The sequence below is a fragment of the Grammomys surdaster genome, unplaced genomic scaffold, assembly GCF_004785775.1.
Source record: "Grammomys surdaster isolate TR1022 unplaced genomic scaffold, NIH_TR_1.0 130, whole genome shotgun sequence".
NCBI lineage: Eukaryota > Metazoa > Chordata > Mammalia > Rodentia > Muridae > Grammomys > Grammomys surdaster.
This window is the reverse complement of record NW_021604588.1, coordinates 8,043,695-8,181,954: the sequence shown is the minus strand read 5'-3', so window position 1 is coordinate 8,181,954 and position 138,260 is coordinate 8,043,695. Positions and strand designations below refer to the sequence as shown.

At 39.3% G+C, this 138,260-nt stretch overlaps 2 protein-coding genes across 13 annotated transcripts in view; both read left to right on the top strand.

Moving 5' to 3' along the window:
- The window catches only part of Fmo4 (flavin containing monooxygenase 4), a 17,918-nt gene extending 8,632 nt beyond the window's left edge, over positions 1 to 9,286 (top strand). The window contains exons 7-11 of one of the 2 annotated variants that reach the window (XR_003710225.1): positions 1,125 to 1,321; positions 3,900 to 4,252; positions 7,587 to 7,656; positions 8,304 to 8,787; positions 8,938 to 9,286. Coding sequence is in view for 1 of the 2 variants with exons in the window: in XM_028759127.1 (XP_028614960.1) it covers positions 1,125 to 1,321; positions 3,900 to 4,252; positions 7,587 to 7,656; positions 8,304 to 8,733 (1,050 nt within the window). In the remaining variant the exon portion in view is untranslated. Of the gene's footprint in view, positions 1 to 1,124; positions 1,322 to 3,899; positions 4,253 to 7,586; positions 7,657 to 8,303 lie in introns of both variants that reach the window. The other variant, XM_028759127.1, reaches the window with a different exon arrangement.
- A 50,518-nt stretch (positions 9,287 to 59,804) lies between these two features.
- Prrc2c (proline rich coiled-coil 2C) lies at positions 59,805 to 134,118 on the top strand. 11 transcript variants are annotated; one of them, XM_028757649.1, is made up of 35 exons: positions 59,832 to 60,034; positions 78,359 to 78,524; positions 79,942 to 80,119; positions 81,667 to 81,776; positions 82,632 to 82,757; positions 84,295 to 84,515; positions 86,866 to 86,948; positions 87,568 to 87,789; positions 88,603 to 88,747; positions 89,692 to 89,745; positions 93,018 to 93,588; positions 94,335 to 94,507; positions 94,904 to 95,150; positions 95,963 to 96,170; positions 97,404 to 99,644; positions 105,368 to 105,573; positions 107,277 to 107,431; positions 108,076 to 108,910; positions 110,073 to 110,158; positions 113,731 to 113,919; positions 114,040 to 114,291; positions 115,487 to 115,579; positions 118,391 to 118,492; positions 121,860 to 122,061; positions 123,465 to 123,668; positions 124,669 to 124,781; positions 125,123 to 125,259; positions 125,987 to 126,218; positions 126,571 to 126,693; positions 127,959 to 128,177; positions 128,760 to 128,863; positions 129,170 to 129,296; positions 130,110 to 130,346; positions 131,755 to 131,807; positions 132,277 to 132,458. In XM_028757649.1, exons 2-35 carry the CDS (start codon positions 78,413 to 78,415, stop codon positions 132,347 to 132,349), a joined length of 8,433 nt encoding a protein of 2,810 aa, XP_028613482.1. In that variant the 5' UTR covers positions 59,832 to 60,034; positions 78,359 to 78,412; the 3' UTR covers positions 132,350 to 132,458. The 11 variants fall into 11 exon arrangements, with proteins under 11 accessions (XP_028613469.1, XP_028613482.1, XP_028613456.1 ...); XM_028757636.1 differs by lacking the exon at positions 131,755 to 131,807 and having other exon boundaries at positions 59,805 to 60,034; positions 94,338 to 94,507; positions 126,571 to 126,678; positions 132,277 to 134,118; XM_028757623.1 differs by lacking the exon at positions 131,755 to 131,807 and having other exon boundaries at positions 79,948 to 80,119; positions 132,277 to 134,118.
- Positions 134,119 to 138,260: the final 4,142 nt, after the last annotated feature.

Genomic DNA, 138,260 nt, shown 5'->3' with positions numbered 1-138,260 from the left:
TACCCTCTCTCCCTCTCCTTCTCATTCATACCCTCTCTCCCTCTCCTCTCTTTCTCCTCCCTGTCGCCTCCCCATCTTCATCTCTCCAGCCTGCACACCTATTCTATTTTCATCTCCCTGAAAGCATTTCTTACTTTTCTCTACTGGATTATGATCTCGCTACGTAGGCTCAGCAGGCTTCAGACTCCCAAAATCTGGGATAACAGGCATATGCAACCAACTCCTAGCCATCTATCTCTCTTTTAAGTAAAACCTCTGTGATTCTGTTAAAATGCTGTGTTAGAACCCAATAGTAAAGCTGTTTTGTCAAATGCCTCCAACTCTTCTACTAGAAATCAGATCTGTTCTTTGTTTTAACATAAAAGCAATCTTTAAGTTATATAAGTATGTAAGCATACTTGATGATTCTGGAAATTCCAAACAACTCACAAATTAGAGATCTATTTCACATGCATAATTCGTAGGAAAGTTATTAGCTCTCAAAAGAATAGATTTATATTTAACTTGGTTACAATTGTCTTTCTAAACCTTATAATTCTCTATTATCCATATGTTTAAAAATTGCCAGGCCAGAGCCTGAAGAGCTAGCTCAGCCACACAAATAAATGCTTGCTACAAAAGAATGAGGTTAAGAGTTCCATCCTCAGAGCCTACATAAAAAGCCAGCATGTATGTACTGCTGGGAAAGCAGATCTCTGGGGCTCACCGGACAGTCAGCCTAACCTAATATATGAGCCTCGGGTACAGGTGAGATATTCTGCATCAAAAAACAAGGTCGATGGCTCCTGAGAAATGACATCAGAGGTTGATCTCTGGCCTTTGGATGAATGTATACACACATTCACATATGTCTGCACCCATTTGTATCACAAACACACATAAAATCTCCAGGCCAACATATTATAGCTACAAATATTACAACTATATTTTCACAATTCTAAAAATAATATAATGAAGATACTTAACATATATAAAATCAAATGATGTGTTTTTAGAATCATAGCAACAAGAACATATGGTCACATATAAGTCTGTTAGAAAACAAGAATATAATTTGAAACACACAAAAGAAAAGTACTACAAAGCAATAGACACATGTTTACCCTTCTCATTTTACTTTGTAGGTGTTTCTCAGCACTAGAACTGGAGCCTGGGTTCGAACTCGCCTCTCAGATGGTGGCTACCCTTTGAATATGATGCTAACAAGATGGCATAATTTTCTTGCACAAGTTCTGCCTTCGTGTTTTGTAAGCTGGAATCTAGAGAGGCAAATGAATAAAGTACTCAACCATGAGAATTATGGATTAAGCATTGCAAAAGGGTACTCAAGTTTTTATTTCATGGGAAAGCTTCAGTTCATTTTCACTGTCTTTACTACTATGCATAAATTTTAATTATCGGTGGAGTTCCATATGTGCATGTAACATCTACTGTTTAAAGCCAACCTCCTTTTTTCCTTCCTCTCTCTGATAGTCATCCTTCTCCATCCTTAATAGTCACTGTTCTGATCTTAGCTTCCATATACTAAAATGAATGTGCCAAACTTACATTTTTTAGCTTAAGGTGGTTCATGTAAGATAGTCTTCGAGTCTCTCCATTTTTCTATAGATGAAAGATTCCATTCTTCTTTAAGCTGAAAATACTTTGATGTGTGTGTGTGTGTGTGTGTGTGTCACACTTTTTTTTTAAAGATTTACTTATTAATTATATATGAATACACTGTAGCTGTCTTCAGACACACCAGAAGAGGGCATCAGATCTCATTACAGATGGTTGTGAGCCACCATGTGGTTGCTGGGATTTGAACTCAGGACCTCTGGAAGTGCAGTCAGTGCTCTTAACCACTGAGCCATCTCTCCAGCCCGTGTGTCACACTTTTATTCATGCATTTATTGATAAGCATTGAAATTGACTCTATACCTAAGGTATTATGAATAATAAAATGGGAATGCAGGTATCTCTTTGGAATGCTGATTTTATTACTTTGGGATTTATTCCCCCAAAGTGAGTAGACAGATCATATGGTAGATCTAATCTTAGGAGATGTTTGTTTGTTTGTTTGTTTAGTTAGGTTTTGTTGTTTTTGCTGCTGCTGTTGTTGTTGTTGTTTTGGAACCTCTATGCTATGTTCCATATTGGCTAAACCAGTTGACATTCCCACCAAGAGTGCACATATTCCTCTTTCCTTCATCCACATTTTTAGCAAAACAATAGCCATTCTAATTAGAGTGAGAAAACATCTTGTTGTCATTTTTATTTGGATTTCTTATGGGAAATTTTAAATCAATGTCTCTCATTCTATATTCTTCAGAACTCTACATGTTCAGTAACTACATCATGGTCTTAGATTCTCCTGTTATAAACTTATGTCCTTAAGACTTTGTCCATCAATTTCCACGGCAGTTCTTAAATCAGGCATATTCTCTGCCTAGTATCCACAGGAGTAAATGCACAATGTTAGAATAAAATGAAAGAAAAAACTTTTAATTACAGTTTGAAAGGAAATTTAAATTGGCTTTGAGGCATCTTGAAGCTGCTACTATCCAGAAATACAATGCTCATAGCATCCATGTGTTGGTTCTCACTACATGTAATAAGAAATGCCTAATCTGACTATGATTAGAGGTTGGAATTTCTAATAAGAGTCCCTGACTCAATGTGTCTTAATATACTGCATTAATATACTTAATATAATATATATATATGTATATATATATACATATATATATAGAGAGAGAGAGAGGGAGGGAGGGAGGGAGGGGAGGAGGGGAGGAAGGGAGAGAGTTATATGTTAGAAAGAAAAATAAAAACTTTAAACTTCATGTCATGACATTAAATATGATTTTAATATATGCCTAACTCAAATATTCTTTAGCAGCATCTATTTTGAAGTATAAAAAAAAATATGGCAGAAATGATATGACCTGTCAATTTTATAGAGACCATATGTCTGATGTGATTGTGTAATGATGAAAATAGCCAGTCATGTAAATAGATGAATAGAAAATAGTTTTTAATTTTAGACAAATAGTTACTTATTGACTTCATCTTCTGAGGACCTGGGTGATATAGAACTCCAAATTGATCATCAAACGGTTGGCTGTATATTCTATGCTTATACTTTAAGCATTGCTATATCAGGGGTATAGCTCAGTGGTAAACCATTTGCCTGGTACAAGTGAGGTCCTTGGTTCAATCTTCACACTGGAGAAGAAACAAAAAGGAAGAAACAAAAGCACTGTTCTAGGAATGAATTCTGATGGATAGAGTTAAAAATCAAATGCGGGTGAGATTACTCATAAGGGCTCCTGCTATCAAGCCTGAGAACCTGTCTAGTCCTCAGAACATGTAGTAGAAGGAAAGAACCACTGGTCCTGCAAATTTTCCTCCTTTTTTTTGTTTTTTGTTTTGTTGTTGTTGTTGTTGTTGTTGTTTGTTTGTTTTTCGAGACAGGGTTTCTCTGTGTAGCCCTGGCTGTCCTGGAACTCACTCTGTAGACCAGGCTGGCCTCGAACTCAGAAATCCGCCTGCCTCTGCCTCCCAAGTGCTGGGATTAAAGGCGTGCGCCACCACTGCCCGGCCAGCCTCCTCCTCTTTCTCTTCTTCCTCCTCCTCCTCCTATCTTGTTCTCTATATGTATCTCTAGCTATCTCAATATAATTTTAAGAGAATTGTAAATCAAGTCAGGAAAGAGTCATTTTCTACTTGCCTTTTACAGGAAGCAAGGAGACGGCATGTCATAAATACAGTGCTTGTTTATCAGGTTCGAAACTTTTAAAGACTGGTCAGCTCACTTCCTTGGCTTAGCAGATAATCTAACTCAATTGACTGAAGAAAAAGCATTTGCTGAGTCTCCTGTAAATAACTATAGTGAATGTTCTTTCTTTTCTCTCTCCAAGGAAAAAACCAAAATTTATTGTGAATGATGAACTACCAGCCTGCATCCTCTGTGGGCAAGTCACCATGAAAGCCAGTGTGAAGGATTTTACAGAATCCTCTATCATCTTTGAAGATGGGACAATAGAAGTCAACATTGATGTAGTGATCTTCACTACAGGATATGAATTTTCTTTTCCCTTTTTTGAAGAACCTCTCAAAAGCCTTTGCACAAAGAAGATCATCCTATATAAGAGAGTCTTTCCCCCAAATTTGGAGAGAACGACATTAGCCATCATTGGCCTGATCAGTCTTACTGGGTCTATATTAGTGGGCACAGAGTTCCAAGCACGGTGGGCCACAAGAGTATTCAAAGGTATGCTTGCTTTGTTTAAACACAAATCCATCAATTGAATCTTAAAATTAGTGCCTGCTGTTGATCTAAAGTCAAACAGATGTGAGCTAAAGTAATATAAAATACTAGAAGCATACTTAATGAGCAATTAATCATATATGTGTGTGGCATCATAAGAGATGTGCACATGTCATTCCATGTGACTGAGGGCAAGCCATGCTGAATTTGTAGATGGGATAAGAATTGTGTGAAAGATGCCCACATAGAGACAAGAGTCCTTTAACATAAAAGAAGAATGTTAAACTAACAACAAACCATGCTTTAAGTCCTAAACCGAATCACTTTGAAATGTGGCTTGACTCCTTTCCTAGACATTTGGTGAGATGCTTCAGCCAGAACCACATCCTCATAATTTTCCCTTATGGGATCTATTTCACACATGCTTATAAAATACTTAATCCTGTGCACTATTTGACGTCAGTTACCATTTCAAGAAGCTAAAGGGCCTGAAGTCACAGTTTGTGGGGCTCAACCCCATCATTGAAACGCATAAGCTTTGAAAAGACCTCTTAAGATCTCAGGTCTTTCATCTATATAATGTTTTTGTCGGGTTTTTTTGTTTGTTTGTTTGTTTTGGGGGGTTTGGGAGTTTTGTTTGTTTGGGGGTTTTGGAGGGGGTGCTGGTGAGACAGGGTTTCTCTGTGTAACAGCCCTGGCTGTCCTGGAACTCACTTTGTAGATAAGGCTGGCTTCAAACACTCAGAGCTCTGCCTTTCTCTGCCCCATAAGCGCTGGAATCAACAGGCATTTGTCACCATGACTGGCTTTTTTCAAGATTAATTTATCCATGTAGTGTGTGGTGTGTGTGTGTGTGTGTGTGTGCGCGCTCTAAATTAATACAACCAGAAGAGGGCATCAGATCCCATTATAGATAGCTGTGAGACACCATGTGGTTGCTGAGAATTGAACTCGGGACCTCTGGAAGAGCATCCAAGTGCTCTAACCCACTGAGCCATCTCTCCAACCCATCAAGGATTTTTTGTAATGGGTACTTTTTACAAAGCAGTAGGCAGAGTACTTGACCCACCATGAAGCCTACTAAGTGATATGTGCTGCTTTTACTGTTGGCATCCCACCACACCAGTTAGGTTAGCAAGTGTTTTAAAGAACTGCAGCCATGTCATTTTTTATATAGCTTTCACATTTGAGGCAAATAGGTTATCCTTAATAAATAAAAGCAACCACCAGTAATCTCACATTGTAATTGTAATAGATATCAACCACACTTAAAAACCGATGCTTGGAGCTCACAGGCTAAGAGAACTTTTCGTTCTTGCAGAGAACACAGGTTCAGTTCCCAATACCTATATGACAGCTTACTATCAGTTTCAAGGGATCCAGCACATATATGTAGGCAAAACACTCAGACTCAAAAAATAATACGTATTTATTAAAAGCAGCCTGTTTTCTCCTAGGTTAACAAATACTCCATTTATATGTATGCATTTGGTTATTCATGTGAGATTTTTTAATATGCATTTTACAGCACTGGGGTTTGAGCACAGGGTCTTGTACACACCAGGCCAACACTCTATCCCCGGGTTATCCTTTCAGCTTTCTTCTTTCCTTGTTTCTTTTTTCTCTCTTTTTTCTTTTTTTATTCTTTTTTTTAATTAACTAAAATTTCCAAGCTGATCTTGAGCTTGTCACCTTCCTGCTTCAGTCTTCAGTCTCCTGAGCAAATCCCAGGCCTGCACCACAAGCCTGACTGTAGACCTGCTATTTGAATGAAAGGAGGAGACATATTTAGAAGGTCCTTACAGTGTGAGAAAAAGAACCATGACCTTTCATTAAATTATCAAAAAAATGTATTTCTTTAAAGCCAATTAAAGTGCTTTTACAACATTATCCAATTACATTAAAACCACAGAAGACTCTTAAATACCTAGGGTTGTTTATGCATAATGAGCTGTAAAATACTTATTAAAATGATACAGTTGGCAAGTCACAGCTTGATTGGCTCACAACACATAAGTAATTGTGTGGTCCACTGGAGAGCTTCCAAGACACATTTCAGCAACCAGCCTTGCTAGTTTTTGACAAGATAACAAAACCATAGCAGAGAACATAGCACAGACCTAACTCTGAGGGTAATGTATCTAGAGCTGCCATTTGGTTCCAGGCAGAGCAAGACTGACCAGAAGAAGATGGGGAACAGAGAGGATTATCAAGATCACAACTAGCCTGAAGCAAGTAAGAAAAGCTGAGGGAAGGGATGGACAGGTTCACATACAGTAGGCAAGGGTAAAGTTCCAGAAAACCAAAGGGACAGAATGAGATTTTTAGAGGCTGGGAGCTGAGCCCCTAGAGAGAAGGATCAGAGCCCATGCTGATAAGCTAAAATCTGGTTCAGAAATAAAATGAACAGGAGCAGAGGGCAAGGTCTGAAGCTGTCCTAAGAAGGTTTGTTGCTGCTCTACAGGCTGTGGGACCTGGGAGAATGGAGTCAATCAGTAAGGCAGACTGACGTCTTAGGCAATAGCCAACTTTATTCAGAACTTCAGTTTATACTCTGAGAATGAGTAAAGTTCTCATGACTTCAAGCTGTATACAATCACAAGCCAAAAACATATTTTCCTATAGAGGCATAGAAAGGATAGCTTAAACATTTAACTGAACACCAACTGCAAACAATAATGGGTAACCTGATGTAAACTCACTCCCATCTGATACACCTGGGAGGAGCACAAAAACACATTCCAAGAACAATTCCATGTTTTTGAAAAACCTGAGGTCATAAGACTTGTTTTCTTTTGCAAGCACTTGGTCTTCTCTCTCAACTCCTTTCCTGGACTGAGTTCCGACAGAGGTGGTCCTCACAATATACACAGACAGAACTCCAAGGCTGAGACTGACCCACAGGAGACCTCCCAATAACAAAACAGAAGATGTGTCTAAAAATGGTTGCTCAGAGTATTTCCATTTAAACAAGTGCCTTTAAAACACACACACACATACACACAAGTGTCATATAGGGGTGTTACACAATATAGATTGTGTTGAGAGGGAAAAGGGAAACATGACAGTAGATGTGGAGGAACTACAGCAATTGCTGGAGCCGATGTGACGTCTGGTATGGGTGGCATGGGGCTGAGGATTGAACCACCCAGCACCCATCTGAGAATCCGGTGATGAAGTTCCCTGGTTAACCTGATTTTATGTTCAGGAAGTTTCCTGTGTACTGCAGTAACTAAGTTCCATGGTTGATGCAAAGGGAGGCCAGAAATGAGAGGATGCAGAACTTAAGAAAAAGAAACACTAACATCTTTACCATTGCTTCTGATCTTTCTCACAGGACTCTGTAGCATACCTCCATCTCAGAAACTGATGGCTGAAGCCACTAAAAAGTTGCAGCTCATTAAAAGGTATGAAGTACAGCCCACTATAGGGGAGCATTAGTAAATTCTACTCACCTACCTGTGGCTCACAGCTTCTGACCCTGTCTTGCTGCCTTGTCTTCACGTGGTCCCAGGAATTCCATTCTGAATGTAATTACTTCCCACCTCACAGGCTGGGCTTTGTCTATACTTGCCTCCTTAAACTTGATGAACCCCCAAAATTAGATCTCACTCCTAGATGACCTCATCTTGGCCTGTGGCTTTAAATTACTCAAGTAGTCCTCCTGCCTCAACCAGTCCTCCTGCCTCAACCTCCCAAGTAGCTGGGATCATTCATTTCCTTGTCCACATATGAAATGCTTTCTGATCTAGTCTTTCATCAGCATCTTATTTGGACAGACCAGGCTTTAGCCTTGTGTCATGCTCAAACACCAAAAGCCATTTCCTAAACGCTTCTCTTTCTACCTCCTATCACAAAGAATTTGCCCTCGCAGCTAGACTTGCTAAATAAACCCCCTTTGCTATTTCTTTCCAATTTAGAAAAGCATTCCCAAAATAAAGTTTGATCCTAATATAGCAGTTACAAAAAGGTAGGGAAGGGAGTCGATCTTCTAACTTGGGAAATGCAGAACAGGGAGTGGCTAATAAATATTATTCATCTTTTTTGCCTATAGGGGTGTGATTAAAGATACCAGTCAAGACAAACTGAATTTCATTTCCTACATGGATGAGCTCACTCAGTGCATAGGTGCGAAGCCCAACATTCCACTTCTGTTCATTAAGGATCCAAGATTAGCTTGGGAAGTTTTCTTTGGACCATGTACCCCTTACCAATACCGCCTAATGGGCCCTGGAAGATGGGACGGAGCCAGAAATGCCATCCTGACCCAGTGGGACAGGACTGTGAAACCATTAAAAACTCGAATCGTTCCTAAGTCCCCCGAGCCTGCCTCTCGTTACTTAAAAGCTTGGGCAGCACCTGTGCTGATTGTCTCTCTTTTACTTTTCTACAAATCTTCACTTTTTGTTGAATTGGTGCAAGGGAAGCTACAAGGAAGATTTTCCCCTTACCGAATACTATGGAACATCCCCCAGAATTCATGAGTTAGTCTCCAGTTTGGCAATGGAGGAAGTCATCTGAGACACCCTCTTAAACAGGTTGGTGTTGCTCTCAAATACTGGGTCAGTCTCCATAGGGCAGGTTGTCAGAAAGCAAGGCTGCCTCTTATTTCATCACTCTATTTGTGCATTTATTTGTGCCCTTTGACCTTTCTACCATGCAATGACATAATACAAATCTCTCAGCAGAAGCTGACCCCTCCAGCCTTCAGAGCCATGTACAAAATAAACTTCATTTACTCAATTCGTATATTCTGTTGTGATGATGGGAAATGGTCTGAGATGCCTTCATTACTGATTGCTGAAGATTAATATGACTCCTTGTGAGGACTGCATCAGGGCAGAAGAGTTCCACCTCAAGTATCTTGGGCATGCCCACTCTCTTCCCATAGTGTCTTCCAAGTTCATGTCCAATCATCTCTTACCAAAATTCCAGGATTTTCTACTTTGGTCTCAGTCCCTACGTTCTCATATTGCTTTCTAATGCAGACTCTACCTCCTACCTAAAATCGTTCTAAATAAACATATATAAACATATGATTACTATTTCTAAGCAGGTCCTGGAAAAAATAAGATGAAATTCAAATTGGCTTTTTGTGAATTATTTTATTATTGTTATTATTATTATTGGTGGTGGTGATGGTGGTGGTAGTGGTGGTGGTGGTGGTGGTGGTGGTGGTGGTGGTGTGTGTGTGTGTGTGTGAGAGAGAGAGAGAGAGAGAGAGAGAGAGAGAGAGAGAGAGAGAGAGAGGAGGCACATGCCATGGCACATGTGTTGAGGTCAGAGGACAGCTTTTCACAGTGTATTATCTTCTACTTTTATGGTAAGTATCTTTACCTGCTGAGCCATCTCACCAGTCTATGAAGCTTTAATATAGAGATGATGTTAAAAGATGTGGAGGAGGGATTAAAGTGAAAAGCCTGCCTCCCAAGACTGGTAACAATGGATTTACTATCTTGGAACCTAAAAGAAGCAAAGGAAGAAAGCAATTATTAAAAAGGAAAATGCCTACACAGAAAGAGCCACCTAACACTAATCATCACTTTCAGCCAAGTGATAAAGAAGATAAAACATGATGACCCCCGAAAGTCAAACCCTTAGGGAATAAAGACTTTCTTTGCTAATTAATCCCCCGACAATGTTATCCAGTAGCTGAATCCAACCAAAGCACGGAGGGTAGGTCCACCCACTAATATTGTCTAATGTTCTCCTATGGTTATGTTACTGTGTATGGGCTTTTCTGAACCTCCAAGACACAGCAGACCACCTCAGTGCAGAGACCACAGCTCACATACTACTCTATTATTATTCTTTTCTTACTGTGATGGCCTAGTTATTTCTTTTCCTGGGATAAACGACCCTATTGGAAAACCATGTAGAGAAGGGTTTGTTTTAACTCACAATTCCATATTACAATTTATAGCAGAAAAGGTGGCAGAACTTAAAACATCTAGTCATAGCACGTCCACAGCCAAGTGCACAGAAAAATTAATGCAACCGAATTTAGTGTTCAGCCGGCTTTCTCTACTCTTGTACAGATCATGGCGCAGCCCATGGAATGGTGCCACCCACATTCAGGGTGGATCTTACCACCTCATAAACATACTTAATAAAAATCCCTCACAGGCATGCCCATAGGCCAACCCATTTAGGAAATTCCCCACTGAGAACCTATTCCAAGATGATTTTTAAGTTGTGTAAGGCTGAAAATTATAAATACTTATCATGTGTAGAATCATAGGACTTTTTGTTTGAGGGAGTTTGGAGTTTTGTGGGGTTTGGTGTTTCGAGAGTATTTTTGTTTTGGTTTTGGTCTAAGATAGGGTCTCAGTATACAGTTTTGGCTGGCCTGGAACTCTTGATATAGATTGGCCTTGAACTCTTAGAGATCTGACTACTGTAATAGAAAAAGTGTGTCACCAAACCCAGCTGTCACTTGATGTTTTATATCTCATAATAAAGGATGGATCCTTCTCAATTGTCATTATTTTATTCCAAAAAACACTTAATAGAAAGCATAGCTAAGTAAATAGTTGGTTATTGGATGAATAAGTAGTGACCTCATTGACTAACATTTTTCATCTGACTTCATCTGTCCTCGTTCTCCTGACAACATAATGCCTCACCTCCAATTAACTTAGCCTTGTAAATAAACAAGGGCATTCTACCAAGAGTTACCATTTAAGTAAAAGACAATCTGTGGGGTAATTAGAGGAACTGTCACTGCTGGGTCACTGTGACACAAGTATGCTGCCTGGGATGACTAACCGGAACTAATGAGGAGACCTGGATTTTGATCCCAGCTCCCTTGTAAGCTCTGAGGCCAAATTGCTTAGCCTCCGTGATCTCATCTGGAAAATGGTGGCACTAACAACAGGCACCTTATTATGAGCACTGCCTGAGGCTTGCAGAAAATGTCATTCAGAGTAAACTGACTGCTGATTGTTTCAATTATCCCGTTCTCTGAATTAAAAAAATTAGAAAGCTATCACTATTTCCTGTTGCTGTTTTCCTGTGGTATAACCAGGAGGTGTGGCCTTTGCTTCCCATGAGTTCTCCATAGCAACACTTTCCAGCTAGTATTGCTGTCCTGTCCCTGTGTTCCCCATCACCATTCCCTACATGAGCCCTCCACCATGCAACAGCAAGAGAACATTAACAAGGGAGGAACTGTTCTCAGACATTAGAAGCATCCCTTTGCTTACAGCTGGTTAATATGTCTAGGTTCTTACTGACAACTCCCCAGTACAAGGGGCACTTAATTTCAAACCTTCAAAACTAATTAAACCTGATCAACCACAGACAAAAGTCTTTGTGTATACTATTGGTGTCTCTCACTGAGTCCCTTAGGAAGTAAGCAGAACTAAGATATCTTTATCAGCTTACCATGACTTAGATATATAATAATATACTGTATTTTTCCTCTATATGAACTTTTAAATAAGAAATCAAAGTGTCAAGAAGTAATTCTTCCTTGTTCACATAGCAAATAAGAGAGAACCCAGGGATCTGAACCCCTAAAGCCCAGGCTATCTCACTGGCTGTCTTGAGAGACAATGCCTTTGCCTCCAGCCACCTCAGCTTACCTGTCACTGAAGCCCCAACATGAGCACTGTGGCACTCCCTCCTCCAGGGAGCCTTACTTATTCCTTCTCCTCCTTGCTACTTCAACACTTTAAAAACTTATCTCTAAATACTGTGGGTACCACATGCCATGATGCCAGCGTTCAGGAAATGGCCATCATAATTGAATGCATTTTAAATGATAATCAGAATCTCGTAATAAATAAGAGGCTTGATCAAGACTTCAACATTAGAAATGAAACTAAAAATTATAAAAATAAGTGTGCTTTGTCTTTTATTTAACAACATTGTGATTGTAATGGGTAGTGCCTTGTGACAATGACACATGACAGCAACTTAGAACAATCATCAATCTCACACTACTTTGAAGACTAGAATATAAGATGAGTGATTTTTTTAAAAAGCTTTTATTACATTTATTTATTATGTGTGTGCATACATATGCCATGAGGCTAGTGTGGAGGTCAAAGGACAACTTGTGGGAGCTGACTCTCCTCATCCACCATGCTGCTTTTAGGGATCAAACTCAGGTCATTGGGCTCAGAGGCAAGCTCTTTACCTGCTGAGACATTTCTCTATCCCACGATTAGTGATTTTTTTTGTTTCTGCTTTGTTTGTTTATATTCTTTCTTTTTTTTATTTAATCATTTTTTACAATCCAGATTTTATCTCCCTCACAGTTTACCCTCTGACTGTTCCACATCCCATCCCTCCTCGTCTGTCTCACCTCCACACCCCACATCCCAGCAGAACTCTCCACTCCCTGGGGCCTCTAGTCTCTTGAGGGCTAGGTGCATCTTCTCTGACTGAGTCCAGACCTGGCAGTCCTCTGCTGTATATGGGTTGGGGGCCTCATATCAGCTGGTGTATGCAGCCTGGTTGGTGGTCCAGTATCTGAGAGATCTTGGAGGTCCAGATCAGTTGAGACTGCGAGTAATTTTAATAGTCAAAATTTGATTTTTTTTTTTTTTGCCAAGTGACTCAAACTTTAACTACCTCATATTTTTGTCAATGTCCTTTGTAACGTCTGTCATGTTGGAATGCTTGCAAACTGACTCTTTGCCACTTTTTTTCAATATGGAGTTTCATCCAAACTCTGTAGCAGGAAACTCATTGTAGTCTCCCTTTCCTATCTGACCCTAGCCCCCCCAAATCACAAAGTTCTTCTGCCCCCAATTCATCCCATTATCCCAGCCTCTAACATCAGCAGACATTCACTAGAAACACAACAGCTAAGCAGAACAGGGAAGCAGGGAAGCTAACTGAAGACCCTAACCACTCTCTCCTCCCTTCCAAATCCAATCCCTGTCTTATCTCCAGCTCTGCAGCAGAACAACCAAGGCAGCTGGATTCCACAGTTCTTCCCTTTCTAACCTCCCTCCCCTCTCAACTCACTGCTTTGTGCCAGAACCCCAACCACAGCAAAGATCCCCTGAAACCCAAGGGCCAATCCTCCCAGGGCAACAAGTAGGTTCAAGGTGGACCCACACTTCTGCCACTGCTCCTGAAATCCAATCCTCCCAGCCCCGTTCCCAGCTCTGGAACAGGAGAACGTCTGCTATCTCCCTTTTGTCTTTGACCTCATCCCCAGCAGATCACAAAGACCTTCTTCCCCAAGCTTCCTTCTCCCAATAGATGCTAGCCCAGACTACTGTACCTAGCAAACCTTTCAATCACCATAGAGGGAGAAAAAGATAAAATCAAATTTAAACAATATTTATCTACAGATCTAGACTTCTTCTGGGTCTAGAAAGAAAACTGCAGCCTAAGGAGGTTAACCACATACATCAAAGCACAGGAAATAAATAATCTCATAGCATCAAAATTAAAAGAAGGGAAGTGCACATGCATATGTACAGGCACATGCACACACACCAGTATCACCACCACCAATGACAACAACAACAACAAAAAAACAAAAATCAATAATCATTGGTCATTGATATCTCTCAATAGTAACTGCCTCAGTTCCTCAGTAAAAAGAAACAGACTAACAATGAATGCAAAAACAAAATCCATCCTTCTGATGAATCCAAGAAACGTGCCTCAACCTCAAGGATAAATATTACCTCGAGAAAAGGGTTAGAAAAGGATATTCCAAGCACATGAACTTAATAGGTAAGCTAGTGTGACCATTTTAATATCTAACAAAATAGACTTCAAGCCAAAACTAATCAAAATGGGTAGCAAAAAGGATACTACATACAAGTCAAAGAAAAAAATCCATCAAGATGACATTTCAATTCTATGTCCTAAATACAAAGGCACCCAAGTTTTTAAAAGAAATACTCCTGCAGCTTAAATCATTTATTGACCTTCATTATTTACAGTGTGAGATTTCAATCCTCCACTCTCACCAATGGACATGTCATACCAAAAACCTAAACAGGAATACTGGACCTAACAAATGTTATAAATCCAATGGACTTAACAAATATTTACAGAGCATTTCATCCAAATGCAAAGAATATACCTTCTTCTCTGAACCTCATAGAACTTTTTCCAAAACTGACCACATACTTGGACACAAAACAAATCTCAATAGATACAAGAAAGCTGAAAGAACTTCCTGTATGCTATCAGACCATCACCACGAATTGAAGTTGGATATCAACAACGATAGAAACAACAGAAAGCTTAAAAACGCATGGAAACTAACTAAACAACTCTCTAATGGATGAAAAACAGGCCAAGACAGAAATAAAGAATTAAAATCTTTCTAGATTTCAATGAAAATGAATAGACAACATACTCAAACTTATGGGACATAATGAAAGTGAGGCTAAGAGAAAAGTTCACAGATAGCACTAAGTGCCTTCCAAAGAAAGTAGTGAGATCTCATGCTGGCAAACTAACGGCACATAGGAAAGCTCTAGAACAAAAAGAAATAAGCACACATGAGGAGTAAATGACAGAAAATAAGCAAAATAAGAGGTGAAAGAAATAAAATAGAAACTGAGAACAATACAAAGAATCAATGGAATGAAGAGTTGGTTCTTTGAGCAAAATCATTAGACAAACCATTGTCCAACCTATCTAAAAGGCAGAGAGAAATATTCAAATTAACAAAATCAGAAACAAAAAGGGGAACGTAACAACAGATACCAAGGAAATCCAGAGAATCACAAGGATGTACTTTAAAAAAAAATCTGTATTCCACCAAACTGAAAAATCTAAAAGATGTGGATAATTTTCTTGATAGGTACCACTTACCAAAGTTAACTCAAGAAAAGACAAAGAATTTAAATAGATCTATAACTGTTGCAGTATAATTGATCATAGTGTGAACCCCAAAATTGTGTTATTTACTGAAACTAATTTAAGATTCCATCTTACATCTGTCAGAATGGCTAAGATCAATGACACAAGTTATTTATCATGATGATGAGGATATGGAGCAAGGGGAACACTCCTATATTGCCAGAGAGAATGCAAATGTGTACAGCCACCATGGAAATCAATACGGTGGTTCCTCAGACAGCTGAGTATTGACCTCAAGGCCCAGATTTACAATTCTTGAGTATATACCCAAAGAATACGCCATTCTACCACAAAGACACTTGCTCAACCATGTTCATTGCAGCTTTATTTGTAAAGGCAAGAAAAGAACAGAAGAAGGGATAAAGAAAGTGTGGCATATTTACACAATAAAGTAACTCAGCTATTTAAAACATGGCACCTTGAAATTTTTAGGCAAATGGATGGGACTAGAAAAAGTCATCCTGAATGAGGGAACCCAGAACCAGAAAGACAAATATGGTATGTAATCACTTGTAAGTGGACATTAGCCTTTAAGTAAATGATAACCAATATATAACTCGTGTACCCAGAGAGGTTAAGTAAAGAAGAAGGGTCTAGAAGAAATACATCTATCTCCCTGGGAGGAGGAGTGGGGACAGTGGATTGGGAACTGGTAGAGATAGGAGCAGGAAGGATCAGGATGAAGGGGAGATGGGTTGGAGGGAGAGAGTGTAGGGACAAATGGCTATAAGTGGGGAGCATTTGGGAGGGGGGCTGTAGTGTGAAAACCTAATGCAGTGGAAGCTTCCTGGAATGTATGAAAGTGATCCTAATGAGGACTCAGTAATGGAGACAGGGTCTCACTCAGCTGGCCAACTCTTGTAGCCAGACAAGCCTTCCAATAGAGGGAATGGGGTACAATCAGTTGAGTTGTTGCCCAAAGAGGTCCCATGGAAATCACCAAACAACCCAGAGTGTTGCTAAGACACAGGGTTTTTCTAGAAAAACTGACAGTGGGACCCCATTGCCGTGAACAACACCCATAAAATTCACAGAACAAGGAGAAGTTAAGCTGGTGCCTAGATGGAGCCTTACCCCTACACTCTAGTCTCCTTCGTGTAGGAAGATACTCTATAGGCTACAAAAAGAGAAACATGGATACCAACCTAGCCACAAAACATTTGACATTCAATTTGTCGTGCCTGCAAAATATGCTAGGACAATGTTGGCACAGAACTTGTAGGAGTAGCCAACGAAAGCCTTATTTAACTTAAGGTTCCATGAGAGGGAACCCTCACATAGGTTTTCTGGATCTACATTATAGCTATTGGCTTAACATTTTAATGGAACTCCTTACTGTGAGACCAAGTAGGTCCCTGACTTCTACGCCTGCCCTTGGGACTCCTCTCCTCTTCTCCACTGGGTCTAAGTTCAATGTAATAGTTTTTGCTTCATTTTATTATGTTTTATTTTGTTATGTTTCTTAGAAGGTTGCCCATTTCTAATAAGAGACAGAACTGGAGTTGGCTCTAGAGGGGAGGGGCAGTGTGGGAGAACTGGGAGGAGGAGAGGGGGAGAAACAATAATCAGGATATACTGTGTGGGAAAAGATTCTAGTTTCAATAAAAACGGGGAAGTGTCTATGGTTTGATTTTTGCTAGATTCAAATTCACCAATGACTTCACAGTTCTCCAATGTCAGTGTTGTCAGGTTTATGAACTCCTTTCTGTTTTGCTAGCTGTTCTGTGACACTTTGTCACTGATTGACATCGTCTTCATTGCCATGCAATCATCAGACACAGGTGACTGGTGAGATACTGAGGACCCCAATCTGTGGCTGTGTTAGTAACTAACACAAAATAAATGGTATAGAATTTGTCTATGACCTATACACACTCTCCCATATGCTGTAAGCCACCTCTGCATCATTTCTAATGCTTAATAAATGTAAATGTTTTTGGGAAAAACTCTGTCATGAGAGTTGTCCTAAATCACAGACTGAGTCTAGTATTGCTTTATTGGTTTTTTTCCTCACTGCACTCTGACTCTGCATCAAAACCCTTCTTGTACTAACTTATAATCATCAGTTATTTAACTTTTATCACAACCAACAGGCTATAAAGTGCCACTAAGACAAACATCATATGTTTTCCTTTCTGATACATTAACAGAATCCAGTTCGGTGAACAAAGACAAGACTGAATAAATAGATGTTGAATTAATAAAGCAAATGTGCAACTGAAGATGGATGACAGACAGGCTGGTAAGTAGGTGGGTGAGTGGGTGGTTGTCAGGTAGATGGATAAAGAGGTAGATGGGCAAACGGAAGTATAACGTCTCTCTTCCAAATTTCACTATTTTCTTTTTTTTTTAAAGCAAGGTCTCACTGTGTAGTACTGGCAAGCCCAGAACTTACTATACTGACAGGGATATCCTTGAACTGAGAACTCACAGAGAGCATCTGCCTTTGCCTCCCAATTGCTGGTATTAAAAGCTTGCACCACCACACCTAGCTGCACTAAATTCTGACCTCTCCCTTAAATGCTTAACAAAATTGGCCAAATCAGTATTTTGTAGAAGTAACACATTTGCATTTTTCTGATGCAAGGGAACCACACTGGAGGGGCAGATTTCCTTAGTGACAATCATCGATGAGCGAGACGACCCAGAGCTTGCTGCTGTTTCAGCTGAGTGACAGCTTGCTACTTGTGCCTTGAGAGTCAGCCTCTGAAATGAAAACAGTTCTCCAGGGTTTACTTTCGAGCTTGGACCTGCATGCCAATTTTGTTTTCTTCTGCATATATTTCACATCACCAGTGGCACATACATAAATGCCTTCTGTCCAAATTACTGAATAACTTGAATCAGTCTCAATTGGTTGGTTGTCATGAAGCAAGGCTGTTTCTTGTTTCATTACTTTTTCGTGCATGTATTTGCCCTTCCACCTTTCTACCATGTAATGACAGCATTTACATAACTTAACTCTTCATAAAACATATTTTCATTTGTAACTAGAAATAGTTTCTCATAATCAAAATTAGCTTCATTATTATCTTCACATATATCTTTGCTGAGAGTGGATTTTAAAATATGAAATTGATCCAAATATGTATGATGTCTTCTTATTATTTGTTAAGAGCCTAAGACATCCCCCTAGTCATAGCATTTTATATAATTGACTTTAACTTACACAAGTCTGACAGGGGGAATTAAATAAGCTAAGGTTGTAACAGAATTTTTGCTTAGGTTCTGTTCTAAGCTAGACTTAAGACCCAGGAATCCAATACTGAAACACAAGAGAACCTTAAATAAAAGTAACCAGTATGAGGGAGCATCATGGAGATGGCTCAGTTAGTAAAGTACTTCCCTTGCAAGCACGAGGACCTGAGTCTGAGCCCCAAGACCCATATTTTAAAACCCAGGAGTGCTAAGTGTTTGTAACGTGGGCACTAGGGTGGTGGAGACTGGTGGAGCCACGGTTTTCCTCGTAGGCTATCTAGCCCACTTGAAGCTCCAAGCCATTATGAGACTCTGTCTTAAAGTACATGAGAGCTCAGAAACAACATTCAAGGTCATCCTCAGACCTCCACAAACATATACAACACACGCATGTGCACACACATGCCCCTGTACTCACACATGAAATGATAGGAAAAAAATGGTATGAGAGGTCAATCAGACATACACACCCATCGCCTAAGTGTAAAGCATTAGGCTTGGAATTGTGCTGTCTGCTGGTGCAGAACTCTTCTGGCAAATTTTTCAATTTCAGACACTTACCACAATGACAAGTGAAGTATGGCCTGCAGGCCATGTGCTGTCAACTTAAGCTTCGGATGCAGCTTAGGATCCAACTTCTGGAATCCTTTAATCCTAATAACTGAGAAATACTCTCTTAGAGAAACTCAGCTCAGTTCCAGCTGACCTTTGATGACCAAGCATTTCTGAACAGGCCTTGGAGACGGAAATCAATCAGGCACGGATGCAGGATGTATAGTGCCCTGGGAGAGGTTATTATCCAGTCTGAGGGTGAACCTGGTCTTGGATGCTTATAAAAGATTAGAGAAGCAACTGTGAGTGCTCCCGTTTCCTCATCGAGAATGGAGACTCCCAAGGTAATCCACAAACCCACCACTTTATTAAAACCACTTTGTCTCCTGTCTGTGATCACAGAATTCATACAGTTCAGCATAAAAGAATAGCTTAAATAAAATCATGTGCTATCAAGTAGACTAGGAGCCGAGCCAGACTTTGGAAGATCACACTCAAGGAAATTAACATTAATCCAGTGGGAAAAAAAATCTCTTGCTCAGTATCAAAATACATTCAAAGCAGAACCAAAATGGTTCTTGCAAAGCTCTCTGGTGCCGTTTCTGAAAATGTATCTGCTCTAAAGGAAACCCTTCAAGTGAAGAGAAATTTTGTTTTTTAAAATATACTAAGCTTCAGATATTTCATTTTTACTTTAATAAAAAATGCATATAAGAATTTGAGAGGAAATAAATTCAGCTTGAAAGTATTTATTTTTTATTTTCCTGGGACTACACTTTTGCATAGTGGAACTACACATATGCATGCTAATATCCCAGTCTTCCAAACTGAGTTCACTGGATGTGTTCAAAGCAATTCCAGAATCTCTGTAGTAATAGAAATCACATTAACTCCACAGAAGAGACACAAAAATACACATATCTGCAAAAGAGACACAAAAATACACACACATTTACACGAGAGTTCGCCTGGAGTCATTTTACTTGTACCAGGCAAAGATGTCTCCTTCAGCAATCTCAAAACGTTTTGCCTGGCATTTGACAAGTAGCACAAAAGAAAGCTCAAATGGCCCCCTGGCAACAGCAAAAAGTACTCAGAGACAAAAGCAGAGGGGAGGAGCAACCAAGAGGAAAGACAGAGAGAAACAAAGACTCCAATTAAAACAATGGAGACCTCCTGGTCACACAGAAGAATTAAGCAACTCTCAATAAAACTTGAAAAAATCAGCAGCAAAAGCAATGCCTGAGGCCAGGTGTGCTAGTGTACATCTACGGTTCTAGTGCTGGGGAGATGGGGCAGAAAGACTAGAATTTCTGGGCTAACCTAGGCTATATAGCGACTATCAGAACAGTCTAGGTTATATGAAATGCTGTGTCAAAATAAAAGCAAACAAATGGAAACAATCCATCTTTAACATCAAAAGAAATATGAGCTATGTATTCTGAGGGGTAATGTATCATTGCACCCAAGAAAGGAGAACAGAATGTTCTAAAAGAACAATAGAAAGGAAGCTCGCAGAAAATAAAAATGGGAATGAAAGAAAAGTTCAGGAATCCTACAGAAAGTGAGACTAAAGATAAAATGATGAATCATAAGAAAACAAAGAACTGGGTACCATCTGGGAAGCATGACATGGTTTTTAATTGTCTGTTTCATTTTGTCCTTGGTTTTGGCTGTGATGCGGCTCAAACCTAGAGCCTCACACACACTGGCTGACCTTTCATTAGATAACCTTGGAAATTGGACAGCTGAATAAGAGTTTCTAGAACGAGAAATGGACAGTCAGAATAAAATATAAAAGAAATAACACATCTTCTTCCCCACCTCCCCAAAAAACTAAAAGCCTAGATTGCAAAGTCTCACTGAAAACCTTCACAACGGGTGAGAAAAGTCTCCCTGGAGTTCTGTTTCAGACATGTGAAGCTTCTAAGTCCCATGGCAAGTAACAGTGAGCTGTCCAGATACAAGAGTCCAGCTCAGAAAAGTCAGGATTGGAGGTATGAATTGGAAGATATTTGCATATGAAAAGTATCTGAAGCTAAATGCAGCAAAGGATGAAGAGTTATGCAGATACAATGGCTGATACCTGTGATCTCACACTTGGAAGACTGAGACAGGAGGATTGCTTTCACTACACAGTAAGTACTGGGCCAGCCTTGGGTTTTGCTTCCAGATACTTCTTCCCACAGTTCCAGCACAAAGACTTCGTTCAGTGCTCAGGGCTAGATTTAAGAGAAAAAAAAATTATATATATAATATTAGATGAAGTCATGCAATCTCAGAAAGGAAATAACCATGTGTTTTCTTACATATGTACATCCTATCCTATAACACACACACACACTTGCATACAGGACAATATGTAGAACAGAGAACAAAAAAGGGTAAATATTAGATGACATGGAAAGACTGAATGTAGGTGATGAATACTTGAATCATAAAATAGGATACAAAACTAATTATTATTTCTGCTTTTAATTCTGCCAAGATTTTAATATTAGCAACATGAGCTATTCTGAAGGACATTTGGAAATGCCCCACTCAGACAGCACACGTGAACGTTAGCAAACAGCTCCCCCTGCTGGCCTGGGTTTTTTTTAAGCGTTGTATAAGTAAAAATTTTTTTTAATCAAATCATAATTTTTACTTATTCACACAGGGATTATAAACACAAAAGGGCAGAACATAGGGAATGGGATGAAACCAGAGCATCAGTGTTCAGGGGGAGTACAGATATCTTTCAGAACAGGGTATCGGCTGGGTGAGGGTTCAGGGGACAGGTCACTATGACTCTGCCTATGACTCACTTGTCCTTATCTAAGTTGGTATTGTCTGCCTAGGCTACCTATTTACAAGGTTTATGACTACTCAGGCTGGTAAATTTCCACAAAAGCTGCCTGTTGACATTAGCTTATAGCCATCTGTTTCAATGTTTTTCCACTGAGACCCAAGGCTTGGTGTTAGTATACATGTATGATAGGCCTATTGCTAATTTTAGGCCTCTGGCTGATTTTAGGCCTTCAGTGTGTAAGCAGGGCTGCCCCTGACATCTCCTCCCTTCTCTAAGTATAGAAGGGCTGTGGCGATTCTAAACTTGCGAAGGCAGGGATAGAAGCCAGATGTCTAGTAATTGAAGGGGACTTTGTAATGGCTCTGGTCCCCCTGTTGTTGTCCAGTGAGGCATGAGGGCCATACCCATCCCGATGTCTTTTTCCTGGAGAGGGGATACTTTTGACACCAACCCCTATGCAGTCAGCCTTGTCCCTCAGGGAACCCAGAGAGATATTTTTATCTTTTATTTACATTCCCTTGCAGTGCTTAGCCTTGCAGCCTAAGCAAGAATTCAGATTGCCAGTCTGAGGGGGTTCTGGGTGGCCCCTCTCTGCTTGGTCTAGGGGCAGAAGTCCCCTCTTTTAGGTTGGGTGGAGATGGGTTTTGGAAACATTCTGTATAAAGTAACAACCTCATCTTGAGTCTCGTGGTCCTCCATAGCTAACTTATGATAATATATCTGAATAGGTTTTGCTACCAAATTATTTATCTGTTGTTTCACAAAGTTAGTCAGTCTATTTAAGGCCCAGGGACCAAAAGAAATAAGCAAAAATAACCCAATTAATGGTCCCAAGATTGGAGGAAGTTGGGTTGACAACCATGGAGAGGTTGAAAGCCAATTCTTGTACCAGCTCTTATCTTTCTCTTTCTTTCTCTCTGTCTTTTCTCAGGGCCTTCTCTGACCTTTTTCATGCTCTCTTTAACCATCCCTGTCTTGTCTATGTAAAGGCAACATTCTTCTTTAAGGGCCGTACACAGTCAAGAGCTGTACACAGACTTTTCTATTGTAAAAGAGTAGATCAAGTCCAATAAAGTCCTTTGAAATTTTTGGAGATCTTTTCAGACAGGGAAACAAGGGATTTCTTCTGATTAGTGATGTCAATCTCTAGCTGTCTGATATTCTTGTCAATGGTCTGTCGAAGGTCTGAGTAGTATAAAGCCAGAGGCCAGCATCTGAATTAGAACTTCTAACAGCAGACATCACGGGTGATTCATTTTTACCTGGAAAGGAAAAAGAAGGGAGTTCTCAGGGAGATTTCTCTTCCCTGGAAGTCAATTGTTATTCATCTTATTTATGGGTGGACCTGGCTTTGTGGGGGTATCTATTTATTTCATTAGTCTTTTTGGTAGCCATTTAGCCGTGCCTTCTGTGGTATCAAACAGGCATATCAATCCTCAACCCCATAAGAGAACTGGGTCCAGCACATTCCCTTTAAGGGTAAGAGGGTCCTTCCACAAAGCTGTGGCATAGTTTTTATTGGTCTCAGTGATGCCAGAGGCAGTCAGCAGTAGATTTACCATGAGCTTTCAGGTTTAGAGTTAAAAGTGAACAAGGCATGATGGAGAGTATTTCGGGGGACTCCTTCTGCGGAAGTGGTACTGTTCCCCCTCTTTTGTTTTTAAAGCTAATTTTTCAGAGTTCTTGTAAAATCAGGGCAGATGCGCCAGCAGCCATTCCTTCCACACTCAGAGAGTCATGAAGACACTATTTAAAGAAATATAAATCTATATTGACAATCTCTTTTACCAAAGGACTGTTATAGAACAGCCAACAACTAATCAGACTATGTAATATATCAATTAATAATAGCTTCTTCTACTTTTTGTGAGATTACTCCTCTTTTGTCAACTAATTGTTGAGGGAAATTAGGATTTATATCTCTCTTGAGAATATTAAACAGAGACCTAAATTCTTTTGTGGAGAACTTAAAATAAGATTTTAGCCAATTAGCATCTCCTAGAAACTTTTGAAAATAATTTGAAATAAGTAAACTACCTTTTTTTTCCAGACCCATTATCTGTTTTTTTTATTGGATATTTTACCTATTTACCTTTCTTTGTCACTGAGGTGGGTTTCCTGTAAGCAGCAAAAAGCTGGGTCCTGTTTGCGTATCCAGTCCGTTAGCCTATGCCTTTTTATTGGGGAATTGAGTCCATTGATGTTAAGAGATATTAAGGAGAGGGTGTTCTTGCTTCCTGTCATTTTTGCTAATAGTGGAGACATCGTTTGTGTGGTTATCTTCTTTTGGGTTTGATGGAAAAGGATTATTTTCTTGCTCTTTCTGGGGTATGATTGCCCTCCTTGTATTGGAGCTTTCCTGCTATTACCCTTTGTAAAGCTGGATTTGTGGGAAGATACTGTGTAAATTCAGTTTTGTCATGGAATATCTTAGTTTCTCCGTCTATGGTAATTGAGAGTTTTGCTGGGTAAAGTAGCTTGGGCTGGCATTTATGTTCTCTTAGGGTTTGTATGATATTTGTCCAGGATCTTCTGGCTTTTATAGTATCTGGTGAGAAGTCAGGTGTAATTCTGATAGGTTTGCCTTTATATGTTATTTGGCCTTTTTCCCTTACTGCTTTTAAAATTCTGTCTTTGTTTTGTACATTTTGAGTCTTGATTATTATGTGACGGGAGGTATTTCTTTTTTGATCTAGTCTGTTTGGCGTTCTGTAGGCTTCTTGTGTGATTATGGGCATCTCATTCCTTAGGTTAGGGAAGTTTTCCTCAATAATTTTGTTGAAGATATTTACTGGCCCTTTATGTTGGGAATCTTCACTCTCATCTATACCTATTATCCTTAGGTTTGGTCTTCTCATTGCGTCCTGGATTTCCTGGATATTTTGAGATAGCAACTTTTTGCATTTTGCATTTTCTTTGATAGTTGTGTCAATATTTTCTAAGGTATCTTCTGCACCTGAGATTCTTTCTTCTATCTCTTGTATTCTGTTGGTGATGCTTGTGTCTATGACTCCTGATTTCTTTTTTAGGTTTTCTATCTCCAGGATAGTCTCCCTTTGTGCTTTCTTTATTGTTTCCACTTCCATTTTTATGTCCTGGATGGTTTTGTTCAATTCCTTCATCTGTTTGTTTGTGTTTTCTTGTAATTCTTTAAAGGATTTTTGTGTTTCTTTAAGGACTTCATCCTGTTTTCCTGTGTTCTCCTCAAGTTTTTTGATAGTGTTATTTACTTCCTTCTTGTAGTCCTCTAGCATCATCATTAGAAATGATTTTAGATCTGGTTCTTGTTTTCCTGGTGATATGGGGAGTTCAGGACTTTCTAATGTGGGAGAACTAGGTTCTGATAATGGCAAGTACCTTGGGTTGCTGGTGCTAGTGTTCTTGCGCTTGCCTTTCGCCATCTGGATCACCTTTGAGCTATCAGTGCTGTCTCTGACTGGGGCCTGTCTTTCCTATTATCTAGGTTGTGTCAGAACTGTTTGGGATGGGTTTTGCTGCTTGAGTTAGAGATGAGGCCCAAGATGTGCTCGGTGCTCAGGTGGAAACCGGAAGGGGCCGGGGCTCCGGGTCAGGAGCGGATTCCTGGATCCCAATGAGTCCCAGTGGGTCCCAGTGGGTCCCAGTTGCTCCCTGATTGGGGGCGAGCACTGCCACCTCCTAGCCTAAGAAACTGCTTGAGCTAGCTTGAGCCACGGAGAGCCCGGCTCCCTCTAGGTTCTGTGAGATTGGGTGCAGAGCTGACTCCCGGGATCTGCTCTGGCACAGACCGGAAGGAACCCACGCTCCGGGGCCTGGAGTGAACTCCTGGGTCCCAGTGGGTCCTAGCCACTCCCTGTTCGGGGGCAAGCACTGCCACCTCCTAGCCCAAGACCCTGCTTGGCACAGAGGTCCTGCGAGCCCCGCTTCCTCTGGAGTCTGCGAGATTGGGTGCAGAGCTGCCTCCCGGGATCCGCGAGTGCTCGGGCCCAGAACGGATGGAGCCCGCTCCAGGCCAGGAGCGAATTCCTGGGTCCCAGTGGGTCCCTGTTGCTCCCTGTTTGGGGTGAGTGCTGCTTTTTCCTTACCTGGGATGCTGCGTGAGTTCAAGCTCCTGGGAGTCCCTGTTTTTCTTGGTTTTCTGCGGTTGGGTACGGAGTTGCTGCCTGCGACCTGCTCTAGGCTCGGTCCCAAACCGGAAGCCCTATTTACCTTTCAATGTTATCTCGTCTCCATTCTCCCCCAAAACCCCTTACCCCATACCCCCTCATCCTATTTTTATGAGGGTGTGCTCCGAACATCCTCCCAGTCCCATCTCCCTGTTCTCAAATTCCCCAACACTAGGGAATCCAAACTTTCTGGGGCCATGGCCCTCCACTTCCACTGATGTCTGACAAGGCCACCCTCAATTACCTATACAGGTGGAGACATGAGACCCTCCCTTTGTGATCTCAGGCCTAGAGATTTAGGCCTTGGGGCCTCTGGCTGAATCTTTGGGTACTACTTCTAAAAAGGACCAAAGCACCCACACTTTGGTCTTCCTTCTTCTTCTTGAGTTTCATGTGGGATATGCGTTGTGTCTTAGGTATTGTGAGCTCTTGGGCTAATATCCACTTATCAGTGAGTACATACCATGTGTGTTCTTTTGAGATTGAGTCACCTCACTCAGGATGATATTTTCCAGCTCCATCCATTTGCCTAAGAATTTCATTAACTCATTGTTTTTAATAGCTGAGCAGTAACTCCATTGTATAAATGTACCACATTTTCTGCATCCATTCTTCTGTTGAAGGACATCTGGGTTCTTTCCAACTTCTGGCTATTATAAATAAGGCTGCTATGAACATAGTGGAGCATGTGTCCCTGATGTATGTTGAAACATCTTTTGGGTATATGCGCTGGCCTGGTTTTTAATGATGCTCTTGAAAAGTCCTGAGACATGCTTAATGGGCAAGCCAGAAGAACCTCAGATGACTCCTCAAGGCAAAACAATTGTTCTATTCACAGATAATGCTTGTCCCCAGTAAATGTCTACTACTGGAGACTGTGTTACTAACTGTTCAATATTTAAAGGGAAAACCCACTCTGCTTTCTGAAGACCATTTGTCATGTGTAAGAGCTATATCAAGTCATGCTATATCGGCACATTGATTGTTCCAAGATGAAATCACCTGAGAAATTAACTTCAGAAAGACTAATTTGGTATGTTCTACTTTGTGAGGCAAGACATGGATTCTTTGGGGGGAGATGCCCTCTAAATACTAAGGATAGTCTGCACCTACCTAGTTTGTTGGAGAAAATTATACTCTGCTAAAGATCTTTAAGACATCATTGCTACCAACTCTAATAGAAAAGGATTGAATGAGTGAATGCTGAAGGTAATCATCTTGCTTACTGTCATCCCTGGTAATGTATCCAACTTCAGATAGCCCAAGATAGCCCGCAGGTGGCTGGATATTCAAATGTGGAGCCCTTGAAACTGAATACAAAAAGAAAGTAGGTGATGGTATACATCACTGAATGGCTACAATAAATTTGTAACAGCAACATGCCTTATAATGTGGTTCTGTGTGTTGACTTATGGCATAAGTCATTCAAAGTAATTCTAAGAACCAAAATAGCCCCATGTGAGTAGACATGCACGTGATGGAAAGACTGCTGCAGAGCGCTTAGACATCTTCGCTGAGGAGCTTGAGAGATGGCTCAAAGGTTATGAGAGCTTGTTGCTCTTTAAGAGAACTGGCGTTCCGTTCCTAACCCCCACCTGATGGCTCACACCTGCCTGGAACCCCAACTCCAGGAGACCCAACACTCTTCTGGCCTTTGCTGGCTCTTGCATGCATGTTGTACACACAAACTCGTACAGCCACATAGATAAACACAAAAAGAAACAAGAAAGACATCATCCTTGAAAGTTATTCATCTTGAGTGAATGTTTGGGTTGAGTTTGCTCCCTCCAGATATGTGGTCTGGAGGATCTGTACACTGTGACAGTCATTTCTGCAGACACACACAGAAGCATCTGGAGAACTGTGAGAGTCCAAATTCTCTCCTATATGCTTTCCTGAAATACCTTAAGCCTGGAAGAGTCTCTGAGCTCAGGATTTCAACTTACTCAGCTACTAAGAATTAATGGAAGAAAAGGAAGAGGAGGAAGGATCTGAAAGGGGGGAGAAAAGACAAGAACTTCTGTGAAGTGTTTTCATTTTTGCATTAGCAGTAATGTGGGGAACCCTTCTGAGTACTCCAGTTTCCACCTGTGAAAAGCCTAAGTAAATAAAATAACCTCCTTATTTATTTTATATAAACAAGCCCAGAACCCATGAAGATGAATGTATGCAGTAAGCTCTAGTCTCCTAGTGCTAATATTCAAGTGAAAAGATGGAAATTGAATACATCACCACAACATAAATAATGACTAGTGTGAGATAGGCTTTGAAGGGACCATACAGCAGGGAACGATCCGATGGGCTAAAATTGAGGGCAAGGATGTGCTAAGGAATATGTTTGAGGAAGTGAGCCTTGAAATAGAGACAAAGGAGAGATAGCTGCTCCTCAGATACCGACTGGAGGAGTAAGGGTATTCCAAGCCAAGGACAGTAGGCAAGAAGTCCCTGAGCAAAAGATAGTTTGTCACATGGCTCAGGGAACAGGATAATGAAGGGTGGAAGACCCAAGGTTGAAATCAAACAAGAGGCCTCCTTGCTTCTAACTTGATCTAAATGTAAAAGGAACATGATTTAATTCGTGTTTCTAAAATTTTAAATACTATGTAGATTTTTTTAAAAAAATCATACTAAGGTATGCTTGATTTATGATAGAACTCACTCACTTAAGTATATAGTTCGACATATTTTATAAATCGACTTAGTTGTCATTCAACCGTGCAGTCACCTCAAAATGTGTCTGGAGTCCTGGGCACCTTTCTTTTCCTACACCTCTCCCAAAGCAACTACTGATTTGATTTCTAACTCCATGGACAGGGCTCAGAAGTGGCTTGCTTGATCCCAGTGTGGGAGTGTTGAAGTGTTGGAATGTTTGAGAAGTTGGACTAATAGCTAGGAATAGATCGTGAGGTTTTTGCCTCTGTGAATTTATCAGTGCTGTGTCTCAGCAGTGAGTCGGGTGCATGTGCCCCTGGGAACATACAAAACCTTGCACACAAATATACGAAGATGATGATGATACACAAATATCAGATTACAACATTATAATTGGACCTTTGCTTCCCATCCATAAAATGTTAGTCTGAATGATATAATACACTCAATAAGTGTATAACTCTCTAAGTATTGGATAGTAGGAAGAATTAGCACAATAACACCCTGAGAGGGAAAATGTTTTGAAATATTTATCCTACAACAAATTGAGAAAAAAGAACAGGTAGATAGATACGAGAAGAGCATCTATAGCCAGGAAGGGGGCGACTTAAGGGCACTCTCCCATTCCTAACCCACACTCGAAACAGCACTGTCTACTCTAAGAAACATTCGAACAATGCTGATAAAGTAGACTGTGTCAGTAGACAGTGACCCGGAATGGGAGGTAACAGGATATCACTTGCTCTAAAGAACATCAGGAGGAGCCTGAAAAACAGAAAGCCTTTGTTCAGAGCTCCTAGTGCAATGGTCCCTTCAAAACCTCTGAAAACATACATGTGAGTAACATTATACAGACTGAGCAGGTTATATTTAGGAACATATATGTATATACATGTTCGTATATGCATGGGCCAACAATTAGTGAAAAAGGAGGCCATGAATAAGAAAGAAAGGAAGGAGGTAAGGGAGGAAGGAAAGAAAGAAAGAAGGAAAGAAGGGCAAGAAAAGAGGAGGAATGGAGGGAGGGAGGGAGGGAGGGTGGAAGGATGGAAGGAAGGAAGGAAGGAAGGAAGGAAGGAAGGAAGGAAGGAAGGAGAGAACAAAGGGAGGAAAGGAAGGATACATGGGAGGTAGGTTGGAGGAGGAAAAGTGATAGAAGAAATTATGTAATTATATTATAATCAACAAAAAGAACGAAGAAAATCTGATCATCAGAAATTTACTAGGAGTTCAATCCAAAGAACAAGCTACACAGGAAGTGATCATCCCGGTTCTCCCAAAAGCTCTCAGGGCTACCGTCATCTTAGTTGTTGAGCTTCTCAAGACAAAATGAAATACATCCTTGGTCCTTTCTGCATTCACCTTCCTCATCTAGTTCAAGCTCTCCAGACTTGTTGATCTCCATACCGCTCCCACTTGAGTTAAGGCGTCTTTGCTTCTACTCTTGCCTCTTGAAACCCGTGCTCCCTTCAGCCACCAAAAACGTGCATTTCCCTGCTTAAAACATTGCATTAGCTTCCCCTCCCACGTATAATAAATCTGACTCTATCTATGGAACACTGGCCCCAGGACTGCTCAATCCACCTCTTCTAATACTAAAATCTTGGGTTGCGTGTCCCTTATAAAGAGGTTACAGAGTTGGGGAAACAGGTCAGTTGATAAAGCACTTGCCTTGCAAGCATGCTGAGTTCTATCCCTAGATTTCCCTAACCTTCCCGTCACAATGTAGCCCTGGCTGTTTGAAAACGTGTGATATAGACCAGGCTGGCCTCACAGATATCCACCTGTCTCTGTTGCCTGAGTGCTGGGATTAATGCCATGCATCGCCATGCCCAGCCCAGAACCCATGGTTTTGTTTTGGTGTGTGTGTGTGTGTGTGTGTGTGTGTGTGTGTGTGTGGTTGTGGTTGTTGTTGCTTTTTAATCGCCTGATGCAGTGCACCTATGATCCCAGTGCTAGAGACATAAGACAGGAGAGAACCTAGAGCTCTGACCAGGTAGCCTGATTGACCTAGCCAATTGACTGATCTGAGTTTATGGGGATGGGACAATTTCAGAGGCCTGAGATAAAGGATGGAGTTACTGGTCTAAACAGCAAGTGGTTAGAGAATTAGAATGTTCAACTTCACTCAGCAATTTCCAGGGGTGAGGGCAGGGCCCAAAGGTCAAGCTGCAGGCAGAGACTTCTGATGGCTTCTGATTGCTGGACACTTGAAGGTACTAGGAAGGTAGTATACCTTGAAAGAGATTGGAAGCCCTGAGCTTCTCCCTGATGCCTATCCATCTCCCCATTTCACTCCTTACGTTTTTTGTAATACACTTTATTACAAGCATTACAAAAACAATAGGCATAAAGTATTTCCCTGAGCTCTGTGAACCAGCCTTAGCAAATTGAACAAACAGAGGGAGGAGAGAACTCCCATTTACAGCCACTCACTCAGATGAACCCAGCACAATGCAGGGCTTTCAACTGACGCCTGAAGTGGAGAGGAGCTCACAGAATTGTTTTGCTTGGTGAGGGCCACCTCAGCCTTCTCAGTCTCTGCTCCAAGATGGAAGAGGCACATTCTCAGGGTAGCCTAGCCTGAGAAGCAGAGCTTGATGACTGAAAGGCATTGTGGGAATTAGAATATACCCAGCTTTCTCCATGTGGGCAGAGCCCGTGCCAAGTCTACAGGAGCACCCCTGTCTGCTTGTGCACTTCCTTCTGGGTTCATACTCTTCTGGTCCCTAAGTTATCACATTTTGTTAATTTGCAGTCTATCAGTGAAATCAGATAATCTACTTGATAGAAACTCAAAACAGTCAGGGTGATTTATCACTAATGGAGCCTGGCACTTGTCCAATCTTGTTAGAATTATCTTTTTGTAAATCGTATGAAGGTTTGTCTCTGCCCTACTTCACCTGCCTAAGGCATCTTCTGTTTTGGTTTAATAAAGAGCTGAACAGCCGATAGCTAGGCAGAGGAAGATAGCTGAGACAACTGAACAGAGATAGGAACTCTGGGAAAGAATCAGGTGCCGGGGACTCGCCAGCCAAACACAGAGGAAAAAACAGGTACTAGGACTGACTGAGAGAAAACAAACTGATCATGTGGCAGATGTGAACCACTATAAATGGGTTAATTAAATTCCACAAGCTTGGGAACAAGCATAAGCTAAGGCCTAAGTTTTCATTAATAAAAAGGTCTCCATGTCACTATTCTGGACTGGTGGATCAAAACAGTCCTGCAATAATTTCCCCTAGTTTTTCCACTGCTGACCAACACTGAAATAGCAAAAGTATGGTACTATGTAATTTTTTTTAAATCTGAGTGCTAGAATTTATATTTTTTTTCTATTCAGTGAGGCCAGAAATTCAGTATATTGTATAGGCAGCAACCAAGATGCCATCTTTGCTTTTGCAAGAAATGACTTTAAGGGCTGATGAGATGGCTCAGCGGTTAAGAGCACTGACTGCTCTTCTGGAGCTCCTGAGTTCAAATCCCAGCAACCACATAGTGGCTCACAACCATCTATAATGAGATCTGATGGCCTCTTATGGGGTGTCTGAAGACAGCTACAGTGTACTTACATATAATAAGTAAAAACTAAAATAAAATAAAATAAAATAAACCTTTTAAAAAAGAGATAACTTTTAAAAAAGAAAAAGCAACATGTGATGGTTTGTATATGCTTGGGGTAGGGAGTGGCACTATAGGAGGTGTGGCCTTGTTGGAGTGGGTGTGTCACTGTGGGTGTGGGCTTTAAGACCCTAGTCCCAGCTGCCTGGAAGTCAGTCTTCTCCTAGCTGCCTTCAGATGAAGGTGTAGAACTCTCAGCTCCTCCTGCACCATGCCTGCCAGGATGCTGCCATGTTCCTGCCTTGATGATGATGAACTGAACCTCTGAACCTGTAAGCCAGCCCCAATTAACTGCTGTCCTTATAAGAGTTGTCTTGGTCATGGTGTCTGTTCACAGCAGTAAGACCCTAACACAGCACTAAGATTGTGTCAAGTCTGAGCTACATTTAAAGTGCTAGTGGCATGTTAGAGGAAGGGAATCAGAGAAATCTCCACAAAGCCAGGAGGGATCAGTCACAGTTTTATAGATGGCAAAGGAAGGGAAGAAATTCTAAGCTGGAGACAGCCAGAGAAAAAACAAGTCAAAATGACTGGGGTAGAGAAATATAAAAAGTGAAAAATAGGTTGGCCTAAAAGCCAAATTCTGATTCTTCACCTATGTTGTTAAGCCCTTTTGGGGCTAAGGTAATTTCATTTCCTTACACCTTCAGTAGCTCTGGTACAATACTCAGCACACAGAAGCAGATGATTAAATATTTGTTACTCGAGAAGTCAAATGTGTGACGTTATACTCACTCGTGCTTAGCTGAGTCAGGCGACCTAAATAACTTCGAGGAACCCTGACAGATGGAGGAGGCTGCAAGTCAGAAGGACATTTGCATATGACTTCTGCATGCTGTTTGATGAGCTCATTAGATGACTCAGACACTGTTTTCTCAACGTTCCTATACAGAGTCAGATGGTGACAAAAGCAAAACTGATTTCCTTTAAAGAAAAAAGAGGCAGTTAAGAAAATAGAGTCAGTTCACTTAAGAAAACTCTGGACACATCTCAAAGCTATGATAAAGAGTTCTTAAGTCCCTGTGACTTCACCCACTAGTGATGTCACAGTACAGCAGTACCATTTCTCCCGTGTCTGAAACTGTGACTGCAGTGATGTGGGTTTTCTACTGGCACATGTACCAATGTCCCTTCGTTAAGCTGGTCTTCTGTGGTTGGACTTGTAGACAGATGTCTTATATTCACTTCACTTCTGTAAATATACTTTAAATGCATCCCTAATGTGTCCCAGACTCAACGGTCCAAATTCAGTCTTTCAAATCCCATTAAAGACATTAAAGAAGAAGGCTGGAAAAGATACACCATATTTATGTAAAATAGCTTACAAGTAGAAATCTCTACTTCTAAAACTAACACAGATTCACCACATTCACAATATATTTTCCATCAAAATTCCAACTGAATTTTGAGGAGTTTTAAGAAACTGCTCCTAATGTATACAAAAAAATAGTAAAGATTTTAAGTAGCTTATTGTTGGGGGACAGATATGTAGACATGAAAGTGGAAAAAAGCCAGTTCAAAGAAGTAACTGAAAGCTAGCGGGACACAAACAGATCACCGGAACAAAGGGAGTCCCAATAAGGCCTTAAGCACATAGTGTTCACATATCACAGGGGTGCTCTGGCCTATTCGAAAGGGCGGGTACTTAGTAAGGGATGTTAGAACTGGAACACAGGAAACCAGGAGTCCTACTACACCCTGTAAGATGCAAAGTTAATTATAATCTGAGAGGGAAACCTCTGCAGCTAAGGGACAAGTTGACAGAGTACCATTGTGTACTTGGCAGAGATAAGGAGTCAGGGAGGACAGCCTGAAAAGCACACTGTCAGCACAGAAATTTATAGGTTTAAAACATAAAAACAGAAATTGTCTTTTAAAGGAGGATATCATAAAGCCAGCTGACAAGAAACAGCTGAGAAGAACATATACCGCCTGCCAGTCACTTTGGAGAGGGAGAAGGGAGGACCAGGAAGTCAAGGTTACCCTTGGCTACAAAGTAAGTTCTAGGCCAGACTGAGTTACGTGAGAGCCTGGCTCAGAAGGAGAAAAAAAAATCTGCCATATCTAAAATTCTACAGTCATATAGAAAATTACAGAGAATTTCTGTAAATAAATAAATAAATAAATCAGAAAAGGCAATGAAAATATTACACTGGGAAAATCACCGAAGAATCTGATATATTATCTATGAAAAATAATTTTTAGACGCTCTAATAACCAAAAGCATACAAGTTAAAATAGCAATCAGAAAATTTGGCCGTGGTAGCACATACCTGTAATCCCAGCACATGGGGGATGAAGCAGAAAGACCAGGAATTCAAAAACATCCTTGGCTAGGTCATAAGCTCCAGACTAGCTTGGAAAAAAATAGCAATGAGATACCACCTCACAAACATTTAAAGCTTTCACACTGCTAAGGATTGCTAAGAATTTAGAAAAACGGGTACTGTCAATACTGTACTTCTAAACCAGATGTGGTGGCTCACACCTTTTATATCAGCACCCTGGAGGGCAAAGGGAGGGAGATGTCTATGAGTTTGAGACCAGCCGAGTCTACAGAGTCAGTTCCAGGACACCCAGGCCTACACAGAGAAACCCTGTCTCAAAAACAAAAGAGGCAACTGTGGCTTGTCCCAGTGTGAGTGATGTTACATTGGCTATGTTTTAGATTTAGTTCACCAATGTGTTTCTAAGCCTGAGAGTACCTGCTGACACATGTACTTTTTAAAAGACTTTGCTGGAAAAAGAACTAAATGACTTCAATTCTGTGGGGTTTAGAAAAAGCAAGTAGGAGGAGAGATGCAGTAAGAAGGTGAGTAGACTCTTCAGGTGATAAACTCTAAGTCTACACACTTCAGATTTCAGACTCGCAAATGTTATGCATGTTGTGTCAACTGACAATATCAATGCTATGAGTTTTCCAGGCTCATGATATGTTTTTTTTTTCAGACAGTGTCCTATTGTGTAGCCCAGACTGGCCTAGAACAACATTCCCTTCTCAGGCCCCCAAGTGGTTTCGCAAGCATGTGCTCCATCCCCAGCAAGTGTGTAATGACACACTTGCTAACACACCAAGCATAGCTTTTAACATTCCTGTTAGTGAAATGATAACTCAGTTTAAAATGACCCTGGTTCCTTGCAGGGTGGTGGCGACGGTGTAGGTGGATCTCTGTGAGTTCGGGGCTAGCCTGGTCTACAGAGCAAGTTTCAGGAGGAAAAAGTCTCAAGGAAACCAAACAAACAAATAAAAGATCCTTATTCCTAAAAGGTTTTTCAAGAGAAAATGCCCTGCAAAATATTCAAGAGAAACCACAAAAGTCTGTTTCTTAGAATCTCAACTTTCATTAATGTAAGACTTGTTGGAAACTACCTCTTACATAAATAAATATAATTGCTGTTTACCTCAAGAAATATATTATTTGATTAATAGTCTCATGTAGTTATAAAACAAACAATGTAAAAGCATGATATATTCAACTAATAAACTAAGAGAACAGAAAAGCATAAAAACATTACCCTAAAAATTGTTATGAATCAGAAATGCAAATATCAATTTTGATTTGCTTTGGAGGCTCATCAATAATTACAATAAATGAAAAGAGAAAATTGTGTCAACTATTTGATTAAGAGTATACTTTAAAGGAATACTAAGAGTGAACACTGTTTAAATTAAATTAACTGTGTAACTAATGGTAGAGTTTAACCATTCTTTAAAAGGTTTTTCTTTTCCACATTTTAAACTTTTCATTGAGTGATTTAAATTATCTTAGCTGTAAGTACCTTTTCTCCCAGCTTTCTATAATGAAAAAACAAAAACCAATAAAACCCAGCCTGAGTAAAGAAGTCTTTGAGGAGCAACAGGTTAAGAGTCCAACCTTGGTGTTTTGGTTGTGAGCCTTTAAGAGCTGATGCATCTCTCCAGCCCAATGTCTTTTCTTTTTAATGAGTTTCTAAGATGATTGCTTCAGGCTAACAAGAGAGGTCTTTATCGTATACCCCTTGGAGTTTCCTTCCAGGAACAGAAAGAGACACACTCATTGGACAACAGTCGGTGGGATGCTGTGCTGGTTTTTCCTCTTATTCGTGAACTTCTATAGGGAAATATATTCACACATGCATTCGGAGACACTCACAAAACACTGACATGCACACACATACACCCACACTTACATACACACACATACACACATATTCACATACATGCACTCATGTACACACTCACATACACACATGTTCATACATACACACACTGACACACACACTCACATGCTCACACATACACACATGCTCACACATACACACTCACATACACAGTCAGATGCTGCCTTCAATTTAGACATAAGCACCATCCTAACACTCACAGCATGCTATTTTTATACACAAACAGCCCACAGAACACACATAATGACACCCTCCTTCTCTCTCCTCCTACTCCCTTATAAGGGATGAAACATTAAAGAGAATTCCCAAGTAGATAAACCAGTTTAAGAAATTGTGGGTGAAGTTTGAGGTTGTTTAGGAATGCAAGATATCTAAAATATTATACCCTCAAACTGGAAAACTGATTCTTGTGTGAAAGTCGTGGCACTTGGCACTGATGCCATATTCTTTACAGATGCTGTTAGTGTCTTTCCGTCTGAGCATTCACATTGTCTCAGTCTGTAAGAAAGAGGGAAACTTTATTTTGAAAAGTAATTGGATATAGGTTATATTCATAGATAAGAGTATAATTGAAACAACATATTGTCTCAGCATCTAAATGAGTCTTGTAAAGAAAGTAACTAATCACAGTAAATACAGTCATCTCTCAGAGTCCATGGACCCTTGGGGATATCAAATTCTGTGAATCCTCAAGTCTGTTATGTAAAATGATGTAGTGGTCACATATAACCTGTGCAATTCTCCCACTACTCAACCCAATATAAATGCTGTGTAAACCGGTGTTACGCTGTACAGTTTAAGGAATAATGGGAAGAGATGACATTTGTCCATGTTCAAAGCAAACACAATGTTTCTCCCAATATGTTGACAACCAAATGGTTGAAGCCATGGCTGCAGAACTCGCGGACACAAAGGGCTAGCCCTGTGTATGTAGTGAGGTCTGCTTGGCACTTAATACACTGCCATTTCAAAATAAATTTATACACGTTCACTTGTTTAGTATCTGCTTTCCACACCAGAATGAAAGATCAGAAACCTTGGGAATATTCATGTGGTTTATTTTTTTTCTGTTTTATGCACTGTATCTAGAACATAATAAGGGTTAACAAATGCCAACTGGGCAAGGTTGTGCACACCTGTCACCTCAGCACTCCAGAGGCTGGAGCAAGAGTATCTGCAGAGTAACATTGTTCCAACTTAGCTCCTGATGCAGAGAAAGACGTTTTTCAAGAACCACCAACTAGCCACACAATTTTCTCTTTCTAGTTCCTCTAGAAGAGCATTACTGTTCACCACAGAGCTGCCTTCCCCAGCTCTCAGCCCCATTACCTTCTGGAGAAGAAGCTGTAGTTCGCTAATGAATTGCCCCAAAGGTAGTGGCTGCAGTTTGTTTATGTCATCAAAGTTGTTCCTTGGAGGCCTCACGGTACTTCCTGGAAACACATCTAAGACTTTTGCAAGAGGTGAATTTAGGTTAGCTCATAACTCCTGGAAATTTTACAAGTCATTTGATATTGAATCCTGGAGTCTATCTCGACTCTGACATAGACTGACTTTGCAACAAGAGCATCAACAGATGCACAAAAGTGCCGAGCTGAGCCTGTGCTTCTCAAAGCAAAGCCAGGCAGCAGCACCCTAAGATGCTCTGGAAGAGAATTAGATTATTTTGACACCGGCATTTCATCGTCTCACTGCCTGCACAGCGATTCACAGAAGCAGGAATGTTTCTGACACATGGTGATTACGAGGACAATGGTGCTTATTTAGCTAACCTGCCCATAAACACCAAACTTTCCTCCTGCCATTAGGGATTCCCCTGCCTACACACTTAGACTTCTGGGTGTTTCTATGATAAGATCAATGTTGTTCTCACCTGACCTCACTCAGAGGGAGATGGCAGAAGTACTTTCCAGACTTAACTTGTTATTAAAATCCAGTGAACATCTGTTTTTAATTTCAACTTCCAACCAACTATCAAAAGTAATCCTAGCTAGGCTGGAGAGATTGCCTCGTGGTTAAGAACACACGTGGCTTTTCCAGAGGACCTGAGTTCAATTCCCAGCACCTTCATCAGCTAGCTCAACACTGCTTGTAACTCCAGCTCCTAAGGGACCCAACACCTCTGGCCTTGGCAGGGACCAGCACTCACGTGCACAAACAGTGACATAAATATACACACACATCCCTCTCAATGTAGTTAATAGAAGAATGGGTGCACCCTTGCTGGAGATGACTAAACAGGAAAGAAAAGTTGTTTTTCTTTTTTTTTCTCATGAGAGTTGTGATTGTTTGATGGTGTGTCCCCAATCACTGCTTTTCAGTCAAGTCTGTGTGCTCCACTAGCAACATGGCTTTTTTTTTACAATATCAGCAAAACCTTTGTCCCAGAAATTGAAATTAATCTACCATTGCATATATTCAGATTAACCACTGAGTCTTCCTGAGCCCTTTTTATGTCTGAGCCACCTCAGAAAAATGCTGCTCTCTCTCAGCTAATCCTGGGTAAAAATGCTGTCCCAGACCTCCCCAGGTGTGTACCTTAGTTGACTCCTGATCCAATCAAGATTTAAACATCACACTGCTTTATAATAACACTTTTTAATAGCCAAGACTTCAAAGTAATGCCAAGTGAACAATTACATTTTTAAAAACAGTAAAAGATGCCTTAACATTCCAGCGGGACAAGAATAAGATCACACTAGGTGTGGAGACGATGTTTTGCAATGGGATCTGTGCTCCAAGAGAAACAGTTACCATCCCTTGACATTCTGCCACGTTTGGTGAAGCTGGAGAACAAAGTCAGCTACACAGTAAATATCTCAGCAATTACCAAGGAAGTAGGAGGACTTTGGAAGCAGTGACCACTTATGGTATAAGTACCTCAGGAAGTGTTAGATAGCAGCTGAAGGTTATGTGTCCTGCAGGATCCACTGCAGATTATAGCATATGCCCAGAAACCTGCGTAATTCCTAGTTAGGTCATAGTAACACTTGTCAATAAAAGCTTTACACTCTCAGTAAGTTTGCAAAATGCATGGCACTCCAATCCTATATATGAAGTCTTAAACCTGGAAGTGGTACCAGGCACCTTACATTCCAGTACCCAGGAGGAAGAGACTGAGGCAGTAGGATCTCTACAAATTTGGTACCAGTCAGGGACTACATAGTCAGATCCTGTCTCAAAACCAAAATTGTTTTAAGCATTATTAGTTTGCCTTCAAGCAAGTTTTTTTCCACACCATTCTATTTACTTAAAGGCAGTTTGATACTGTGGAGCCATCTAGGAGAAGCTAAAACCTAGCAGGTGATCTTCCTGCCATGGTTTCACCATGGACTGTAAAGCCATGATGGATTCGCTCTTCTAGACACGATGAAGAGATTACATTTGAGGAAAGATTCCTTCTATCAATATGCTTTTCCTGTTATTAAACATATATAACAATCACTGGGTATTAGCTTACCCTTTTGAGCAGATTTCTTCTGAACAATGAAGATGTACTGTCTTGTAGTGATGCTATGTAGACAAATAGATGATTTCTTAACTCTTAATGAAAATGCTATAAGAATTCCTAAAATTATACTAGTGATTATTAAGCCTTTTTAAATAGGATTGCTATTAAGTCCTGATATTAAAACTGCAATGAAAACTCTGTCAGTCTTCAAGTGTCACGAGTTAATTGCTTCTGAGAAAGAGGCATTTATAACTTAGAACACATTCCAAGAAGTTGTAAAGCGATTAATCAAAGATCATAAAAAGGGAACTAACAATTTATTGTAGGTACAAGGACAGAAGATATAATATTGACTGGGTTTATCTACACAAAACTTCAATGATGACTTAGTTATGGTCTTAAACTCTCCATGAACCTATAGAACTAGTGATAGATAATGAACATCTAGTCTTAATGGATACATATGTAAACATTCTTTGTTGTAAATGTCTTATTCAATTTATGATTTGAATTTATGTTTAAACTTTTAGTGAACATGTGATCTCCCCTAGAAAAAATATAAGAAACTAGGAACAATGATATGGCAAGGGCATTGTCACATCAGACCAGAAGAGAGCAAGATGGGAAGGAAAGGAGGAAATTCAAAGGGAACTTAGAAATTAAGAGAACAATACACAGAATGCAAAGAGATGCATAAATGATGATTTAAAACAGTAGTTCTCAACCTATAGGTCTTGACCCCTTTGGAGCTATATATTGGTTATCCTGTGTATAGTATATTTATATTACAATTCATAACAGTAGCAAAATTACAGTTAAAAGGTAGCAAATAATTGCATGGTTGGGGTCATCACAACTTGAGGAACTGTACTACAGGGTCGCAGCGTGAGAAAGATTGAGAATCACTAATTTAAAACCTCAGTGTTACATACCTATAGCTCCAGCTACCCAGGGAGCTGAAGCAAAAACGATTGTGAATTGAAGGCTAGCCAGTGCTACCTAGAAAAACTTGCCTAAGGGAAAAAAAAAGTTCAACTGTTTGAGTATTCATGCCATCAGAAAAAGATGTTGCCACAAAATATTTTGGTACTTTTTGGTTTTGTTATGCTGCTGGGGAACAAAGATACTCTTGAGGAGTTCAGCCAGATGCCTATGATAAAATATTAATGCCTGAAAAAAAAGTTCTTGGAAATTTTTAATACTACTAAATATAACATAGAAATATCTTGATTTAGAAAAGTGTGACTCATACATTCACTTTATATTTTGATCACTCAAAATATAAATTTCGAGTACTGACTATATTTTCAGAAAAATAGCTATTGTAAGCAACATTAAGAAGTCTTAATCTTGGATAACTCAGTATGGAACAAGTTACAGTTTAATTAAATATTCTGAATAATAACTCTAACTGTTGTATTTCACGGTATTTGTTCTACGTGCATCTGCTTAATTGCACTAGTGCACTTTAGTCTTTTGTTCAAAAGAGGTAGCAATTACTGTATTTGGTTAATATAACTATGAAACTGTTGTCTCGGGAAAGAAAGTCTGTATCTTTTATATGAAGAAATTATATACCTATATACCGTTACCAGGTGAAGTTGGAAGTAATTTTTCAGTCTCTCTCATAAAAATTATGCAGTTGGTGATTTAAAGAGTGGTGTTATTGTTTTGGGGTTGGGCACTGTAGCCTGGAACTCACTCTGTTGACAAATTTGAGTTAGAATTCAGAGATCTTCCTGCCTCTTCCTCTTGAGTGCTGGGGTTAAACATATGCATTATTTGGGAGTTTGTTTAACCTCCTTGAATATTCATGCTGTCAGAAAAAACATGTAGCCTCCAAAGTAAAATATATTCTTTGTATTTAAAAAAAAACATAGAAAAGATCATACATCATCTCAACTATCTTGAATCACACATGTAGTTGACTGGTTGGTTAGTTTAGCCTCCATTTTTGGCATTGTGATTTGAGAAAGGTCTTGCTTATGCAACCCAGGCTAGCTTCAAATGTTTGAGTTTCCTGCCTTATCCTCCTAAGTGCTTAGATTACAGTCCTGTGATACCATACCAAGACAGCAAAAGCGTTTAATTATTCTACACAATCTAAACAGAAAGTTCATTATAGTTCTGGTTTCCAAGAAGCTAGACTTAAAGAGGAGTACGCCTGGATGATTGCTGGGGTCATAGAGTCTAGTTTTCTCATTTTCCAGTAAGGAAACGGGAGATAAAACATGTGTGTTGGCGAAAGGACTGGAGTTTACTGGTAGGGAGCTTGACAAAGATGTAAAAGTTGGGTTCTATGCCCAGCACCACAAGAATAAAAATAAAGAAATCTTAGAAATGTGACTTGCTTCTGGTCACCAGACCTTTTCTGAGTTTTCTTCCATCAGCAGCAATTGACAAAGTGGCAAGCATACATTATTTAACAAATGCATAATGGATTTATACTGTAAATAAAGAATGGAAAGGGTATTATCATTTATATGTTAGATGCACTTCTAGAATAAGACTCCATGCAGTGCCTGCTAAATATCATTTGTTAAAGCTGTAAGTAACTTCAGTGTGGTAGAGCTTGACAGTGAGTCTTGGAGAGGCAGTTAAGGAGCCTGTAGGAGCCTTGTGTGTGGATTAGGGCCCCATGAGAAGACCCATGCTCTCTCTCTCCCACATCCATTTCAGACACCTGGAAGAAAGCTATCATCAGGAACTGAATCGACCTTTTGTTTTAAAGTTTGCCTCATGTATATGAAAGGTTTACATGTATGTACACCACATACATGCCTGTTGGATCCCTCTGTAACTAGAGTTATTGGTGGTAGTGAGCCAGAGTGTGCGTACTGGAAACCAAACCCAGGTCCTCTCCAAGAATTAACAAGTGCTCTTAACCACTGAGCTATGTCTCCAGCCCTCAGTGTTGTTCTTATACTTCCTACCCTCTGAAGCTGTGAGAAGTACTTGTCTGTTAATTAAACTTTTGTCTTCGTTACAGTTTTGATGCTGTGAAGAGATTCCATGATCATGGCAACTCTTTTTTTTTAATGGACATTTTATTTACATTTCAGATGTTATCCCCTTTCCCCATTCCTCCCCAACCCAGAAACCCACTATCCCATCCCCCCTCCTGCTTATATAAGGATATGCCCCACCCACCTACTTCCATCTCCCCACCCTCGAACTCCCCCACACTGGGGCATCTAGCCTTCACAGGACCAAGGGCTTCCTCTCACACCTATGCCCAACAAGGCCATCCTCCCCTACATATACAGCTGGGGCCATAGGTCTCTCCCTGTGCTCCCAGGCTGGTGGTTTTGACCCTAGGTATTGTTGCTCTCCCCATGGAGCCGCAAACCCCTTCAGCTCCTTCAGACTTCTTTCTGACTTCTTGATCATGGCAACTCTTATAAAAAAATATTGTATTGGGGCTGGCTTATCAGAGATTTGGTCCATTATTATAGCAGCAAACAGGCAGACATGGTGCTGAAGAAGGAGCTGAGAGTTTTACATGTTGATGCTTAGGCAGGAGAAGAACATTGTGTGCCACACTGGGTGTAGCTTCAGCATATATGATGTCAAATCCCACCTCCACAGTGACACACTTCCGCTAACAAGGCCTCATCTCCTAATAGTGCCACTCCCTATGAGCCAAGCATTCAAACACACGAATCTATGTGAGCCCTTCCTATTCAAACCACCACAACTATCCAGACGGTGATATTTTGTTATGGCAGGCCAAGCTGACTAAGCCAGAAGGTTTATGAAAAGAAAAATTTCTAAAAGAAGGTGACGAAAAAGTAAGTTGTAAAGTCACAGAGAAAAATACTTAAACTATATTATGAAATGTTTTCTTTAATTCATGAAATGAAGGAATATACTAAACTCACAGGCATTTGTAGGCCCACTTGGAACAATTATCAACATTCTAACATCTTATTTTATGTGTTCCTTTACTTAATTTTTTACTTTTATTTATTTAGTGAAATTGAGTTTTTAGATTATTTTATCTTTAATTATGTATTTGTGTGTGTTGGGAGAGGCATATTCACATGAATGAGTGTGTTGAGGCAGGTATATGCACGTGAATGAGTGTGTTTGGGGCAGGTATGTGCATGTGAATGCAGGAATCTGCGGAAACAGAAGAGAACATCAGATTCCCTGAGCTGGAGTCACAGGTAGATAGATGTAAGCTGTCCAATGGGTCATCATTAGGAACCAAAAGAATCCTCTGCAAAAGCAGCAAGTGTTCTTGACAGCTAAGCCATCATTTGGGCCAAATGGGATAGTTTTATAGCAAAATCAAGACACTACCATTTTACCTACAAACTTTTCTGTAATTATCTCTGAGAGATGAAGATTGTTTTCTAAACAACATGCCCACATAAACTTTGTGATACTTGGCCTAGAGAGATGGCTCAGCAGTTAAGAGCACTGACTGTTCTTCCAGAGGTCCTGAGTTCAATTCCCAGCAACCATATGGTGGCTCACAACCATCTGTAGTGAGATCTGATGCCCTCTTGTGGAGTGTCTGAAGACAGTGGCAGTCTTCATATACATAAAATATACATAATCCTTTAAAAAAAAAAACTTTGTCATACTTCATAAAATTAAAGGCAAATCTTTACATATGCCAATGTCTAGACCTAGAGAAACATAAAATTATATATACATTAATGAATCAAGTTTTCAAATTATAATCTTTCAATAAAGCTAAGAATTCTAAAAAATAAAAGACAAAAAGAAGAGAATTTCAAAACTAAAATTTTCAACCTCCTTTTTTCTTCTGTTGTTCTGCAAATATAAATCTGGGTACTCAGAGTCCGGAGAATAAAAATAGGTTGTGAATCAAAACCATTAATCATGCCCTGTTATTTTTAGTTATTTGTCTCTTCCTGAAATTTTAACTCAGCATCGGCTCAATATATTTCATCTTATTTTTTTCTGGGGAAAAGTGTTTTTGCATCAATCATGGAAATTTTTAACCAAAAAGAAAAAAAATTAATCTAAACCTGAAGCTGAATGAGTTGTCAGATCCGCATCCATTCCCTTGCTGGAGTGATAAGCTCATCATTAAGACTCATCTATACTTAATAGGTGCACGATAATGTTTGTTAATTAGGGAGGAGAGGGGGGTGGTTCAGTGGGGAAAGCACGTGCTGTGCAGGTATGAGGACGAGAGGTCAAGATCCCTAATGCCTACAAAAATGCTGGATGAGTATCATGGCCACTTTCAATCCTAGCACTCATAAAGTAGAGAAAAGGAGTTCCCCAAACAAGATGGCTTGCTATATTTGTTGAATTAGTGTAAGCTAAGTTGAAGTAAAAAAAAAAAAAAATCCTGCCTCAAACTGGCCCTGACCCTCACTGAATGCAGCACCCTGGAGAGCTAGCCCCATCTGCCGCTGGCAGCACTTAGAGGAGTGGATTGTGGTCCTGGGTCTTGCCCAGGCAACACAGTGGAGCTAGCCCTGACTGAAGGTAGGATTGGGGGCTAGCAGGCCCCAAGGGTATGAGTGTGGGAAGGTTGACACCACCACTCATCTGCCATGGGGTAACATAGGTGGAGAGCTAGTGCAACCCCCAACTCCTCACCACTTCTGACAGTCAAGAAAGCTGCCCACACAGTGTCATGAGTGCAGGAGAGCAAACCCTGCCCCTCACCAGCTGCAGCACTCAGGAGAGAACGCCCTGCATCTCGCATAGGCTTCACAGTAGTGCTGACCCTGGTCGAGGGGCACAGGTAAGCCAACCCTAAAGATGAGAGCAAGGAAGAGCTGGCCCCATCACTCATCCAACATGAGGCGGCATGAATGCAGGGGTGAAGCCCTCCCCTCACTATCCTTCACTACCTGCAGCAGAAGGGAGAGTGGTCACTAGAGTCATAAGAGCAGGTAAGTTGGCCCTGGCCCTCACCAACTGCAGCACATGGTAGAGTGAGCCTTGTACCTCACCTGGGCAGCACGGTATCGTTGGCCTTAGTGGAGGAGGCACCAGTGAGCTGACCCAAGGGTGAGAGCTCAAGAGAGCTGGCCCCCACCACTCATCTGCCATGAGGTGCGGTAGGTATAAAGATGATGCCTTCCCCTCTTCCCTCACCACTTGCAGTAGTCAGGAGAGCTGGTCCTGAGGAGATGAGTGCTCCCTCATTGGCTACAGCACTCAGGACAGTGGGCCCTGAACCTCACGTAGGAATACAGTGGAGCTGGCCCTGATGGTGAAGGCACTGGTGAGTTACCCCCAAGGATGTGAGAGCAGGAGAGCTGGCCCAGCCCCTCACAGCTGCAGCACTTGGGAGAGTGGGCCCTGAACCTTGACTGAGCAGCACAGTGGAGCCAGCTCTGGAGGCTTGGATGTGGGTAAGCACGAGGGCATGAGAGCAAGAGAGCTTACCTAGCCTTTTGCTGACAGAAGCATTGGGTGTCCTTACTGGAGCAGTGCTGTACAGCCCACCCTAGTGGTGCGGTTACGGAAGAGCCAGTGGGCTGACCAGTTCTGCTACCACCCAGACCCAGATCCAGGGTTCTCAGATGGCTCACCCCAAAATCTGTATCATCTGCGAACAGTTGGGATGCATGAAAGGGGCAGTCCTGCTGTTCTAAAGATGCAGGATCTCCATGACACAGGAAAACAATAGGATAACTGGGAAAAGTCTCAGTGAGGATCCAATATTGATGGTGTCACAGAAGCCAGAGATCTTGAACCAGATTCATTGCAATGAACATTTGCAAGTGAAAATGTGTGGACAGAGGGATATACTGTGGGACACACTGGGACACGCTACACCTTCCATGTTGAGATATTTTCTAGCTTTTTTTTATGTTGTTTGCTCTCTCTCAATCTCAATCTCTCTCTCTCTCTCTCTCTCTCTCTCTCTCTCTCTCTCTCTCTGTGTGTGTGTGTGTGTGTGTGTGTGTGTGTGTGTGATTTGGGGGGAGCTGCAAGGGCAGAGGGCAGATATAAAAGGGCAGGGAGATGAGTGGGACTGAGGTGCATGATGTGAAACTTATAATCAGTAGAAAGTTTAAAAAAAATCCTGCCTCAGTACATAAGGTAGAGAACAAATGAGAAAGATATCCAGCATTAGCCATGTGCACACAATTGTATGCACATGTGCACATGCACATCCACACATGCACACATATACACATTTGTAACACATACACATATTCATACAAAAAATAAATATACTTGTTGATTTAATGTTGAAACTAAATTTTTCAACAGAAAAAATAAGTTTTCGGTTATGCAAAATGCAATTAATATTTGTTATTCCACATTCTGGAACTGAAGAAGGAAACAACTCTTATATACTTTTTTGATCTGTATTTGTTCATTTCCTGCTGTTACAAATGTGTATGTTTGTGTTCAGAATTTGATAGTCCACTTATCATCACTGTGACAAAATATCTGAAAAAGAAGTCATAAGGAAAGAAAGGCTCATTTTAGCTCACAGATTGAGTGAGTTCAGTTAGCAAACCACTCTTGGTTTTATGATAAGGCAGCGTGTTATGACCGGAGTACACTTCAGAGAAGATTCTTGCCTCATGGTAACTAGAAAGAAAAAGGAAGAAATGAAGAAAAGAAGAGGAGAAGGAGAAGGAGAAGGAGAAGAAAGACCCACGTCCAAAGTCTAAAGGTCTCTTTTTAAGAGCATGTCCCCAATAACTTAACCCTTTTCCACTAGGTCCTGCCTCTTAAAGGTTCTGTTACCTACTAATACCAACCACCATCTACTGGTAGATTTAACCATTGCCTGAGCCTCTAGGAGACAGACGCAGTTTATGGAAGGATTCATACTGCATTGATGTTTTCATGAATGGAGTTATCTTGTATCCCCCACCACAGCTGTTCTTTCCAGGAAGCTGGAGAACTGTTTACAAGGAAGATGGAGTCTAAGAATTGTCTTTATAGAGAGGTACTTATCAATATGGTTTTATGTCAATGAGGTCTTGATTTTCTAGCCAGACAGCGTATTTGGCACATCTCTCTAAACCTATTTCATCCTTTCTTGGCCAGAACCTCACTAGACCTAAGCAGGCTTTATGCCATCATGTATGCTTCCAATGACAAACCAGCATACATACAAACACATTTTATCAGCCCATGTATTTTTCTATTGGTACAATTTTACTGCCATCAACAGTAGCATGAATAAAAATACCACTTGACCCTCCCTTTAAGTAGCATTTTGCAGGAGGATGGCATGAGCAAACACATTCATGTCTGTCATCATCGGAAGTTTTTTTTTTTCTTTTTGATACGTTTCTCTCTATGGAGTCCTGACAAACGCAGCTCAACTATGCAATGTAAGGTGGACCAAAACGTGTGTCATTAGCAAAGAATCTTTCATCATGTGTCCTTTCATGTGTTTGCTTTAGCAGAACATCCTCTCTCCTATGTTTGTGTCAGTAAAACATTCCTTTACGAATCTGCCTTAATCTTTCACCTGTGTCCACTTCAGGAAAACACTCCTTCATGTGTTTGCCCAGCAAAACACCATCCAACATAAGTGACTCTCCAAAGAACCCTTAAAGCTTCCACCTCACTAACCCTATATAAATGCTTGATGAATGAGTTTATAAACGTGTCAAAACCGGAAACTAACAACTCAATAAACTCTGACCATACCCAAGACCTGGCCCAGATGGAGATCCACTCACCTCCATCTATGTAGCCTCACTCCAATGTCCCCCGAACAACATTTCTCTGCTCAGTAATGGTGGTTTTTTTCTTGTAAAGTGTTTTGCTTTATGTAGTCTTTGGCTTATAAAGGAAGGAGACTGCAATCACAAACCCTAGCCATACAGAAATGCCTACTAATAATTCAACATAATCCTATAAGTATTAAGTAAGAGGCAGGAAGGCTACAGCACACTGAGTCTTTGTGGAGGGAATGGACACCAAGAACAACACGGATAACAAGAAGGGTAACTGGAAACGTTAGTTTCATCAGTCAGGAATCACTCCCTAGTGATAACCAGAGACCTTCCCCATCATCATCTGCCAACTAACCTCCTCCACTTTAACCAATCAAGTAGTTTCTTTCTTTCACTTGTTCCAACAAACTTTATGAAGGATTTCCTGTTGTGCCTCCTCTGAGGCTCGATGAACCCCTGTGGTCAGGTGTTGCTTGGCTCATGAATCACAGAACACTCAATTAAGCTTGTTAAAAACTTAACGTGCCTGTTTGTTTTTTTTTAAACAAGTGTAAGTAAGGAAAAGTACATCTACTCTATGATTCATCTACCCCACTTCTCTGTCAAAATCAAAATCAAATGAAATGAAACCAAAGAGATACCCATGCTCCCGTGGATACTGAAGCAGGTTCACAACTGCTAAGACATGGAGCCAATCTTGCTGCCCATCAAAGGGCAAGTGGATAAAGAATATGATGCACACGTGATCATGAACATGTAATGTTATCCATAAAGAAGTACGAAACCCTGTCACTTGCCACAAAATGATTGGAACTGATGTTAGGATGTTAAGTCAAATAGACCAGACACAAAGAGGCAAATATTGCATGTTCTTCTCTCGTGCGTGCAAGCTAAAAAATTATTGCCCCAGATGTAGGATACTAATTACTAAAAGTTGGTAACACGGATATGCCTGATATGGTGTTGCTTTCATACGATCCCAGGATACTTAGGTAAAGAAGGATCTGAGTTCTGGGTCGCTCTGAGTTACAGATCAAGTCTCCTTCCTTAAAAGAAGAAGAAGAAATAATGGAAGGAGTTAAGATAATGATTATGCTAGGTAGAAGGACCAGGTCTGAGTGTTGCAAAACACAGCCAGATTGATTAGAGTTCAAAATAACTTGCTTTGTATTTTATAAGAGCTACGAGAGAACTCAAAAAGCGCCAAACAAGAACTGACGTGGGGAGGGAAACACTAGTTACCAGATCTGAGCAGGGAATGCTCAATGGTGTTGAAATTCTACAGAGTCCAGTTAAAGTGAAAATTAACACACATTAGTAAAATATTATGTAAGCCAAGTATGCTGATACACACCTGCGATTCCACAGACCCAGAAGGCTGAGGCAGGAGAATTCTAAGTTTAAGGCTAGCTTGGGCAATTTTACCAAAGGAAAACAGGGATTCCAGAACAAGAGGAGAGTGAATGGGAAACTTGCTGAGGGGAAAAAAAACTTGCAGATAAGGGGTTTCTAGCTTATCATCTAGATAGGTTTACTATGTAGTTGATGTCAGGCCAAGTGATAAGACTCGGGTACTAAGGGGTGGGGGACTAGTCTGGGTTAACAGAATTTTAACTTGAATTTATTTTGCAAAGACAGAGAGGAAAGACTATTCAAACAAAGGACTCAAGGAAAACTGAGTAAAGGTTTTGTAAAAGGAGCCACTTGACAATGGGTGAGGATTCGAAAGGAAGACTGTTAAGTCTGTCTCTAACCTTGGAACAAATGGCTGAGGTGCAAATTTAATCTAACAAAGCAGACCTGACCACCAAGTTCTCCCAGCATCCTCCTGTCTCTACCTATTACAGAATAAGGCTGGAATATCCTTCTTTCTACCCCTAAACTCTCCAGCCCAGGGGCTGTGCTGCCCTTCCCCCAGAGGCTCTTCCCTATATAGTCCATGCATTTTGCTTACCCACCCTCTCTTACCTTTTGACTTCTTGTCTGCTGCACCCCACTCTCCCTTTTCCATCTCCCTTACCCTCCCCCAGCTCCCACATGGCTTAGGATCACGTCCACTCTGGCCTCTCCCAGACGTCCCTGCTTCTGACTATGTCTCCTTTTATCTATAATAAACCTTCTCCCCCGCCATTACCCAGGAGCAGTCATGTCCTTTCCTCTTACTTCTTTTATAAAATTCATAGCCAAATCCCCAAAGCAGCGAGTTTACTTCCCACCTAGCTGGTTTGGGGAAAGTAAACATTTACTATCTACAAATCAAGAGTGATAACATCAACTATAGTTTTATTAGGATTAAGAGAAACAGCAGGAAAACCTGATAAGAAGGGGGTATTCAATAAACTGATAAGAAATATTAAAGTACACAAAGAAATCCTGTCTCAAACAACCTAATTAAATAAACAAACACAACTATAAAATATTAAATTCAAGATTCTTCCTGAAGAAAAGTTAGGAACATGGAAATCTGGATTAGGAGAGATGGAATAAAGCCATAGAGATGGAGGCAAAGAGTCTGTGGCCCAAGAGGAAAGATACTTCTTAAGTTGTTCTGTTTTTGCATAATTCAGTCTATTGCTAAATAGAAAGCCTTGCGGGGGAAATCGTAAAGCTGGGTGGGGGAACTAAGCTCTGAGAAACCTTGTTTTCTTCATTCAAAGGTAACTGAAGCAGTCAAGGGAATTAAAGAAAGGAAGAAACTCATTTAGATCCTAATTTTAACACTCTCTCCAAATGAGAAAGGAGGTACAATGTCCATTTTCACTCTTGTAGTGTATATGTGCAATGCACACAAATAGGTCTGTGACTATGCATGTTCTACTGGCTTTAAGAATTTACAAAAATAATACTGTACTACTGACAGAAACATTTGTCATCCTGAGTGTGGTGCCCGTTACACAAGTGACAAGATCTATCATGTATACTTTAAATTTAGATAGTACACCATTAAATGCATCTCAATAAACCCACAAAACTTCATAAAATTACAAGGAAAAGGCTCTTTCAAATAAAGGTAAAGATGGAAAGGCAAGCCCACAGCCACTGTAGTTGCTTTAGGTGACAGGCCATGGTGACTTGGATTACAGTCACTGAGAATGGAAGAGAAAAGCAAAGACCTGACTGCTAACTGCATGTGGAGGATACACCATATGGAGGGGAAAACGGAGTCTGGGGGTTTCCCCAGATTTCTGATATGAACAAATTATGTAGATGGTGCTACTGCAGGTTGAGTTGCTAGGAAACAGAACTATGCACATGGAGCTTTGGAGAACACCAGCCTAAGGAGAGAAGAAGCAGACGACTTAGGCTGAGAAGCTGACCTAACACCCAACACCAGCCCATGTGGGACTCTGGAACAAAGGCAGGCTGTCAGAACATGTGATAAGGTGAAATGGCCAGACCTCTACACTGCCACACCAACAGTGTGTTCTGCTGGGAGGTAAACCCAGGAAAGTCAGCTCCCTTTAAATAATGCCATCATTTAAACAGGGCTCATAGCCCAGGGCCGTTCTCAGCCTACACTCCAAATAGCTAACAAAATAAAACATTTCTTCTCAACAGAAGACCTCTCTGCAACACATCCTTCTGCTCCCACGGCTGGTAGTGCCCTCATCCACACCCAGAACACTCCTTTTGTGGATCAATAATAATTGTACATGCTATAAATCACAAGCATCAGCCAAGTAGTGTACGGGTTTGTTAGGAACAACTGAACTATGACAGTGTATTGGTTACTTCTCTCTGCTGTGACAGAAACAACTAAAGGGAGGCTGGATTGGTTTTGGTTTACAGTGTCAGGGCTTGTGGTCCACTGTACACAAACATTTTTCACAGCCTATTTAAGTAAGGTTTCAATCTCTCCTCTAGCCCACTACCCAGCAAAGGTAGTGGAGAGAAACGGTATTAGGACACAGGGGAAGTAGACCCGTTTAAGAAATAGTTCTTTGAGGACAAGTCCCATGTTCGATGTCAGGATATCAGCAGCTCAGTCCCATAGCAAACATCAAATATGAACCAGCAGCTGAAGTTCAGTCCTGAAGAAGCTGCAAGACTCTCCAACCAGCCCAAGGCTGAGCAATCAGCAAGAAGCCACAGGAACCTCACAAGAAGTTCTGTGGCAAGTTTCTCTCTGGCGTCACCACTTGTGGAGCTCGGCAATCACAATGTAAGGTAAACCAATATATGTGTGTCATTAGCAAAGAATAACAAGGTGGCACAAAGCAAACCAATGCTCAAGATGCCACTGTCTGTGGGATCACATTAATACTCCTTCATCATATGTCCTTGTACACATCAGCTATAGCAAAACGTCTTTTTATCTGTGTCTGCTTCAGAAAAATGTCAACCGGCTTTCCAAAGGAACCAGAAGTTCCCACTCAGTCCACCCTGGCACGGAAGGGTTGATGAAGATGCTTTATATGATAATGGGATATAGAGTAGAGATTGCTCACATGGTGGCCAGACCAGGAACCAGAGAGTATACAGACAGGGTTCAGGAACAATCTACTGTTCAGGACCTGCCATCAGTAACCTACTCAAAGTTTCCATACTGTCCTCCAAACATAGTGTGCCCTGCTAGAGACCAAGAGTTCAATTTTAGGAAGGGGACATTTCAATCTACAAAGAAACTTTGTTTTATTTTATTTTATTGAAATAGGATTTTCTTTTCACACAATATATTCCGATTAGGGTTAGCCCTCCTGTCCTGGCTAGTTTCACATTCACTTGACACAAGCTAGAGGAAACCTCTATAGAGAAAATGCCTCCATAAGATCCAACAGTAAGGCATTTTCTTAATGGGGAGGGCCCAGCCCATTGTGGGTGGAGCCATCCCTGAGCTGGTAGTTTTGGGTTTTATAAGAAAGCAGGCTGAGCAAGCCATGGAGAGCAAGCCATTAAGACCCTCCGTGACCTTTGCATCAGCTTCTGCCTCCAGGTTTCTGCCCTGTTTGAGTCCTATCCTGACTTCCTTCGGCTATGAACATGAGTATGAAAGTATAAGCCAAATAAACCCAGTCTTCTCCGAGTTGCTTTGGTCATGGCAGTTCATCAAAGCAATCATAAGCCTAACTAAGACACCTCAACCAACTCCTCCCAGATCCTCCCTACTTTCCCATGCACCCAAATCCGTATCCTTCCTTACTTTCAGAAAATAAGCAAGAATCTGATAATAATAGTAGTAATAAGAAAACAAAAACAAACCAGGCCGGGCAGTGGTGGTGCACACCTTTAATCCCAGCACTTGGGAGACAGAGGCAGGTGGATTTCTGAGTTTGAGGCCAGCCTGGTCTATAGAGTGAGTTCCAGGACAGCCAGGGCTATACAGAGAAACCCTGTCTCGAAAAAACAAAACAAAAAACAGAATAGGACAAACAAATGGGAAAAAAGGGCATATATACAGACACAAAGAGACACATGTCTAAGCACACAGAAATCTCATAAAACACAAAACTGGAAACTATAGCATATAAGCAAAAGACTTGTAAGGTTAAAAAAATGCCCATACAAAGCATTATGAGATAAAAATCTCCAAAAATACCATTGAGTTCGTTTTGTGTTAGTCATCTACCACGGGGCATGGGGCCTGCTCCTAAGTGTGGCAAGTATACACAATGAGACTCCATTGGAGATAACTAATTTTTCCTTTTTGAGCAGTTACCAATTAGTGTTAGATTATGGTGAGGCGTCTTCTCAGATTGGGTAGATATCATAGTTAAACATAAAATAATGTGTAGCATTATTTTGTTAGTTGCTATATTGAGATTTCCAAATTAAAAGATTCATATAGGGACCTGTGTGACAGCTCAATAGAAAGAAGCACTTGCCATGTCAGCCTGGCAACCTGAGTGTGGTTTCCAGAACCCACTGTGGAAAGAAAGAACCGACCCCTCTTCTGACTTTTCCATATGTGCAATGACACATGATATTCTGAGAGTGCCTGCATGCATGCAGTGTACACATGAAACAAGTAAACAATTTTTGTACGTTTCATAAAAGCAATACTGACTACTGGAACAACTAGTTACAATTGAGTGTAATTTACCCAGGGTATTAGATACTTGCAAAGCTTTTAAATGTTCTTTGTCCCTAATCCTATTTTCTCTTCTTTCTTCTGAGACTGTGTGCCATATGAAGTTAACAGTGGCACTGTGCTGAGCATTGAACTAATTCCCATTTAAAGCAATTATCTCAATGAGACTCTAATCAACTAGAAGAAGTACTTCTGAAATAACCATCTAATTAACCCCAGCAGAAATAAGAAGGAGAGTACAAAGAAACTGATAAACAAGGACTAAGCTAGGCATGGGCTCCACACACTGTAGCACAGGAAATTCCCTCTTCCATCAGACTTTGTTCAAGATGCCTGGTTACCATGGAGCCAAAAATAAGATTTGAAACTGGGTAGCTTCGCTTGTGTACTGCATGTACAATAGGTTGGACAGGAAATAAATATAAAGGGTCCTTATACTTTGAAAAATGCTAGAAGCAACAGCCAGGCGTGGAACTTCAGCAATAATTGAGTATTGTAAGTACATTTGTCAGCATTATCACAAATCTCTATTTTCCGGCCCAAAAATATTTTAAAAAGCATTTTTTCTGTATCTCCAATTACCACCACTTACATTCCCTTTTAGCTGTTTTCTTTTCTGCATTTGCTGCCCCTGAATCACATCTTAGCGAGCTTCCCCCGTTATGCTCTGACTCACTTCCTGGCTCAGGTGAACTCATTCAAGAATGCTTAAGGTAAGACTATGACCCAAGTCTTCTCCATCTCCCTTCCCTTCCTCCTCCAGACCTGAGTGAGTAAACACCCCAGATAACGTTCTCTGCTCTCTAACCGCACTGCACTCTCTTGACTTGGCTCACCACTCTAAGAACTTAGCTTCTCTTAGCTTAGAGATTACGAATACTTTGAGTGGAGAGTAAATCACAATGACTCCAGAATTTATTAGCACATGACATGACAAAATTTAGCCAAAAGGTACCTTTTATTCAATTATAAAAAGTTTTTGATAATTAATAATAGATTGGCAAATAAAAATATCTTACTTTACATATAATGAAAATGTGTTATGTTAAATAGATATTGTAATATTTCACATAAGACATATGAGTTGACAAAAGGCAGTTTCTTTTTGCACTGTATCTTACTGCGTGTGTGAGCATGTGTGTGAGCGTGAGCATGTATGTTTCTGTGAGCGTGTGTATGCACAAATGTGCCACATGTGCACTGGGTACTCTCAGTCCACAAGATCCCTAGGAGCTCACACCAAGGTGTATAAGCTGTCTGATAACTTAGGTTCACTGGAGGTGAAGCAGGAACCCATGAGCCATTTCATCTAGCCCCGTAGGTGGTTCCTTGAAACAATGACAATACTGTTCTTGTCTTCATTCACAGACTTGCGGCATCTGTAGTCATTAATAAGGTTACATTTTCATATGGTACTTGATTATTATGGCTTTCATTATATCCAATCCATCATGTCTTAGTAAGGCTGTGGCCTAACTAAGTGTGAGACATGCTGGTTTTGTTTGTTTGTTGAAGCTGAGTCTTTTTATAGAGCCCAAGCTAGCCTTCAACTTTCAGGCCTCCTTCCTGTCTCATCTTCCAAGTTTCCATGTGCTGGGCTTCCAGCTCACTGTATTATTTATTTGCTTGTTTGTTTGAGTTGCTGTTTCTATATGTTGAGTTGTTGACTTGCTATATGACCCTAGCTGGGACTTGCCATGCTAAGGCTGGCTTTGAACTCACTGAGATCCACCTGGCCCTGCCTCCAGAGTGCTTGGACTAAAGGGGTGTACCATCACTCTCAGCCTCACTGATTGTTTTATTTGTAACCTAATGTCTTATACATTTTTTGTGCCTCCAGCATTCTGGAATCAAACAAAGATAAAGTAAACATTTTAATTAATTAATTAGAATTTTTTGAGACGGGGTCTTTCTTTGTAGTACTGGCTGTCCTGGAACTTGATATGTAGGCCAAGCTGGCCTCAAACTCAACAGAGTCACCTGCCTCTGCCTCTCAAGTGCCATTAAAGGTTTATGCCACCATACCCAGCTAAGTAAATATTTTATTTTAAAAACTCATTAGCAAATAACACTGAACAATCACACAAAAAAATAGATCATATTGTTTGGGGAGTCAATTTGTTTCCAGTTTAAAACTAATTTGCCTGATTCCATACCACTGACTGCAAATCTAGTGATAGCCTAAAATTATTGTTTAAAAAGCCACAAGTTTTCTTTTTAATTTTCCATGAAAGCATTTTTGAGGTGTTTGGAGCTGTACAAGCAACTTAAGACAAAGTAATGTTTTTTATTTATGTGTATATATGTATACATATGTTGTATGTGTACATGTATATATGTGTGTGTGTGGTATGTGTATATGTATGTTCACATGTATGGACATGTGCACAATTGTGTGGTATGGATGTGAAATTGTGATGTTGACATCAGAGTCCTCAATTGCTCTCCAACTGAACCCAGAGCACACAGATATGGCTAACCTAACCAGTCAGCTTGGCTTTGGATCCTTGTGGATATCTTCTGAGTGTTGGTAATTACAGGTGGCTGCCATGCCTACTTGACTGTTATATGGTGTCTTATTTAGGGTTTTTACTGCTGTGAAGAGACACCATCTCCAAGGCAAGTCTTATAAAGGCAAACATTTAATTGGGACTGGCTTACAGGTTCAGAGGTTTAATCCATTATCATCATAGCAGGAAGGATTGTAACATGCAGGCAGACATAGTGCTGGAGAAGGAGCTGAGAGTTCTACATCTTGATTTGAAAGCAATTAGGAGATACTCTCTTCCACAGGCAACCATGAGGGGACTGTCTTCTGCACTAGGTAGAGCTGGAACATAGAATGTCAAAGCCCGCCTACACAGTGACCCTTTCTCTCCAACAAGTCACACCTTCTAATAGTGCCACTTCCCATGGGCCAAGTATATTCAAACCACCACATATGGGTTGTGAGGATCCAAATTCCAGTTCTAACCCTTGCACACCAAGTGCTTTACCCACTAAGTCATTAGGTCAGTGCAAAAAGTGTTCAAAAAGGAACATCTGCTCAAACAATTTTATTACATTGTATTTCTTTATTGTGTGGAGGTTCCTGCCACTGCACCCATGGAAAGGAGAGGATAACTTGTGGGAACTGGTTCTCCACCGTGAGCCCTAGGGATTGAACTCAGGCCCTCAAGCTTAATGGCAAGTGTCTTTACTCACTGAGCCATCTCACTAGCACCAAAAATAGTATTTGGTTTTGGACATGAAACTAACATGTGAAGATTTTAGTTGGATTCTCCCTCCTCCCACCACCAAAATAAATGGGAATGAAGAAAGTAAGATTGCCCTCTGAGAGTTAAATTTTAAGGTTGCATACAATGAGAACCAGTAGAAATGAGTAAACTTACCTTTAAAGCACAAACTGACCTGACTCCACTGTGATTTGATTTTTATTGAAAGAACATTGCTAAGAGGTAGCTATGGAAACAGAGGAAGGAACACACAGGGGTATTTCAGGGCAGGTGGCCATCCAAGTGCTGTCAAGGAGAAAAGAAGCCTAAATCAAAGCACAGCAGGATGTCCCTGCTATATTGACAATCAATGTAGCAACCATTAGGAACTCGATATATATTTCAACTTTTGAAACAAAATCATCCTCTTGTGGAACAAGAAATGTCCTCACATATAACTACCTGTTCTGAACCTATGCTCACCAAGCATCTTCTGACACCTTTGGTTTCTTATAGAAAATGCTGTATCCAGCCAGGAGCAATGCCCATGCCTTGAATCCCAGCATTTAGGAGGAAGAAATACGCAGACCTCTGGCTAACCCTGGGTAGTGGCCCATGCCTTTAATCCCAACATTGGAGAAGGAGTACCAAAATGGACGGATCAAGACCAACCTGGTCTACATAGTGAGTTCCAGGACAGCCTTGAGCTGGAAGCCTATATAAGGACATTGAAGAAGGGAGCTTTCACTGTTTCCTTCTTGCCCTTGCCTTCTTTGTGATACTGGTATATACTGAAGGCCAACTGAGAAATCTAACCTTGTAGACTGAAAAACCTGTTGAATTCGTGGACCTTCTATTCATTGGCAGCCATTGTTGGATTAGCTGGACTAGAGTCCATAAGTCATTTTTAACAAAATCTCTTTCTATATATACAAATATAGAGATTCATTCTATAAATTCTGTTACTCTAGAAAACCCCAATGCACAACTCTTAGAAACTCATGAATTAGAATATTAGAATTAATATTCTGTTTGTACATGTTAGTCTCATAACAGAGCAGATGTTGGAGGTGTCCTACATTGCTCAAGAAAGATACTTCAATTCCAGGATACAGAAGACTGGATTCTAATGAATTGTGGGAAAATAACCAAGGTATTTTCTTGGTGAAAAGACAGACCTCTATCTGTCCTGTTATATCAATCAGCAAATATGCCCCATTTTAAATGATCTCTGAAGGGGCTAAGGGGATTAGCACTTGCCTAACATGTGAAAAGCTCTAGATTCAAGCCCCAGCAATTCAAAGCAAACAAAATCTAAAACAAATGATCACAAATGTCAGTTGGGGAAGAAGTTGCTCCTGGTTACTGCGTCATTATTTTATCCTAGGGTTGTTCTAACATTGTGGTGTCATCCCATGAACACATACCAATTACTATCGGAGGCGTTTACTCAGACCAGGATAAGTGACAAGAATCTTTGGATTCATTAAACACTATAGATACTTCATAAAGTAGACAAATATCACATACTCGTGAATTATTTTCCTTCATTTGGGCAAAGATCAAACCTAGAGACTTGCACACATGTGGCAAGGTATTACATGGCACTGAGGTACTTGCTCAGCCCTCAGAAGCAATATTATCATTTTCCTTCCTCACTTCGGGTACTTTCTTGACTCTACTGTACACTTACCTATAAACCTCTGTATAAGTGAATCTTAACTGTTAGTTTTTTCTGTTAGGTAATTGGTCCAAGAGGTAAACATTGCCAGAGAAGTCAGAAATAAACAATGCCTTATTTTACACTAAAATTACAAATGCCAAAGGTGGTCTCAGCAAAGCACACCAGTCCCTTTTGTTCTAGCACTTGGATTACTTTTTTTCCTCAGCCGTAACTTCAATCTCCTGCCACACCATGCCCTTTCACTTTGCCCCTACTTAACCAAGAACATTCTGTCAAAGCGCAGGTTGAAAGTGTATACGCTCCTCCATCAGTTGTGTTAATGCACGGAGACAAACCGAGTCGTAATTCTGGACGTCTCAAGACTTTTGGAATCTTCCCAGGTGAAAAGCTTTGTCTCCCAGAGATTGCTCTAACTGATGGAATTCCCTCCCTCCAGTAGGAGGTAGCGTTACCCTCCGCCGCAGTGGAGAGGACGCGGAGGCTGTCACGTGATCCTGCAGCCTCAACCCCCGCCCCCCGGAGGGCGGTCTTGCGGAGATTTGCTTTACGTACGCAACGTCATGACGTAGCACGTAGGGGCTGGCTAGCCGCCATCTTGCTTCTTTTTCTCGCTCGCTCTCACCCTCTCAAGAGGTAGCGAAAGTGCTTTGGCGGTTTGTACGGCCGTGGCTCGGGCTTTCCGGACCTAGCGGCCCTACGGACGATCTCTCGAGGCTCCTTCCCTTCCCCTGCCCCTGATCTGTACCGGGCGAGCTCCTGGAAGCGCGCAGACTTGTTTCTCACCCTGGCGGGTAAGGAGAGCGAGGGCGTCCGGGCCGTAAGGAGGCCCGATGAAGGAGGGCGGGCGCGGGGCGCAGGAGGGCCTAGGGGCCCGCGGCGCCTCTACCTGGACTCCCGGCATCGTGGCGTCTGCGGAGATCTGGCGCGGGCCCGCCGCCCATGTGCGCGGCGTGTGCTGCGGCGGGGCGGCCCTGAGGTGGCCGAGGGAGCCTCCACCCGCGGGGCCTGCGCGCGCCGTTTTTCCACGGCGTGGAGGATGGTGCCCGTGGCAGCTCCAAGGACTCTTACTGCCTGTGGATGCTCCTGTGGTGATGCTGGCGTTTGCTGCGAGCGGTGTGTAGCCCGGGCCGGTCGTAGAGGCTCTGCCAGGACCCAGGACCAACCCCACTTCCGCTAGGGACAAGCTGAACAACTTTTTGGAGGATTTGAGTAGTCTTTCCTCCCGCTAGGCCGCTCCAGCCCCGCATTTGTGGGAATATGTCTCGGCTGCTGCCTGATTTTCAGAGAGTGTTTAGTATCACTGGTTGCTAGAATAGAGACCCTGTTTAAGACTGAAGAAAATATCATGGGAGTCAGTGAGGACTCTTGCTTGGTTTTGCATATAAGGACCGCTCTGATCCCTTTAAAGAGATGTATATGTGTTTGAAGTTTGTTCAAGATCTTTGGGTTGGGGAGGTCCAACTTGCCTAGTAATTCCTTACTCCTAAAACTACCCGGATTTCCGCATTGGCTCGTCTTCAGCCTCCGTTCATAAATTCATATCCCAGCAGGATACTTAGAATTTGTACAGTAGGCGGCTCTCCTGTTAGGGTTTCTCTTTGGGAATGCACCAGAAGAATCAGAAGATGCTTGAATTGTTGAATGCTTAGTAGTCAATTCCTGTAAATAGATGTTATAGATAGGGTAGTCTGAAGCGTCCACTACGTCTGACCTCCAGGATTTTTTAAAAGTAGACTTAAGCTTCCATGTTGGTCATTAAGATGCTGCTTTGGCTGGAGCCATTTTTAGGTGTGTGTCACAGATGCACTGCAGCATCTTTTCAGGCTTGCCCCAAATGCGTTGGTTCTCCTAAAATTAGAAATAGATTGAGTTTGCATATAGTAAAGTCGTTATTATTTGATTTTCCTGGGATGAATTTGTCAAAATAAGCTGTTTGAGTTTTTTTTCTTTTTGGTGGTGGTGGTGGTGGGGTTCTGTAGGTGTGTGTAATGAACACAGAATACAGGCTGTTCTGTCATGACTTAACCTCTAACTGTATGATCACAAGACCTTTATATACATTATCCTTTTTGATTCCTTCCAGTCTTTGAGGAAGATGTTCTTATACTTGGTTTATAGATGAGGACAAGATATTTGAGAGACCGAAGTAATTTGATCAAGGTCACAAATTTGTAATGGTACTGTAGTCAAAGCCATGCTTTCTAAACCCAAAGGGGATGCTCTGAACTAGCAAAGTGCTCATTTGGTTTTATACTTTTATAATTATTGCTAAAATAAGGCATATCATTAACTGGTAGTTTTTCTCTAGCTTCCTTTGGGTGTTTGAACATTGTTACATGTGAAGGTTAAAATGTTGCCGGATGTAAGTGGATTATAGCTGTTTGGTGACCTAGGAAGTCTAGGGAAAGACAGAGATGGGTTTGAGGCCAGCCTAGGCTGCATAGTAAGACCTTGTGAATGTTTAGTTGTTTTGTTTTGTTTGAGAAATTATTGTGAGACCATCCCTTCATTGATAAGCTAAAGATTATAATATCAGTACCTCTCAGGCTTGCTGTAGAATTTAAGATTGTGTAATGGTCTTGTTACTATGGTTAGTGCGTAGTAAAAGGACAGCTAAAAATGGAGGGAGAGCAGTAGAGTACTGGAAAAAGAAACTAATTTTCAAGCAGTAAAATCTGTGCTCTCAGAATAGCCAAGTTTTTGGATACTTAAGTAGTCATCTTTTTCCTCTTCCACTTATTACATTTACATACTGAGCTTTATTTCATAAAAATTTCCCCTTTGTGCTCTATATAGTAAGTAACCCTGGGATCAGTTCTAGCTCAGAATGAAGTGCAGAATTTCTTCAACGTCTTTGAATGTAATATTGTTTCAGTCTGTGCACTGCCTCCCAACCACCACTTCTAGTTATGAGTTAGCTAGGTGATATCTTTTTATGCAGTTTATGTCATACTGATATCTGTAAGTTCATCATTGATAAAATTCGAAAGAAGTCAGTTACATACATGTTTAGGAAACTGAATTCTCTTGTTTTGGAGGGTGTTTGTTTTGAGACAAGGGCTCTCTTACAGAGACCTGGCTGTTCTGGATCTCTGTAGATCAGATTCTGGCCTCAAACTGTTTTTGTCTTTTCGAGACAGGGTTTCTCTGTGTGGCCCTGGCTGTCCTGGAACGCATTCTGTAGACCAGGCTAGCCTCGAACTCTTGAACTCAGAAATACGCCTGCCTCTGCCTCCCAAGTGCTGGGATTAAAGGCGTGTACCACCACCCTCAAACTTAAGAGATCCTCCTGCTTCTGACTCCTGGGTGCTGAGATTAAAAGTGAGTGCTACCATGCCCAGCTGAAAACATCCTACAGTGAAAGCAGCCCCACAGTTCTGACCAAAACACTTTGACTTAAGTAAAGCAAGACTTGTCTGTTGCTTTAGAGTGGAGTGACAACAGTGAATAGTCTGTTAATTGTTGCTAAGAAATCTGAGTTAATGCTAGTTTCCTGAATCCTAGCATTTTTAGTTAAGTGGTACCATTGATGTATCAATCTGAGCATCTTTGTGGATCAAAGTATTCTTTAGAGGGCCATTTGTGTTGTGTTTTCCTTCTAAAGCTAACTATAAACTTGCCTTTGTGCCTCTTAGTGTTTTATTCTAGAGTTTAACAGGAAGACAGTCATGTTTAGGAGCCTGTGTCTGCCTGTTTGCTAGAAGAACCAACTTTTGTTTCATTGGCAGACATTTTTGGCATATATTACCTAGGATACTAAAACTACTGCCAGTGTCTTGGATTCACCCTTAGAAGCACTGCTGGGTGCTGAATATTAAAGGAAGGTACAACTAGCATATATAGAGAGCATTACTGGTATTTTAAAAACCTGTTATCTAGGAAGCCAGTTCATGGTAGCCATCCTAACACTCGGGAGGCAGAGGCAAGCTGAACTGTAAGAACAGTTCAAGGACAGCCAGGGCTATACAAAGAAGCCCTGTCTAGAAAAACTGCTATCTAGGAATTTTTGTTTTCCCAGTTAGTCTTCCTTTACTGGACCTTTTTCATGGTCCTTTCACTTAGCTTGTATAGTGGGTGTCATAGTTTATTTACATTATTGAGTGGTTAGAAATGCCAAATAATACTTCCACAAATAAGGTTAAGTGAACCAATACTCATTGTGAGGCTGATTTGCATCACATTTTTCTGGTTTTGTTTGAGACTGGATCTAACTGGCTTAGAAGTCATTGTGTAGACTAGGCTGCCCTTGAACTCACATATTGGCCTACTACCTCTGCCTCCCCATTGCTGGAACTAAGGGCTTGTGGCCCCATACCTGGCTTAATTTTCAGAGGAGTGTTGCTTTGTTTCTTATTACCAAGATACTTAGTCTTAAAGATGAATAATTAATTTACCAAGAGCTGGGTATGGTGCCTTTAATACATGCCTTTAATCACAGCAGTTCCGAGGCTTGCCAGGGCTATATTAGTAAGGTATGTGCTAGTGGGAGTTACCATAAAATTGGAGAGAGCTTTTTGTATGGCATCCATGAGGGCTGTTTAGGTTTAGTCCCCCAGTACTGCCCTTCACACCACAAAAGTTCCTTTGTAATCTTAGAAGTAATACCTGAGGATGAAAATAAAGGCATGTGATTAAACTAGAGAAAATTTGGTGTAGGAAAAAATTCACTCACAGAAAAATGTATCATATCTGGTTAATCATTATAAAGAAAGACATGATGGCTAGAAGATAAAAAATAATGATGGGGCAGAAAAAGTGACTCAGTGGGTTAGAGTGCTTGCTGTGAAATCAAGAGAACCTAGGTTCAAATCCCCAGCACTCATGAACATGCATTGCTACACCAGGCCTTTAACCCAGAGTAGTAAGCTTCCAGTTCAGTGAGAGATGAGAGAGTATCTCAAAAACAAGGTGGAGAGTCTTAGAAGACTCCTGACATACTCTGGTCTCTGAGTATAGGTACATCCACACAAATATCATTAATTGTAATTTTCTTACTGTGTGTTTGTGTTTCCTTAAGTTTCACTCCATAGCTCAGCCTTGACCTCAAACTCCTATCTCAGCCTCCCTGGTGCTAACATTACAGGCATTAGCTATCATCTTTGGCTGAGGTTTTTGATTGTTGTGTTTGAGGCAGAGGCTCATTAGTAGCTAAACTGGTCTTTAATTCACATCCTCCTGCCTCAGTTTTTCAGGTACTGGAGTTTACAGGCGTATTCCAGAGTTAGGGTTGGTTGGTCGGTCGGTAGGTCCAAGTTCTGAGGAGAGTCTTGCACATGGCTGATAACTGTTCTACCTCTAAGCTATATCCCAAGCCCTATAACTTTTTAATATTTGTCAAGGGCTCTACCCAGCCCTAGGCTAAAATTGTTTGGGGGGGCACTATCTTTTTAAATCTGTACTACAGTAAAATTAAGCTGGGGATTCTTTTCTTCCATTACAACACTAGAAAGCTTTTCTTTTTAAGTTGTTATAACCTGGCTAGTAAGTTTTGGCTTTGTCTTTAACTCATGTGTTAATACTTTATTTCCCTCTTGCTGCACCCCGACCCCACCTGTGTCTCATTGTGTATTCAAATTGCTTCAGATTTGTCAGCCTTCAGAGTACTGGAATTACAGGTGAATTTACTTTTAATTAAGTGAAGTTGAAATTAAAATGTACATGATTATTTGATGATAGGGCTTTTTTTTAAAAAATCATCTAATAAACTCCTAAATTGTAATCTGGGGCCACTTCAAATTAGCATTCCACCAGTCTGCCTTTCCATCCTTGGAACATAACTGCTATAAAAAATGAGTGCTGGATAAGATCATGCAACAGTTGCAGATAATGAAGGCTGAAAGCGATTTAAAAGCCTAGAGTGGAATGGATTCATGAAGCAGGAAAAGACAGCGAGCCTTACAGAAAAGGATGTAGGCTGGTCCTAAACGGTGCTTAACAACCGTACTAGGAAGTCAGCAAGAAAATCACAAGAGTGGTTAAGCCAAGCTGCTACAGACAAGGGGCAGAAGGGCGGGCGTAATATAAACTTAGGATTATTAAGGTTCAGTGTAGGAAACGTGTCTTAAATCTGGTAAACAGCCTCTGATTTAGGTGACATTTCCTTGGTGACCCCAAAAGACTTGGTTTAGTTCTTTTCAGTTTGTATCAGCTGTGACGTTCAGATCTGGTCTCTTGACTTTACAAAGAAACCATTAAATGTGTTTTCTGTATCTTTTGAGCTTAATATTCTGCGATACCACATGTTACCAGTCTTGCCTTTATTTGCCTGTTTATTTTTGGGATTTTGAAGCAGGGTCTCTGTAGCGAGATCTGTCCTGGAGCTCACTTATGTTGACCAGGCTGGCCTCAGTCTTACAGAGATTTGCATGCCTCTTGTGTTCTGGGATCAAAAGTATGCAGATCTCTGCACTACCATGTTTAGCTTTAGTCAAACTAAAACACAATCATGGGAAAGAAAAAACTTGGGGATTGGATTAAAAAAATCACTCTAGACAGCAGACAGGCAGGTGGTGCTCTGTGAGTTTAAGGCCAGCCTGGTCTACACAGAGAGTTACAGTTCAGCCATGGCATGCATATTGTGAGATCCTGTCTCAAGTCACTAAATTTTGAGTCTGAAGAAAAGATAATAGTAATGCATCTTCTTCCTCTTTCCAGCTGGTAACTTAAAAGTACAGGACTGCTGCTTGTGGTTTTATGGTCAGTGCACTGCACAAAGGTACTAGGATGAAGAAGATAACAAGAACTTAAGTGTAGCCCATATTCCAGAGTTATGTGCTCTTTTAAAGCCATCGGGTTAAAATTCCAGCCCCTACTGTAACTCTAGTTATTCCCAGAAAGATACATTTTTCTATTTATTCAAAGGCTTTGTAGAGGTCTTCAGAACATCAGGAACACTCTGGAGAGATGGATCAGTGGCTAAGAAAGAACACATGTGCTCTTACAGAGAAACTAAGTTTGGTTCCAGCATCTGCAAGTTGGCTCACAACTAAAACCTCAGTTCCATTTTTAATGCATTTTAAAGATGTGTATTAAGGCCATATTAAGGCCAGGCATGGTGGTGCACTCCTTTACTCTCAGCACTCTGGAGGCAGAAGCAGGCAATCTCTGAGTTTGAGGATAGCCAGGACACAGAGAAACCTTGTCTCCAAAAACCAACCCCCCAAACCAAAAAAAGATGGGTATTATAACTTACTATAAATATTTTTAGTATAAATAAAAAATGGTGTATTAAATACCATATCATTAAAGAGGTAAGAGTAAGAGCATTTTAAGAGTCAGTATTTAGCCAGGCAGTCGTGGCATGTCTTTAATCCTGGCATTCAGGAGGCAGAGGTAGGCAAATCTCTATGGGTTTGAAGCCTTGTCTTTTAGTGAGTTCCCAGGACAGCTAGGGCAACTCTAAGAAACCTTGTCTGAAAAACAAAGCAGAAAGAGTCCTTATTTAATACAATTTTATCTTCAAACATTTTGTTTGAATTAAAGTTTTGATTTTTCAAAATATGATTGTTTTATGGTAGCCTGTAATTCAAGAATCTGCTTTGAGAATTAAATTAAAATTTTTTTAGATCAAATCGAAGTAGAATAATATGGGAGGACTAGAATTACTGTTGAAAGTTAGGAAAGTGGATCATACAAATTTTAGTTTAAAAGTAGGAAAAGAAAGCAGAGTGGTTCCTCATGCCTGAGAGAGTTAAGTGAGTCAGGGAGACTGCTGCTGGCTTCAGGTCAGCCTGGGTAAGTCACTGTCTCTTAAAAAAAAAAATAGAAGAGCATTTCTGGTCAGAGGTGTGAAGTTTGCTTCTATTGCTATATTAGTTTTTTGTTAAGTGAAGCTGTGCTTTTGTTGTATGGTTTTGTGAGTCTAATGCTGGATTTGTGTATATCTACTACAATTAAGGTTAGATTGTAGAAACATCTTCCAGCAGGCAGGAAGAGTATTCTGATACTTTGAAGATGAAAAAGGTATCATGTAATATGTATGGCAAATTTGAACATGGAAAGAATGAAAGTTAGAAAGTATAAGGGGGGGTACACTCTTTAATGTTTGAAGACCAACATTTCAATGATATTGGAAGAGTTACCAATTTAGGGAAAGGATGCTATGCTTAAAATTCCAGCCCCTACTGTAACCCTTTGGTTATGTGGAAGATGGAGGAGAAGGAGCGGCAGCAGCATCTAGGAAAGAATTCTTTTCCCCCATAGCTTTCAACATTTTGGCCCTCCCTTACTTACTGAGATCATCTACCATTGATCTCATCAGGCCACTGTCTGACCAGTCAGAAAAGTCCGGGGATCCTGCTGTCTGTCTGCTTATCACTGGGACTTGAGGTACAAACAGCTTCTCCACCTCACCCCCACCTGTGGTACATCCTATTCCTCATACTCTCATTCATGTTTGCAAAGTCCATTTTTCCACTAAACTGTCTCCTCAGCTCTTAGGATAGGACTTTTTAACCTTTCCACATGCAACTCTTTTTTTTTTTTTTTTTGTCTATAGTCCTGGTATACAAAATATGTATACAAAATATGCAAATTAAATATTTAATGATGATTATGAATTTATTTTAATTCAATTCTTTTGGTATTTTACTTTTTAAAGACAAAGGCTTTACAGATGATAACTTGTTTGTTTTTGCATGAATAATTAAGTTTAAGTATTTGATTTGCTGAATGTAAAGATCTTAAGCACTTTTCAGAGATTGACTGGTACAGTGCCGAGAATGACATTTTGCATATCAGAAGTATGTTAAGGACTGTCCTAGAAATTTGTTAAGAATTGTATTGTAAACTGGAATGAGCTTGACAAAGTCATCAACTTGAGAAGCTGTTTTAAAATCAAGCAGTATAGCATAATACAGTCCAAAAGTAAAGTAATTGGATACAAGCTGAGGAATACTGTTTTCCATAATTAAACCATTATATTTTTATACAACCAAAACATATGTATAGTAAATCACTAGAATTCATAGCACACAGGCTTTACCAATATTAACCAAGGTGTTACAGGCACATTGTCACATGTCATAAGGGTATACACAGTGAAGTTGTCCAAACAACATGGTTGAGTGCTGCCAGAAATACTTTGGATTCATTGTAGGATTACAAGTTGAGAAGCCTTTTATTGTTACCACATTTTATGTCATGACCCACATAAGAAGCTGACTCTGACCCTTTCAGCAGTGGTTTTTCTTTTTTTGGTACAAAAGATTTGCTAACTAGATTGTTTTTCTAATTATAAGGGGTTTTCTCTGTCCTGAAAACATAATTCCCTTATTTCCATTTCATTTTCATTTTATTTGTTTGAGATGTAGTCTCATAATCTAGGTTGGACTTGAACTCTTGATACTCCTGCTTCCGTTGTCTAAGTGTTGGGATTATAGGCATGTACCACCATACCCAGCAGTGTTGTTTCCAATTATGGCCTGACAGTTGTTTGTATTACACCTTGTTTTTTAAAGAAACTATGATTTTTGATATTTTAGAGACTGTCAACATATTGTACATTCTTAGCTTTCCTATTATAGATACAAATGTAATTTAAAACCATTTGATGTTTTCTAAACAGAGAAATGAACACTTGAGATGAAAGACAGGATAGTTCTTTTGATCTGATCACTGCACACTGTATGTGTATATTACATATGTAGCACATTAAGTGAGTTGTGATATCATGCTTCAAGTATATAATTGTGTTAATTAAAATGTGTAAAATCATTGGATATCATTTTAGACATTCAGCTTACTGATTGGACAATGGGCGTAAGACCTTAGAAGTTGGGGAGTATATATAATAGCTTGTCTTTTTACTTGGAAGCCACTTGTGATTGAGAGGTTGTGATTGGTAGGTTGCCATAGTCAATCTTTAAGATGTATATGCTAAGGTATTTCCATGTCCCAAATTGCAAATATCATAATAACATTAAAACTTTATCCCCCTTCCATCATTTCTTTTCAGAGCTCTTTTTTTCTAAGAAGCTAGTACATTCTTTTTATGTGAGTTATATCCCACTCCTAGATATCCCCCACACTACCTTCTCAGACACACAATGAAGAGAGTCATAGGAAAATGAAAGGGTGCCCAGTATAGAGGTGTAGGGAGAAATAATTTTGCTTGTTTTCTAGATGCACCCTCGTAGAAACTAACACAATAGTAAATTCTCTGCTTTGGCAAAGTCATTTCACAGCTCTTGGGTTATCTGGTTAATTCTGAAAATACAGAATGGCCTGAGTTTTATAATAATTTACTTCCACTAATGGACAGTTGATCAGTTTAAAAGTTTATGAGCGGCCTAGGTTGTAAGCTGGTCAGGGCGGAGCCTGCAGTAGAACTAGCCAAACTTTAAATTTAGTATGATAAGTTCGGTAGAGTAGTTAAAATTCCAGCTCTGTGCATTAGATTTTTATTGCAACAATATATTTATAAAGAAATTCATGTTTGTGGGGAGGTAGTTTTGGAGGCTCTGCCTGGGAAATCCAGTTTGGTTACCCTTCTCTTGTCCTTAAGCTGTCCATCCGCGCCTTAGCCACCTGAGTAGCTAGGATTATATTATATTATATTATATTATGTTATATTATATTATATTATATTATGATCTTAGTTGTTATGTCTGCTTTCCAGCTCTATCCAAATTTTTAAACAAGAATCAGAAAAGAATAAGATATAGCAGATTATCTAGGCCATACTGGTCATCCCCTAGTACCCAGTAGATTCAGCTAACTCTCTCCTGCTCGAAGCAAACTCCATAAATGCCCAAGTCCTCTTACATAATAAAATGAGTGGTACGTGCCTGTAGTCCCAACACATGGGAAGTAGAAACAGGAAGGTCACCTACATAATGTGAAGTTGAGAACACCTCAGACCCAGCTGCAAATAAATTAGCATGATGTCCACATATAACCAGTGCACAGCTCTCATATGCTGGTAAGTCATCACTAGATTGTTTACCACATCTAAACAGTGTAAATACTATATAAGTAGTTATACTGTATTGATACTGTTTGTAGCTTTTTTAAAAAGTGTTTATAGTTTGGGTTTTTAAAAAATATTTCCTATCAAAAATTGGTTTGTAGATTCTGTACTTAATTCATATCTTAAAAGTGATTTTCCACTTTTTATTTGTACTTGAGAGTTATTGTTAGGCCTGGTACTTGAGTAATGTTTCAAAAATAGACAAAAGATGGAAGAATTAAATAACTTTTTAGAAAGTTTATATTTCATGAATATTGAATTCCTTGAAACTAGGATGGCTTGGGCTGGTGAATGTTTGGTCCTAATTAAATTTGACAATTAATTAAAATTGTAGGAGTAAAATACTGTGTTCTAAACTTAATACACAAATCATTCCCTGCCCCCAATCTAGGTGGCTTAAACAACAGAAATTTATTTCTCAAAGCTATGGAGACTGGAAGTCTTAAGTTGCTAGCATGGTTTCTCTTGGTGAGGACATGCTTCCCTTCTTACGCATGAGCGCTTTTCATTGTTCTCCCATGGCAGACAGTGAGCTCTGTTGATGTAGTCACGTTATCATCTAGACCTAATTACCTCGCAACTATGTTTCTAAATACCATCACCTCTGGGTTAGGGCTTCATAATTTCAGGTTACACAAATTCCTCTTATAATCTGTGGTGCTTATTGTGTTATTATATTTAAAAATAACATTTCTATGCATGTGGGTATAGTTAATGGAAGCATCACTTACTGCTCATAAGGATTTATCTTTGGTGGTCTATATTATAATACATTGTGAGGAATACATTATAAAGAAAACATCAGCTATTTAGAATCTCCTTAACTTTAAATAACATGTTACTTAATTTAAAATGTTTATCTCCTTAATGAAAATTGTTAAAATTATCTTAGACACTCTTTTGAGGCGCATCTGAATTAATATCGATGCCACTGTTTTCTAGCTTTGTGGAGTTTTTTGATCATTTTCTTCATTTATAAATTTTAATGATTTAGACTTTAAGTACTTCTGAGACCCAGTTGAGTAGTTTTATATTTTGCATGCCAAAACCTTAGTTTTTTGAAAGGTGGGTCCCAAAATACATTGCTAGATTAGAGTATAATTTTTATAATGTTTATAAGTGTGAGAAATAAATACCAAGGATGTTTTTTTAAGACTAGAGATAAGAGAAAATACTCTTAAAGAAATTGAAGGAGAAGAACTTATTTTGTGGAGAACGTATCACCTTTTAAAAATCCTTACAATTTTTAAAGAGAGGAATAAACTTAGCCAAAGGCCAGTTTCAGCATGTCAGGTACTGGGGGAGGAGGGGTTGTGGAGTTGGTCACTCATGACTTAACAGACTTTTCTCTGAGGGAGTAAAACTTAATTCTCTGGGGCCAGTGAAGAGGGGGAAAACATACATGCACTTGGTGGATGAAGCAGGACTCCAACAACTTTATTTTTTTTTTCTTACTCCCGAACAAAAATTCTCTACATAAGATCACCTTATAGCTACAAGTTACATATTCTCCAAAAGCAATCACCACAAAAACATATTCTTCAAAAACATGAAAGTCATTACACTGAGGGAAATTACATGATTACCAAGTAAATATTCTTTTGAAACGCACACCTAACTGAATATTTTCCATCTGTCTTTCCACAAATTCATCTTAACTCCAAAACAATAATTCTTTTGTCATTGAATAACAATTTTAAACATACCAGGCCTATTGTAGCTAATTTTTCCCTATGCTATCTGACAATAGTTTCTGTTTACTAAGAAACCAATCATTTTTCTTTACGTATTTTTTGAAACCTTATATAGCTAAACTGGCTAATCATCTATTCTCTATTCTGCCTTCTTATGGTGCACACTAAAACCTATGACCACGTCTTTAGATCACAAGATTAAGGAACTCAGACCCAACCTAGAACACATGAATGTTTTCTTTGATCATTAACCTGTCTCAGACCTATTTTCCTTTCTACAAGTACCACTATGTGCTTGCAATGCTTGTTCACTGTGCTCCTTTACTAGCCTGTACAGCCCTCACTTCTCTACAAAGAGGGGGCACATTCTACTCTTAGTTCTATCTTTGTTACTTCTTCCTGGCAAATCAACTTAAACCATCCATTGAATCTTCCTTATCAACCCTACTAAATTTCTAAAACTATTTAAATCAACTCAAGAATTCTGTAAAATCAATTCATTTAAACAGCATTATTCTAAAAGTTAATCGTGATTGATCTGCAAAAATTTGCCCAATAGAATGGGCTATCTCTCATGAAGCAATTACAGGCAGTGGGGGTCTTCCCATGTATAATTTCACACCATGCTAGATATAGAACAAATACAGCAATGATAAACATGAGAAGGCGCAGCAGAAGCAAAAAGCAATTTGGGGACAAGCCCCCATAGAGGGGTACTTTGCCTCTCTGAGGTACATCCATCATTACAAAACAGTGGAGTGTTCCCAGAAAACTCACTTGCTCACCACAGCCCCTCCAAATGGCTGGCATCTGCCAACACTTATTTTTCTAGAAAGTTAAAAAATGATGGAGAATGTCCATATTTCTTTCTCCAGGTGTCCTGCCTGTAATTATTTTATCTTATTTTCTTTGTCTTCTGTGTAAACATTTACCTCTGCACACACTGACAAAATTTTTTTGTGTGTGTTTGCTTTTTAATGTCTAGGTCTAAACACTGTACTCTGAAAATCATACTCTTTATGTCAATAATTTTCTGAGAGTAGTTCCTGAATTTGATTTAGTAAATGGGCAAAACACCCATAAGTAAGCTTGGTTCTCTGTACATACTCAATATTGTTACTGACTCAATAATGTTTGGTGACAGTTGCTGAAGCCACCAGTCTCCTTTACTTTCCTCTCTCTTATTCCTTTCTGCTTTCATCCGTTACTGCTGTTATAACATGCCTGAGACCAAACTTTCTCCCAGTTGTAGTGGCTGATACAAGTGGCTGCTTTCAAAATGCAACTTGAACACTCTCTTCACGTGAAGTAATGGTAGAAAGACAAAAGATGTTCACTGGTTAGCTCCTCTGTCTTTGAATTTGCTTTTTATACCTTTGCAATCTCAAATTTCTAAGGTCTGTCTTATCTTTGCTTAGCACATGAGGACAGTCTATTTCCTGGTCACGGTTTCTCTGTGGTATAAAGTAATCACTGAGTAAATATTTGTACGACTGTAGGGATAAAACATTTGAACTTGAAGCTCTGTCTAGAAACTTACATGATATTTTAGTATATCAGCAATTAAAAACTGTCTCAAAGATTGTGGTTTGAAGGAAATTTGGGGTCATTAGTTTTACTGTTAATATTTAAAGTTGTGAACTCTAGATGAGATGACCAAAGGGGGAAGAAAATGGGGATAAGAGAAAAATTAGCTACATAAACTATGTAGCTTATACTGAAGCTATTAAGCTTTTATATTCTTGTGATACTTAGCTTTTATCAGTCACTAATATGTGTGTTTATTTTTATTCAGTAAAACAACTTATAGGCAGTTGTGTCATACACCTCTAATTCCCGCACTCAGGAGGCAAAGGTAGGAAGAGTTCTTAGGACTGCAAGGCTACATTGTGAGATCTCAAAAGCTAACAACAACAACAACAAAAACCAGTTTTTTTGTTTTGTTTTTTTAAGAAATGGTTCTTATCTAGTAGATCTTCCAATCACTAACCACTCTTGGTATCGGCTACCACACACAGTTTAGGTAGGTAACAATCCCTGGCTTCTTGCATTCTAGGTAAACTTTGCCGTCTAAGTTATGCCCACTGCCCTACCCAGATTGCAGTTTCGTTATTGCTGTTGTTTGTCTTAGTTAGGATTTCATTGCTGTGAAGAGACACACCATGACCAAGACAGCCCTTAGAAAGAAAAACATTTAATTGGGGCTGGCTTACAGTTTCAGAGGTTTAGTCCATTGTCATCATTGTGGGAAGCAAGGCACAGTGCAGGTAGACATGGTGCTGGAGAAGGAGCTGAGTGTTCTACATCTTGATTCTTTCTGCATGGGTGGAGATTCTTTCTGCATGGGTGGAGCTTGATCATGGGACCTCAAAGCCCACCCCCACAGTGACACACCTACTCCAACAAGGCCACACCTCCTAATAGTTCCTTTCCCTGGCCAGGCATATTCAAACCACCACATTATTATTTTGGTTTTTTTTTTAGATTTGTTTTATGTGTGTGTTTGAGTGTTTCATTTGTATGCATGTCTGTGTACCATGTGTGCAGTGCCCATGGAGGCCAGAATAAGGAACACATTCTCTAGAACTAGAGTTATGAGTGCTAGAAGTCACACCTGGATCTTCTGCAATAGCAGCTTATGTGATTTTAACAGCTGAGCCAAAGCATCTTTTCAACCCCAACAGGTCATTTTTATTTAATGCTGCCACATATAAATCTATGAGGCGTTAGAATGTCTTTTTAAGGAGATTTACATTGTTGTATAGGAATAATGAGAGGATGGTAAACATCTAGAAACCTTCATGACCAGAAATGTACTTCTGTTGCTTATTTAAATCGGGCAGATTGGATATTATTCAAATATAGGGATTTTTTTTACATAAACTAGTAAAGATTATTTAATGTTTATAGTATTAAAATCTAGGACTTTATAATTGGTAAGCTGAGGGGATTTTAGACATAGCTAATCACTTTCAAGTATTAAGAAAGCGCTTAAGTGGGTTTTTTCTGTATCAGCATTCTAGCTGAGCTGTCATGAAAAATGTCATTGTTAGCATTGTGTAGTAGCATCCTTTCATCTTAAAAGGCTTATATTCATATTTTTACAAACTGATTCCCAAATTTCATTTACATCTTTTGGAAACCAGCTACTTGCTTTAAAAACATTGGTTCCCCACATATACCCCATTTATTGCCATATAAAAGTTTAGGGTGTTTATGTTTATTTTTGGCCAAAATCTGTTAGAAAATAATATACAGTTGTACAAAATTTAGAAAATGCATATGCACCATATCTAATTTCAGTGGAAAATGCCATTTTTATTGGGTTTTTCTCAGTCATAGAACCTCTAATTTTAGAGAGAATGATTATTTTTTAATGCTAAAAGCAGGATTGGGCAGCAGTTATTTAAAAGCTGTTTTTACAGATTAAGTTCTTCACATATTTAGGGACCTTAGTATGACTGATCATATATTGTTAATATTATACAATTATAGAGGCCTTTTTTACAAATTATTTTTATTTTATGTGCATTGGTGTTTTGCCAGTGTGTATGTGTATAAGAGTGTTGGATCCCCTGAAGATGGAGTTAGAAACAGTTGTGAGGTGCTGTGTGGATGCTAGGAATTGAACCCAGGTCCTCTAGAAGAGCAATCTGTGCTATTAACCACCGAGCCATCTCTCCAGTCCAGACGCTTATTTTATTTTATTTTATTTTATTTTATTTTATTTTATTTTTGAGTATTTCATATGTGAGTACTATATTTATATGATTTCCTCTCCCTCCAACTTACTTCCCTTCATTCCCTTACAAATTCATAGCTTCTTTAATTATTATTGTTACACATATATAATTATAAGTAGAACCTGGTGAATCCCTTTAGTGCTGCTCCTATGTATGTGTGTTTAGCACTGACTCCTTGGGATTGGATAACTTATCAGGATCTTTGTCCCTGGAGAGGACTGATTTCTCCCTCTCTTAGCAGCTTCTAATAGCCTGGAGCTCTTCATTTGTGGGTATTCCTTCACGTTGGCATGCCAACTGGTGTTTTTATTGTTTCCCTCTTGTATAAGTGAACATGTTTGATTTCCTGGATGCAGCTTTCCTGTCCTATGTAACAGACATTGTTGCAGGAGAAACCTTGGTCTTCTGGCTATTACAATCTTTTTATCCCCTTGAAGAGGTGTTTTGAAGTTAGAAATGCTACAGATAGAGAATATAGTGCTTTCAGTCCCCATAATTGTGCTGATACATTTTTGAAATCAGAAGTCAAAGGCTGAAAACAAGTTCTTAAGGTTGCTGTTTGAAGGGTTTGGGAGATTGCTAGTTATGTTGTACTGGTTTGTTAAGATATTAATGTCAAATGCAGCCATATAGTCACACGGCAAATAAACTAGTTTTCTTGTAGTGTCTTTTGGCATGTAGAATAAACACAAGAGCAATACTTGTCTACCTAGCAAGCTGATTTCTGTCTACTTTAACTTCATCTACTCCCTTTCTCCTTTAGGCTCGAATTGACTGTTGACCTTACACTTCTAGGATATAAAATTCAGTGGTTTGTAACTGTGGCAGTGCTATAGAGACACATAGGGGATGTTTTTAAGGAATATTTTTACTTGGCCTGCCCCTAGCAATTCTGCGTACCTGGTAGTGTGAGGGAAGGTGGGGACAGGAGGAGAGGGGGGTTGTTAATGTATGTACAAAGAAACCATTCCGGGGAGGACATTGTATCTTACTCCATACCTGGCGCTACATTAGCAGCCAGCCAGCACACCCTTTGCCCTCCCTCCTCCCCACCTCTACCTGTTAGTGTCATAGGCATACATGACTGTGTATTGATAATGTGTCTTTTTAGTTTGTGTTTTAGTTTTGAGAAAAGATCTGTTATGTAGTATAGGCTGATCTGGATCAGCTTGATTCTACATTAGCTTTCCAGTGCTGAGGTACAAGTGTGGTCCACTACTCCCGGTCATTCACTTTAAATCTTTGTTTTGATGTATTTCATGGCTCTATGATATTTGTGTTGATCATTACTTTGCTTCTTAGAAAAATTTTAGGTAGCCATATATCTTAGTTAGGGTTTCTATTGCTGTGATAAGACACCATGATAACTCTTAAAAAGGAAAACATTTAATTGTCTCACTTATATAATTTCAGACGTACATTCTCATCATTGTAGGAAGCATGCAGACATGGTTGCTAGAGATGCTCAAGAGTTCTACATCTTGATCCAATCCAAAGGTAGCAGAAGGAGACTGTGTGCCATGCTGGCCTGACTTGAGCATAGGAGACCTCAAAGCCCTCCACAGTGACACACTTTCTCCAGTGAGGCCATACCTTCTAATAGTGCCACTTTCTATGGGCCAAGCATTCAAACACATGAGTCTATGGGGGCCATACCTATTCTAATCACCATACCATGATTTTGTGATTCATTATAATAATTCAAAAATGAAACTAAATGTTGAGCTCTACCAGCAGCTGAAACAGATGCAGATACTTAAATCCAGCTGTTGATCTGAGGTTGGGGATGCCTATGGAAAAGTTAGGGGAAGGATTGAAGGAGCTGACGTGGATGGAAACCTCATAGGAGGAAGACCAACAGTGTGAACTAACCTGGAATCCTAAGGAGCTATCAACCAAAGGGCATATCCAGGCTGGTCTGATGTAGCAGAGCACTGACTGCCTTGTCTGGCCCCAGTGGCAAAGGATGCTCCTAATCCTATAGAGACTTGATGCCCCAGAGAAGGGGGATGGGATGGGGTGGGGTGGGGGGTACATTTGGGCTGTAAATAAGTAAAATAATTCATTTAAAAGGCTTAAATCTTGATGATCCCTTCTTTGAGTTGAGTTCTGTTGGTGACCGACTTCATTTCTGAACAAGTCAGTAGTATTCTTTCAAATGCATGTTGTTTCAATAAAGTTTTTGACCTGATTGAAAATAGAAAGGTACTCCCCAAGCCTTTTTAGTGGCAAAACACTAGAAAGCAAGTAGGTACAATTCAACTTTAATTTTAACTAAACCAATTATTTATGGTGAGATTGCCCTTTCTTACCTACTTTTCTTTTTTGTGGCTGCAAATTACATGCTTTTAGAAATTGTATTTGTATAAGGCCAGACATGGTGATACATGCCTCGTTATGCTAGGCAGAGGCAAGAGGATCTCTGATTTCATTGTTAGCCTGGTCTACATAGTGAGTACTAGGACTGTATAGGGAAGCCCTTCTTAAATATTCCTTTATTCAGGCTGGGGAGCTCAACCATTAAAGGCTATGCTTACAACCAAAAATATTCCTATATTCTATGTAAAGTTGAAAATTCGCTCAAAAGAGAAATGTAATTAGTCAGTGCAATCTTAAGTAATGTTTAGTTTTGAATGATCAGTTACTGTTGGAAGTAGCTAATACTAAAATTTTCTTTTCTTTTTTTTTTTCCTTGTATGTATCACAAAGACTACTTTTAAGGGGTGTGGCAGGAGGTTTTGGACTAGATGAGTGTCCACCGAAATGTCGGAGAAGTCAGGCCAGAGCACAAAAACAAAGGATGGGAAGAAGTATGCAACACTCAGTTTGTTTAATACTTACAAAGGAAAGTCCTTGGAAACACAGAAAACTACAGGTGAGTAGATCCAGTAGCCCAAGTTATGTGGCTTGTGGATTTGTTAATATAGATGGCACTGTATCTATTGTTTATGATTAGAAGCTAGGGAGAGCCTGTTTATATTATCCTTTTGTATGTATTCACATATTTTGCCTTTGAAATTTTGTTCTTATTTTTTAATTATATGTAGATGGGGTGTGTGTGTCTGTGTCTGTGTGTCTGTCTGTCTGTCTTTGTGTGGATATGGGGAAGTGAATGCAGGTGCCTGCAGAAGTCAGAGCTATGGTATATCTCCTTGGAGCTGAAGTTACAGATAGTTGTGGCTTGGAACTTAACAGCTAGTGTTCATAACCTCACAGCCCCTCACAGAACCTTATATATACGCACTTTCTCCCTGTGTCTATAGAAAAGAAACCATATTAAGAGACAGAGCCGTGTGCCATGTGTGCGTGCGTTCTAGTATACTGTTTAGCTACAGGGAAAAAGAAAGTCCTGTCTTTTTAACTGAGTCCCTTGTGCCAGTACATACAGTGAGAAGTAGAGCATTTATAGTATTGTGAACATATTCAGGAACATTCTTTTGTTTATAGGTTTTGTTTGTCTGCTTTAGGTTAGGAGGTGTTGAGACAAAACCTTGTTGCTGTATATTTTAGTTAGGGTTTTACTGCTGTGAACAGACACTATGACTATGGCATCTCTCATAAGGACAATATTTAATTGGGGCTGGCTTACAGGTACAGAGGTTCAGTCCAGTATCATCAAGGCAGGAGCATGGCAGCTTCCAGGCAAGCTTGGTGCAGGAAAGAGCTGAGGGTTCTATATCTTGTTCTGAAGGCAAACAGAAGACTGACTTCCAGGCAGCTAGGATGAGGGTATTAGCGCTCACACCCACAATTACACACTTGCTCCAACAAGGCCACACCTCCCAATAGTGCCACTCCCTGGACTAAGCATATTCAAACCATCATACTGTGTAACCCTAACTGGCTTAGAACTTAACTGTGGATCAGGCCAGCCTCCAATGTAGAGCTATTTTCCCACTTCCACCTTCTAAGTTGTGTAGTTTTTACTTAGAATAGATTGCCTGAAAGCATTTCAGAACTAGTATTCTCCCTTCCCCATACTCCCATGCCCATAGTATATAGTGTTCCATATTTAGAAGGTAGGGAGTTTCAGTTGGTGGGGTTTTTTTTTTTGTTTGTTTTGTGACAAATTTTGCTGAGGTCCCAAGATGGCTTAATATATATATTGAGTGGATTGTTTACCTTTTACCTTGAATTGATGTTGCAGGTTTATAAACTGAGTTTATAGAGCTCTACTTTAAGATTAGGGACTAGTCAGAAATTCTGTTGACTCCTCTTCATCTATATTATTTGAGAATAAAATGGATAATACAGTAGATGTTCTAAGGAAATTGATGTTACTGATCTTTTAGTTGCAGCTCGACATGGGTTACAAAGTCTTGGAAAAGTTGGTATTTCACGGCGGATGCCCCCACCTGCTAACCTCCCAAGTCTCAAAGCAGAAAACAAAGGCAATGATCCTAATGTGAATATTGTGCCTAAAGATGGTACAGGATGGGCATCAAAACAAGAGCAACACGAAGAAGAAAAGTGAGTCAAAGTCTGTTAAAATAAAATAATTCTCTCATTGTAGGAAACTGTCACCACTGTGCATTGAGAGTTCAGCTGATATTATAAAAACACTATGACACAATTCAGAGAGCTCTTTCATCAGATGAAAACACAAGTCAGCTTACTCTTTCATGGTCATCAGATGCCTTCTATCTATAAGAATAAAATTTTGTAACTCTCTTAACACTATTACTTAGCAAAAATGTGAAGAATGAACCTAGCATCCTAGGAACAAATTGACACGCCAACCAACATCTACTGCAAACTTTATCTGAGGGTGGGACCGAGCATTCTGCTTTAATAAGTCCTTAATTAATTTGAAGAGTTAAAAAGATAGATATTATAAATCTTTTATGTATTTATATTTAAAGTATGCATATACACATTTAAAGTAAATATATAATAACTGTGTATATACACCTTTATAGTCTTTAGGCTCTTCTGAGTTCAGTGGCATTATCCATAGAACAGATGATAGAGTAAGTAGCTAATAAACAAGTTTATTCTGCATAGCCTGTACCATGCTGCCTCCTCTCCCACCCTGTCCAAATCAGGCATTCTCTTTCTAATGGGAGTAAGGAATCAGGTCAGAAAGAAATAATATAAAAAGAGAAAGAAACAAAAATAAGGAATTGGTTTTGTTGCCTAAATTCCAAGATGCCTACGAATCTTGACTCCAGCATTTAAACTGCTTGGCTTGGGCATTATTTATAAAGTAAGTGAAAACCAAGAATTGGCACTGTCTGCCTAATTCAGTAAATATTTTGTCTTCTATTTGTCAGAGTTTGTACTGGATTATTAGTTGAGCTAAATACTAAATAGCTATTGGTCAGTTGGTAGGATTTATATTGTTTGCACAGATCTTATCAAGTTTCCATGTTTCTGCTTAATTTATACAGTATATTTGACCTCCTTTGTAGAAACTTTAGTTTGTTGGAAAAATATTTTATAGTAGAAAGTAAACTAGGGTTGGGTGTACCAAAAGTAATACTGCCATTCTTTAGTTTGTTGAATAACTTTTTCATTTTTAAGTATTACCATATTGCAAGGGTTACATATAACTGCAGACTGTTTTTAATTGTGTGTTATTCATGAGAATGGATTAGACAGATTGTTATTACATGTTTGAACTGTACTACAATGATAAATCTATCAACTAACATTGGAGTTTGCCTAGCCTTTGTCCCTAACTATCCCAGTATAAACCAAATATCTGCATACACTTACATTTCTGTTAATATGTATTTCTTTGAAATATTGGTAGCTATTTTCAGTATCAAGTTGGGTTTTTTTGTTTTTTAAACAAAATGGAAAATAGGCAGCTGTCATCTGTTATTCAAAGGTAGAGATGAATAGGAGAAAACAGACACAAAGATAATGATACAGAGGCAAAACCACTTATGAGAGATACAGCTGTAATCTATAAGTATTAATAAATTTGTAGCCAAACAACACACTTAATTTACATGCATTTAAACATTTTTAATGTGTAATATCTGAAATAATGGATTAATATTTTTTTAAAGAGCACCAGAAGTGTCACCAGCACAGCCCAAACCTGGGGTTGCAGCTCCCCCAGAAGTAGCACCTGCTCCCAAATCATGGGCCAGTAACAAGCAAGGTGGGCAAGGAGATGGTAAGTGGACATAAGCTGGGGGATCTGTGAGGCTTAGTGGTTACTGAACAGCCATGCAGGAGGTCAAGGTAGAAAGCATTGCATTGCCAACGGTTATACTCAAATCCTTGATCTCTGTTAGGCTAGTTAGGCAAAATCCATTGTCAAAAGTCATGTGTGAGCTAAGGAGAGTCTGTAAGTTATCCTCTGCCTCTTAGAGAACTTCTGTGATTTAAGACATGGCTTGTACCCTTAACACTCAACAGACATGGCTTGTACCCTTAACACTTCGATGAACATGAATACATTGTATATTGATACTGAATTATTTTCCCTAATTGTTCTAAATGTCTTTTACATACCCTGTCAGAATTTCTAGGTAGTAAAAATTAGAAAATGTTCATAAAGTACAGTAGCTATAATACTTCCCAAAAAAACTAGACACATATTTAAATGTATAATGAGTTGCCCTTAACTGTTTAGCGATAAATCAAAGTAGTGTATCAAATGAAAACATCTTAGCCTTGTTCGGGACTTGGTATTTAGTCAAAGTAAATTTCAGTAACCCCATTTAAACTAGTTGTTAAAATATTTTAGCAGAGAAGTTGGTCTTCAGTAGTAGGAGTCATAATAAGAGAGAAACAAAGACTCCTGCAGCGTATCTGAAAGGTTCCTCTTAAGGTTTTTGTCTCCTCATGGCTGTTCATTAACTTTTCAAAGGCTTAGATACAGTTTATGAGTTTTATTGATATAAAAAAACATTAGATTGTGGAATAATTAATTCATCAGAAAGAAGCAAGAACTCTGTCCTGGGAGGGTTGCTTGAATTATCTTCACTATAAAAGTTACCTTAATGTGTTTTTGAAAAATGTTTAGGAATCCAAGTGAATAGTCAGTTTCAGCAGGAATTTCCCAGTCTGCAGGCAGCTGGAGATCAGGAAAAAAAAGAAAAAGAAGCAAATGATGAAAACTATGGGCCCGGACCCAGCTTACGCCCACCAAGTGAGAATGCTTTCTACATGTTTTGTCTTATAATGTCACCCCAGGTGTGCTCTTGTGTGCTTGCCTGCTTTCCAGAGACTAGTGTTGTATTCACTTAAAACACAGGGTTTTTGTGCCAACAGTAGTACCACTGTAACTGTAAAGCTTGTTGGAAATGTATAATTACATCTGACTTAGTCAAAATTTGTAAGATACCCAGGTATTTTCTTTGTAATATTTGGTACTTTTGCCCTTACCTTTGCCCCCTGTTCATTCCCTATTTCCTTCCCTCCTCTTCACATGCATGTATCTGCCTCAGCCTTCCAAAGTCTGGGATTATATTTATAGGCATATCCTCTGGAATTGTAGGCATATGCTATTGTGCCTTGCTCTGTGTGTGTGTGTGTATACATACATATATATTATGTATGTGTGTGTGTATGTGTGTGTGTATTGTGTTTAGCATGTTTTTTCCATTGTGTAAGATTTTTTTTTTTTAAACTTTTGTTTGTATTCCATGGTTCCTTGCTTTCTGGACTCAAAATGAGGAAATATTTTTAGATAATGAGGGATACTTTGTTTGCATTATAAGCAGAAACTAAAAATAGAAATGGAATTTTTGAGACACATGTAAATGTTTTAGCTTCATATTTTCTTCACTAAGCATTTCAACAGACACTATATCTATGAGATTCCTCTGACAAAATTTTATAGGTTTATATTTTAATGTTATATTTTACATTTTAGCCTACTTCCTGTCAAACTTAAATATATCATTAAGTTTTGTTTAACCTTCATAACATAATTAATTACTCATTAGTACTTGGGTCAGCTCCACTATTTCTGCAGTTGGTTAAATTTTGACCCAAAAGTTACCTATTGCCTCCTAATAAATGTAGCAGCTTGGGTCAACAAACTGAACCCAACACATGACCTCCCACTGTTTCTGAAGCATAGGAATCCAAAAGAGGCCTGGTTAAACATGCTAAGGGGTTCTCTTGCAGCCCCCTTTGCTGGTACTGCCTCATGACATGCCTTCCCCAAAATAAGTGATAGAGGCTAATAAGGACAGATTGGATTGTTTTCTTGATAGTCTAAGATTTCCTTAAAACCAGCATGGATTTACTTGATTAAAGATTTAAACAAGATTATGTCACTGAATCTATCTGCTCCTCTGGTCCTGTGTACCTTGTAATAATAGTTGACTAAATGAATGTAAACCTCTCCAACAGCTTTTCTAACTTGTAGAATTTCATCCATCTTCCTTCCCTCTGGATGCCTATCTGGCCAATGAGAGTAGTGATTTTTGAACCACTACAGAAATACTGAGAAAGCTTTACACACGTTCTGATAACCCTCCTTTGGCTGCCTGACATATAATAACCTTTCTGCTTTACAATCCATGACTCTAGTCTGCATTACGAGACCTAGCAGATCCTCACATTGGGTTTTTCCCACTCCTTTACTGTGCTTGATGGCATGTTCTTAAAATGTGCTAAGCTTGGTGTTGCTGTTATGTAACTAATATTTTCTTAATCCTTTTTGTCCTCCATTTCAGATGTTGCTTGCTGGAGAGATGGTGGTAAGTCTGCTGGATCACCTTCCTCTGATCAGGATGAAAAGCAACTTGGCCAGGATGAAAGCACGGGTATAACATCAGAACAAAATGATATTCTCAAAGTGGTGGAAAAGAGGATAGCTTGTGGTCCTCCACAGGCCAAACTGAATGGACAGCAACCTGCGCTTGCTTCTCAGTATAGAGCTATGATGCCTCCATATGTGAGTATTGCTAAACATGGCAAGCAGTCCAAAGAATTTTCTACTCTGGGACTCAAGAAAATTGGAATGGGGAAGATGTAGGTCTTCAGTCTCACTAACATCTAACTAAAAATTAATTTTGAGTACAGTAAGGTAAACAAGTCACATGCCTCAGTAGCACAAGTAGCTTTATCATTAACAGAGACCATATATTTTCACAGGATATTACGTCCCTGCTCTTAGGAGCCAAAAGCAGGTTGAGCACTCTGAGTTTGAAGCCAGCCTTGTCTACATAGTTAGTTCCCGGCCAGCTGACTACATAGTGAGACCTTGTCTCAAAAAACAAACAAAAGCACAAATGTTAATTACAGTATCACAACTTTCAATTATTGTGGAAATATAATTTTAGTATAGCACTTCTTTGTATTAATGACTATTTTAGATTATAGACTTTAAACTTTTTTATGTTAAGTTCATTGGTTTGCTAAGTTGCCCAACTAATAGTTCATACCAGAAAAAAAAAAACCTAAATGTTAACAACTGTTTAAATTCTAATTAAGTTTTAGAATCTATATTTTGCTTTTTCATGAGACAATGTATGTGTGTAGTTCAAGTAGGTTTCAAGATTAATCCTGTCTCGAGCTATTGAGTGCTGAGGTTATGAACTTGCTCTATTATGCCTACCTAAGTTAAGTTTTACAGAAAAATAGTAGTAATTGTCCATTCTTCATGATTTTAGGTTACTAAATTAATCCTGGATACAGTATTTCATTTGTGGATATTTTTGGTTGTCTTTTAAAAGGAGAAAAACTGGGAAAAGTATGTAGCTCCATTAATGTGGCTAAAATTTTAAAAAGGTAATTCTTAAATGGTAGGATCGAGGTAATAATAGGTTCCTTATGCAGGATCAGTTCATGCTTCTTAGGGATCTTGTTACCTGTATATAGATACCTCTATTGCACACTCTATTTTTTTCTTCCTTTCAATTATTTGTTTCAAGTTGCTTGTGCTTTGTTCTTTCTCTCGGCCATGTTTTAACCATTCTAGAAAAGCAGAGGAAAATCAAAAAAAGAAAAGAAACTTTATAAACTGACCTGGTCAGTTTGTGCCTAATTTTCAAATTGTGCTTCTAGATTTTTCAGTTTTCAGGTGTGGATATTGGAAGGAGCATCAAAGCAAAGGGAAGCATCGAAGCAAAGGGCTTTAATACCAGCTGCTTCTATGGTTCTGTTGAACAGGTGTTTTACTACGTATCAAAGCCAAACACCCTTTAACACAAGTAGATATTGAGTATTTGGGTAGTTTCTGCAATTAACGTTATGACAAACTCAGAATTTTCAGCCATTCACCACGTAGAATTAGCGTGTCGGAATGATTTAAGGGAGGAGCTAATGTAAACTAAAGACTGTATCTAATTTCACTCCTTTCAGTATAGGTGCTGGAGCCAACCCACCCCCAGATTTCCTCAATACTTGATAGTTGACCTTGAACTAGTGTTTAATTTGACCTTGCTTCCTCCCTGTGTGGAAGGAACAGCCTCTTTAGACAATACAGTTACACAAAGAGTCCTTTCTAAGCGTGATTTCCTTATCTAAAAAGATTTTTGTTTTTGTTATAAGGACATTTTTTAGCAGAAGCAAATTATTTTCAGGCTTATGTGTCTGTAAATGAATAAATATTTGTTGAAACTGTCTCCATCCAGATCATAGTTGAATCCCTTAGTTACTAGTGTTTTCATAATCTGCCCCCCACCCACTTTTAGGCTTACCTTTTCAAAGGTGAGAGATCTCACAGAAATTACCTTGACTGGCTTTTTTTAGTACTTAATTCATGTCATTTGTATAGAAACTTGACTAAGCATATATTCTATGTCATTCTTAACATTTTTCTGTGATCTGAAGTGAGTTCCTCTTTATCATTATTCTTTCTAGTTGTCTTACGAATTTGTGGTTTTTACATTTTGTGTCATTACATAAATTAAAATTATTAATGTGACATGGAGGGTCTTCAGTGTCCGGGTTAATATATTTGTGTCATGATTTCTGAAGGTGGGATATTAGGGTACATGTCTTTAAGACAGGCAGATCCCCTGAGTTTACAACAAACAAATTGTAGGCCAACCAAGGCTACATAATGAGATTCCTGCCTTAAAAACAAAAAAGATTTCCTGAAAAGACTTCCTGGAATCACTGTTCTGTAAATGGTTTGTTAGTGAGGATGAGTTAGTGGTGATCTATACTAGCAGATAAATATTCATATTATTTGCTTCAATCATTCATCCTTCATTATATTTTAAGAGCTACTCAAACTGAACTTGTATATCATAAGTTACTAATATCTTGGTTTGTTTTTTTTGTTTTGTTTTATCCAGATGTTTCAGCAGTACCCGAGAATGGCATATCCTCCTCTACATGGTCCCATGCGATTCCCACCTTCTTTATCAGAAACAAACAAGTAAGACTTAAACAAAGCCTACACGGGATGTGTGCTTATTAAGATTTTTTTGAATATTGAGGGTTCATTTTTCTGCTCTCAAAAGGATAATTGTTTACCCCTTGTAAGGTAGAACTAAAACAGTAGCTAGACAGTTTGGCACACACCTTTAATCTCAGCATAAGTTCCAGACCAACCTGGTCTACAGAGGAAGTTCCAGGACAGCCAGGGCTATACAAAGAGATCCTATCTCAAAAAACAAAACAACCTAAAATAGTTCAGTATTTTAAAAATGTAATTGCTATGTTTTTTTGAAAACAGGAAGTCATCCTAAAACCAGTGATAATTATTTTTCTTTTTCTTGCCATGTTAATCACTCAATTCTCTCTCATCTTAATGTAAGAATTTTAGCGTCCTCTTAAGGTAATGGTTCTAATTACATACTTTGAAATGAAAAAAATTTAAGCTGCTAATTATATATTAATGGTTTCTTTATAGTCATGTCATTGCCAGGATATATTTTGCTATAGAAAACACTAATATTGAATTGGAATGAACTAAATTCCAATGTTTTAATACTCTGAACTCAATATAATTAAAACCTGTGCATTTTCTTTTTCTCTGCCCTCCGATTAATTAGAGGCCTTCGAGGAAGAGGTCCTCCTCCTTCTTGGGCTTCTGAGCCTGAACGCCCATCCATCCTTAGTGCATCAGAATTGAAGGAGCTCGACAAGTTTGATAACCTAGATGCTGAAGCTGACGAAGGTTGGGCAGGTGCTCAGATGGAAGTAGATTATACAGAACAGCTGAACTTCAGTGATGATGACGAACAAGGAAGTACTAGTCCTAAAGAGAACAGCAGGTAATCTGTGACAGGTTTGTCATTAGTAGCATGATTTTGTTGATAGACAATGAGCCTTTGGTACAAAGATGCTTTGTTCATAGACATTTTTTATATAGAATGTCTTTGTTTTTCTTAGATTACTTAATTGTTTCAGGTTCTTGTTTTATTTCTACATTTACTTATTTTTATTTGTTATTCCTTAAAAGCTTATTAGCGAGCAGCATTAGAGATTTGGGAAATGAAGCTTTTTACTTCTTTGTTACTTTTAGAAGGGTTTCCAATGAAGGAATATGTAGGCTGGTGTATAAGAAAACATTGGGCTTTTACATGCTCAATTTGTAATTTTCTCAGATAGGGCATTATAATATGCTATAGTTTCATGATTGACCATCTGTGAGATACCTGTTATGTTGAGATTTTTTTTTATATACTAATACATCTTTTCTGAACCAGAGTAAATTAGAATATAGTCAATAATATTTAAAATAGCACTTATTTATATTTAGGTGATATTTTGAGAAGACAAGAAAAAAATGGTGTATTAGATTCATTTACATTACAAATGAGTATCCAGTTTGAGCAGCTGCCGTACTGCTATTTTAGTTATACTTTGATAATGTGAACTAACTAGTCCCCAAGACACTACAGAAATCGAGTAAATTACAGAATGAATTAACATCACTAAGTCACAAACCTGTCATTGATTGCTTTATACATTTTCTTCCCTTGAAGTTACATGGAAAACATTTTTTTTACAGAGGAAAAGTCATTTGCTTGTTACATAATTTCTGTTTCTTTGCTCCTTTGCTCTTCTCCATTTTGGTTCTTCAGTGAGGATCAAACTTCAAAAACACCTGAAAGCACAGAAAACCGAAAAGAAGTGGATGAAGCTTCCAGCATTAAATCATCTTCTCAGATACCTGCTCAGCCTCCAGTCACAAAGAGTCCTTATGGGAAGGGACCACCATTTAATCAGGTTTGTTGGGCCTGTGCAGATTCTTATCGTTACCAATACTTTGGATGAGTTGATCTTAGAGTCAAAATTGGAGTGACTTGAGAAGGAGGTTGTGTGGTTTGCAGGTACGCCATGGGATGCTGCTTGTAGTTTTGAGTTAGTTTCTTTGAAACAAGGTCTGTAGCTGCACTCAAGTATAAGATCCTCCTGCTTCCCCTCTTCTGGGTGCTGAACTGTCAGACATGTGATACAGTACTTAACTGGGATTGGATCTTTCTCTGCTGTTTTTATTGCCTGTTAAATGAAATTACTAATTTAGTTGTTAAAATTATTAAGCCAAAACTGAAGATCAAGTCAGATGTCAGATCAAAGTAGAGGGACATTTTCTCAAAATAAAACAAAGTGTTTTACCATCTACTGAATGTCTTATACATCTTGGTACTTGTGTGAGGGAGAATACACTGTAGAGAAATCTTAATGTGAAAAAAAATGGAAGCTTGCAATACCTGGTTATTCTGGGAAAGATAGTAAAAAGAGAGAACTATATGGGGGAACATATATTTTGATCTCATGAGTTGAGATTGTATAAGCAGTAGCAACGTTACAGACTGAAAGAGGCTGTAATTATGTAGGCAACATTTGGGTTTGTACAAAACAGATGGAAGAACATACCTGTTAGTAAGGTAAAAGGAGCAAGCTGGCAGACTTGGACAGGGAAAGGAACTTTTCACCATTTGTAGTAGGTTTGCTTGTTACCATACTGATATGGCAGTGTGGCTCTGTACAAAGAAATTTCCCAGTCACTGATGAACTTTTACTAAAATTAAGACAGGCCTTATGGGTTAACTTTGAACAGTTTTCTGTTTTCATTGAGAAAATTAGTACACTTGTGGCCATAAATGTGTAGGATAATTTTTTTAATTTTTTTTTTTTTTTTTTTTTTGTTAATCTCTTGGTCTTTATAGGAACGTGGCCCATCTTCACACTTGCCACCACCTCCCAAGTTGCTTGCACAACAGGTAGATTTTTAAATAAATTTTGGGTGTGTACTATGCTGTATTTGGCTTTGTTTAGTTTTCTTCTGTTGGAATGATGCTTTATGTTTATAACTTTCATTAACCAATTGTACACTATTCATTCTGGCTTGTGTATGTTTTCCTTCTAGTTCATCATTCTTATCTAACAACCACAGTGTGCATCTCACTAAGAAAAGAAGCACAGAGCTGATAGCTGCCACGTTCATACTTGTAGTCTTCCAGCAGTCCTGCTGCTCACTGCTTACAGAGCACCCTACCCTGCTCTTGGTTCTCTTCCATCATCTCCTCTATTTCTTTGTTCTCTCTCCACAGCAAGATTCTTTTAAAAAGTTAAATTTAGCTGGATGAGTCATTAGTTTACCACCACTCCCATGAGTGGTGTGTGAACGCACATACACATCTATTGCCTCTTCTAATAAACTAGATTTCCAAATATTAATCTAACAAAGAATTTGTACTAAATTAAGAAAAAACAATAATAAGGCACATAGCTCAGTAAAAATGATTTTTCGCTTCACAAAGGAAAATATGTGAATGTGGTCTAGGGAGAGAGCCCAGTGAGTATAGTACTTGCTATGCAAGCATAAGGATATGAATATCCGTATACCGGAGAATCCATAGGTGCTTATGGTGTGCAGAATAATGAACAACAATGACACTTTAAGTCCATGCACCCTTAAAGTAACACCTGAGGTTATTTTCTAACCTCTTTACACTGTGTGTCGATATGTAATGAACACATTTGTGTATAGAAAAATCAAATTGTATACATACATTCACAAAGAAAAAATATGAGTGGTCAATAGTAAGCACATGAGAAGGTATTCAGTATAGTTTAATAACTATGCTATTATTTGATAACCATGGTAATGCAAATTTAAATCCCAGTGATACTCTTTCTTTATAGTCGTCATTGCCACATAGTAATAACATATAGGATAATGTGCACACTTGAGCAATGTAGGAAGGCAACTTGGCAGTTTCTTGTTAAGGAAACGTAATTGAGAGTGTCATTGCCACTTGTTTATTTATTCAAGAAGATTGAAAGTATGCAGATGTGTGCATTTATACTCCCAAGATACACATCTGTCGTTGTTTTCTGTACTTATAATGGAATACTAAATGGCAGTGAAATATGGTGTAACCCACTACAAAATAACCTCCAAAGTATTGCAGTGAGCCAGAGAGAATAGCACAAAAGACTCGTCTGCATCAGAGAAATTCTGGACAGGAAAAACAGTGTTCGAGTTAAGGTATGTGAAGGTCATGGGTGAGAGCAGAAGTGATGTAGTGCAAATGATCTTCACGTGTAGATCATCCTCTTGTGAAGTCGCATCCATCCTTCCAGCTCGTTTCTGAGCTATAGCTGAAGCCATAAAAAAAATGTATGATTTTTAAGCCATGGTATACATTTACTTTGTCATTGATGTTTGATTTCGCTATGCTATCATTTTTCCTCTTTTGGAACTCTAACTGGACCATGTATGAATCCCAATCTTTCTTTATCCTGGTAACTTTTTCATCTCTCTTATGTTAAATCTTTTGTTTCATTTTGTTATGATTTAGCACTTTGTGTGCTTTTTCTTATTCTTATCTTTGCATAGTTTCTAGAAGTGTTGCTAAACTTTTAGTCATCATTTGAAAATGTTAGTGAAAATAATATCGCTCACATGACCCTCTAAATCTTCATTGTGGGGGTTGGGGATTTAGCTCAGTGGTAGAGCGCTTGCCTAGCAAGCGCAAGGCCCTGGGTTCGGTCCTCAGCTCTGAAAAAAAAAAAAAAATCTTCATTGTGTTCTAAATACAGTGTAAATCTCTCTTCCTAGACTTAAAATTTCTTTTAAGGCAGTTTATCTAGCAGCCATCTTGTTCCTTGTTTCTTACTCTGCTTTTTCCTTATTCATCTCCTTGGTACCCATAGGCTGTTGTTCTACATATTTGGGCCTTGATTTTTCTCCTTGAGGGGTTCCCATTCTAAGGCATTCTGTCTGCAAGCTACTACTAAAGCATGCACTTAAATTTCTGTTACCTCAAATTGATATTGAAGACCTCCGCAGAGGGGAGACCCTCTCTCAAGTCTCAGAAAGTCGCGACCACCCAGTAATCTGCTCGAGACACCATGTACCGGAGCAATTGCGAGGTTGTTTATTAGGGCGTGACAACTAGCTGCCGGTCAATTCGTATGCCCACGCAGGAGCTGAATTGACCCCGACTGCCAGTTTGAAAGGGGTTTTTAAGGGGAAAAACCACAAACCAAGGAATGGGGAGGGGAATGAGGGGTTGTTAGGGTGGTGTAACATAAAAATAGTGGAACATTCCAAAGGAACCCAACCTACGGGAGTCAGGGTCAGGTGAAAACTCTCTGTACGATTATCTTTCTCAAGAATGTGGTCCTGCCCTGTCACTGTGGCCTTGCCCTGTCGCTGCAGTTCCCAGCTTGGTTCCCAGCTTGGTTCCACCTAGTTCACTTGCATTTTTTCCTAACTCTTTGCAGATAGGCCAGTTCCAGTAATGGTGACTGGTCTTTCCACATTCCTAACTTGCTTCATGCCTCGGTTTCTCCATGCCTTTATAAAGAAAGCCTAAAGAATACTTTATATGTCTAAAAAGAATTCTGTATACCCAGTATCTATAATTTTTCACTCTACAATATTTTAGTATAAACTGAGTGAGCAGTGATGCCCAACACAATGAATGGCTCGGTATTTGATGCCCCAATTAATTTTTCCCTTCCTAATTTAGTACATTGTCTAGACTTAATAATTTAAGAGTCTTATGCACATAGCAGAGGTCAAAGTTCAAGATTGAGAAGTCATTTCTCTACTTCTACAATGTGGGACCTGGCATTAAACTCAGGTTGTCTGAGTTGGCAGCAGCTACTTGTACCTTTTGTCGCCGTCTTACTGGCCCTATCTGTTTTTTTATTATCTTGTTTATACTTTGACAGAATTCCTTCTTTTTCCTTCCTTCTTTTCGACCCTTCTTCCCTTCTCTCCATATTTTAAGCCACACAATATCGGTCACAGAAACTTATCAGGCTGATGATGGCTCCGGTGTTAAGGGTGCTTGCTGCCAAGCTTGACAGCCTGAGTTCACTCTGGAGATTCCATACAGTGGAATAAGAAGAGACCTGACTCACACAAGTTGTACTCTGACCTCCACATATACACACATGCACGCACAAGTAGATGTAAAACAAATTATTCCAAATACCAAGTTCTTATCTTCATCTGCTTGTTATCTTACTCCTTCAGCATCCCCCACCTCCAGATCGACAAATACCTGGAAGACAAGGCCCCTTTCCTTCAAAGCCTCCAGTACCTGATAATGATGAAATATGGAAGCAAAGACGAAAACAACAGTCTGAAATATCCGCAGCAGTGGAGCGTGCTCGTAAGCGCCGTGAGGAAGAAGAGCGAAGGATGGAGGAACAGAGGAAGGCAGCGTGTGCAGAGAAATTGAAACAGCTGGATGAGAAACTCGGGATCATAGAAAAGCAACCATCTCCAGAGGAACTTAGAGAAAGGGAGAGGGAAAAGGAACAGGAGCGAGAGAAAGAACTTGAAAAAGAAAAAGAACAGGAACGGGAGAGGGAACGGGAAATTGAGAAAGAGCAGGAAAAGCAGAGAGAAATAGAGAGGGCAAGACAGCAAGAGAAAGAGTTAGAACAACAGAGAGAAAAGGAGCAGGAACTACAAAGACTGAGAGATCAGGAAAAGGAGAGCGAGCTGAAGGAAAAGAACAGAGAGGAAAAAGTGGAACCCCAAGAGCCTGTTGTAGAGCCTTCGACTGAAAACCAAGAAAGTGAAAACAGCTGTAAGAAAGGTATGGTGCCCTGCCCACATTTCATAGTTAATTATGTGTTCTCCTGCATTTGTTAATGATGGACAGTGAAGTGAAGTCAGGGCCTTGCTTATATACTTGTGATGTATCATCCTCTAGAATAGATGGACCTAGTTTTCCTCAGGATAAAAACAGTTATATCTGAGGTTTGGTGGGAATACTTGTCCCCCTTATGAATAAATTTGTTTCAGCATAACTACTGATCACTCTGAGGTTTTCATAATTATTTTAGTTGGCATTGGTTTTTGTTTTAATAGGTCCTTGCCATGTAGCCCTGGCTGGCCTAAAATTTCTCTATAGACCAGATTGGCCTCAAACTCAGAAATCTGACTGCCTCTATCTCCAGAGGTGGAGTTAAAGGCGTATGCTACCACACTTAGCTGCGCTTTTTTAAAAAAATATACATAGATCACTTGGGTTTTTTCCCCCCATATAGATCATATCCTGAAAGTACTGACTGTTAATATTTACTAAAGTAAATGGGAAGTATTAGAACCTTGTTTTTTTTTTTTTTGTCAAGTAAATACATTTGTATGTAAATGAAGGATTTGAATCTGTGATCTCTTTAGAGTCCAGTTTTACGAGAATCTGTTGATAATATAGTGATCTGTTATTGGTGGTTGCCATATTGGGTTACAAAATGAAGATTCGAAGTACTTTTTTCTCTTTAACACACTATTTGATAGGGTTATCTTTTACTAAATTTTTTTTTTTTTTTTTTTTTTTAGCAGAAGAAGAGCCAGTTTTCACTAGACAGGACAGCAATCGCAGTGAAAAGGAAACCACGCAAGTGGTACAGGAATCAGAATCTGAATCAGGGTCTCAGCCCCGACCTGCTGTGTTACCTGGCTATTTCAAACAGTTTCAGAAATCATTGCCACCACGATTTCAGCGGCAGCAGGTAATCCTAAAACCAAAACTACTTTACCGCATATGTGTGGTTGGAACTACTTAATCAGTCAGTATTCTGATAATACAACATAAAATAAAATACATAAAGCATAAAAACTTGCCTTAATTCTTTGTTTCTTTGCAGTACACTTGTTGAGAGTTGGTTGAAGTTGACTCTCTGTCATGCCTCTCTTATCTTAAGCTGTACTCAGGTATATCTACTAGGAAATGATGAGACGCTTATGTCAGTTATAGGAAAGTACTATAACTTGTTTGGTTCTTTGTCTTTTGCCAAATCTGTGCTAATTGTTTTTTAAATATCCCAAAACACCATTGTTTTTCAAATATGATTACACTGATTGATTATAGAATAGAAATGTCAATAAGTGTGATTTTGGTTTTCCAGGAACAGATGAAACAGCAACAGTGGCAGCAGCAACAGCAAGGTGTACTTCCACAGACTGTGCCTTCACAGCAGTCTAATGGTTCAGTCCCTCCGCCACCACACAGACCTCTTTATCAGCCAATGCAGCCCCACCCTCAACATCTGGCTTCTATGGGTTTTGACCCAAGGTGGCTCATGATGCAGTCCTATATGGATCCTCGAATGATGTCAGGAAGGCCTGCTATGGACATTCCACCCATTCATCCTGGTGCGTTGGTAGTGACTGTGTTACTACTTGCATGTTTTAAAGTTGCCTTGTCCAGTCACCTCCTTTTTGTCTTAATTCCCACAATAGCAGAAATCTAGTAAGAACTTAAAATAGGTCTTTATCAGGAAGTTAGAGCTTTTAGTGAAGACATTTGTGACATCTGTTTAGACCAAAGCACTAGCTCTTTTTTTGTTGTTTTGTTTTAAAAATTTAAATTTTTGAGATGGCAGTTATTCTTGGTAAAATCTGTTACTAGTATTCTCACTCTGCCAAACAATTCAACATTTAAATTTTATCTTCACATAGTTATTCCTTTTTATAATCTCCTATTACTATATATAACAACTTCAGTTTCATCATAGATTAACCAAAAAGTAAATGGGACCCATTTAAAATTAAGCCAGATAATCTGTTGTCAGTATGATACTGTGGAAGATTTAGGAGTGATTAAAAAACTATTCACAAATTATAGCTCATTCAAAGCATAGTGGCATATGCCCATAAACTAAGGAACTAGAAGGGCCATTTTGAAGTGTTGGTTGGTTTATTATAAATCTCACTAATTGAATGCTGAGTTACCTATTTTAATAGCAAAGATGAATAAAACTTGTTTTAAGAAATATTTTTTCCCAAAACTTAGCCTTGTTGGTATGATTCTGATCTTTATTTTTCTGTTTTTTTTTTTTCTTTTAAAATAAAGTGAACCCCTATTTCCCCCTCTTGGTTTTTTAGCACTCATTTTGTAAGTATTTATCATGATTTGTTTCTTTCACTTTACCTAAGTCTCTTTTGTGTGTGAACTTTTCTTACAGGAATGATTCCTCCTAAGCCGTTAATCAGAAGAGACCAGATGGAAGGGTCACCTAATACCTCTGAGTCATTTGAGCATATAGCTAGATCTGCAAGAGATCACGGAATTTCGCTCTCTGAACCCCGAATGATGTGGGGCTCAGATCCCTATCATGCTGAACCTCAGCAGGCAGCTACTCCCAAATCTGCTGAAGAAACGGGGGATGCAAGGTAATAAATCATTTAAATCATTAAAAGATAAGTAGACTATTGCATCCCTAAAGATCATTCTGGGTGCCAGCAGATCACTCATGGACAAAGGTGTTTGCTATTAAACCAGATGACCAGAATTTGATGTTTGGAACCCTTATGGTGGAAGGAGAGAACCAACTCCCAAAAGTTGTCCTCTGATCTCCACAGATGTATCATAACAAAAGCTCTTCCCACTCTCTATCAACACACGCACACACACACAAAACCACTTTTTAAAAGATCATTCTGTTTAATACCAAGCCAGGGATGGGCTTCATTTTATCTTTGTGCATATTTTCTCTTTTTCTTGTATTATATTTTTAAATCAACTAGGGAAAATTACTTGTAAAAACAGGAATTTGCCCTTTTTTATAGTCTGGCCAGTGGGCTGTTAAGATTCTTGTAGTGCTGAGAAATGATAGATATTTTCAGTCCCTAGAGAAATTACGTAAGACCACAATTAAAACAAAATGATACTTTATAATGGATAGTGGTGTAAGCCTCTAATCTACAGCCAGCTGGCTAGTGTTTCTTCTATGGGATGTATTTTAATGACTCTGTTGTATAGTTATTTGTAATTAACAAATAGACTTGCTCTGGTATTAGTATACTAACTAATTGGAGCATTAGAAGTTCTTGTGTAAGTGGTCTAAACAGTTCTTGTTTACTTTGAGGTTTTAATACCCACTAGATAAGTATACAAGTCCATATTACTGTCTGCAATTACAGATACAGAGTTTCATATTGTGTAACTGAATCTTTACCCATTATTTAGAACAGTATCTCCATGTTTCTGACTTCTCTAAGCCCTCTAGTAATCTTCATTCTATATTCTGCTTGAATGAGGTTGGTCATTATATTTGTGCCCTTGAGACAATTGGTGTCTTTTCTACCAGCAAAACATTTATCTGTGTTAGTGTTCTACAGTTATCTTTTCTTATTTTCCCTGAGTAACATTGTCATATTTTCTTCATTCCATTATATACACATTCTATGTTCTTCTCTTTGCTAAGTTTTTTTTTTTTTTTTTTTTTTGTCTTAATTCGGGAATAATAGTGCTCTTTACGCTTAGGGTTCATTATTTTATATTCTGTGCTTAATAATTTAAGTTTGGGGGATTGTGTTGGGGGAGTAATGTTGCAGTGGTAAGGTATACGTACACACGAGTACGGTTGTTTTGTTGGTAATACCTTTGAATTCTCATTATCACAGGCCTGAAACTGCAATGGACCACGAGCATATGACTGCTGCTTATCCTGTAGAACATAGTCAGTTGGAAACTCATTCAAAAACAGACGTTGGTAGAGACTCAGCTGAAACCGAAGGACAAAAGTTTTTAAGCAGATCAGTGGACGATGTAAGGCCTCACCATGTTGATACAAATAATCAGTCTGCTGGTTTTGATGTAATTGATCAAAAGAGCTTACCTACTCCTACAGAAGAGCGGGTCTCAGCACTAGAAAGTCAACCTGCCAGAAAAAGAAGTGTTTCCCATGGATCTAACCATGCTCAGAATGCAGAGGAACAAAGAAATGAGCCATCTGTCAGCATACCTAAGGTTACCAGCAGATGTATTGATTCTAAAGAAACTATAGAAAAGCCAGAAGAGAAGCCAAGAAAAGATGGCTTTCTTCGATCTTCTGAAGGACCTAAACCAGAGAAAGTCTATAAATCTAAATCAGAAACTCGTTGGGGTCCAAGACCAAGCTCCAACAGAAGAGAAGAAGGTAATGATAGGCCTGTGAGAAGGTCGGGTCCCATTAAAAAACCTGTACTTAGAGATATGAAAGAGGAACGGGAACAGAGGAAGGAGAAAGAAGGTGAAAAGGTTGAGAAGGTCACTGAAAAAGTTGTTAAAGCAGAAAAAACGGAAAAGAAAGATCTTCCTCTACCACCTCCAGCACCAGTTCAGCCACAGTCATTGGTCTCACTACCAGTACCACCAGAACCAGAGAAACCACCATCAACAGAAACATCAGCTTTGACTCAGAAGCCATCCCAAGATGAGAAACCTTTGGAACCTGTCAGTAGTGTCCAGGTAGAACCTCTAGTTAAACCTGTAAACCAACAAAGTGTTGCAGCATCAACAGTCAAAGAAGAAAAGCCACCTGAGAAAGTCATCAACAAAGATATTGGAGTAGAAAGACCTCGCCAAGATTCTAGACCGGCAGTTAAAAAAGAATCACCTTTACCCACTAGGACCTATTGGAAAGAAGCCAGAGAGAGGGATTGGTTTCCAGACCAAGGATACAGAGGCAGAGGCAGAGGCGAGTATTACTCCAGAGGGCGGAGCTATAGAGGCTCGTATGGGGGTCGTGGCAGAGGTGGTAGAGGGCACACACGTGATTATCCTCAGTATAGAGACAATAAGCCAAGAACAGAACATGTGCCATCAGGACCTCTCCGACAACGAGAAGAAAGCGAAACACGAAGTGAGAGTTCTGATTTTGAGGTTGTTCCAAAAAGAAGGCGACAGAGGGGTTCTGAGACTGACACAGACAGTGAAGTTCATGAAAGTGCAAGTGACAAGGATAGTTTAAGCAAAGGGAAACTTCCCAAAAGAGAGGAGCGGTCTGAAAACAAAAAACCTATCAAGCCTCAGTCTTCTTTTAAGCCTGAAAACCATGTCCGAATAGATAATAGGCCGTTAGAGAAACCTTACATAAGAGATGAGGATAAATCTAAACCAGGTTTCCTTCCAAAAGGGGAGCCTACAAGGCGTGGCAGAGGAGGAACATTCAGACGAGGTGGAAGGGATCCTGGAGGCCGGCCCTCACGCCCTGCTACCTTAAGAAGACCTGCTTATCGGGACAATCAGTGGAACCCAAGGCAGGCAGAACCTCCTAAACCTGAAGATGGAGAGCCAACAAGAAGACATGAGCAGTTTGTGCCTATACCTGCAGATAAACGACCTCCAAAATTTGAGCGAAAATTTGACCCAGCTAGAGAGAGGCCCCGAAGGCAGCGTCCTACCAGACCACCAAGGCAAGATAAGCCTCCTCGATTTAGACGGCTCAGAGAGAGAGAGGCTGCTTCAAAGACAAATGAGGTGTTGGTACCCACAAATGGCACCGTTAATAATGTTGTTCAAGAACCAGTTAATCCACCCACGGACATTTCTGGAAATAAAACACCAGATTTGTCTAACCAGAATTCTTCAGATCAGGCAAATGAAGAATGGGAAACAGCCTCTGAAAGCAGTGATTTTAATGAGAGACGAGAGAGGGATGAGAAAAAAAATGCTGACATGAGTTCACAGGCAGTTGTAAAGGCTGGAGAAAGTGTTTTGCCTCCAAAAAGGGAAATAGCAAAGAGAAGCTTTTCTAGTCAGAGACCTGGAGTTGATCGCCAGAATCGTCGTGGCAACAGTGGCCCACCCAAATCAGGAAGGAATTTCTCAGGTCCTAGGAATGAAAGAAGAAATGGCCCACCATCAAAAAGTGGGAAGAGAGGGTGAGTACTGTAATTTAGAATTAAAACATAACTTGAAAGAAGGTACACAAGGTGCCAGACTCGATAAAAAGACCCTGTACTCTGTTATCTGTTATGCCAAGACTCGTCTTCTAAAAGGATTTTCTTGGAAATAATGTATGGGGCTTTAGAAGTACTTGTACATTCAGAAATGAACGTTCAGTTTCTTATTTGGTAAGTGCTCTTGTGCTGATGAGTAGCTCTCTGTCCTTAGTTTCTCCAGGTGTGTTTTACAGCTTGAATGTGTTAAAGCCACATAATTCCGACACTGTGCTCTTATCAGAAATCCTTGGTGAATTGTCATCATAAATTATATTCCCTTCTGGAGTTATATTAGACCCAGAAAGCCAATCCCTGCCTATCCACCAGGCTCTAATGGCTAACATGAGTCCTCTGGCAGTGGATATTAAGTAATTTTTAAAGAATTTTCATGTCTGAGGGTGTAGTAGCTTAGTTGATAGAAATGTTTACCTAGCACTATATAAAACTAGGCATGCTGCTTATGTGTCATCTCAGCATTTGGGAAGGTAGCGAGCAGGGCAATCAGAAGTTCAAGGTAGTCCTTGACTAGATGGTTCAGAGACAACCTGGGAGATGAGAGCCTCTGCTTCCCAAAAAGAAATTTTAGTAAAGTGTGCTAAGGCTGCTCTTTCTTTCTTTTTCTTCCTCTCTTTCTTTCTTCCTTTCTTCCTTTCTTCCTCTCCTTCCTTCCTTCCTTCCTTCCTTCCTTCCTTCCTTCCTTCCTTCCTTCTTTCTTTTAGGGAGAAAAGGTTTACTTGGCTCACAGTCCTAGGTTACAGTCCAGCACTGTAGGGAGGTCAAGTCAACAGGAATTTGAAACAGCTGCTCACATTACATCTGCAGTCAAGTAGCCAACAGCAATTGAATTCAGGCATATATACCAGTCCTCAGCTTGCTTTCTCTATTCTTAGGCAATTCAGAATCCCCAGCCTAGGGAATCATGCCACCCACAGTGGTCTGGGCTTCCCCATCTTACTGTAACCAAGACAGTCTTCCTACAGACATAACCACAGGCTAACCTAATATAAATCTCTCTTTGAGACTTTCTTCTCACATGGTTTTAGATATCAAGTTGACAATTAAATCGTGGGGTATGGTGGTGCGTGCCTTTACCTCAGCTCTTCTGAAGGAGAGGCAGGTAGAACTCTGAGTTTGAGGCCACCCTGGCAGATTCCAGGCCAGCAAGAGCTATGTAGTGAGACTGTCTCTCAAAAACAAAAGACGAACAAATCTGTAACTCCATAGCCAGCCAGAGGACAGAAAGTTGGAGACACCCTGAGGGGACCCTTTTGGGAAAGCATTGGGTCTAATGGAGGAAACAAGGATACAGCCCAGTCATGCACTGTGATCTGAGTCAGAGGCTGACTAAAAATTTCCCAAGGGATCAATGTGTCAGTGCCCAGAAGAATTCTGCCTTAGGGATTGAATCACACATAAGGGTTTGTAGGGTCAGGGACACATGATGTGTAGAGTTGAGATTATCACACAGGATTGCATGTCTATAATCCCAGCACTTTGGGGAAGTAGAGGTAAGGAAACTAGGAGTTCAAGGTCATCTGCAATTGCATAGTTAGGGTTTCATTGCTGTGAAGAGACACCAAAACCAAGGAAACTCTTAAAAAGAACAACAGGTTCAGTCCATTATCATCATGTTGAGAAACATGGCAATATCCAGGCAGTCATGGTGTTCTAGAAGGAACTGAGTGTTCTACATGTTGATTCAAGGCATCCAGAAGGAGATGCTCTTCTGCACTGGGCAGAGCTTGACCACTAGGACACCTCAGAGTCCACCTACATAAAAACACACTTCCTCCAATAAGGCCATACCTTTTTCTAGTGCCTTTTCCCATGCGTCACCACATTCCACTCCCTGACTTCATAGGCTTGTTCCAACATATAAGTCTATGGGGCCATACCAAGCCACAGCATAATATAAAATGCATTTAGTCCAACTTCAGAAGTTCCCATAGTCTATCACAATCTCAACAATGTTTAAAAGTTAAAAGTCTCTTTTGAGATTCTTGCAATCCCCTATAAAAATCCTCTGTAATCCCCTATAAAATCCAAATCAAAAAGCAGATCACATACTTCCAAAATCACAAGATGTACATTACCATTCCAAAATATCATAGTGAAATACTGGACCAAAGCAAGTCAGGAAATTGGCTGGGCAAAGTCCAAACTCTGCACCTCCATGTCTGATGTCAAAGCATTCTTCAGATCTCCAACCTCTTTCATCTTTGTTGACTGCAACAAACTGCTCTCACTTAGGCTGGTTCCATTGCCTGTTGGGAGCTTTCCTCAGCAGGTATCCCACGGCTCTGGCATCTTGAACATCTTGAGGTATCCAAGGCAACTTCAACTTTACAGCTTCTTGTTCCAGTGTCTAGGATGCACACATGATCTTTTGGGCTCCTCCAAAGGGCTGGTGTCACTTCTCCAGTTCTGCCCTCTGTGGCACTGTGGGTTCTGGTTGACTCCACTCCATTGTGGTTGCTATTCTTGGTGGTCACTCTATGGTACTGGGATTCCCAAGGTGTGTCTGTGGGGGGAAGGGGGGCCTTCCATTGCAAAAAGGCTTCACCAATGGCCTCTCATAAGTTCTTTTCCTGGTGCCAAGTCTCAGCTACTTTGTATGACTCCTCCAGTCCTGGGCAGTCAATTGCAACTGAGGCTGTATCTTCACCAATGGCTTCTCCTGGCTTCTCACAGTGCCAAGCCTCAGATGCTCTCCATGACCCCTTCATGCCTTCAAAACCAATACTAGCTGGTGACTCTTACAGATTACCAAGTACAGCTACAGCATGAGGTCCAACCTTGGCTATCTCTGGAACTTTGTACTCTCAGGAAACACTTCCCAGAAGATTTCACCTCAGTGATGCTGGTTTCTTCTTAATCATCACTAATGTCTTAGCTCCAGCTAACCAGCATCAATTGTCCCAGTAGTCTGTTCTATTCTGTACTCTAAAGCCAGAGTCACATGGCTGAAGCTGCCGAGTTCTGCTGCTTGCTAGGGCTGGAACATGATCTTCTTGTTCTATTACATCATCATCAGCTTTCTGTTTTCCAGCTTCTTGTCTGCCTAAGCTTGGCTGTCCTGGAACTTGCTCTGTAGACTGACCTTGAACTCATAGATCTGCATGACCCTGTCTCAGTGGTAGGATTAAAGGCGTGTCCACCAGGCCTAGACCTACGCTTTTCTTTACCTTTTCATAAGATCTTTATAAGTTCTGGATTATAGTTCATTCCAAATATAGTCACATTGACAACTGAGAATAGCAATCACAATCCATCCCTTGTCAATTTGACACATAATCGTATCTCTAAATGAAAACAATAACCAGGTCATAATAATAGCTAACATGATATAATAATAACTATCCCTTGCTCAACTGCAAAGGCATAATAAGCTTAGCTGGGTGGGATCCTGCCCCGAAGTCATCACTCCCTAATTCCATTAATGTCCTTTAACACAAGAGTTAGCTACATTCCACTGCCCAGCACCCCTTTACTCTTTAAACCATACATTCTGTATTTTTCCTTTCTAACCTTGCTATGCTTAATTTAAAACTTGCTCGGAAGAGTGAACCAAAGGACAAAGTGTAAACTAGGCATTTTAGAGATTACCTTTGTCAGTGCAATTAATCTGGATCTCTTCACGTTAGCCTCAGGCAGACTGTTCAGACAAGGACAAAAAGCAGCTACATTCTTTATCAAATTATCACAAGAAAAGTCTCTAGGCCACATACTAAAGTTCTCTTCTGAAACCTCTTGAGCCAGGCCCACACTGTTCAAACTACCCTCAGCACCGCTGTCTTCCATGTTTCTGCTGGGTTGGCCCATTAAGCCCCACTTAAAACATTCTACTGCTTTCATAATCCAGTGTCCCCAAGTCCACATTCCTCCAAACAAAAACATGGTCAGGCCTATCACAGCAATACTCTAGTCCCTGGTACCAGTCTCATTGCTATGAAGAAACATTATGACCAAGGAGACTCTTTGGTTTTTCAAGACAAGATTTCTCTGTATAGCCCTGGCTGTCCTGGAACTCAGTCTATAGTCCGGGCTGGCCTCGAACTCAGAAATCCGCCTGCCTCTGCCTCCCAAGTACTTCGATTAAAGGCGTGTGCCACCACCGCCCGGCTAAGGAGACTCTTTATAAAAGACATTTAATTGGGACTGGCTTACAGTTTCTGAGGTTCAGTTCATTATCATCATGGTGGGAAGCATGGCATCATCCAGGTAGACATGGTGTTCGAGAAAGAACTGAGTGTTCTACATCTCGATCCAGCCAGAAGGAAGTCTCCTGCTCTTTCTTTTATAATGTTAATATTGGTTTCAGTATTAAGTAGATTAGCTCCATTCAGTTCTTTGGCATGTTTATTGTAGAAGATGGAAGCTTTATATAATATGAAAAAAAAAAAAACACGAGAATAAGGAATATTGTAGCACATGGTATACCATAAGCATTCATGGAGTGGTGGCTTATGAGGCTAAGAACACTGATAGCTCTTCCAGAGGATCTGGGTTTGATTCCCAGTACCCATATGGTAGCTAACTCCAGTTCTAGGGGATCCAACTTCCTCCTCTTGCCTCCCTGGGCAATATACACATGACTGCAGATATAAATGCAGGCGAAACACCTGTACACATAAAATAAAAATAAATCTTAAAAGTATTGTTTAGGAATTAGCACAATATTGGTGGTAATGTCAATTTCTTAGTTTATGTAATTAGTATTCTCAATCAAAATTCTAAGAGTAGTAGACCAAGTTTGTTTTCTGAATACCTGCTCAATGTAAATTTTACTTTGAATGTTCAAGAGTCAGGGTTACAATAATAAAAGCAACACAGTAAGTATTTAGCCAGACTAAATTATTAGAATTTCAAGTACTACTTAAAATCTTGATCTGATTCTTGTTTGTGTAGATAGCAACAACTTTAAACTTGTAGAAATGCCAGTGGATGGTTGTAGTTAAAACAGAGTTTGGAAGGGCCCATTTGGAAGGAATGAATTCATTCTCCAACTGTTGGGAGTCATGTCAGCCATTCAGTAATCCTTTATCTTGAGAAATTGTATAGACTGATAACGAAAATTAAACAGTAAGCCCATTTTTGTGTTATATTTTCATCTGGGAATTTCTTTAAAATAAACCTGGAATTGTTATGTTAGGGAACAAAAACTAGGGATATATTTATTCCTTTGAAGTGAGTTTTCATGTTAAAGGTGTTGCTAATATGTTTCCATCGGTACATAAATCTGATTAAACTTTAACATATACATATATATATATATGTATGTATGTATATATATATATATATATGCCAAACAGTATAAACATTTAGAATGCTGTTTAAAATCCTACTTTTGTATGCTGCCCACATTAGGAGCAGATCTAGTCCTGACTCGTGTACAGAAGTTCGTCTGTTATATCTTATTGTTACTCATTTATAAAATGTTGAACAAATAGATCCAGTTACCTCCTGGGGATAATTAGAATTCTAGGCTTTTAATTGTTGGGGAGAACATCAAAGAGCTAGTTCTAATGAAGGTCAGAGGCTGCTGCGAGTGACTGGGTCTTTAACAGTGCTGTTGTATCTTAGTTATGACTTTACAAACTGCCAGGAGACACAGTTTGCTTTTGTTGGAGTATGTCAAAATCATCTCAAATTATTTTCTTTAGGCCGTTTGATGAGTCCTCAGGCACAGCTGGTGTTGACCCTGTCAGTGGTAACTCTGCACACCACCAGGAAGGTGTGCCTAATGGTGCAGGACAAAAGAATTCCAAGGATGCTACTGGGAAAAAGAGAGAAGATACCAAACCGGGTCCTAAAAAACCAAAAGAGAAAGTAGATGCTCTGTCACAGTTTGATCTCAACAATTATGCAAGTATGTTTCAGATTCGTTTGTTTTACTTAGTAAATTGAAGCAAACACTATGAAAATATAAGGAAGGAGAATATTATACATTTATGTTAGACATAGAGGCTGACCAAAATAAAAACAAACTAAAAGAACACTAGCCTTTAACATATTATAAACATTGGGTGCAATTTTTATTAATGATACTCTAGGAAGATTTCACTGTTTCATTGGAAAGGGGTTGAAATGGACTGAACCAGTAAAATTGCAAAACATGCTTGAGAAAGCAAAGAAAAACAAACATTAAGTGAAGATTTTTAAGTTAGATCTGAAGCGGATCTGAACATTTCTTTTTAAAAAGAAAAACAAGGTCAGTCCAAGCAGAGAATAACAGTGGGCGACAGTGTTACTGTGGGTAAATTAAGGAAGCTATAAAATGAACACATATCAAATATGATCGATAATAATCAATAAGGAAATAGTGAAGAAATTAGTACAAATTATCTCACATTAGATGATTTTACTTCTAATCGTATATTTGTTATTTATTCAGATGGAACCAAAGCTCAACAGTAAATAAAACTGAGATTTCTTAATGAGGTAGTAATAATGGAAGGTTAGGTGAGGTAGTTATCCCAGAATGAGATGTAGGTGTCTTTTCCTTGCTTCTAATTGTGTGTTGTATTTTGGTGTTTGTTTTTATTAAACTCTTATTTTTTTTGGACTCGGATCTCAGACATTATTTCTAGGCCAGTGGTTCTAGACTATTTGTCTCAGTAGGAAATTCAAATGCAAATTCTTACCTACCAAACATATTGAATATGATTTTGAGAACTAGTATTTGTAATTCAAATGGGGGGGAAGTAAGAAAGAAATAACTGAGCGTAATTGCATGTTTAGGAATCTTTAGCTGGATTATTTAGAAAAGTGATTCTCAATATAAGTGACAGTCCACTCTGCGACATTTGAGAGTTTTAGTTGTCAGAACTGAGGTGAAGTACTGCTTATATATAGTGAATACAGAGGGTCAGAGATGCCACTAAGAATTCATTCTACAGCATATAAACAAACAGCCAGGCCATAGTGTGAAGTGAGAAGGATGCTACCTCTTCTCTCAGAATACCTTGTGTTTTCTTTCGCCTTTCATGCTGATGTCAGCTGATGAATGATGAGGTGGAGTGGGTGTGCTGTTAGTTACTACACTAGACTCCTTCCACAGAGCATGGTGAGACCACTAGTTGGTCTGGTAAGCAGCTACCAAGTAGTTCATGGACAACTGTTACCAATAACCTGAACAAAGAAATGACTTGTACTTGAGGCAGGATGACATACGTGTTCACTGGATGATTAGTGAGCATTACACATTTCTGAGGCTGAGAAGGCATAATATACTTTCGGTTTGGTTACACATTGTAAGTGAGAAAAAAGTTCTACTGGAAATGGTGCCACATGTGTATAATACTAACACTTGACAGATAGAGGTAGGATCTGGAGTTCAAGGGCAGCCTTGGCTATACAAGTTTGAGACTGGTATGGGCTACATGAGACCCTGTTTCAAAGACCAAAAGGGTCTCGTTCAAAACATGCCATTTTAGGTAGTTTTTTTTTAATCTTGTCTATGAAACTTTTTCAGAAAGGTAAAATAACTTCGTAGTCCATTATGGGCCATCTTACAGGGTAGGAAATAAGTTATACTCTCAAATTAAAAGCAATCTTTTTCCACACCTGTAGGTGTTGTTATCATTGATGATCATCCTGAAGTAACTGTAATTGAAGACCCCCAGTCAAATTTGAATGATGATGGCTTTACTGAAGTTGTATCTAAAAAACAGCAAAAGCGGTTACAGGATGAAGAACGCCGAAAGAAGGAAGAACAAGTTGTACAGGTTTAATTAAGCTCATCATTTTATTTCTAGCTTTGCATATTGATGTTCAGAACTTGTCAGCAAATGACCCAGGTTACTGTCTGCCCAGAACTTCAGTGGTTTTAAAATGAGATATTACTATAGCTTGCTATTTTCCTTAAAATAGACCATAGTTTATTTAATTCAACAATATATCTTTATTTCTACTAATTTGTTCTATGGTAGAATTCAGTTTGTTTTAAATTATGTTGTAAATTGAATAAACACAAGTGTCCTGATCCAAAAGTTACTTTTTTATTTATTTTATTTATTTATTATAATACTTATTTATACTTAAATAAATACTTTAATTTATTTTTATTTATTTATGTATTTATGTATGTATTGGTGAAGGTGTCAAATTTACTTCCAATTTTGTTAGTTACTTCATATTTTGGAGAGAAGAGTAAGCTCATACATAGAATTATATTTGTCCATATTCTCCATTCTATCTTGACTTTTTCTAGTTTGTAATCTCATTAGTACTGAGAATGTCCAGTTTAGAAAACTGAAATAGCTAAGTTAGCAGTAGGAAGTTACAGAAACAATGGGAAGTAGAAATTACATATGTGCACTGTTTCTTTGGGTAAATTAGCGACAAAATAAATTATCTGTTTTTTTTAAAGGTCTGGAGCAAAAAAAATATAGGTGAAAAAGGAAGAAATCAGACTTCTAAGCTTCCACCAAGGTTTGCCAAGAAACAAGCTACTGGGACTCAGCAAGTGCAAGCTCCACTCTCCGCGCCAGCCCCAGTCTCTTCCTCAGCTCCAGTCCAAACATCCCCAGCAACTGCAGTCCCTGTGTCCACTCCAGCTCCAGTGCCCATTCTGGCATCAGCCACAGCTCTAGTTCCAGTGTCAACCCCAGCTCCAGTTCTAACTCCATGCCCAGCTCCAGTTCCAACCTCAGCCTCAGCTCCTGTTCCAGCATCTGCTTCGTCTCCAGTCACAACCTCTTCCTCATCCCAACCCTTAGTACCAGCTCCAACGCCTATCCTGGCCTCAGCCTCAACTACAGTCTCTGTCCCTATTCTCACCTCAGCTTCAATTCCTATCCTTGCTTCAGCCCTAGCACCAGCTTCAGTTTCTTCTCCAACTCCAGCAGTCTCAACTACAGCTGTGCCATCTATTTCAACAGCAGCTGCCCCAGCCTCAACCCCAACAGCCTCAGTTCCACTTGCCCCAGCCTCAGCGGCATCCACTGCCTCACCTCCGGCCTCAGCGGTGCAGACGCAGACACAGACCCACAAAACAGTCCAGAGTCCTCTTCCACCTTCAACACCATCTTCAAAGCAGCCACCACCTTCAATTAGATTACCTTCAGCTCAGACATCTAATGGCACAGATTATGTAGCCACTGGGAAATCCATGCAGACTTCACAGTCACATGGCTCTCTAACAGCCGAGTTATGGGATAGCAAAGTGGCTGCTCCGGCTGTGCTGAATGACATTTCTAAAAAATGTAAGTATGTACCAGAGAAATATGGGGTAGGAAAAGACATAGGAAGTACTGACATTTGTTATCTAATTAAGGTTCTTCTCGCCCCCGCTCATTTATTTTTTCTTAATAGGAAACAATAGTCTCAGCTTCCTTTATTTTAATAGCTTAGTTTCCTTTATTTCTCTAAAATACAGTTAACAGGATACTTTCGTAAATTGAGGTTTCATAGCACTTTAACTAGAATAGCTATTAGGAAAACCAACAAATGCCAGTTGAGGGGAAAGAAAAAAAGATACCCTTATATACAACTGATAAGTAAGATTAGCCAATGTGAACAGCAGTAAGGAGGTTTTTCAAAAAAACAAAAAAATAGAATTACCATAGGATCTACCTATTCCCTTCCTGGATGAATATCTGAAGGGATTCAGATGAGCAGAGAAGCTTGTACATTGATGTTAACAGTATGGACAATAACCAGGATAAGTAATCAGCCCAGATGCCCATTAACATAATTAATAATGATCTAGTATAACACAGTGGAATTTTACTCAGCCATAAAGAATGATTTATGTCATTTACAGAGAAATAAATGGAAGTGGAAATCAGCATGTTTAAACAAAACAAAGTAGATTCACGAGAACAAGTATTTTATGTTTTTCTTCCTCTGAGTTCCAGGTTGAGTCTGTAGGTAGGGTGCACACACAGGTGAAAATAAAGATAAAGGGAGGAACTAAGGTTAAAAGTGTTGTTTTCTCGAATGGAATCTGATTTGTGTATAAGGATAAGGAAAGAGAACCATTTAACATAACTAAAGAGAAGGGCAACATAAAGAAATAAGTATAGAGCATGTGTTCTGTGGGCTAAAGAGTGATGATAGGGATGTGTGAAAAACCTTTCAGTTGGGCTGCCTCTTGAGGCAGGCATTTAAGAATCTCTTAACCAGGCAGTGGTGGCATAAACCTTTAATCCCAGCACTCAGGAGGTACAGGGAAGGCAGGTCTACAGAGCAAGTTTCAGGACAGCTAGGGCTGTACAAAGAAACCCTGTCTTTTGGGGGGTTGGGGGGGAGGAATCTGGTGTGGAGAATTGTTTTATTGTGTAGCCACCATTGTAATAAAGGATTGAATTACTAGTCTTCAGCATCTAAATTTTAATGGACACATTTCCTCTGGCTTCTTTTTAGTAGGTCCTATTAGTCCACCACAGCCACCTTCAGTCAGTGCATGGAATAAGCCCTTAACATCATTTGGATCAGCAGCTTCATCAGAGGTAAGAATAGACTTACTGGCATAGGTGGAGAGTTAGTGACTTAATATATCTAATTATTACCTAGGGGCCACCACTAAAACAGATTAAATTCATGCCCAGAATTTCTGCTCTGTTGGATGTGGGTTGGGGTTTGAGTACATTTCTATCAAGTACCCAGATGATACTAATGCTGCTAGTTCGCTGTATTTACAGGCTGCTAAAGTTTAAACATTTGTTTCATTCTAATATCCAGAAAGGACCTTGTAGAGACCATAATACAGTCACTATTTTCCAGGCTTGCCTCATATTCCCACCTAATAGGATAATTATAAAAACTTACAGCTTGCCCTGCGGTGGTGGCGCACGCCTTTAATCCCAGCACTTGGGAGGCAGAGGCAGGTGGGTTTCTGAGTTCGAGCCAGCCTGGTCTACAGAGTGAGTTCCAGGACAGCCAGGGCTACACAGAGAAACCCTGTCTCGAAAAACCAAAAAAAAAAAAAAAACAAACTTACAGCTTATTGTTCTGTCACTTCTTAACCATCCGCAATATTAGCCAGTGGTTATTCATTAAATGAATGAACATTTATGAAGTATTTTTGATGTGTCAGCTAGTCTCCTTTCTGAGTTTACAAAACTGGCACAGATAATAGAAGCAAAAGGCCTCGTGGGAGAAATCAGTAGTACACTTTCTTAATCAAGATGATAGCAAAGAATTTTCCCAAAGTATATGGGGGTAGCTTAAAGTGACCAAGATGGTTTAAAGGCCAGGAGATCCTACTTTTGTGTGTCATTTGATTGAAGATTTGGAGAAGATAAAGAAAGTAGGTCATTCAAATAACCTGAGAAAAATCAGTTCCCAGTTCAGGGAATAGTAGTTATGAAAGCCATTTGGCAAAAACAAGTCTGATAGGGGCTGGAGAGATGGCTCAGTGGTTAAGAGCACTGTCAGCTCTTCTAGAGGTCCTGAGTTCAATTCCTAGCACCCATATGGTGGCTCACAACCAACTGTAATGGAATCCAATGCCTTCTGGTATCTGTAGAGACAGCTACAGTGTAGTCCTATATATTAAATAAATAATAAATCTAATTTTTTTTTTAAAGACAGGTCTGATGTATTCAAAGTAGTTCAGGGAAGTCCAGTTGGCTGGAGTGACCTAAAAGAAAGAACAAGAGTTTAGGGTCTTAGGGTCTTTGGAAGACATGGAGAACCATTGGAGGGTGTGATGCCAATGAATGGCAGGTTGTGAATGTATAGATTGTCCTGTTGATTGTGGGGAAAGGAGCAAGGGAGTAAAAATAACAGTATAGTCAAATGGTTAATGTGGGATGTCAGGAGAAGGTAAGGCATTAACCCAAAACTGAATTGGTGTGAACAGGAAGAAAAGGGTTTTCATTAGTTTAAAATGAGCAGATAACAAATGGATCATGATTAGGTGTGAGGATAAGTTTATAGAGCTACATTTAAGATGTTATTGCTTAGATTTGAGTATTTCCTACTCTTAACAAAGAGCCCAAGTTTGGCTTCACCACTCAGAGCAGGTGGATCAAGATGCCTATGGGATCTGATATCTGGCTCTGGCACCGTTGGCACTGGTACTCACTCTCAGGTATACATCCCTTCCTGCACATGCTAACACACCAGAATTTAGGTGGTATTGCCAATTAGTATTTGGATATCAGAATGTGTAAATCAAATAGAATGATTTGGAGGTTTTATTTGCTAAGTCATCAATATATCAGCATTCATGGGGTTGGATGAAATTACCAAAGTAAGATGAATTCTTCAGATGCAAAACGGGGGGAAATCTAAAATAGGTGTTGAGGCTTTCCAGTTGAGAGAAATGTGGGAGATGCAGGTGCCAGCTGATAAAAGAAGTATCTGAGAGAAAAGAAAGGATCATCGTGTCCAGTACTGCTGATAGAGTAAGTGGTACATACACTAAATTGGCAGTAGAAGTTAATGCTGAAACTAACATGAAAACACATTAGCATAAAATTGAAAAAACATGAGGTGAGTAGAGAGAGCTTCGGGGTGCAGTCATTCACTACATAGAATTTTGGTTGGAATGTCACTTGGAGGCCACAAGTGTCATGGTGTGTACATAAGGTTTCATCTGGTGACATGATAGTAGTCTTAGTTTTAGTATGCTATGATAACTTGCAGAACAAAACAGTTTCCTTGTGATGTATTTCCCAGACTATGTCTTGTTATGCAATGTGATCACAGTTAGACACTATAGGTCAAGGTGTGGTTGTTTTCTCTTTAGAAGACCTCCTGTTACCCTACCTTTCTAGTATTCTCACATAGCAGGTCTGAAGTAGACCTCATCATTTATTTTGGCATTAAAGTTCTCTGGGGAACTCTTATTAAAAGAGTTACTATTAAGAGTTATATATATATACATACACACACACATATACATATATATGTTGGATTATTAAAATTCAAAAGTCGTGCTTCCTGTTTGAGAGCCTTTATTTGATATGTATTGATATTGGCATTTTTTATGATTTGTCGTGGAGTGCATTTCTTGCAAAATCAGTTGGTTTGTGCTGATTTAAAGGGGACAGCATGGAAATTTTGTTTTTCTTGTCTGCAGAAATTCTTCTGCAGGCATTCTAAAACCATATGTTTTGGTAGTATCTTATTTATCTTTCATAGCTTGTTAATCCTCATGTTCTTTCCAATTTTCAGCTTTTTAAGTTAGCAAAATTGACATTTCAGACAATGGCAAGAGTTCTGACCGCTTTCCATTTCCTTTTCTGTGTGTACACATGTGTACGTGTGTGCACTTGGAGATCAGTGGTCATCCTTGGAGGATCTATCAGAAAAAGTCAGAAAGCTGTTTATTGTAGAAGTTAGAGAAGTTAGTGCACAGAAGACCAGTGAAGCCAGAATACAGCCGCTGCAGACAGCAATGAAGGCAGCGTGAGAGCAAGCAGCTATATGCATGGAGCAGTTCCAGACAGAGACTTAGTTTTGTTCATAGCAAAGCAAAAACGAAAAACAAAGCTAGAAACAAAATATAAATTTGCTTTGGTCTAAGAAATGAGTTGCTACTTCACATTATTTCTAGCGTTGCTTTCTGTTGGTGTTTATTCCTCTCCAGTGTGTTTTGCTCAGGAATTTCCTCTGTCTAGCACTCTTCTATCTTAGCTTTTCTTAATGTTCCCTATCAAACTTTGTGGTTCCTTCATTTTATCTGATATAATCGAAATGAGATTGCCTAGCACAAAGAGTGTGTTCAAAATATTAGCTTTTTAATTGGTGACTTGACTCCGTGGGTATGTATATTACCTTCCCAGTCACACAGTACTTTGTTGAGGTTTTATTTTTAAGTTACTATCAGAGCAGACTTCCAAGAACCTTTGGCCATTTATAGGTTAAATTTAAAGTTGTTTTAATGATAAAATAACTGGAAGCTTACAAAACTAGGACTTTGAACACTTAAGCTGAAGTCTCGGTAATATGTAGAATTGCTTTAAACAGGCTGTGCTTTTTATATGTGGCATGTGGCACTGCATAAATCTTTCAGTCAAGTCTGAACTTTGTTTACTGTGATATACCAAGTGTTAAAACATTATTTTATTAGGGAACGAGAAATGGTCAAGAGAGTGGTGTTGAAATTGGAATTGACACAATTCAGTTTGGTGCTCCAGCCTCAAATGGGAATGAAAATGAGGTGGTCCCTGTGCTTTCAGAGAAACCAACTGACAAAGTTCCTGAACCTAAAGAGCAGCGTCAGAAACAGCCTCGAGCAGGGCCCATTAAAGCTCAAAAGGTAAGTACTATTCTTTAGGTCTGTGTGATTCTGGAATGGACGGATTGCTTGCTGTAAAATTTAATTTAGTTTTTAATAAGTCTTTCATTGTGATATATTTTGTCATAACATTGACTTTAGCTTCCAGACTTGAGTCTGGTAGAAAACAAAGAACATAAACCTGGTCCCATTGGAAAGGAACGATCATTAAAAAACAGAAAAGTGAAAGATGCCCAACAGGTTGAGCCAGAAGGACAAGAGAAGCCAAGCCCAACTGTGGTCAGAAGCACAGATCCTGGAACAGCAAAAGAAACCAAAGCAGTCTCAGACATGTCTGCTGAAATAGGAGCAATGATCTCAGTGTCATCTTCAGAATATGGCACTGATGCAAAGGTAGGTAAACACTGACCGTAGATATAATGCACAAATGAGGTCCAAAATGAATGACAGGAACATTAATAATGCATTCTTTATGCTGAACATTTGATTATAATGGTTGTTGTATCGAGCCCTTGTTGGGTTTTTTTTTTGTTGTTGTTTTTTTGTTTGTTTTTTGGGGTTTTTTTTGTTTTTTTTTTGTTTTCTGTTTTTTTTTTTGAGCCAGGGTTTCTTTGTGTTAGCCCCAGCTGGCTGTCTGTCCTGGAACTTGTCTTGGAACTTGCTCTGTAGACCAGTCTAGGCTGGTCTATAACTCAGGTCCACCTGCCTCTGCCTCCAGAGGGCTAGGATTACCACCACCTGTCATACAGCAAACTTACTTTGTGATGTTCTACCATATGATGTAAATATCTCTGCACAATGTTATATTTTTGCAGAAGCTTATCTGTATTTTGCTGAATGTCTTAAATAGAAAACTATAAAAGTTTGTAAGCATTTCAAAGTTGTCTCAGTCTGGTATGACCTTATTTTCCCTTCTACTATAATTCTAAACTTAAAGTGAGACACACTTGGAGCAAATCACTGTTTCTGAGGTTGAACACTAAAAGTATTGACTTGTTTTTGGTTGCTACATTGAATGAAAGACGTCTGTCTTTTAAAATGCAGTCCACTCCCTTATATCCATGAATTCAAATCTGGATCAAAAATACTCTCCCTCAAAGATTGGAGGTGTTTTGTTTTGGGTTTTTGTTTGTCCTCATTAAACTATAGCATCCAGTGGCAGAACATTTCACTGTATTACATGCTATTAGTGATTGAGAGAAAATAACCATAATTTTTTATATAAGACTTAAGCATCCACATCTGCAGGCCCAGTATATAACTAGGTGTGCCTAGAAGGGCAAGTTAAGTGACTAGAAACACATACTTGTACTCATTTGGGGACATAACTCACAGAAATATTTAGTCCTGTTGAGAGCCTTCTACCTTGTGCTGTGAAAATACATTTTAAATATGCATAAAAGTCTAGCGGCAATTGAGATGTTCCTTGGAGGTGGGTCCATGCTCTTTCAGCCTACTGTTAGTTGGCGGATTGAAATTTTAGGGCATAGTGGTTTTTTATCTCTCTCCTTCAAAACAGCTTAACTTATATTAGACTGTCAAAGGGTGACCTATAAATTCAGCTTTGTTTTCTGTTACTCCTCCACAGGAGTCTGTAACAGACTACACTACACCTTCCTCTTCTCTGCCTAACACTGTGGCTACTAATAATGCAAAGATGGAGGATACTTTGGTTAATAACGTAAGTAATCAGAGATTTAACCTGACTCATCTTATACATCGCTGTATCTTAAACACACTGTTGTGAACAATATTGGACTCTTAACAAGAAATGAGTTAAGTTTGTATTTTGAGCAGTACATAAATGTACATACTTTTAAAATCACAGTTTAGACTTCCTCTCCTCCCCTCCCCTCCTGTCCATCCCCACAACCCTGGTTTAAGTTGTTAGCTTCCAAGGACTTACGCTGGGACTTGATTTTTATGAGCACTCATCCTGTTAACCTAGTTTGGTAAAAAGTTTTGGATTCACCCATACAGACTATAGTTAATTTGGTTAGGTAATTTTGTTCATAAATAAGACCTTTTATGATTCAGTGGAGCCATACTCATTTAAAATCAATAGAATAAAAAACCTTCAAATTGAAGTACGTAGACCTGGCCTTGCCAACATTGCTTTTGTTGAAATTGAGCTATAATATGAACATATATATTCCATAATTTCTTAAATTATCTAATACTAGGTGATGTTAAAATTGTATGGCAGATAAAGTTTTCTAGAGTGACCAGATTATAATTGGATGTTTTACATCAGAACAGTTTATCATATTGCCTAGTTCGGTATAATGAAAAACACTAGTCTAAAAAGTAACTTGCTGTGGCCTCATGCACAGCATAATTGTGACATTTAAACATTTCTTGTATGGTTCTTGCTTTTGAGAATAAGTAGGGAAAAATTTGGTCATCTGATCTCCCTTTTGAATATAAACTAATCAAAAGCTATCATTCAAATGATGGTTGTTCTTTCCAAAAATACTTTTATAGTTATAAAGATTTCTTCAAAAGGACTATCGTTTTCAATATAAAAATCTTGATTTTTGTTTAATATATTTCCCTCATGCTGTCTATCCATCCCCCTAGCATCAAGTATGTGGAATTTTAGAAAGGTGAGCTACATTAGGGGTTAGTTAATCAAATTATAGTCAGATTAAACGACTGCACAGCTGAGGAGGAGGAGAAAGGAGTCGGCTGTACGTGGTATTGAGAGCTGATGAGCTTGTCGAGTGTTTAGAACTTAAGACTGCTTCATGCACCAAAGCCCGGGACAACCTGCCACCACCACCACCACTTTATGAGAAGACTTTCCTGTATAATAGGGAACTGAGAACAAAGAGCCTTTGTTGAGTTTAAATGCTGATTCCACTGCTAGTTTATCTATAATGTTACAGTACAGTATATGCTTTAATTGTGCTATCTTTCCCATTTAAAAAATATTTATAAAATGTCACTTTTTCATTCCCTAAACTTGTAGCATTGTGTCATTGAAAACTATATATGCAGGTGAGCACTTCAGTAGTCTCTAAGGCCATTAGCATGTGACTGTGCACTGACAGATGTGAGGAAGAAGGCATGGAGTCTCATGGATGGATATGTGAATGATCTTTGTTTGCTTATTAGCAGTATATCTAAGGCATCTATGAATGAAAAAAAAATTTAGGTTAGGGGGGTATTGTAAATTCAGTGTAGATTATGTCAATGTTGTTTCCTTGGGCCAAGTGTGGTAGTGATTCTGAGGTAACTATAAAATCTTCCGTGGAAAAACATTTCAAGGTCTTTTGAGATGTCTTTTTCATTAGCCTTTTGGAAGCTTTCATTTTAAAATGCAGACCTTTTGTCTTTAAAAATACATATCTTAGGTTTATTTCTGTTGAGATTTCATATAAGCTTCTTTTTTTAAAATATATGTTTATGTGTATATGTATGAGCTTGAGTGAGTTTATGTGCACAGCTTGCATGCATGAGCCCCCAGAGCCAAAGAAAACATGCTAGACAACACTTGAACAGTTATCTTCATCAGGAATGGAATCTAGGTCCTTTGAAAAAGCACTGTACTCTGAACCACTGAGGCATCTCTCCAACCCCAGGATAGGCTTTTAAAATAAATATCCTAGCTTGTGTGATATTTAGTGTTATCCAGTATTAAAATTTTTTTTATTTTGAATGTTCCACAGAGTTAAGTACAGAAGACATTTTTTTATTACTATGGTTTAGCTGTTGTCAAGATTTACTTTAAAATCTTTGTTATGTAGCATATGTTTTGACAGATCTCTATTCAATATTTAGTCCAAAGTATCTCAAAGTGATTTTCTTAAAATCTGAAAGCATCCCGGCCATTATTCCCTAAATAACTGAGTAAATCATCAGAAGCAAACAAGCATAAATCAATGCACAGAGTAAGGTTACAACATCCAGGGACTGTGAGGTAGGAGGAATAGTGCATACCATCTTAAAGTTTCTAACAGTCAGTGTTTGCTATAGTCGTATCTTTACATATAGAACAGCTTGGAGTGATGAGGTAAGGATAATATATATTCCATACTTCCTCCCGAGGTTACTTTGGTTTTTGAATCTAGTTCTAAGTGACTGATTAGGGAAGAGGTTTGCACTGTTGAGTTAATACTCAAGATAGGAACCTGTACACACTCCATATGTGCTGAAAGTTGTATTTCTCAAAACTTTACTGTACAGAGTATGGCTCTTGGATCAGTAGTATTATCACCACCCCACCCTCACCACCAGGAATTTGTGTTAGATACAAGATTTCACTTCAAGTATAAAGAGAAGAGTGCTACCTTTAGTAGTACGTACTTTATAGTTGAGACAAGTTACTTTTTTCCTGATAATTTGTACATATGCAAGTGGTTAGTGTTTCTCTTCAGAACTTTAACAGTTACCAGCCTCTATAAGCATTGTGACTTAAGTTATATTCCTTTTTGGACTGATGGGGCTTTTGTAGCAAACTTAGATTGTGATATGTTGCCTGCCTTTTCAGGTGCCCCTGCCCAACACCCTTCCCCTCCCTAAGAGGGAGACTATACAACAAAGCTCCAGCCTAACTTCAGTTCCTCCCACTACTTTCAGCCTCACCTTCAAGGTATGTACAACATCCATCTCTAAGGCTCCTTAATTATTGCATGCAAGGACTGCCAAGTTCACAATAATAGTCTCTCTTTTTTCTTTCTTCCCCCCCCCCCCCCGGCAATGTCAAACTGTACCTTGACATTTGTATTAGCTTTTAACACTGCCTGGCAATAACAAAGTCTATTGTGTTTATGCATTTTGTCATAAAAATAGAGTTACAGCTTATGATTTGTACTCAAATCCAAAGTGCTAATTATAATAAGAATGTTCTTTTTTTCTTATAAGTCATTTGTAAATTGAATGGATGCAGGAATATTTCATGAAAAGGCTGTTAACACAGGCATACTGTATGAGCAAAACTGAGAATTTTTGGTTTGAAATACTCAAGATTGAACTCGGGAACTCACATATGAGGCAAGCACTTTCCCACCACATCCCAGTCCTTTGTTTATTTAGACACAGCCTCTTTATTTAGCCCAGGCTGGCTTTTAACTTCATTGTCCTTCTGCCTTCTTAGATAGCAAAGGTCTGTCCTATACCACTAGCTGTCATTTGCTTTGGTTTTTTTTCTAGCATCTTATTTTCCTGATTTTTGACCTATATTCTTTTTTATAAGAAAATTATTTGAGATTATGTCTCTGCTTCACCTTGGAGTTAGTAAGTTAATGATTAAGGGAGGAAAGTAGAATTGGGTTTGTGTGTGTGTGTGTCTTTATTAATGTTCTCTTTGTTCATAATCCTATTCAGCATGATATTTAACATCTAAAGGCAGGTTTTCCTGATTGGATCATAGTAAACCTTTGATGTTATGCACTAGAGGTAGAGGAAGCTAAGTTGTTTTAGTCATTTTGGCCAATGTTCATTTCTAGACTCTTTCTGTATGACCTCATCATGACCTCTCTGTAAGAGTGTCAGTAAATGATGCATTGTACTCAGTCCTTACTGTTCAGCATCAATTCTTGTCTGGCCTTGCTGCTGATTTTCTATTCAGAGTACTGTCTCAATCTTGGCTCATTACCTTGTTTTATAATTCAAATGGTTTTTATGATTATATTGATCAAATTTCACATAAGCAAATATGTGTACTTATTATTGAGCCAGTTATTAATTCTTTAGAATATCTGTTGGGTTTGCCTTTTTGATTCATTTTTAACATTCCAAAATTATTGTACACAAAGTTAAAATTAAATAAGTTTAACTGGTCATTTCTTTACTTTTGTGTTTCTGTCTTTCCCCTCTTCCCTCCCCACACACACACACACTGTTTTATCTTGGAAAAATATTTAGTTGTAGAAAAGTTCTATATAGGCATTATTGCCAACATGTAAAATAGTTATACTTTTCGTACCCTTGAATTACCAAAGACAGACTGTTTCCTTGCTGGTTAAGAAGTGAAATCAAGCCATATATATATATAATACTCTATAACCTCAAAATGTCAGGTTACTGTTACAGTGGTTAACATACTTTTATTAAGTTCCCAACAAGATGTTTTGTTTGGATTTAAAGAAGATCAAAAGTTGGCATTTCCTAGATATGTAGATTATTTTTATCTCAGAAGGAATCTCCTAATTAATCAAAAATGGTGTCTTCAGTCTTTGTTCTCATCACAGTGAATACAGAGAATCCAAACATAAAGTAACGTAGGACTGGATACATATACATCAGCAAAGCCAGTCTTCTATCAGAAGTTAGGCAGAAACGTCAGCTGTTCTTTAAAGGATGGAGGTGATACCACAAACCTCTGCCTGTGGGTTCCATCATTCAGAACAACTAATGAAAAACTCAGCTAAAACACCAGAGTTACATACCCTGAATAAGCTCAAAATAGAGGGCAGTACAGGAGCAGAAACTTTCGTGTCCAGGACTTAGGAAGGATCTTACATATTGGGAGATTTATTGTGGTTCCAGTCCCACCCTACCCTCCACAGCTTTTATTTTAAAATTAAATATACTTGAATGGCATAGTGAGTGTGAGAAATGCATATTTGTTCTTAAACATAAAAGAGTCTTACATTTTGAGTGTTTAACTATGGTATCTGCATAGATGAAGTGATGAGCAGTGTGGATTTTAAAAGAGAAATGATGAGATACTTATTAAGGTAGGTTAAAAATTTAGAAATTGCCAGGCGATGGTGGAAGTGGCAGGCAGATCTCTGAGTTTTAGGCCAGCTTGGTCTACAAAGTATGTTCCAGGATAGCCAAGATACAGAGAAACCCTATCTTTAATGCCCCCCGCCCCCCAAAATTTTTAGAAACAAATTTAGAAATCAGTATTTAAAGGGTTAATAAACTTGTTTGTTAGTGGTATTAAAGACACGACCTAGACAAAGTACTCCCTTACAAGTCATCTGAAAGATTATCTTGGGTTTACCTTTCATCACAATATTTCTTCTGGTAATACTGAGAACCTTTTTGCCTCCATATGTGGTAGAATCTTGCTCTGTTCTTCAATTCAGAAATCACTAGACACATAAAATTATTCAACATTTGAACAATGGCAGATCTAAATTGAAATGTGGTCTAAATTGAAGAGAAAATGAAAGAGATCGCCATCTGAAATTTTAATATTAAAAAGGGAAATTGATTAAGAAATAGGTGAGGTGACATCTGTTTAAATCTCAGAGCTTCAGAGATGAAGGCAGGAGTCGGTGTTCAAAGTCATCTTTCAGTGCATGATGAGTTTAATTAAGTCCAGTCTGTCACAGTGAAACAGTGAAAGCAAACTAGAGAAAACTGTCTTAGTGTTGTTATATCAATTATTATTTCAGTTATAAATACATTGTCTTGATTTATCTGTTAACCAAATATTGCCTTTTTGTTTTTAGTTTTTAAAAACGTAGCAGTTAGAAAAATTAAGCTGCTTGTATGGCAGGCATTATTGTTATCTGAAAGTTAGTGGACACTGCTGCTCCATTTTAAAGATCTAATTCTGTCTTTTAAAACATGAAAGTCCAAATGTACCAGGGCCACAAATAAGACAGTACTTACCCTGTTACATCACCATGTGTGTTTGAGAAGTATTGGTTTAAAAAGAAGGAACAGGACGGGGCAGTGCTTCCTAAGGCCATTTCTGACAACAGGCAGAGCTTTAAGTCTGTCCCATGGAGAATCCATTCTTCTTTATTACACTGGAGAGATTGGAGGTAGGGCCATTTGGTTTTTGATAAGTGTTTTAGCTATGGTTCAATGTGCATTTCCCAGTGCCTTCAGAAAGTTCTGTGTTTTTTTGTTTTTGTTTTGTTTTAAATAATAACCTTTGGGGTAGAAAGTTTGAAAACTCAACCTGACACTATTTGGAATCTATCTACTGGGGTGTAGTGGATGTGGTCTGGTTTTTTTTCTTTTGTTTGCTTTAACAGAAATGTATTTTATTGCAGATGGAGTCTGCACGGAAGGCATGGGAAAATTCTCCAAATTTAAGGGAAAAGGGGTCCCCAGTAACTTCTACAGCACCTCCAATTGTGAGTGGAGTCAGCAGCAGTGCCAGTGGACCAAGCACTGCTAATTACAGCTCATTTTCCAGTGCATCGATGCCTCAGATCCCAGTTGCATCAGTCACTCCTACAGCATCGCTGTCAGGTAGCTTTCCTGGTATACCTTTTTGTTTGAGACACTGAGGAGTGAAGCTGGTTGCCTAGTGTTTCCTAGACAAGCACCGTACCACTGAACCACACTCCCAGCTTAAGTGATCTGCTGTTTCCTGAGCAGAAAATTTAATTAATTAATTTAATTACTATACCTGAGTAATTAAACACAGTTCAGAATATAAACTCCCATAGCTTTTAAATGATTTTTGTTGATTCTGTCTGATTTAAAGATATTAATGAATGAGTTTATATATTTTCTCATGATAAGTTAGGTGGGTAGTGTAACTACTGTTTGAGTGGTGCCAGGGGAACCATTGTCACAGACTGGAGTTAGAAGAGACTATGGTTCCTTACTTAGAAGCTTTGTAGTTCTTAAAGAATGGCAAATGTTGACAAATGTTTCCAAATGCTTAACTTGTAGGCAAGTTCATCCCCTGTACTTTACTCATTACTTAACCATAGGTTTTTACAGTATTCCCCAATGTTCCCAAAGCAATAGAAAAATACCTTTCCAGTGAATAAGAAGTATACCTTGTTCAGAATTTACTTGCTTTGTTTATTTGGTGATTGCAGTGTTGCTTTTGCATATTCTGCCATATTATACTAAGTTGAAGAATCTACCCCACTCCACCGTTTGGGCTGTCCTATAGCAGTTTTTTATTACCTGTAATAGATATATTTTAGGTAGTCCCAAAATGGGTATGGTAATTAATATACACCTATGATCTCAGCACTTGGTTGCTTGAAGCAGGAAGATTGGAAATTTAAGGCCAGCCTAGAGAACTATGAAGGCACTGTCTCAGAAAAGAAAATGAAAGTAAAAACCTTGGAGATGATTCCTGCATTGTAATGTCATACCAGATAGCGCCCTGATTACATTTTTTTCTCTAAAACTTGTCCAGTCATTCCCCACTGCCCATTTTTTAGACTAGCTTGAATTCCTCTACTTTAGTGGGAATTGTTATAAAACAAACAGGAGATTGGTAGGGTGATTTGAAAAGTTTCTCAGTCTTTCTTTGGAATCCAGTGACCTATTTTCAGTTCAAGCTAATTGTCTCTAGTGTATTGACCAAACAGTGACAAGGATATTGACATGATCCCCCCACCCCCTTCCCTTTTCAAGACAAGGTCACCTGTGTTCCTGGAACTCTGTAGGTGAGAATAAGATCCCCTGTACCTCCTGAGTATGGAGATTGCACTATAGGATGACAGGCATTGCTGCCATGTCTGCTTTACATTCCTAGCCCAGGATACTCCAACCCCCTCAAATATTTTTGATCCTGTGGTTACTTGAAGACTTAATATAGATAAAAACCCATGGAATCCATAGAATCAGAAGACAAAATAGGCATGAAGAGTGAACATGCTATATTTTTCTCCTTTCTTCAAATACAGGAGCTGGTACTTACACTACCTCTTCGTTGAGTACAAAATCTACAACCACATCGGACCCTCCTAATATTTGTAAAGTAAAACCCCAGCAATTACAGACCAGCAGCCTACCTTCTGCAAGTCATTTTTCACAGTTGAGCTGTATGCCTTCCCTTATTGCACAGCAGCAGCAGAGTCCACAGGTTTATGTGTCTCAGTCGGCAGCAGGTAAGATTTCTAGGGTTGGTTATGGGAATTTAGAAAATGTACAGTTGTGTGCTCTTTTCTTCTCGTGACCCTTTTAATGGTTAGATTTCTTTTTTTTCCAAATGTACTTCTCTAGGTACATTTTAGGGAAACAACCTTTCCATCCATGACAAGAATTCTGAGACTTTTAGAAGGGGGTGTGTGTGTGTGTCTGTCTCCACTTTTGTCTTCTATATTTTTGACAAGTTTAGTGTCTTATAATTTGCAAGATAATTTATGCATCTGCTATTTCACTAAAATCACCAAACTTTGTTACTTGAAGGTAATAAATAGTGAAGTTCTTAGCAAAGATAAGCATAGCAAAATTCATAAAGCATAGCAAACAAGAATAACACTATAATGGTGACTGTTCCAGTTGTCACCTAAAAGTACTGTCAGTACCATCTGTAAATGCCTAATATCTAAAGATACTGCATTAATAAAAATTCATAAAGCACATGAATCCACAGTTCCTTAAAGAATCTTCTAGGCTTGTATACTAATCTATATTGACTGTATTATAGATAGGAATCTTGATTCTTATCTGCATCAAAATTGCTTGTTGAAAACATGTAAAAATATATTTAAAATCTATACCAAGCATTTCAATCACTAAATGCTAGTTGTTTTCAATGTTTTTCTTTTCTACTCTGTAGTTTAATATTGGAGTGGATTTGCTGGTTCAGGGGTCAGGTTCGTTTTGTATGTGAAATGTTACCAGTACATAGCTAATTCAGAACACATGAGAGCATTTGTTTTGTATGACCCAGTAGCACAAAACTTACAATGTTTTATTTACATGCACTTTTTTACTAGAAATTTTGTATCTTTTGACATTTATATTTTTTCTGAGACTTAGAGTGCTCACATTTGAAATTAACTAGAAAATCTTTTTTTTTTTTAACTGCTCTAAGTAATTTGGCTTACTGCTTGGAAAATTCTGAAATTTAGATAATACTGTTTGTTTGTCCTAATGGTCTAGCTCAAATCCCAGCCTTCTATATGGATACAAGTCACTTATTCAATACCCAGCATGCGCGATTGGCTCCACCATCCCTGGCTCAGCAGCAGGGCTTCCAACCTGGTCTCTCGCAGGTAAACATCCGGATCCTGTATTTTTTGATACTTCTACAGCTTTTCTATCTTGGGCTTTAGTATTAGATTCACTTAAGTTGAAATCCACTTTGAATTACTTTGGATAGGGTATTAGCAAAGCTCGAAGAAATTTTTGATTCCCAAATTACCAAAGCTTAATATACCATGTATATTGGCAGTAAGTCATAGGTTAAAAACAAAATTGGTTTTAAAGGGTTGCTGATGTATACTTGAAAATCTTATTTTTATGTCTGGAGTTTTGTTTTTATTTTCCCAATCTTGTGATTTGTGTATGTGAAGCTTGTGCCTATTTACATGTGCATTTTCTTATTACATTGCAGCCAACATCAGTTCAGCAGATTCCAATCCCTATCTATGCCCCACTACAAGGGCAGCATCAAGCCCCGCTGAGTTTGGGGGCTGGGCCTGCTGTTTCCCAGGCTCAGGAATTATTCAGTTCTTCAATTCAACCATATAGGTAAATTGCCTTAAAAGTTGTTTCTATAATTCTTAATAAAACAATGAAAGATTATGCAGTATATAGGGCTAATTGCTTTCTCCCAAACCCTATTATTATAAACTAAATAATTAAGTGTGTACATTATAGTTTTCAAGCCTGTGCCTGGTGATCTCAACTATGCCTTCGTTTCTTTTGTTCTTGTACTTTGTTCAGATAGAATTTTCATGACCCGTGAACTGTCTTAATTAGAGCTATTCTATCTTGGTATGGTGACTCACATTTAGAGTCTCAGTTCTCAGGAGGCAGAGGCAAAAGGATCACTTGTGAGTTCAAGGCCATCCTGGGTCGGAAAGTGAAATACTGCTCAAAGCAGTTAAACAAGAGGCTTTACTTTGTTAAGACTTTGTTCCATAGTATCAAGACTGTATGTATAATGTCACCAAAGAGAAAACTGGGTTTGACTCAGTTTTGTAGAGAACATGTAAAATGTAAATAATTATAATAATTAAAAGGTAACATGTAAGCTATTCGTTGCCAAGAGTGGGATTTTCCCTCAAACTTTTGCATTTGGAGGCCTGTTGCAAACAGGAGTTAGTTAATATAGAAACAAGTGGTCAAAGACCTTGTCTTTCCTACCTAATTACTGATTTAAGAGTACTTGGTTATTTGGGGCACAAGATTTTCACATTCTAAATATTATAATTAATATATAACATGACCTTCTCCTGCTTAATACTTTCTGTAGATCGCAGCCAGCCTTTATGCAAAGCAGTCTTTCCCAGCCTTCTGTGGTTCTCTCTGGTACAGCTATTCACAACTTTCCAGCTGTCCAGCACCAGGAACTTGCCAAGGCACAATCAGGTCTTGCCTTTCAGCAGACCTCAAATACTCAGCCCATCCCTATACTCTATGAGCATCAGCTGGGACAGGCATCAGGACTAGGAAGTTCTCAGCTGATTGACACACATCTTCTTCAGGTAAGACTGTGGTGTTCTTACTAAGTTTTTAAATCCAGATTCTTTTAGGCCCATAATTACAACTTACAAAGAAAAAAATCTGTACAAAGTAAATAGTAAAAGATATAATGGGGGTAAAAAACAAACAAAACTCTTCCTTTTTGTTGTTTCTGGTTTTTTGAAGAGGATTTCTCTGTGTAGACCATGCTGGCCTCCAAACTCAAAGCAGGTCTACCTTCTTCTGTCTCCTGAGTGCTGGGATTAAAGGTGTTCACCACCATGCTCGGCTATGAACTTCCCTTTTAAGATGATAATGTTGATACAAATTGCATTGGACTTGCTTCTAAGTTTTTCTTTTTGTAAATTTTTCTAGGCAAGAGCAAATCTTACTCAAGCCTCAAATCTTTATTCTGGACAAGTACAGCAGCCTGGTCAGACAAATTTTTATAACACTGCCCAATCACCAAGTGCTCTCCAGCAGGTAAACTATGGCATGGTAAATTTCCTCAATTTTCTATATTATTCATTGTGTTGTTTTGTTATTTTGACGTTTATATAGAACCAAGATAAAGGAGGTGGTTTTCGAATTTACACTGGAATGTTGCGGGAATCCCATTAGGTCTATTAAGAGTGGAAGGTGCTTCCTCGACTGTGTAACAATCAGCTCCTCCTAGCTGTACTTCTGCGTCTAATTCATTCTAGGTTTACTTGGTTTTCTTAGCTGGGTTTATATGAAAGGAATTCATGAATATGGAAGTTTGAAAATCATATATTCAAAAATATAATACATGATATGCCCACGAGTGTTAGAAGTGAAGGAAGACTCTAAGGTGGTTACTGTAATGTAGCACTATAGGCAGCATCTTAAATGCATGGGTATGACTGGACTTTCCAATGGAAAGTGAATGTTCTCTTCTGACATTATTATGTGTGATAGAATGCTAGAGGAGGGAAGCAAGCCATTAATCCTTTGGCTTGCTGTTGTAAGGAATGACAGTTCCTAATATCATCTTATTGTCAAGTAAGAGTTGTTTGTGTTTAAGCTAAAAAGACCTTTTACTTACAAATACTCAATTTGGTCAGGTGGTGGTGGCGCACGCCTTTAATCCCAGCACTTGAGAGGCAGGTGGATTTCTGAGTTCGAGGCCAGCCTGGTCTACAGAGTGAGTTCCAGGACAGCCAAGGCTATACAGAGAAACCCTGTCTCAACCAAAAAAAAAACCAATTACTCAATTTGACCAAACCTGTAAATAATATAGAAATATTGGTGAAGAGAACTTGAGCTATTTTAAGTGTATATTTTCTGGTATTTGATTTGTGCTCTGGGTATCTTCAAAGTTAGTGACTATTTCAGTTATACAGTTTCTTCACTATGGTTAACATAATGAAGCCACCAAATCCCACCTTTCTCCAGACAGACCCATGCCTGATAAGCTACTTAAAGCTATATATTGTTGTCACACCTCTAATACAAGAACAGATAGTTAGGGCTGGGGGTGGTGATTCCTACCTTTAATCCTATCACTTGGAAGACAGAGGCAAGTGAATCTCTGAGTTCAAACCAGTCAGGACTACATAGTGAGACTCTGTCCTAAAGGGAGGGAAACAGAGCTAGTTACTTACCTAATTATACTATGTATTTTACTTACATTTTTAATTTAAAAATTATTTGAAGATTTCTGTTGGTATATATGTAGATACACACACACACACACTAATTACAAGCAAATGGTTACAGTTTCTTTTTGTTGCTTTTTCTAGGTTACAGTACCTTTACCAGCATCCCAGCTTTCCTTGACTAATTTTGGATCTACAGGACAACCCTTGATTGCTTTGCCTCAGACACTTCAGCCCCAGTTACAGCACACAACCCCACAAGCACAGGCTCAGAGCTTGAGCCGTCCTGCCCAAGTAAGCCAGCCTTTCAGAGGATTAATTCCTGCTGGAACACAGCATAGCATGATGGCAGCCACAGGAAAAGTAAGTGACATTTGGTTAGTGTATGTGAGGCTGTACAGCTGGTGGGTGTCAGATATGAGATAGATGTATGTATGTTACATCTGTGTTGAAAGGGCTGTAAGATGTCTCATTGGGTAAAGGCCCCCACTGCCAAGACCTAAGACCTCAGTTTAATGCCAGGAAGCCACATGGAAGAAGGAGAGAACTGATTTGACCTCCATATTGAGGGTGAAGAAGTGTGCACACTCTTAAGTACATAAGTAAAATCTAATAAATCAAACCTCAATCTTTACAGCTCCACAGAAAACCTCAAGCAAATGAATGTATGCTTTTGTTTTTCCTACATTATTATTTGCTACTTTTCATATACTTCCTAGTTTTGTCTAATAACAAAGAAGTCAGTTTTTTATGGAAACATTAGAATTACATAATCTCTTAGACTTAGCAGTCTATTTTGTCCCTTGGCTGTAGTAAGTTTGTTTGTTTGTTTGTTTGTTTTTTTAACCACTTTATAGTTTAACCATCATATATATGACATTAAGCACAACATACTGCTGACAGAATTAGAGGAATGTTAACTTTATTGTGCCTTTGTTTTTCCAGATGTCTGAAATGGAACTAAAAGCCTTTGGGAGTGGCATTGATATCAAACCAGGAACACCTCCAATTGGTGGGCGAAGCACCACGCCAACCTCTAGTCCATTCAGGTAAGGTGGACATTTAGATTTGGTTCAAAAATTATGTAATCATTTGAAATTTTTAAAATTCAGTTTGTTAAAGCCCTTAAGGTATTACCAATCCTATGTTAAGCAGAAGTTATTCAGACATTTATTTTGTTTATTTTATCCAAGATGTTAAGAATTTTAACATCTTGTTAAGAATTTTAACCGTATTTTAAGAATATTCCTTTGCTGCTCTTAATAGCATTACCATGTTCAGCCGCTAAATGTGATGAAAATCCAAAGTATTGTTCACCTGGCACTGCTTTACTAACCAGTGACTTCTTTTCCAAGGGCCACATCAACAAGTCCAAACAGCCAGTCTAGCAAAATGAACAGCATTGTTTATCAGAAACAGTTCCAGTCAGCCCCTGCCACAGTGAGAATGGCACAGCCGTTTCCTGCACAGTTTGCACCCCAGGTAGGCAGATCCGAGGGGGAGTGAGGACAGTGCTTGTAAATGACGGCTAATCCCACTAAGGTTGTGGCTTTATACCCATAATGTAGGTGAGCAGTTACGGTGTGCACCTTTGAAAACTTGTCTGGTTTTAAAAGTGAATGTATGAAGCTCAGATATAAATAGACAGATGCAATAGTGGTTCAGTTTTAAAGCAGACAGTAGAAATACTCAAGATTCCCCACACAGCTCAACAGTTGAAGTCCATTCCTTTTGTCTTTCTGGAGGAAGTTTGATTTTCAGTGAAGGGTCCCAGTGCTTAAGCTCTCCAGGCCCACAGTTGGGTTTTGTACCTGCACAGTTGAAGTAAGATTTTTCAGGATGTTTTAAGTAATGCGTAGGTATGTGTGTTTTGCCTCCCCTTGCTGAATCATATTGAAGACTGGTTAAGATTAGTAACTCACAGACTAGAATTAGTTCCTAAGGAACACATTTGTTGAGTTACTGTAACCGTACCTTCAGAGTATGTTTAGTATAGAAGTGTGCTTTTCTACAATTGTCCCTTTCTATCTTCCCCCTTAGAGTTTACACCTGAAGTGCCATAGCATGCTTTGCCTAATTTTTCTGTTAAACTTCGTAAGCATGGCCCATTTATTCTTTGTCCTTATTAATGGAATGGCACGATCCAAAAACTTTCACTGGCAGAATGGGCACAGATTTACTCTGGGATAAGCCAACCTGGTCTAGTTGGCTTTTTTCTTTTTCTTTTTTTTTTTTCTTTTTCTTTTTTTTTTTTTTTAACAGTTCAATGTTGTATGTTTTGTTTTTTTCACTCAGATTCTCTCTCAGCCTAACCTGGTCCCTCCATTGGTAAGAGCCCCACATACTAACACCTTCCCAGCGCCTGTACAGAGGCCACCAATGGCACTGGCCAGTCAGATGCCTCCTCCGCTGACCACAGGCCTCATGAGCCATGCTCGTTTGCCACATGTAGCCAGGGGTCCTTGTGGATCACTATCTGGAGTCAGAGGTAATCAGGCCCAGGCTGCGTTGAAGGCTGAACAAGATATGAAGGTTAGTACAGTGCTGACGGGCAACAGAGCAAGAGTCTGTCTCTGAACCTGTCTGAAATGCCTCTGGCCCATAGCCTTGTATCCAGGCATTCGTTGTCTTTACCAGACTTAACCAAGCTAACTGCTTTTATTCGTCCCAGATCCCCATTTTTTTTTCTCCCTTCCATCCTTACCTTTTCCTCCTTTTTATGACTCCCCTTCCCCTTGCTTTGCCACTATAGTCAGAAAACAAATTAACATTTTAAACTATATTCAAATGAATTGCTTATGAAATAAGTATTTGAGGGAGATCTGAGTTTGGATGTAGTATTTTTAAATATTAAAAAAAGTAATATGGATGGTTTATTACCATTTACCTTGTTTTTATTTTTTTTCCTTTCCTCCCTGCCCTCCCTCCCCCACCCAACTTAATACATAGTCATAATTATGTGAGCTCTGGAATGGGTAAGACATGTTAGCTACCTTGATTTTTATTCCTTCAGAAATCAGTTGAGTAGTTTTCATCTTAAACTTTGCACATCCTTTTTTGGCCTGCCACCTGGGTAGCTGTATAGTCCAGAATACAATTATAGATGAACTCAGAAAAGCACTTTGGGATCCTTCCTGGTAAAAGGCACAAACAAACATGGGTTTGCTGAGGCCACTAGGAGTCTGTGTGGGGACAGTTCTTACATAATTCTCACCCGTCTGCCTATACAACCAGTTGAGTTTGTAATTACTTTAGGGTTGACTAAAAGAATCTTAGCAGTTTTATTTGTTTTATCATTACATAGGTTAGACTTGAACAGAGAAGAGCTTAGTGCTTACGAGCAGGGGAATATGCACAGTAATGCTTTACTCTGAATCAGAAACATACTTGTGATAATACCATTAAAGAATTTAGTTAACTAACTAAAAGTCCCTTTATGTTTCTAAAGCTGAGTAATCCAATTTAAAGGTTACCCTTTAAGGAGACCTCTTATGACATTTAGTTAGGCTGTGTGCCTAGGGTTTCCATCTGTTTGTTACTACTAAAAAGTACTAGCACCAAAAGCTCTGCAGATTGTGTAGCCATCCGCTCCTGGCTAATTGCCACTTGATTTTTAAACATTCTTAGGTTAAAAATGACATTAGAACATAATAGTATTAATGGGGTGGGAGAGTATAAATTTCTTAAATTGTTTTAGATTTTTAGATAGTATAGGTTTACCTCTAGAACATGAAGGCGTTCTTGTGGTTTTTGTTATGTGCAAAAGGAGTAGAAAATTAAGTTTAATTGGGTATAGTGTAGCAGTTAATGTAAGTATATTCTTTGGGGCACATTGTCATTGAAACTGAGATTATTACCAGCCCAGAATGTAGTAGGAGCGATCAGAACTTAGTGATGGAGTGAAGTGTAGTTACTAATTTCTGATGCTCTTCCCCTGCAGAAGAGAGCTGTGGGAAGAGGACTCAGCCACCAGACATTTGGTCCTAGGTGTTGGTAATGCCACAATATAAGTGCTTCCTTTTCATTCTATTGTAGACCACAGATTGATAACTAGAAGTGTTAAGTGTTACAGTACATGTATGTTTTCAGATGTTGCAAGCAGCCTCCCCGAGTAAAGTTTGATATTAGTGAGCTGTTCCCAAACAGATACGAACCAGCAGCAGTGTGTATTCATTGTTTATAAGAGGGCAGGCGCTAGAAAGATTGGGAGGGGGTGGTCTTGTTTCAGGTTTTGTTTTGTTTTGTTTTTGTTGTTGTTTTGTTTTTTTTAAGTCACATAGAACTATTTTCAGAGCTAGGAAGAAGCCTGTGCATTAAAAACTGAAAGATCAATGGGGCCAAACAAACTAAGGGAAAACTGATTCTTGTGATTGGTACAAAAATCTGAACTGAGATTGATTTGACAGGCTTTGGTAATGGTAATGTTGCAGTATTTTCATTTCTTGTTTTCTTATTTTTAAAGGCAAAGCAGAGAGCAGAGGTTCTTCAGTCCACGCAGCGGTTCTTCTCTGAGCAGCAACAGAGCAAACAGATAGGAGGCAAAGCCCAGAAAGTGGACAGTGATACAAGTAAACCTGAAACTCTGAGTGACCCTCCTGGCACCTGTCAGGAAAAAGTAGAAGAAAAGCCACCCCCTGCACCCACCATAACCACCAAACCTGTTAGAACTGGACCAATCAAACCTCAGGCGATCAAAACCGAAGAAACAAAATCATAAAGGCTGTGGTTTATTGGGGGTGGGTGGGCAGGGAAAGCGAAGTCAAATAATGCCAGCAGCCACAAGGGTAAAGTGATCTGTGACATTATCCTGTGAGACACACAAGGGGCATAGAGCATTTTACACTGACAGAGCTGCTACATCAATTTCAATGAGGCTCCACAGACTCGCACCTCCTGTGTAACATTTGCATCTTCAGTTGGTTTATATACAAGTGTGCAGCCAGTCTGTTAAATGCATACAGTTTAGTCCTAAGGAGCAGGAAACACCAGAAGCGGAGGAGAGTGATACCACAGAGTATCTGGACACTAGGTAGTCCCATTAATATATCAGCTGTGGTTCTTTTGCTCCCTCGTGTTCTTTGGATGTGTCTATGGCATTTCTAGGCTTGAAAGTAAAGTGATGTTAACTGGTGCTGGATAGAGGAGCCTTATTTTTTATTATGGCAGCTTGCTATTTTTGTAACATGGTGATTTGGTTGAACATAATAAAGTACAGTAGTAACTGATCTCCCCTTCTTCCTGGATGAGTGAGCAGATGATTAAATATTGATGTCATCATCCTTGAGTATATTCAGATGAGCAACATACGGCTTCTGCTTCTGTTTAAAATGATGCTGTTTGATTGTGGTCCGAAGCTTTGAAGCAGTACTTGGCATCTCCTTCCTTAGAGGTCTCACCACATAACAGATTTGATAACGTGTTGGTAAGGTGAGTCTAGCTCGTCTCCGCTAGATCATCTTCATATGAATCCAGTGGTTATACAGTTTTGTTTTAGGGATGTTTCATTTTTCAATAACGGTTTTTAGCTGACATTCATGGAGAGAATGAATCCTTAGAACTGTGCCACTAGTGAAAGGAAATCCTATCTAAGTGTGTGTTTCTTTACAGAGCTGTGTCACACCATCCTTTGGGCCCTCTGCTGGAAAAGTAGAATCAAGTCTTAAATAATGCCTTTTAAATTGTATCCTCTAGTATTATAGACGTAGGACAGTACTGTATCATACCTCTGTGAATGTAAAATAGCTTGTACCTGCTTTATGATACGTAGTAGTGACCGTGCTTTATCAGAGCTGTTTTTAATGATGTTGCTCAGAATGTTTTCTTTCCAGATGATGATTGAGAAGCTAATTTAAAAAAAAAAAAAAATGGTGCCAGGTACCACAAGAGTAACAGAACTGTGCTGTTTTCTGGGGTTTTGTTTTTTTACTTTTTTTTTTTTAATGGAGTGTGCTGGATGTCTCTACAATTTTGTTCAAATGACTGCAGAACCTGGAAAAGCTGTTGCTGCTATTGATGCATAACATACTGCTATTATTGGTCTTTTTATATAAATATAAATATATATATATACATATATAATTTGAATTTTTGGAAACTTTAGCTGTGCTGTCAACTTTGGAAAAAAGTATCCCAGTTTACTGTGTTGAGTTGGCATTGTACAGAAATTAACAGCCATATTGGTCTAGAAATGTTGAACTTAATTTTTTTTCCATTTGTACAGGGGTAACGCACTGTATTAAATATGTAAGGTCTTATCTACGTGGGTTTGATTACAAAAACTAATAAAGTATTCTCTGAATAATGAGTCTTGGAACTTCTAATCCATTCCAGAATCTGAAGCAAGTCCTGCTAATGTACCAAAGACCACACCCGAGAGTACATTTACACTTATCCAAAGAGTTAAGGAAAGAATCTTAAAGTGTATTCAGTCAAAGGTGATGTTGAGGGGGGTAATATTTATGGCTCCTGTTCTCGGGATGATCAGTCTTTGGTTGAAAGATGGAAGCAAGAGGATGGTCAGGAGTTGAAGGTCATTCTCTGCTAGGTAGCAAGTCTGAGGGCCATCTTGGACTGAGCAAGACCCTGTCTTGGAGAAAACCTAGAGAGACACATGGTAGTGCGTGCCTATAATCCCAGGGCTCAGGAGGCAAGACGCAGGCAGATCTCTGAGTTCTAGACCTTTGAATGGTCCATGAGTGAGTTGCAGGACAACCAGGCCTATGCAGAGAAATCCGGGTTAGGGAGCAGCCTAGAATTGGAGAGTCTGATAAGAAAACAAGATCGATCTTGTTTTAAACTGCCAAATAGAAAAACGTTATAACATTCTTGGATATAAATGGAAGGACCAGAAGTAGACCTGAATGTGTACTTTTCAGTATTTTCATTAGCATGTTCCTAGTCATTAACATTATTTACTGAGTTGGCAAAGCTTAAGGAGATTTTAATTGTTTATTCCTATATGTGGGACAGGTAGTCTTCCAGACAGTTTTAGCAGAACCAGTCGCTGAATCAATAATGTATGTGTCTTTGGATATATTGTGGTTCCTAAACATTCAAGGACATTGGCTAAGCTTTTAGGTCTGAGGTTTTCTAAACATTCTGGCTTATTCTAGGGAATAGGAGAAGTGATGAGAGGGTTAGAAACCCTGCTAAAAGCTGTAGTTATGTCACATTGGACTTCTTAGTAAAAATCACTTTAATCCAACTACTTTCTATATTCCAACCTTACATTTAAATTCCTAAGTTTCAGGTCATAAAAGATAAAAAGCCTGTATAGCTTACATTGTCTCTGCATGTCAGTTACATACTATGCTGATGCTAAAATAAAACACCACTGATACTTTTGCCTTGTCTGCAAAAATGGGAAAGTAACAAAAGCCTATCCAATGGAAGTAAGGGAATTAGTAAATTGGTGGTTCTCAGCCTCTGGGTTGCAACCCCTTTCAGGGGAGTGGGGGGTGAATGTCAGCACAAGTGTCTCCAAAAACCATTGGAAAATACATATTTACAGGCTGGGCAGTGGTGGCACATGCCTTTAATCCCAGCACTTGGGAGGCAGAGGCAGGCGGATTTCTGAGTTCAAGGCCAGCCTGGTCTACAGAGTGAGTTCCTGGACAGCCAGGACTACACAGAGAAACCCTGTCTCGAAAAAAAACAACAACAACAAAAAATTTACAGTTCATAACAGTAGCAAAATTACAGCTCTAAAGTAGTAATTCTATGGTTGGGGGTCACCACAACATGAGGAAATGTATTAAAAGTTGAGATCCACTGGTGTAAGTGCAGCTTACAATCTTTAACTCTTCTGGCTACAAGGTAACTCCAGGGCAGCCTCCGCTCCTTCAGCTGCTTCTGTAAAAGCAGGGCCTAGGGCTTTTCACCTAGGTAATAAATTGAAGTTACAGTTAAAGAGTGACAGGGTAAGATGAGGCTAGGTATAATTTTAAAAGTTCTTTTCATATAAATTCTGGGCTGGAGACAAGATCTAAAAGGCTGAGTGAGAATACCAGCTTGTGAGTTGAGAGTACCAGAATGGAATGTATTTAGGTGTGTGTTCTAATAGTTCAGTCACCAGTTTATTCGTTTGTTTTTTTTCCTTGTGCTGGCTTTGTATATTAGTTCATTAGCATTGAGTTTTACATTATGTAAGCAATCAGTTGAAAATGTAGTCATTCAAAATAACAAATATCCAGGTTCTTTCGGGTCAAGATATGTGTTGCTTTGGTGTGGTACCTTTGCCTCAGGGCCCTCAAGATGAAATGTACTTACTGTATTCTCCTGTATCTCCATGAACCCGAATCAGATCCAGGTCTGTGGTATGGTAGAACACAATAAGGCACAGGCAAGGAAACTAAATAACTTGGAAGTGGAGAGTCTCCTTCAGGGCTTAAAGCAAAGGAGAAAAATAAAGGGAGACTCAACAGCTATACCTAGTCCTGGTCCTCTGCTAAAATATAACTGAAGATGAATTAGTCTCCCTAGCTCACTGGTGCCATCTTAGATGTTACAGCCTCAAAGTGTTGAAACCTGGGTCTGCACCTTTAATCCAGACCCCATAACCTGAATCATGCAACACCACTTGGAGCTCTTAGTTTAAGCTGTCTGCTGTGACTTCACAGCTCTCGTGGTATCTGACCTAACACTTTGTCAAGTACACTATGTCATACATACATTGTATCATGCAGAATAATGCCATCCCTCAAAGGTAGTAACAGATCTTTGTTCTAAGGGTTGATCCCAGGTTTCTCGGGGGGGATTGCTCAGAAAGAGACTGCTGCTCTTCTTCCATCACCATCCCTCTTCATGACTGCTGTCTCCTTAGCTCTCATTCCAACCCTGTCTTAAAACAAGCAAGAGAGAGAGAGAGAGAGAGAGATCCCATCATGTTTAGATATCCATATACTGTATGTTGGCTTCCCTTTCTGAGCAGACTGCTGCTGTTATCTGAATTTAACAGATATTTTACCCAAGAGAGTAGAACAGACAGAAGCCTCAGCATTTTTATATCGATTCTAAATCCAACTGTCTAAGGGAATGGCCTCCCTGAAAAATCACTGTACCAAGTTGGAGCTTGAAAACAGCTCAGGACAATTAAGCAATGCAAGATGTGTGCTAGCACTGCAAAAGAAGCATTGTCCACCTGGGAACTGCAGCCCAACCTCTGAAATGGATCAGGAACAGCAGAGTGAATGACAGAGGTGGGCTGTGACTGGTATGGGTGGGCCATCAGTCACTCCTAGAGCAGTCTGCTTTGGACTGGTTTCTGCATGTACCCTCAGACTAGCACAGCTGCTTCTCTAGCATTTCTTATAGCCACAGTATGTCCGCAGAGTGCATCTCTGTAAAGGGACAGCTCAGCTGGTGGGAACAGCTTAGGAGTTCTGTACTCACCTGTGTCTGGAAACCACTGGCAAGGATTCTGTCCAGCAGCTTTCATTGTGGCAGAGGGCTGGAAGGAAAGGCAGGACTACTCCAAACAGACCCTTCTTTCTGGCTAGTTTGTATCTAGCAGAGGAGATATTTCTTGTCTCTCTGTTCCCCCAACAAGTAAACAAGCTAAGGATAAATTGTCACTGATTTGTATATTTGTCTTGTTCTCCTTCACTTTCATTTTTCTTCCTATACACTTTCCCTCTTTCCTATCTGCAGTTCTCCCTTTTCAGTTCCTAGTCTGTCCAATAAATACTTCAGCTGTTTTTCTGTCCTTAGTGTGGGTTTCATTGTATTTAAATGTCTGGCTTACTTTTTCAGTTCATGTGTTACCATGGTCCATTTTCTGAATAATAGTGAGCTTTGAAACCTCAAAGCAAGATATTATGGGATATGGAAATGCCAAGGATGGGTTGTAGATATGAAAGACTTAAATGAGGCTGGGACAATGGAGGGTCCTTTCACTTAAAAGGGGGGGGGCAGCTTGTGAAAAAGCCATATGGAGACCTACAAGTGAATAAAAGAGACTGGACTCGTCAACTTTCCACTAAAAAAAGGAGGCACCCATAAGTGCCTATCTATTCCTGGGGAACTGGAGGCTTAAAGTTTTCTGGAGGGGATTGTTACTTCCTCTAGGGGAACTAGGTGGGAGGAAGGAGTTCAAAAGGAAAGGGAGAGTGTACCAGACAGCAATGGGTGTGTGTGAATACAATCAGCACATTGCATAGGTGCATGAAGGGGGAGGGGGAGAGCACTTAGAAAGCTTTAGTTAAAAAGATCCCATATGAAGCCAAAAAAGATACCCAAAACAACATATGAACAAATTATGAGGAAACACAATACATTTGTAAAGGGGAAAAAAAGGGCAAAAATCATCCCTCCGTCATCCCTCCAAAAGTTTATGAGTTCAAGATCTGGATCTAAATATTGAATGAGTAAAATGTCAGTCAAGAGTTCAGCCTAATTTAGAACCTGACTACAAGGGAGTGAGGAGTCAGTGGTTAAGGACCTGACTAC

Excerpts from the sequence above, each read along its gene's own strand:
- Prrc2c (XM_028757606.1), top strand. The coding sequence starts at position 78,413 with ATGTCGGAGAAGTCAGGCCAGAGCACAAAAACAAAGGATGGGAAGAAG. Across the intron at positions 78,525-79,941 it reads GGAAACACAGAAAACTACAG|TTGCAGCTCGACATGGGTTA; the intron begins GTGAGTAGATCC and ends CTGATCTTTTAG. Across the intron at positions 126,219-126,570 it reads TTGACACACATCTTCTTCAG|GCAAGAGCAAATCTTACTCA; the intron begins GTAAGACTGTGG and ends AAATTTTTCTAG.